Source organism: Caretta caretta, chromosome 7 (assembly GCF_965140235.1).
Source record: "Caretta caretta isolate rCarCar2 chromosome 7, rCarCar1.hap1, whole genome shotgun sequence".
In the NCBI taxonomy this organism is placed as follows: domain Eukaryota; kingdom Metazoa; phylum Chordata; order Testudines; family Cheloniidae; genus Caretta; species Caretta caretta.
The window spans coordinates 107109921-107228139 of NC_134212.1; the positions used below are offsets into that span (position 1 = coordinate 107109921).

The window sequence follows — 118219 nt, forward strand, 5'->3', positions numbered from 1 at the left end:
AAGGGAGGAGGGGAGGGTGGTTAGCTTACAGGGAAGTAGAGTGAACCAAGGGGCGGGGGGTTTCATCAAGGAGAAACAAACAGAACTTTCACACCGTAGCCTGGCCAGTCATGAAACTGGTTTTCAAAGCTTCTCTGATGCGTACCGCGCCCTCCTGTGCTCTTCTAACCGCCCTGGTGTCTGGCTGCGCGTAACCAGCAGCTAGGCGATTTGCCTCAACCTCCCACCGCGCCATAAACGTCTCCCCCTTACTCTCACAGATATTGTGGAGCACACAGCAAGCAGTAATAACAGTGGGAATATTGGTTTCGCTGAGGTCTAAGCGAGTCAGTAAACTGCGCCAGCGCGCCTTTAAACGTCCAAATGCACATTCTACCACCATTCTGCACTTGCTCAGCCTGTAGTTGAACAGCTCCTGACTACTGTCCAGGCTGCCTGTGTACGGCTTCATGAGCCATGGCATTAAGGGGTAGGCTGTGTCCCCAAGGATACATATAGGCATTTCAACATCCCCAACAGTTATTTTCTGGTCTGGGAATAAAGTCCCTTCCTGCAGCTTTTGAAACAGACCAGAGTTCCTGAAGATGCGAGCATCATGCACCTTTCCCGGCCATCCCACGGTGATGTTGGTGAAACGTCACTTGTGATCCACCAGAGCTTGCAGCACTATCGAAAAGTACCCCTTGCGGTTTATGTACTCGGCGGCTTGGTGCTCCGGTGCCAAGATAGGGATATGGGTTCCGTCTATAGCCCCACCACAGTTAGGGAATCCCATTGCAGCAAAGCCATCCACTATGACCTGCACATTTCCCAGGGTCACTACCCTTGATATCAGCAGATCTTTGATTGCGTGGGCTACTTGCATCACAGCAGCCCCCACAGTAGATTTGCCCACTCCAAATTGATTCCCAACTGACCGGTAGCTGTCTGGCGTTGCAAGCTTCCACCGGGCTATCGCCACTCACTTCTCAACTGTGAGGGCTGCTCTCATCTTGGTATTCATGCGCTTCAGGGCAGGGGAAAGCAAGTCACAAAGTTCCATGAAAGTGCCCTTACGCATGCGAAAGTTTCGTAGCCACTGGGAATCGTCCCAGACCTGCAACACTATGCGGTCCCACCAGTCTGTGCTTGTTTCCCGAGCCCAGAATCGGCGTTCCACAGCATGAACCTGCCCCATTAGCACCATGATGCATGCATTGTCAGGGCCCATGCTTTCAGAGAAATCTGTGTCCATGTCCTGATCACTCACGGGACCGCGCTGACGTCGCCTCCTCGCCCGGTATCGCATTGCCATGTTCTGGTGCTGCATATACTGCTGGATAATGCGTGTGATGGTTAATGTGCTCCTAATTGCCAAAGTGAGCTGAGCGGCCTCCAGGCTTGCCTTGGTATGGCGTCCGCACAGAAAAAAGGCGCGGAACGATTGTCTGCCGTTGCTCTGACGGAGGGAGGGGCGACTGACGACACGGCTTACAGGGTTGGCTTCAGGGAGCTAAGATCAACAAAGGGTGTGCCTGTACATCAAGGAGTATTTCAGGCAGGACTGCACGGAGGGTTCCAATAAGAAATGGTGCACCTAAGTTATCGTTGTTATTGGAACAAGGAGGTTAGCCTGGCCTCTGATTGATACATGGCTAGATTTACCTCGCTGCACCTTCTCTGTGAGTGACTGCAGTGTGATCTAGAAGAATGAGTCCCCTAGACAGGGGAGGGGGGGAAGCAAATGAGTACAAAACAAATCTGGTCTATTTCTTGTTTTGATCCACTCCATCTATCTTTTACATCTTTGGCTGGCAGCAGACGGTGCAGAAGGACTGCATGCCATCCACATCTCATGGCTGCTCGGCAGAAGATGGTACAGTACGACTGCTAGCAGTCCGTATCGCCTGCCCGCTCACCATAAGACGGTTCAATAGGACTGACTGCAGGACTAAAGAGAATGACCTGCTCAAGTCACTCCAAATTTAATCCCTGTGCCCATGTCTGCCCAGGCGCTCCTGATCGACCTCACAGAGGCGACCAGGAGCACCTCAGACATGACGATGACGGCTACCAGTCGTACTGTACCATCTGCTGCCACAAGGCAAGGGGTTGCTGCTACTGTGTAGCAATGCCGTACAGCGTCTGCCAGCACCCAGGAGACATAGGGTGACGGTTACCTGAGCGGGCTCCATGCTTGCCGTGGTATGGCGTCTGCACAGGTAACTCAGGAAAAAAGGCACGAAATGATTGTCTGCCCTTGCTTTCACGGGGGGAGGGAGGGAACGGGGGGCTGATGATATGTACCCAGAACCACCCGCGACAATGTTTTAGCCCCATCAGGCATTGGGATCTCAACCCAGAATTCCAATGGGCAGCGGAGACTGTGGGAACTGTGGGATAGCTACCCACAGTGCAACGCTCCGGAAGTCGACGCTTGCCTCGGTACTGTGGAAGCGCTCCGCCGAGTTAATGCACTTAATGCACTTAGAGCATTTTCTGTGGGGACACACACACTCGAATATATAAAACCGATTTCTAAAAAACCGACTTCTATAAATTCGACCTAATTTCGTAGTGTAGACATACCCTAAGTCTCTAAAAAGGCTCAAGCCAACTTCAAACAGGAGTTGGATCAGGCCCACAGCTGACTAAATGGTTGGTTAGCAGAAGACAAAAATCTACATAGAATTAATTCTTCCAGATATAAACCCAGGATAACAAAGACAATCCCTTAAAGTTGCTGTTTCCAAAATAATTTGATTTCAGGATTTGAAACACCAGAAAATATTCACATGTACTTAAGTAGTAATTGTCAAGATATAAATTAAACACAAATTATCTTAACATTTTGTCTTAGAGCATTAAATATGTTGTTTTAAAAGTGATGGGGAATAATGCATTTTGGTAGGCTATTACTATGATAAAATGCTTCCCAATCATGCTTTAGACATCTGTTTTAAATGGTTATACAGTGCCCCGGCTCCTCTGTCAGCTGGGAGCCATAGGGAACCCCCACCACCTGCACCTCCGGGGACTCATGGTGGCTGGGAGCTCAGGGGAGCTTGGGAGTCCCCCCCCCACGAGCTCAGGGGTTCTCCAGCCACTGCTGCCGCCACCCAGAAGTTCCCCTGCCATCCCCAGGTGCCACCCACGAGCTCCAGGGTTCCCCTGCTGCCTAGGAGCTCTGTGGTTCCCGCACCACCGGGGACCTCGGGGGTTCCCTTGTAGCCAGCTGAGAGCTTGGGGTTTCCCCACGACCCACAGCAGCTGGGAGCAGTGGGGTACGCCACTGGTGGTGACTGGGAGCTGTAGGGTACCCAACCGCTTAAGAGGTTGCCGGAAGTCACCGATTCTGTGACTTGCACGATCTCAGTGACTAACCATCACAAATCTCACCACCTTCCGCTCCAAGGGCAAAGGACTGGCTTCTTTGACCTTGCCTTCCCTAATATAAACACACAGCAAAATATGCAACAAAAGACTGCACACACACACAGAGTCCAAACTCATCTGAAACAAAACACTCCACTCTATATGTAATTCTCCCTCTGGGGACAGGATGAGAAAGAACAAACCATAAGTGACAGATGTTAGTTATGTCAGTGCAATATTGAAAGGTGCTCAGCTACCACCCCAATCACCATAGTATCAGGAATGGAATAGAAAAGACAAGGTGCTAAATTTTGTAAAAGATCGATTTAAAATTAATTTTAACTCATGCTAATTAATGGATTTCCTTACAAATTCTTAAAAAATTCATTCTGTATTCAAGGTGTTGTAATTTTGGGGAAAGGTATGCTGTATTTTTCATACTTAAAGATATTTTAAGTGCAAAACTAGTGCAATTGTAACTATAGAGTCATGACTGGTACCGTCATAATAAAGGATACATTATGCAATTGCCATACCATTACATGATACCTTCACCCATCAATACCAGACAGTTTCGGTCTCCAGATTCAGAAGAGATTGCTTAACATGTCTAAAGTAAGAAATTGAGCCAAACATTTAGGCCTCAATCCAGCAAAACAGTGGAGCTTGTGCTTAACTTTTAAGTATGAGAGTAGTCTCATTGACTTCAAATAGGATTACTCATACAACAAAACTAACACATGCTCCAGTGTTTTGCTAGATGGGAGCCTTAGATAGTTGTAAATAGATAGTGTTATAATACATATGAGTATTAAGGTATTAAATGTAGCTGCAAAGAGTCAAGGCACAAACAAAAGACTGCAATCCATAGCATCCTGTCTGGCAAGAACTCATTTATCAATAGCTGGGATGTGAAATCCTCATTTCTGTGTTGTTCTATCACTGTAGTCCCCATTTCCCTATTGTTTGTCTGTGTAATCTCTGTCTGGTTTTGTGATTGTTTCTGTCTGCTGTATAAGTTTGCTGGGTATAAACTAATTAAGGTGGTGGGATATAATTGGTTAAATAAGCATGTTACAATATGTTAGGATTGGTTAGTTAAATATCAGGAAAATGATTGGTTAAGGTATAGTTAAGCAGAACTCAAGTTTTACTATCACAGGTTTCAGAGTAACAGCCGTGTTAGTCTGTATTCGCAAAAAGAAAAGGAGTACTTGTGGCACCTTAGCGACTAACCAATTTATTTGAGCGAAAGCTCATGCTCAAATAAATTGGTTAGTCTCTAAGGTGCCACAAGTACTCCTTTTCTTTTTGCAAGTTTTACTATATAGTCTGCAGTCAATCAGGAAGTAAGGGAGGAATGGGAACAGGGAATGGGGGTGGGGAAATTGGAATAATGTTTTGCTAAGGGGGGGTGGAAATGGGAACTGGGACACAGTTAAGGCTCTGTGGTCTCAGAGCTGGGAAGGGGGGACACTAAAGAAGGAAACTGGAATCATGCTTGCTGGAAGTTCACCCCAATAAACATCAAATTGTTTGCACCTTTGGACTTCGGGTATTGTTGCTCTCTGTTCATGCAAGAAGGACCAGGGAAGTAGATGGGTGAAGGAATAAGCCCCCTAACACCAAGGAAGACAGGAATTTATTTATTTATTAAATCTCATTTTCAGTTTTAGAAATACGACACAAAAATTTATGAATTTTTCTAGGGAATGGGATTTGCCAAAAATTACAATATAGAGAACTATTTAGCTAAGTATCACCAGAATTCCATTCCTCTCCCGCTCCCCCCACGCATACGCACACACACAAAGTAGTCCATAGGAGTAACTCTCTCTCTACCGCCCCCTAAAAGTCAGTCTCTTTAAAAAGATCTACCTTTCCATTGGAAAGTGAATATTTCCAGGTTGAATTCTGCTCAGGTATTTGCAGTGTTTTGGTCTTGACCTGATTTAGAAACAAAGAATAGCCAGTTAGTTGAAGCAGTGTTTTTTTGTTTTTTGAAAGAGGTATTTATTATCTCTTGGGAGGTGAAAGAAGGTAGTAGTGGTTGTATTTTAAACAAAACTCTGTTCTGGCTGCTGCTTTTTTGTAACTGCCTTCCAGAGTCTGCATTAGCTTCCTTTTCTGATACCCTTTCAGGCCATGTATATTCTAGCAAAATTAATACCCATATTTACAGTAACTGCATAGTGTCACTAGTGGTGTAAACCCACTGCTATAATCATAGCTTGGGCATTTTTACCATCTTGGGATAATTATATATTTTAGATTGTATAGAAAGTTGACAGCTAACTTTCAAATGCCAGTGGCAGATTAGCCACTGGGCCCATGGGGCCTTGGCCCAGGGGCCACAGCTTCTGCTGCCTGGTGGGGGAAGCCCCTGAGCCCCCTGACCCCATCAGAAGCCATGGGACAGGGGAAGCCCATGTGGACCCCTGCCCCATCCCCATCAGAAGCCCTTGTGGCCCACCCAATCCCATCCCTGGCAGAAGCCGCAGAACAGGAGAAGCCCCCTCAGCAACACTCCCATCCCCGTCTCAAGCCGCGCGATGAGGGAAGCCCCCTCAGCAACCTCCTGATTCCATCCTGGCAGAAGCCACAGGGACAGGGGAAGCACCCCCAGCAACCCATCAACCCCAACAAAAGCCGCGGGATGGGGGAAAGCCCCCACAGCAGTAGCCCCCGACCCCATCCCTGGCAGAAGCCGCAGGGCAACAGGGAAAGCCCCCATGCCTGACCCCGCTCTCCAGCAGAAGCACTGGGTGGGAGAAACCCCGGCACCCCAACCCTGGTCCCCCACATAAGCGCGGGGGGTGGCAGGGGAAGCCCAAGCACCTAGACCCCTACTACAGCCCTGGGACTGCGCTATGCTGGGACAGAGCTTCTCCAGTCTGGGGGCTGCTGGAGTGGGGAGGGGTAGAAAGGAACAAATGGATTGTGGGGTGGGCGGAATGGGGGGAGCGACCCTGGATAGAACAGGGGTGGGTCACAGGGAAGGGGCAGAAAGGGATGGGGCTGTGGGCGGAGCCACAGGCAGAAGGGGTGGAACTGCAGGTGGAAGGGGTGGGAAGGCCCCCTGCTCCCCCCCCACACACACACACGCTGTGGCCCCGGGAAACCTTAATCTGCCTCTGTCAAACTTATCTTGAGTTGCTCAGTGATTTCACATGAAAGCATGGTGCTGTGAAGGATATTTGTTGCAGGATTGCAGTTTAACTAGTTGAGATGAGAGTAAATGTTTTAATTTTGCATATTTTTTAAACAGTTACTGTGTGAAATCAGGGTAGTGCGAAGATCTGGGTGTTCCACACAGTCAATACTAAGGGTTCTTTAGAGAACCCTCTACCCAACAGTGTATTAGAAAAAAGATATATCCCAGTAGGTTATACTTCCCACTACCTAGGGATCACTGCATTTGCCAGTTATCTGAGTATTTGGGTTTAGTGTTTGACAGCTGAACTTAAAACCACAGCAATTGCAATTATCAAGATACGGCTAATTTGCACCAATGTAATCAAGAGCATATTTTGGTCCTTAGTTTGGAAAAGGTGTATCACCAAATATTCACTAAATGAAAATGAATAAATCCACAGACATTTGTAAAGGAGCTAAGACAAAGTATCTGAATCATGGAATGACAACAGATGTGACCTCAGAGGTCTGGAAGAGGTCAAGATTATTTTTAAGAAAAGCATAAGAAGGATAAAATAAGGGTGTTACCATACATACTGTAAGGAGAGTGATCACTTTAAGCAAGCTGAACTGATAGTACCTTTGGAATTTCTTAAATGTGCAGCAAGTTTATTCTGTCAAATGGCTAACAAAGCAATTACTGAACATCTATTGAGCTAGAAAAGCTGGATGAAGGGGAAGATTTTTGTGGTTTCCGTGCGGAACGCATTCATAGGTTCCATAAGACAAATTTGGTAATGAAGAATCAAACCGGTAAAAAAAATTTCATTCTGTTCAGTTTGTTATGCAGAAGGGCATAACATTGGCCCTTAAAGAGTAGAGGGGGGAGTCTCAGTTTAATTTTCTGTTTTTTTCTGGCCTTAGATTTAAGTGCTAAGAAGAAGTTGCACTTTTGAAGGATGTGTATTTCCCTAAGGCAATAGACATACTGGGACAGCCTCCCAGCATGTGAGGCAGGATTTGAGCCCCACTGAACTAGGCATACCCTCCCAGTGAGGAAAACCTCCCTGGAGAGAGAATAAAATAAAGGGGACAAAAACAGCCCTCAGATAAACCAGCTACTAGCAAACACTAACTAAACTAAGAACTAGGATAAGAAACATCAAAGAGGCAAGCTCAAAGCAGACATTACTGAAGCTCCATCTCAGACAGGTAAGGAGGATCTCGGGGCAATTCACCTGCACAGCCCTCTATAACCTCAGTGCAGGGCACAAGGTTATGTAGAGCGCATGCGCAGGCTGAATGGGCACTGCTACTGAAAACCTCATTTCCTGGACCATTTAGAGGAATAAGAAGGTTAGTTTTCTCCTCTAAAAAGAGACAAAATGCACAGTCTATAACTTTAACTGGAGTTAACTACTTCAAGTCAAACAACTGTGGTTTGGTTTAGATTAAAACAAGCTTATTAACAAATGGAGATAGTATTTTAAGTGAGTTAAAGTATAAAAGAATAGAGTTATAAGCAAATAAAAGTGAAAAACACTTTCTATAATCTAAGACTTAACAAAACTACAATCTTGGGTCTATGTAAGATTCTTGCCATACTACCTTCCAACAAGATGGCGGACTATCCCCTGGGTCAGAATTTCCCACAAAGTCCTAAATGCTTGGTTTCTTTGTCTTCTTAGGTGAAAAATAACTTGGTTCTTTACCTCTCTCTTTTATAGTCCAGTGAACCTTTGAAATCAATTCTTCTGAAAGCTATTCCTCAAAATAAATTTCATTCCACTGTGAGGAAGGAGGTGGAGTCTAGTGATGAAAGAAGTTCCATGCTTGGTTTCTTCCTGTGCTGGTGTTTGCTAAAATGCAAAATTTTATCTGTTCCTGCAATCTCCTCCCTTGTTAGCATGATGGTTTTGTTTACCTTTTATGTAAATGCATTCCTTTTGTCTCTTAATTTACCTTGGAACCTTCCAGGTGGCAAAGCCACATTCCTTTTTGAGGATAAGGTAACTTCAGCCCTGCCTGGCAGACACACTTTAAGAACATAATTTCTGATATGTTTGTCATTTTGCATTTGTCCTCCATCCATCCACCATACAGTAATATCAATGATCAGTATGTTATTAGCTTTCTGTTTTCATCCTGCATGACACCCTTTAGAGCAGGGATCGGCAGCCTTTCAGAAGTGGTGTGCTGAGTCTTCATTTATTCACTCTAATTTAAGGTTTCGCATGCCAGTAATACATTTTAACAAGGTCTCTTTCTATAAGTCCATTATATATAACTAAACTATTGTTGTATGTAAAGTTAATAAGGTTTTTAAAATGTTTAAGAAGCTTCATTTAAAATTCAATTAAAATGCAGAGGCCCCCGGACCGGTGGCCAGGACCCGGGCAATGTGAGTGCCACTGAAAATCAGCTCACGTGTCGCCTATGACATTTTTGACATTAGTGAGGTGGAGTACACAGAACTGGCTTTTTTTTTTTTTTTTTTTTTTTAACAAAAGGACCTTGTTTACCAAGTTGCCCAGGATGCAAAAATAAAGGATGTAAGACACCATTTGCTGATACCCCAGCCAGTCGCGAGAGAGCTCCTGCAGCTGGCCTGCACACTCCACGTGCAGGGTGCCTTGGACAGGAAGAAAGCCTGGAACACCTGTTGTGGTATGGTTCTTTTGGCCAAGCATTTAGAAAGAGAGATGGCTACCTTCTGCAGGTCTTGTCCAGAGTGCAAACAAGTAGCATCTAAAGAGAATGATAGGGGTCCTTTAGTGATACCTATTTGAAAAAGAGTAGACAGGGACATTGTGAGGCCACTGGAAAAGACTGCTAGGGGCCAAAAGTGTATCCTGGTCTTTGACTATGCAACGCGGTAGCCACAGACCATTCCCCTCCACTCCATAACTGCCCCGTGGTTGCTAGGGAATAAGTACAGTTGTCATCTTGGGTAGGTGTGACCAGGGTCCTAGTGGGGGCTAACTGTGGTCACTCAATTAGGGTGAACTGCAAAGAATGGGGCAGCCAAACCCCCAACAGCTAGTGGATATTCCAATACTTAGATTCACCAAGCCAGCATAAAACAGCTTTTTTGTTACATTACTGGTTACTCAGAAGTCCAGACAACACAGTTCCCTTAAAGTGATCCAGCCTCAGGCCTCCATCCAGGTACCCACGTCAAATATGATGAAATTTTTTGTAAATCTTATTTCATCATATAAAAGAAAAGGTTCTACCAATCCCAAAGGATTGGACACATTACCTCCCAGGTTAACGAATGTTTCAGATCTTGCAGCCAATTCTTATTAACTAAACTAAAATATATTAAAAACCAAGAGTATGGTTGAAAGATCAGTATACATACAGACATGAGTTCAGTCCACTGAGGTTCAGATTCACAGCAGAGATGGTGAGCTTTGTAGTTGCAAAGAGTTCCTTTAGAATTCAGTTCATAGGTGATAGTTCAATGTCCAAATCTCATATTCAGGGCATACCAGCATAACTGGGACCTCAGTCTTGCAACTCAAACTTCCTCTGATGAAGTCTAAGCAGATCTGAGATAACAGAATCAGGACCCAAGGATCTTTTATACAATTTCATGTCCTCTTTGACAAGTTGACATTTCCTCAGGGAACAAAAGGTAATCAGGATGGCTTTGAAGGAGGTCCATCATTGGTACTTAACTATACGAATTAACATAAGGCCATTTGCTTGTTCCTCCACCATTCATAGTACATTTCAAAGAGAGATAAATACTAAATACAGCATAGACAGGGACTGTTGGTTAGACTGTCCACCCTACTCATGCATATGTAAACAAAAAACACAAACATTATCTCCCTACATGTCTTCTGTGGGCTATTTATTTTGCAGGAGGTTTAACCCCTTATAGCCATGCGTCACAGTAGGCTTTCCTACCAAGAGTCTAACGGACCATGGAACTAATGTTATGTCCGTCCTCCTAAAAGAAGTTTGGCAGTTTTTGAAACTGGTTTGTTCTTCTGGCCACATCTACATTCCAAACTTTAGTCAATGCGAGTTACGTTTGCATAAAGTTACCATTAGTATATTGCTCGTTGTCAAGACTGATTCCCCACTCTGGGGCTTCGAGTGCAGAACGTGGGGGCTCGCAAGGATTCTAAAAATTAATACTGGCTACTATAGGCTGGTATTAAACTCCCAGGGTCACAGCTTCTCTCTGACCTTGGATGGGTAGATGCTGCCACCACCCAAATGCAAAGCCCCTTGGAATCCAAGAAGGTGCACTTGGGAATTCCTTTCTGTGGGGTATCCTCAAGCCCTTTCACACACACCCCTCCGGGGAAGAGCTGAGAAAGGAAAACAAATTAGCTGTTGCCACCAGTTAACTAAAAAAACATGTGCACAAACCTCTTAAGAATCTTATCTACTTACATATCTGAGTTTCCAAATAAGCAATTCTAGGTATGATTCTGATGATTTTCATACCTGGCCTTCAGCTTCTCACAGCATAACTGCTGCCTTGTTCCCCTCTTCTCCGGAGAACCACAACACATAGACAATGGGAGTCTTTTTTTCAATTTTAAAAAGTTCTAGCCCTCCCATTGGCTCTTTTGGTTAGGTGCCCACTCACTTCCTTTTACCTGTGGACTTGTTAACTCCTTACAGGTACAGGTAAAGCAAGTAGAGAACAGCTACTAGCAGGGATTTGTAGCTAACTGGCTGGCTGGCTGTCCATAAAAGGGAACTACCCCCCTCATTTATCACACTTTTATACGTGCATATTGACTCTCTGCCTTGGATCTGCATGTACTCACCAGGAGTGCTTGTATTGATGCACAGTGCAGGGCACCACAGATAAGTATTCAGCATGCAAGCTGCCACCATCCAATGCACGTCTTTTTGGAAGTTTTGCAATGCATGGTGCAGTGGAAACTAGTTGCAGAGGGGTGACTGGGAGCAAGGGGTCAATTTCCAAGCATTCAACTGTCTCTGCCCCATAATGCCATCTGTATCCCATAATTTTCATGCCTTATTTAAAAACCCCATTAAGCTGTGCGGTCCCACTTGCTGACTTCCATCTCTGACAGAAACACAGAGCCTGTACAGCTCCGCACTATTGTCATAAGCGTTGCAAACACAGGATGCACAGATTGCTGTGGGACATAGCAAGAACCAATTCAAGGTTGGTGGTGGTGGTGTTCAGGGAGCAGCTGCAAATGGTGGAGTACCACTTTTAGGCCCAAGAAACAAACAGGTTGTAATGAATGCTTGGGATGATGAGCAGTGGCTGCAGAACTTTTGGATGCACAAGAACACATTCCTGGATCTGTGTTAAGGTTGCCAACTCTGACTGAAGCTTATTCCGGGAGACTCTCCCCCCACCCCGGCCGGAAGTAATTTCATTTTCTTAAAATATCTATTAACATCTCCCAGATTGCTTTCAATAGTCACCGGGCGATGGCTGCCAATTCCGGGAGACTCAAGGCCAATCCTGGAGGGTTGGCAACCCTAATCTGTGTGCTGAGCGCATCCTAATTCTCCAGTGCAGGTACAAGAGAATGAGAGCTGCACTGACAGTGGAGAAGCAAGAGGTGCCTGCACTGTGGAAACCTGCAATGCCAGATTGCTACCAGGCAGTGGGAAATTGTTTTGGAGTTGGAAAGTCTACCGTGGGAGCCATTGTCATGCAAGTGTGCAGGGCCATTAATTGCCTCCTGCTACAAAGGACCACAGCCCTTGGCAATGTGCAGGACACAGTGGGTGGATTTGCAGCAATGGGCAAGGGACCGCAGCCCTTGGCAATGTGCAGGACACAGTGGGTGGATTTGCAGCAATGAGGTTTCAAACTGCAGTGGAGCAACCAACAGCACACGTATCCCTATTTTGGTACCAGACCACTCTGACACAGAGTACATCAACAGAAAAGGCTACTTTCCTACATTTATGGAAGCACTGGTGGATTACCAGGGACGTGCCACCAACATCAACGTGGGCTGGTCAGGGAAAGTCGTATCTTTAAGAATGAGGGACTGTTCACAAAGCTACAGGCAGGGACTTTCTTTCTCATCCAGCAGATTACCATTAGCTTTGTTGAAATGCCAATAGTGATCTTGGGGGACCCAGCCTATCCTTTGCTCCCCTGGCTCATGAAGCCATACACTGGCCAACTCAACAGCACCAAGGAAAGATTCAACTACCAGCCCAGCAGGTGCAGACAGATAGTTGAATGCACTTTTGGTAGAATGAAGGGACACTTGTGATTTTTTTATTCACAAGATTGGATCTCAGTGGCAAAAAATCCCAATGTTTATAGCTGCCTGCTTCATCTGGCATATCATCTGTGAAGCAAAAGGGGAAAAGTTGCCACCAGGATGGAGGTGGAGCAGCTCTCTGCTGAGTTTGAACAGCTGGACACAAGGGCTATTAGACAGTCTCAATTGGAGTAATACGTTTCAGGGAGGCTTTGGAAGAGCACTTTAACAGTGAACCACAGTAATATCTATCAGCCCCAGCTAATTTGGGGCCTGTTAGGAATTGTGTAGTGATTGGTGTACATCTATGAATAAAAGTCAATGTACCTATTAATTTTACAGTGCTTGCTATACATTATTACAGTTTGTCACTGACCCTATACATTGTATCACACTGTACAGTAACAAGTAGGTGGTTGCTTTCAGAACTGTCAAAAATATTTTCCAAATAATTTTATTCAGTAACAAAACCAGTGCAAGAAAAATTGTGCAATTTAAAAGCAAATACATGAAAAACTTAAGTTAATAGAACAGAACTCAAAGAGAAAGGACATTCATATCAATTTTACCTTCAAATACAGCAACTGTGGCTTTCAGAGGTCAGCGTATATAAAGCTGGGGTTATCCTTAATGTACCCTGGACTGGCATGGCAGAGGTAGGATGTGACCCCTGATGCCACATGAAATGTTGAGGAGGAGGTGTGACAGAGTTTTCTATGGACTGCAAAGGGAGGCAAGCCAGTGATTGTTAAACCTGGAGTTCCACAAGAGTCTGCAGCAACTGTCTGCGCTGCCAGAGAAGCCCATTATGTCCTGCTGCATCCATCTCTCCTTTTCCTGCTGGGATTTTATCCTGTCCGCTCTTTCCTTCTCCAGTCTGTTCGCAATGTTCACCTTCCAGGTTCTTTGCTCTCGGTCTGATGCAGCACTGGCTTGCAGGATCCCATTGAACATGTCATTGAGTCCTCTTCTTTCTCCTCCTTATATGGCTCACATGGTCCACGGCTGTGGAGGGGGAACTCCTCAAGGCTGCAACAGCAGCAGATGAAACACACAAAGGTGCCATTGTCAATATAGTCACAATGGAAAGCAAAAGTTAAGATCAGAACTCCCTTCCCTTGCTTCACTGAAATTTTAACCAAGACATGCTTATTGACACTTCTGCTTATGAACAGTGCCACTCTCAGCACCAGCCATGGTGAGTATGGACTGCCAAAGGTGAGGGAAACAAGGAGGGAATTGCTCAGTTGGACCAAACTTGAGTATCAGACAACAGCACTGAATACTGGCCCCATTTTTCACAGGTGGTTATTTTAGTGGATCTCATTCCAGAGGGTAACAAAGGGGGAGAGCACAGCTGTTGCTGGTGCACCGAAGCCTGTGTAATGCAGTGGTGCCAGCCAAAGTTATCACCAACTGGCATAGGAAAGCATCCTACATGGAGAAGGAAACAGCTCACATCCCTAGAAACCTTTGGGAGAGGATTTCAGAGTACCTCCATGGAAGTTTCCTTGAAATCTCGCAGGAGGGAAGAGACATACTTGTGTTCATACAATGCTCCACATGGCCCCCTTGCCTAACTCTGCCGGGGATTATAAAGCCAATAACACTGCATCTTTGTTGTACTGTTACCTCTTCTAATAAGAATAAATTAATGAAAAAAAGGCAATGGCTGTGTCCTGCTAAATTGGAGGCATCATTACTGTAATGGGAAATAAATGTGCACACTAACCCAAGGATCCTTTCCCTCCATCAAGCTTGCCCATGCTCAGTGGCTGGGACTGACTGGACTGAGGTGGAATTTCAAAACAGTCCTGGGTCATGGCATCACTAACCCCCCTGGTCACATGTCCCCCCATCCTCTTCCTCATCTTCCTTGCTGTTCAAGCCAGGGGCCTGTGACCCAGACTCCTTTATGTATCCACAGTGGTCCGCAGGGTGATGGTAGAATCCCCAACAAGTCTGACATGCAGCTTTTTGTAAAAGTGGCAGGTCTGCGGCTCAGCACAGGATTGCTATTGGTCTCTCTAGTCTTCTGGTACACCTGATGTGGTTCCGTCACGTTCACATGGCGCTATTGCTTGTCCCCGTCCTTCCCCTTCTCCTGCATCCCCCGTGCACATACATGTCCACATTTCTACAGTTGGTCTGCAGCTGTGCTTGCAAACCGCCTCTTCCCACAAGCCCAGGAGATCCAATATTCTGTCCATTCCAAACTAGAGCATGTCTGGAGTGTGCAGTTGCACACAATGGAGAGCTGCTAGTTTGCTCACCAAACTGGACAATCAGGAAAAGTCATTTCAAAACTTTGTGAGGCTTTAAAGGGGTGTGCAGCCTTCCAGTCTCTGACCCCTGGGCAGTGGAGTTCACAGTTGCGACCAGAGTGTCGGTCATTGTAGGACAGCTGCTGGAGGATTGTTCGGGTTGACGTAAGTAACAGTGTCTACCCAGGCGTTGTATCAACCCGAGTACACTGACTGTGGCTCAACGCCACTCAGGGAGGTGGTGTTACTGTATTGCAGTAACGGAGCATTTACATCAGTAGGAAACAAATTTAAGCACAGAAACATGCACAACTATGTCAACGCAATGTGGCTTATGTCGACCTAACTTTATAGTGTAGACAAGGCCTCAGTCTACCACCTACAAATTGATGGGTTAATAGACTGATTTAACTGTACCTTGAAGTCAGTGCTCCAGCAATTCGTTAAGACAGGTGCTAAAGATTTGGGGCCAGTATACCCTATTACGTGAAGCCATTAGAGTGCTCAATCAATTAAACGTGGAAGAATGAAACAGAAGATGCAATGTACCAAAGGACAAGAAATCACTTTACTCGTATGCTAAGATGTATCCTTTTCTGGTAAATGGTCCAATAAAAAATGTCAACAGTTCTTTTAAGTTATCCAAACTCATTTATTGACAATTTAAATGTGACATATATACAGGAAATAGCACTGGTTCTAAAATAATTTAACAATTTTTATAGATTTATAAAAGTACTGATAAATAGGAGACCCTGACAATTACCAACCACAAATATATTTTCCTATGCTACTGAACCACAAGAGTAGTTCTAATTTTAATAAGTCCCATAATGGAGCTGCTTTACCTCCACCTAATACATAAAACTGCCAATACCAAAATATAGTAAAATGAACATGCAGTGCCAAAGCTGTACCAGAGCAAGTGATTTTAAATGTGAGAACGATAGTAAAAATATTTCAATTCAAAGTGTCTCCCACACAGTGCGTACTTGTGAAAAATAAGCTTTCAAAGTACTGTTGTCTTATTTTGGTACAAGTTAAAAACTACACTACTTGTTTAGACTGCCACAATAATTTCAACCCTGCACTAGCTTTCACGTGATGTTGAAGAGTAAAATGAAAAAGTGTAATTTCCAAATACTATTGCCTAAAAACAGTGGTTAGTTTATGGATTAACAAGTTGAAGATGCTGACGTAATGGTTTTGAAACTAGATAATATTTAATTCTCACATTACACCAATTACTCTATCCTCGGATCAACAAGTTACTGTGGAAAAACCCTCTCTCTCTCAGGTCAGAAGTCAGTTTGGAAGCTGGAGCAAAGATGGACTTTTCTGATATGTACTTGTTAAGTTCCAGAAGACTAACAGTATTGCAACAGTGGGAGATGTGAATCACAATAAGCAGCAGCATATGGAATTTGTGGGGTTGGTTGGTTTTTTTTTTTTTGGTTACAGCAAACATTTTTAAAACCTAACAATGAAACCAGTACGTGCTCAAGCTAATCAAATATTTGAAATGTAAAAGTTCTTATATCTTTTGTTTGCATCACTGAACCCATAACAATGCACACATGTAACAAATATTCAGTTTTATAAAAATCACATATTGCACAGCTAGTAGATGCAATACCAGCATGCTGGTATCCCTAGCATAAGATTTTCTATTTTAAATAATTGTTTTGAACTACGTTACTCAAAATAATTTCACCCCAAGGTTCAAAACCATGTAAATAAGGTCCGTGTACACATAGAGTCTCAAAATGTTTAACAAGATGAGAAAAAACACAGGCACTTTAATAGATTATTAGTGCACCAAAATTACAGGCCACAATTGCATGACTATAAACAGTTCAGTACCAGTTTTGACATCAAACTAAATAAATGAGGTCTTTCACTGATCCAAATATAGAAACAAGAACTGTTCACAAAGTACTGATAAGAAAAAAATCTCTCAAAAAAGTAATCCTAAACAGTATATGTTTAGACACTTAATACAAAGTAATTGCAGCAAAGCTTAATGTAATGCAATATAAAACTGGTTTACTTCAAAGGCGTAAGATGTAGTAGTCTGATTTCCCACCCCCCATCCAAAACACCATTGTAGGTGGTCCATTAAAATCAAATGTGCAAAAAAATTACAATTCATCTTTAGGAGAGCATCAAAAATAGGCTTAATGTTCAAAATAGCATTATTATTCTAATGTGAATTTTACAGCACCATATACTTAGAATTCTAAGAGCTTAGAATTCTTAGTCTGGTAATATTTCAGTTAACAATATTGATCTGATAGGAACACAAGAGACTTTTTGTGCATATCCCAGTATCTGAAAAAGTCATAACATTTTCAAAAGAGGAGAGAAATAATTCTCACATATGCATAAAGTCTTAATCTGGTTTATAATGAAATTAAATAATCACATTTGTAGGCATTACATTTTCTATAGTATAGCATTAAAATATTGAATGTAATTTTAGGTTTGCCAAATTGAGGATAAAGAGTTGCTGGTACCTTATTTACTGACAGCAGTACATATCTTAACCATGTAGTTTGGCCCCTTCCTATTAGAAAGTGATTTATTATCAGGCTGTGAGAAAAAAGCAGAAGGTCCATTTCTGACCCTAATTTGAAGGCAGTATATAATTATTTAATATATATAATTATATATGCATGTACCTGTGTATACACATACCTATGTTTATACACACATACATAAAATCAGTGTTCCATTCTCTTTGTTCTTTCTTCCTAAAATCTTCTTTGGCTACAAGTCTGACCAAGGAAATCAGAGGACCAAACAGATGGATCATTCTCCAAACACTTCCATTATTACACGTCACTGACTGGAAGGCTTGCATCATCCAGATCCACTGGGCCAGGATCCTGTTCCTGAGTGCCATTTTTACTTTGAGGTTCCAATAGGCTCTGTACAGTCACTTTGGAAGCTGGTTCTCTTGGAGGGACAGCCTGGACCTTGAAGTTCCCTGGCTTGGCCTTGGTAAAAGATTCGTGAAATCCTCGCTTCTCCAAGGCAAGGCGTTTGGCGTTAAGGTTTGAGACCAGAGCGTTGTTGTGAGAGGCTGTGGAATGTGAGGTGGCTGCGGTGTTGGCAAAACAGAAAGCATAGCTGGATTCTGAAGAAAAGCTGGAATGCTCCTGTAAAAGGATAAGTGTTTGTCAGATGGAGTCAGTTATTAATGCCATGTTAGTAACTCAGTTCCAGACTTTACTCTGTAAACTAAGAGAACAGAAAAACAAAGCAAAGCATCAGCCATGGCAGCAGGAAGTGGGTGCCTTCCCAAGGCAATGCATTTTTAAATGTGAGCTTACTGCTGTATGTGATAGCAAACATCCACTGCAGTGGAAGAAACTAAGTTAGGTTCCTGAAGTCAAGCTTGGCAGCTCTTTACATTTTGATACAAGAGATTAGCAAGCCCAAACTGATTTTTTACTAATATGTTTAATGGCAATTAAATTGTGTTCGTTTTCAATACATGTTAAAGCTCACATCTTCAATGTCATAGATGGAAAAACTAATTGCAAGAGAAAAGTGTTTTCAAATGATATTTGGTATACAAATACATATATTATATATATTCACATTCCAAAATCTGAAGCACTGTGGAACTCTCACTGCTCCCTCCCCTTAGAATACTCTGCTGAATCAAGTTAAAGCACGTTACGCTTTTGTTCACTGACAACTGTTGATCTATTTCCTATTTTTGTTCCATTTTATTCTACTAAGCCACAGAGCAAAATATGATGAATTAACTACTGTAAGAAGTTAAAGAATCCCTTTCTGGAATCCTAATTGTTGAAATCTTAGAAAATATACTTAAAATAATGTTTTTGAATCTAGATAAACAGTCTTTTTTTAAACTGCAAGAGCAATACTGAAATATTTTTTTTTTCAGAACAACTCAAGCTACAAATTGTACAGAAGTCATTTTCAAGTGCTTATTATGGATACTTGCCATTCCGTTGAATGAGAATTTTGGAAGAGTCAAATTCAGGCAATAAATCTACCACTATTTAAATACCTTCTTGTCAGAAAGGGGGCAATCAAACTATCCTTATCTATTACATTATGATTCAGGTAGGCTAGCGCATACTTATGCCATTTTTGACTTTAATATAATTACTTTGATAAATCACCATAATAGGTCTGTCAAAGAGAGAGAGATCCTCTATGTCAACGATCTGAAAACATTTTCATATCAATTGTCAGTTTAATTTAGCATGGTATTGGATAGATTTATAGATATAATTAAGTTTGCAGTGTTGATTTGGCCAAATCAACAATATTATCCATATATTAAATAGGTAATATTTATATTTTCAGAGCTATTATGCATTTGTACATGCATCATAATAGGATATGTGTTAAGAATTTAATTTGTTGACCTTTCACATTGTTTTTAGGAGCAATTCCAGGGAAAGTATTTTACATTATTTTGTCATGTTTTTATGGTCAATAGCCCACTTGCCACACCACTTATTTCTAATAGCAAACAATGTTTATAAAAAAGCAATTGTGCTATATGGTTCAGTGATATATCTGGCATTCCAATCTATTTTCATCGGTAACTTCAGTTACACAAGTGGGAAAGCTGAATCATTATGCCAAGTTTTCTAATAAACTACTTTTGTTCAGATTTTGCTACCTCCTCTGATAAATTCCTAGTTTAAGACATTAAGCTGCTTTACTTTTTAAAATATTTTTTAACATAATGTACAAGTTACAAGTAACAACCCCTTCTATATTCTGGCTAATAATTTCATGCATATGAGTTTTAAAAGCCATGCAAATCAGGCTGCAATATTATCCTTCCAATTATTGCAGTTATAAGATGCTTGTGTATGTGCACACATCTGTATTAGTTGGGGATAGCTTTTATTTGTATTTTTGCTGTTACAAGGTGTCAAAGTTGTAAGGTAAAAAACGGAAATATGAACTCTCATGCAAATTAATCAAAGTTTTAATACTTTGCTCTTTAAATTGCATTTTATGTATTTTAAGGTAGTACATTTGTACTTTGAATGTGAAAAATGACTTAGCATCATTGTTTTTGCCATTACTAATTTAAAAAATCAAATTTATTTTAGAAATCAATAGGTAATACTTAACTGCAAATCTAATGAGTGGTGTGAAGTAGTTTATAAATTAGTTTTCAATAATGGGAACTGAAAAAAGCAGTGGGATTAAGAGTTAATTTTACATAGTGTATATTAGCGTTTTAAATCCTAGCCCTCTGTTAAGAAGGCAAGTTTACATGAGAGCCCACATACGTGCTGCATTCACCAGTTCTTGATGTATACCTCTGTATACAAGGATTCGACAGCCTTCTGGCCTGCCGCATCTGGAACACAGTGCAAAGCTAAGATTAGAGTAACCCATACTTCAAGAAGGGAATAGAGGGAGGAAAAAGAGAGGAAGTGTTGCCAATAGTTATAGCTAGGTTGCTTAGTCAGCCCCACCACAAAGCATACACACACTAAGAAAATACCCATCTCCCTCTTTTCCTCTACCCCAGAAAACTTTTAAACTGAGTCTATTTTGTGATAGCAACTTTTACTTAAAACATGAAGCAGCTATAAAATTACTAGCTGCAAATACTAGTCTTTAGATCAATTGATAGCAATCACACTAGCACACCATCTACGTGACTGCTGCACATTTAATAGCCAGATTTCAAAATGTAGATTTCCAATGTATTATGGGGGTAGATATACTCAGTTTATTACAAAATATCACATAGCAAAAAAGTGAAAACCATACCTTGCAGCATCTGAACTGTGAAGTATTCCATGATAATTTTGGACATACTTGATGACACGGACACTATTACAATCTTTAGCATGAAATACAATAATCTGTAAAAAAAACCTGAGCATTTCTAATGTAGGTCCTAATGGAAAAATATATATGAATGCTGCCATCCACATGCTTAACAACTTATGATTTAGGTCACAGTTGTACACACACAGTTCAGTAATGCTAGATGGTGTTCACACTGGGTCTCCAACAGCAAAACTTCTAATTCATACGAGGTATTTGCAATCCCCTTCTGGCCCAAAATGCATTCAGTTTGGAACCACAGCTACTAACGTGACATATGGCCAATAGTTAATCCCGAGGATGTGCAAATTGAGGACCCAAGATAATTTTTAATCAATCTTTTATATAATTTGATTGCAAAATTTGTAATTAGCAAAAAATCTCGCCAGAATTAGCGAAGTTTCACTGTAGTTCTTCAACTAGTAAAAGCTTAGTAGTAAGAGCTCATACTGAACTCAAAAATCTTCACACTCAGCACTTGCATTGTCTTTACGTTTAAGACAATGCAATGCGTACAAAGCTCCATACAGATAACTCTAAATGAGCACTCAATTAGAAATGCAAAATATTTTATGCAAATTTAATATGCATGAAAGTTCATGCAAAGGAGATATGTTACTACAGGACTGGGAGAAAGGGAGATGAAAGAGGAACAAAATAGAATTTCTTGTACTAGATTGACACCTCTTAGAGGCCATATATTATCTACATATCAAACACATACAGAAGCTGCTGATCTTCCCGGTCCCCGTTGTGCCACTATGGCCCCAGAGATCGCTTTTATCCAGCTGTGCATGTCCTCCGGGCTGTCTGCCTAAATCAAAATAAAAATTTTAAATTAACATTAGATGGCTATTTAAGCTGGGTGAAGATGCTGTTTGTTTATATGGGTAGTCTGGGAATACAATGACCAGCCTAGCTTTCTTTCCCATTGGCAAGCAGGGGTAGGATTTTTCTAACTACCTATGACGTTGGAGCACAAGTGTCCATGGTTTTCAGTGGAATTTATACTCCTAAATCACTCAGACACTTGTGAAAATCATCCAAGATTATTACATCATATTTGTAATATTCCTCCAGGTCAATACTCTGATAACACTTCCATCAGAATTGGATTTACATGTTGGTTTATTTTTTAAAGGTGATCATTGTAATTCTCACAGGATTTTCAGTGATGTATATAAAGGGGACTTGTCCAATACCACACCCTCATATTTCTTCTTCACTATTGCTGTTTCCTATGAAACAGAAACTAACGTGGTCGGGTGAGGGATCTGGTGAAATACTGCACAAAGTAACCGATATGATTTATTGCTGGTGACATGCTATACACACACACACACACACACACACACACAGAGTGAGTGAAAAGGTCTGGTGTTTAAGTTAGGGATCAGCCAAATTTGCAGATAATGAAAATTGTTCATCTACATTCTCAAAACACTACATAGAACACATGCCAACACACTGTACAAAAAAGTCTGTATTACACACACTTCAGATGATACAGAAAATAAATTGTGTTCTTACTTTGATTAAATTAACATACTATTTAGAAGAATCAATCCCTTAACTCCTTACAACCACCTTATTGGTGCACGCACACAGCAACCAATTGATTGTTATCTCAATCCATACATTATAGGATAGGAAACAACTGGAATAATTAAAACAAGTACTATATTTTCCAGTTAACCACACTGGGACAAATCATTGCTTCTCAAACTCCACTGTCTCTTCTTATTGAAAAGGTGTGTGTGAGAGTGAGTGAGTGAGTGAGTGAGAGAGAGAGAGAATTTGTAATTTTTTCTTTGCTTTTGTTGTCTGTCACTTGTTTTTAGTCATCAGTGAACCAGTATGGATTGATGAAGTTGTCAATTTCTGTTTTGCTCAGGGCACGTATTAATAGGTTAAAATTAAGGACTTTGTGGGGGAGGGTAACTCAAACTACCCATTTCCATACTTTCACATGTATGGGGTTCTTTTAAATATAACTTTTAACTCTTAATTTCTTGGGTCTTAGCAGTTGAAATTTTTTAAAAAATTCTTGACAATATTTTAATTCTCATCACTAATTCCATCTTAAAGCTGTGTGTCTGGGATATAAACACAAGATCCCCATTCATCAATTTGCTTTCATAGGAATATTTCAAAATATATCTGAAATTGCAGAGTTTGGTACACTTTCTTTGCACATATGCTGACTACATTAGACTGAAATGCTATACAAATAGCTGCTGTAGCCTAAAAACAAATCTAAATTCAGTGTTCAATGATTCAACAAGGAGTCAAAATATGGCAGTAGTAGTGACTGAAGTAATATTACTGAAACAAGCACTGCACTAATCGCATTTTTGAGGTATCTGGTCTAGGGCTTTCACTATTACCAGGAATGTGAAATATGTATTTCAATTAGGATACTTAATTCATAGCAGCCCAATATTCACTGAACCATTTTAAAATGTGATGCAAGAATAAATATTCAGCAATAAACAAAAGAAAACCTTGCTAAAGCATACAGTGGGTTGACAAGAACATATTAAAACCTTCTAACCAAATCAGTCATAAAATAGTGTCTGGGAACTTGCACATTGCAGCGAGACAAGATACCAAGTTAGGAGTTGTTCTTAGAGCTACACTAATTCATTAAAAGAAAAAGAGTACTTGTGGCACCTTAGATACTAACAAATTTGAGTATAAGCTTTCGTGAGCTACAGCTCACTTGGTATATGCTCAAATAAATTTGTTAGTCTCTAAGGTGCCACAAGTACTCCTTTTCTTTTTGCAGATACAGACTAACAGGGCTGCTACTCTGAAACTAATTCATTAGTATCTCTTGACAGCTGAAAGCCCAGATTCTATCTGGGTAAAATTAAATGAAGCTGGTATATGGTAAATATGTTCTCCACTACATTTAGCATGTCTTCACTAAAGAATTCTAAAAAGGTCTATGGTCTGCAGAACTCACAGTAAGCAGAAAAATGGTAAAAAGAAACAACTGCTCCATTATGTTCATTATCCTATTAAATAATTATTTAACCCTGAACTAAAAAGGACAGATGTACACAATGTGCCAAACAACTTTTTCTTGTTTAGAAATTCATTAATGTGATAAGACATCCAACTTCTGCATTAGCAAATCGACCAAGTTATTATAAAACAGCAGTTGACAATACCTCATATAAGAACAACAGTATCTTGCATAAAGGGAACAAATAGTCATCATAATACCTTACTCTGGAGATTTTTATGTCAAGAACTTGCAAGGAAGAACCCCAATAGTGACAAGTTCCTACCAATGGTTTCACAAACAAATGATCTGGGGACAAATTTTTGCTAACTCTTTGGTTTCACCTCTATTTCCGAAATGTAACTTCCTCATTCGGGCATATGGGAAGAATGTTCTAACATATCATCATTAAAGCTACCTTGCTAAAGTCTACTTTCACACATCTGGAGAGAGATTGTCAATTTGGTGGGTTTTGTTTGATTTTTAAAACAAGTAAAGTATGTATAGTTCTTAAAATCAGCCTGGTAAGGATATGTGAGCAGATTGTTTTGTGCATGTACTGTTAAGTGTTCAGTAAGATATGGCAAGAATCACTGAAGTATTTTCTGGTTGTGAAAGCACCACATACAGCCAACAAATCAAAGAACATTCAAAGTGAAAGTTCATTTTTTAGACAGAGATATTACAAACAAAGGCTATTGGAGCTACACTGCAGTAGTTCACATTCATCAGTTAAGGTTACTAGTTTGAATCTTTGACCATTAATCTCCTAGATCTCTGTAGTTTAAATCCACAGTGAGTTGAAAAACTAATTTTCTATAAATAAAAATGTAATAATTTAATTAAAAATACAAATTTTGTAAGTGTATTGACCTCACACTACAGAATTTAAATAACTTCATGCCAAATGTCAACTCAAAAAAGTATTTTAGTTAATAAATGACAGGCTGTTTAGGACTTTCATAAACTTCAATAGTAATTCATTCTTGCTTGCAAATCTGACATTTCTCATATGGATTTCAGAACAAAATTGCAAAGAAGAAAACCTACACTAACATGAAAAGACAGTTGGAGAAAGGTCTATACTATACTATAGTATTTCACAACCAATGTATGTGCAACTGAGAGGAAGACTGAAGACTACTTTCTCAAGAAACAATTTTAACAGTAAAGTATTTATGCTTAATTTTCTTGCAGAATGATCTAGTTTTACCCAGAGTGAAAGATTACCTGTACATAAAAGGTTCGAGAAGTTGTTACAATTTCAAAGAGATTGTCTCTCATCATTATATCACTGCAAAGACAAAACAAAACAAATACTTAATAGGAATTTAGATTTTTAAACTGCTCTACTTAAAAACAATGTTATAACTAGAAAATCAGAGTATGCAGAACTCTGTATCCATCACCCTTCAAATTAAACTTTCATCTTTCCTGATGAGTTGGTAGTCACTATCAATGTAATCAAAGTAACTGAAATCAAGCAGTTATTAGAGGAAAAGTTATATGACTGATTGTGATGGGATGTATCAACCCTGCACTAGCCCAGCAAGGGTTAATCACTCACTGCAGGCTCAGGAGGCCTCACCCCTTCGCCCTTGCTGGGCATGCTCCAGCTGGGTATAAAAGAAAGCAATTTAGCTCAATCTGGGCTGATTGAGAAGGAGAGCAGACACATGGTACAGGTTCCTGCCAGGAAGCCACTTGAGCCCCAGACAGCGGAGGCCAAACACTCCGAGTCCACTGAGGACCCCCAGTCAACCGCAGAGATAGAGGGAGACAGACAGCAGCTGCTGCCCTGGAGGAACTGCCAGAGCTGGAATCACAGGTAGAAAGCAGCTCAGGGAATGTGTTTGTGGAGGCTGGAACCTGAAACCAGGACTACTGATTTCACAGGGCACTGGGTTAGGACCTGGTGAAGTAGGGTGGGACCAGGTCCACCTACCCAGCCTACTGCTGGGTGCAGCAACTGCCCAAGGTATTAAGCACCACAGCCCAGAACTGTGAAAGTTAAGTATGACTGCCTGGAGATCAAGGACTTAGCCGCTAGGCCTCACTGACCTGAGGAAAAGGGAGGCCTCAGACTCTGGCTGCTAGGCCTCGTTCCCCTGAATGCGAGGGGTCACAGTCACCAAAGGTGGTAAGTTCTCTCTCCTCCACCCCCTTTTTCACCTCAACTCACATCCCGCAACAGGGTACATTACCCCCACGACATTGATGGAATGCATTTTACTTTTATTGGCAAATTCTTAACTTTGAATTTAATCTCAAATACAAAGAATAGTTACTTACCCTGTAGTAAATGTGGTTCCTCAAGATGTTGCAGTCAGTGTGTATCTGACATGAGATCAGTTTTCTGAATAGCCATGTCCATCAGGGCTGTGCATGAACACTGTGCCTCTTAACAGCATAAGGGAGGAGTGGCCAGAACCCTCCCTCAGAATTCAAATCCTACTTTTTCTGAGGACTCCAAAAAGTGGGGATGGAAGGTGAGTCACAGGATCCACACTGACTACAACATCTTAAGGGAAGGTAACTTTTTTCTTCAACTGTTTTTCAAGATGTGATGCAGACATATATTCTACTTACATGTGTGCCCAGCTCACTGGAACCGAAGAAATTTGCTGAGCAGTACCTCTCGGGGTGACAGTCACCCTGCAGCCCTACCCCAACCCCAGCCAGATACGGGCTGCACTGCCCTGACCCCCACAGTTCCTTTGCACTGAATGTCAGATGTACAGACTCCTAAAGAGGATGGATGATGGGTCATGGAATACACATCTGCATCACATCTCGAACAACAGATACAGGTAGGTAACCATTTTTCTTTTGAGTGGATGCAGCCATGTATTCTACTACAGTGATTCACAAGTGATACTCATAGGAAGTGGGGCAGGAAGTCTATTTAAAGAAGGACTGCAGGATTGCCTTCCCAAAGTTTGCATGCGATCTGGATGCAGCAGTAATTACATGGTGTTTTATAAAAGTAAGCACAGAGGATCAAGTGGCAGCCCTGAAAATATCCAATACTAGAATGTCACTTAGAAATGCGGTCAATGTTTCCAGTGCTCTTGTGGAATAGCACAATATAGTGCTCCCTTTGAGAAGGTATAGCCTGAGCTACTTCATACACTGTTATGATACAGGAAGTTCTCCACCTGAAGATGGTCTAAGAGACTGCTTGACCCTTCATTTGGTCTGCATATGAAACAAACAAACAAAAACAAGATGAGGAGCTGAAAGCTTTGGTGCTATCTAGATAAAAAGCCTAAAATCCAATGTAAAAAGACACTGTTCCTATGGGAATGAATGTAGCTTAGGGAAGAACACTGGTAACTATATAGCTTGGTTCAAATGAAAAGAAGGAAAACCACTTTGGATAAAGACTTTGGGTGTTGCTACAGGGCTACTTTGTCTTTAGAAAAGTCTGTAAGGGGGCATTGCCAATTAAAGCCTACAGCTCACCCACCCTCCTGGCAAATGTTATTGCCACAAGAAAGGCAGTTTTCTGACACAGAAAGGAGAAAGAGGCTGGAATGGAAGCCCCACAAGAGCTACTAAGACAGTGTTAAGATCCCACAAAGGAATTGGTTCTTTAACCAGGAAATGGAGATGAGCAACTCCTTTCAAGAACCTCATTGTCAGAGTTTGAAAACACCCACGTCCCATGTATGGACTGGTGAAAAGCCGAAATCGCCTCCAGAGGAATTCACAATGAACTAAGTGCAAGACCAGAAGACTGAAGGTATAACAAGTACTCAGGGATATCCTGGATACAAGCCAGCTTCAGATGAACTCCCCAGGCTAGCTCCTGTATTGAAAAATATTCCCACTTTACCAAATGAGCTTGGCACGGTCCAAATTCAGCTTGGGAATGACTTGTGGGATGATCAGAATTGGAAGAAAAAAGAATTGCTGATTCCCAGTGTAGGTGAAAAGCATTGGTGAAGAAGCCACAACTGAGACCCCCTAAGCAGCAGAACAGCTGCCATTTCTTGTTGTCCCTTGTGGTGAGCAGATCAATTGTCAAGATGCCTCAAACTACAAAATTGGACCACAAGAGGCTGGTCTTCAGGGACCATTTATGATTCTGGGAGAAATTTCTGCTGAGGTGATCCATTACATGATTCTGGATCCCAGGCAAGTGATTGGCCACGAGGGTAATGTTTTTCCTGATGCAAAACTGCCAGAGCCTGATCATCTCTTGACACAGCATGCTTGGAGTGTGTGCTTCCCCTCTCCCACCACATCTATTCACAGATTGCATTGAGGTGGTATTGTTGGTAAGGAAGTGCACTGAAACAATCTTGAAGGGCTGGACAGCCATGATGCACAAAACTCCTGGACAGAGATATGCAGAGAAACTTCTTGTTCTGACCACAGGCCTTGAACTTTCACAACTCCAGATGCACTCTGCAAACTTTTAAGGAATCATCAGTGACAACAGTCCTGGCCAGTGGGAAGCGAGCAAAGCGAACACCTGGCACACATTGCCCTGAACCGTTTACCACCGTAAGGAGTTCAGGATCAGCAGAGGAAGTCTGAACCATCTGTCCAAGGAATGACTATTTGTATGACAGGCCAACTTCAGACACATCTGAAGAGGACATAGGCGCAGTCTCGCATACTGGATTACCTGTGTGCACGCAGCCATATGGCATAGCAATCTCAGGCATACATGGGCCAGGCCTAAGACTCCACCTCCAGACATAGGTGGTGAATTTCCTGGAGACAATCAGTTGGCAGAAACTCTCTCAAACTCAGTCTATCAGGGCCTGAGTGAACTCAATTCTTTGAGGTGGAACCATTGTTGACTTCCCGCTGTTTAGGATGAGATCTCGACAACTGAGTAGGTGCAGTATGAAGTGCACATGACTGAGGACTTCCGCTCTGGACCTGCCCCTCAGTAACCAATCATCCAGATACAAGACAGGAACTCCTCTCTTCTTGAGGTATGCTGTTACTACTACCAGACACTTGTATTCAGAAAAAACCCAGCGTGCTGAAGATAGGCTGAAAGGCAGCATGGTGTATTGGTGGTGCCGGACAGTCACAACAAACCTAAGGAACCTCCTGTGACTCAGAAGGATTGTTACATGGAAATAAGCACCCTGAAGGTCCAGGGTAGCAAACCAGTCATTATGATTTAAGGTGGAGAGGACAGTTTCTAGTGTGACCATACGGAATCTCATATACATGATGTATTTGTTAAGATTGCAAAGGTCAAGTATAGGTTTCATTCCTCCCTTGGACTTGAGAACCAGAGATACGAGGAGCAGAAACCTTGCCCCTAATGATGCAGGCAGACCTTCTCTACAGCCCCCAGATGCAGTGTCTCTTCAGGGACCCCTCTCAAAAGAGATAGGGTGGGGAGGCGGTATGGAAAGTAACTGTATGGAATAACCTGATCTGACAGTGATTAGGCCTAGTTGTCCAAGGTAATCAAATCCCAAACACTGTAAAAACCAAGGCCAATGGGGGTGAGGAGCCAGCTGGTTAAACCCAGAACTGGCAAGCCCCTGACCTGTCCCCTGATTTTTACTAAAATACCCTGGGGCTGGGGGACTAAGTCAGGCTGACCGCCACTCCTCCAGCCCCAGGGGGGGCCGGCCCACTGCTCCGGCGTCCCTGGGACTCACTGCCAGCCCGCTGCTCCATCACCGCCGCTGCTCCTGCATCAGGGGTGGAATACCATTGCTCCAGCCCCACTGCTGTTCCTGTGACAGTGGCTGACTGCCACTACTCTTCAACCCCCGGGGGGCTGACCCAATCCCAGCTGCTGTTTCAGCCCTGGGGCCACTGCTCTGGCGGCCCCAGGGCTGATAGCTTCTCCAGCCCTGCTGCTGTGGAAGAAGTCACGGAGGTCCCAGAAAGTTACGCAAGCTATGACCTCAGTGACAGAATCCTCTAATTAAAAAGCCTGACCTTTCAAACACAGCTATGTCTACAAATAACCAGAGAGTCTGAATAGTTTGGTTCTGTCAAGTAATAAAATAAGGATCTGGAGACATCCAGAGTCTGAAGCTTCTTCTACTCTCAGCACTACCTGTTCCTTGTGAAACAATGTAGGGTGGCTCAGCCATGAGTGCTTGAAGCTCTCTAATCCTTCTAGTTGAGGTGACCGCAACCAGAAAGGGTGAGGGTAATCTGGTGCAAAGAGCATACTGAAAGAGGTTCAAAGATGGGCTCCCTAAGATTCAGGATGACAATATCAAGATCCCATGCCAGAATAGGGTCCCTAATGTCGCTGAGGACTGGTCTGACAGGAGCAATTAACTTCTGGAGTGAGGCGTCATTTCTTGTAGGATAGAATTAGGGAGGTAAACACATCATGAGGCTGAAAACAGAACATTTGTGCTAAGTAAGTTAACAGGTCAGTAATCTGAAAGACAGAATGTCTGAGCCTGCTAAGATAAGAGGGAGAACACTCAGGAAACCATTTACCAACAATTGGCAAGAGGAGTCAGGAATGTAGAGATGATGTAAAGATCAGATTCTACGTGAACAGAACGGGATGTACATGGATTAGTTTCTGACAAGTAACCAAGCCAATCATGAGGCACATAATTCAATAATGTGTAAATGTATGTAAAGGAAGAGGTTTTCTATGTAACTTTGGATGTATGGTAGGCCCTATACCCAAGCCCTATGTTTGAGTCCGATCCACTCAAGTGTAGCTTTGCTGTGTGCCAAACAAAATAACCTGAGTGACGAAATCTGGAGTCGAACCGAGCATTCTGGACCCAGAGAATTGGATGAAGTCTTCTCCCAGAACTGGGCAAGGTGTTCTGGATAAACAGAGTTGGAACAGCCTTGGAGGGAATCCTAGTGCATGCCTGGCAGTAAGCATGCAACGGGCTCGTGAGGAACCTGGGCACAGATGAATCAGAGAAGATAAAGCACGACTGCACTAGAGGGTAACAAGTCGAGACTGTCGTAAGGTGGACACTGACAGAGCTGAACAAGAGGCTATTTTTAAATGCAGCAAGTAGTAAAGGATCTTTGGCAACAGACACTGCAACGGGTCTAGACTGTGTTGGGAAGCTCCGCCGTTTTGAGGCGCAAATCTTTCAGATGTTTTCCGTTCTGTAGAAGAAAATCTCCTGAATCTGCAAGGAGCAGTCTCTTTCAGTGAAAAGAAAAGGAGTACTTGTAGCACCTTAGAGACTAACCAATTTATTTGAGCATGAGCTTTCGTGAGCTACAGCTCACTTCATCAGAAGTGATCATCATACCTCTTTCAGTGGTACTCTGCTTGCCAGCATCCATGCAATCAGGAACAGAGACTCTGCAGTCTGCCACGAGTGGTAAGAAGGAACTGAGGCAGGGTCACATTATTGCTATCACAAGGAGGCACAGGGCACACGCATGACCCTGACACATGCTGCTATTCAGAAAGACTCCAATCTCATGTATGTGAGGTGCAAGCACACCTACAGCAGAATCTTCACCAACACATACCCGAAGTAGACATTTCGGTTCCAGCCTCACTTCAAAATATACTGATATTAGTGGTTTAATTGTTTCCTTGATTTTGTCGTTTATGGTTCATTCTGACCTTAACTCACTGCTAGGGATCACGCAGTGCAAGCCTCAATATCGAGATCTCATATTATACATCATACATTGCACTGTTTAGATACAACAGGGTACTTAAACACAAAGCTATCTTTTGTCCCTAAATACACCAACTATCACACACGTATCTAAATTAACTAATTGGAATTAAGCTACACATCTTTTGGCTGATCCTACATTCTAGCCCCAACAACACTGTTTACTGTGATACTTCAGAATTTTGCATCAATGGTTAATTCTTCTCACCTTTGTTTACATTCCTGAACTTTATGGACCTCTTTAAGAGGTATGATCCGGAGAGGTTCCTTTTCCTGCAAAAAAGGAAAAAAGGTTTCAGTGGACTAATTTCTTTCAAGATTCAAAAACCAGGATTTTGTTACTCAGGACTGATTTGCAATAACAGAGAGATCTACAGGGAGACTTCCAAGGCAGCGATTCATTATGACTTTCTCCAGCTAAGACTTTGTTCACTCTCACAAGCATTGAACTCCTCCGCATATTCTAAAGCATGAAAGCATTATGAACTATTTTTTAAATTATTATTTGGAACTTTGTGTAGCTACCCATTATACTCAACTGGATAAAGTCCAAGAGGATCTCCATGACTTAAGCCACCTCTTTCTTTCCAAAGCATGGCGCAGTAATCAGAGAATCAGAATTGTAGGACTTGAAGGGACCTCGAGAGATCTAGTCCAGTCCCCTGCCCTCATGGCAGGACTAAATACAATCTAGACCATCCCTGACAGGTGTTTGTCTAACCTGCTCTTAAAAAAATCTCCAGTGATGGAGATTCCACAACCTCCCCAGGCAATTTATTCAAGTGTTTAACTACCCTGACAGTGAGGAAGTTTCTTCTAATGTCCAACCTAACCCACCCTTGCTGCAATTTAAGCCCATTGCTTCTTGTCCTATCCTCAGAGGTTAAAGAGAACAATTTTTCTCTCTCCTTATTATAACATTTTATGTACCTGAAAACTATTATGTCCCCCCTCAGTCTTCTCTTCTCCAGACTAAACAAACCCAATCTTCCCTCAGAGGTCATGTTTTCTAGACCTCTTTCCTAGACCTTTTTTTGCTGCTCTTCTCTGGACTCTCCCCAATTTGTCCACATCTTTCTGGAAATGTGGCAGCCAGAACTGGACAATACACTCCAGTTGAGGCCTAATCAGCGTGGAGTAGAACGGAAAAGAATTACTTCTCATGTCTTGCTTACAACATTCCTGCGAATAAATCCCAGATTGATGTTCATGTTTTTTGAAACAGTATTACACAATTGATTCATACTTAGGTTGTGATCCACTATGACCTCCACATCCTTTTCTGCAGTACTCCTTCCTAGGCAGTCATTTCTCATTTTGTATGCGTGCAACTGGTTGTTCCTTCCTAAGTGCAGTACTTTGCATTTGTCCTTATTGAATTTCATCCTATTCACTTCAGGCCATTTCTCCGTTATACATAGGTCTATTTCCTGAACATTTAAATAAACCTCAGCACTGGCCTTTCAACTTCCAGTTTCATGTGCCACCATGTGGCTGTTGGAGGGAATAGGAAAGTTTCTCTCTCCTTACCTGAAATTTTATTTTTAATACTAAGGTTACTTATAGGTATTTCTGACAACTTGCAGCTTCAAGGAAGAACAAGACCTGTCTCTCATTGGCAGCAGGGGAATGCCCTACCTCCTGAAGTTACCTTCAGTGAGAAATTGCACAGCCAGGATGATTCAAATCTACTTTCCCTAAACTATAGATTGTTAACTATACTTTGCAGAAAAGCACAATGATTTCTCTTACAGAGCATACTAAATTCCATTTAATAACAAAAACACCCAAATCCTGGGATGCTAATTTCCATTCCTTATCTGTTCAGGATAATCCATTTGTCCACACGGAGGGCCGGATCTGTTAACCTTATTACTCAAAGAAAGGAAATTTTCAGGTAGCACAGACAAGTTCTCTTATTCTTTCTGCTAAGGCCCACAGATCCGTTACAATGGAAATTTCATAGAAATGTGCCTCCACAGTGCCTGGGAAGCAAGATCTTCCATTAAATATTGGCATCTGAAACAGATAAAATATCTCCTCTATCTTCCCCTGGGCACTAAGGCATGGAGAAGATTTCTGCCTTTTCACAATCAACCTGTGGAACTTGTTGCCAGAGGATGTTGTTAAGGCCAAGAGAACAACAGAGTTCAAAAAAGAACTAGGTAAGTTCACAGAGGATAGGTCCATCAATGGCTATTAGCCAGGACAGGCAGGGATGATGTCCCTAGCCTCTCTTTTCCAGAAGCTGGGAATGAGCAACAGAGAATGATCACTTGATGATTACCTGTTCCATTCATTCCCTCTGGGGCACCTAGCACTGGCCACTATCGGAAGACAGGATACTGGGCAAGATGGACCTTTGGTCTGACCCAGTATGGCCGTTCTTATATTCTTACCAAAATAAAGAAAATGGCATTGGCTATGACTGGATGACCAAACAGCAAACAGCTGATCGGTAGCAGGGAGTGGGGGAAGGGGGGGAACTTGCACCCTCAGGGAAGAGGTGGGGGAGGCACTTGGCTGGCAGCAGAGCCTGCCCTGCTGCAGCAGGAGCCGGCAGCATCAAGCTTCTGCCCTCACAGGAGAAAGCGGAGGGGCGAAAAGCAGGCCGGGCCGGGGCCCCTTTGGATTGTGGGCCCAGTGCCATGGCAAATCTAGTACTGACCAGAACCCTATTGAGCGAGGCATAATACAAACAGAAGAAAAAGACAGTCCCTGCCCCAATGAGCTTATGCTTCTTCCAAGTGTTTATTTCAAACATCTTTGGTCCTGGATGGAGGACTGATTTTGCAACAGCAGATCTCTATGAGAGCTGAAGATGCCACTTGTTTTCCTTTATGGAAATCATAATCCGTTAACCTTCTGAGGTGAAACCTAGCACTTGATCGTATTCAATGTCAGCCCAGGCCTATGACTGACTTTTCTGGCACCATGCATCTGTCCTGAATCCAAGATACTTCAGGAACCGTTTCAATGTGTTTACTTCAGCTTTCTCTGTGTACTTAATCCTTCTCTCTTCCCAGATAATTTTTCTGGTAAGTGAATTTCCTTCTTCCCTAATGCCAATATTATTGCTGCCATGATCCTGGAGAAAGACCCTGGCAGCACATGTAATTTCAAAAGATAATGACTGACTATGGGAAGAGAGCTGCCAGACAGCTGCAAAACATAAGAGTTGTCTTGAGGATGGTAAAATGGAAATTCTTTGAAGACAAGCCTCCTATAGAAACTTACTTAGATATTTCATGCAGGGCCCTGTTCTGTTTGTCCCCAAACCTCTAAGGCTAGAAATAGAAATGAGGAGCAGAGGTTGTAACGTGCCGATCTGAAGTAGATGAATAATTTAATTCATGTCATGGCTTTTTCATGGGTTACTCAGACTGGGAATAAGACAAAGATATTCCTGCAATTCTTGTATAACTACATGAGTACCTCCTTTGGGCATAGGGCAGTACTTACCTTATTGTGGAATTCTTTGAGATGCGTGGTCCATATCCGTATTCCACTGTGAAGTACAAGTGTATGCCATGCACCTGAGACCGGAGAAATCTTGCAAGCAGTCTCCAGTGTTCCACCTGTGCCCCTGCACCAAAGATATAAGGACTCGGGCAGATCGACTACCTCTCCAGTTCCGTCTCTACCATGAATCTTGTCATATTCCAAAGCAGAGGGAAAGGAATAGGAATAGTGGAATACAGATAGGGACCTCACATCTCAAAGAACTCCAGTTAAAACTAGACACTTCCCTTTCTTCTTCGAGTGCTGGTCCCTATGTTTTATTTCACCACAGGTGACTGACAAGCAATACCAAGAGAGGAGGAGGATGCAAAGCTCCATGTTGTACAACTGCTTGTAGAACCACTGTCCTGAAGGATGAGTCAGCAGAGGAGCCTTGAACCAAGGCATAATGTCTCATGAATGTACGGATGGAACTCCATGTAGCTGCCCTGCAAATATCAAGCGGAGGCACTTCCTGAAGTGATACTATTGAGGCTCCCTATGTACAGTGAGCCCTTACCCCATGTGGAGGAGGAAGCTGTGCCAACTGACAGTAGATCCACTTAGACTCTCTGAGAGAACATAGTTTATCCATGTACTCGTTCTATGGCAATAACAACGAAAAGTCTGGGTGAGTCTCTGATCTGTTTCATTCTCCGCAGGTAAAATGCCAATGCTCATCTCATGCAGAGGGAATGAAGTTGCCTCTTCTCAAGAGACACGGGGCCATCCACGTTAGCATTGTTTGTGAAAGCATGTGGGGGCCCTTAGAGTGTTATAACAGTTCACCGTTTGTTTTTGATTAATCTGATGCAACCTGAGAGTTTTCATGCCAAAAAGAAAAGGGGCTTAGGTACTCGCCTGAACTTGGCTGCCTGTGAAGGGTGGAGTGTGAACTTGGCTGCCTGTGAAGGGTGGAGCAGGAGAGTGAGTTTGTGTATTTGGGGGGGGTGAGGGGGGAAACCTGGATTTGTGCTGGAAATGGCCCACCTTGATTTTCATACACATTGTAAGGAGAGTGGTCACTTTGGATAAGCTATTACCAGCAGGAGAGTGAGTTTGTGTGTGTGGTTTTTGGAAAAAAAAAAAGGTGGGGGGGGTGTGGTGAGAAACTGGATTTGTGCTGGAAATGGCCCACCTTGATTATCATACACATTGTAAAGAGAGTGGTCACTTTGGATGGGCTATTACCAGCAGGAGAGTGAGTTTCTGTGTGGGGGGGCGGAGGGTGAGAGAACCTGGATTTGTGCTGGAAATGGCCCAACTTGATTATCATACACATTGTAAGGAGAGTGATCACTTTAGATAAGCTATTACCAGCAGGAGAGTGGGGTGGGAGGAGGTATTGTTTCATGGTCTCTGTGTATATAATGTCTTCTGCAGTTTCCACAGTATGCATCCGATGAAGTGAGCTGTAGCTCACGAAAGCTTATGCTCAAATAAATTGGTTAGTCTCTAAGGTGCCACAAGTACTCCTTTTCTTTTTGTGAAGGGTCTGTAGAGTGACAAGACCACTCTTACAGGTAAATATCTCCCCCAGTTAGAAATGCTAAGTTCCTGATCACCAGGGAAAATACCCACATTTATGTCTGGTAGGGATCCCAGTCTGATGATGGGAATGACAGTCTGATACCGTCCTAGACTTTTAGGTGTGACAGGAAGACCCAAACCCCCTTCATTATACCTTCCCAGGGTGAAGGAAGGATATATTACCATAAGTTTGTCAGAGGCAGCTGCAGACCTCCTCAGCATAGTTTCACAATATTCTGTACATCTCTGCCTGAAAGAGTCTATACTTCTAACCTAAGTTCCCTCTAAGCTGCATGCCTGCCAGAGGAGAGGCACCCCTCCCTACCAGCCCCAGCATGGGCCTTGCCCGCGACCAGGGGAGAAGCGCCCCTTCCCCGACTCACCAGAGTAGTTGGGTGAGAGACACCCCTCCCCACTGGCCCCAGCACAGACCTACCACAGCCGGGAGAGGCGCCCCGCCCAAAGCCCATCGGAGCTGCTGTCTAGTGGAGCCCCTCCCTTGGCCCAGCCCAGCCGGAGCTGCCACGGTTGGGGAGAGACACCTCTCCTCTGGCCCCGAGCTGCTGCAGCGAGAGAGGGCTGCGGGGAGTCCTCTCACTCACTGTAGCCCCAGGGCAGCCTGAACCCCAAACACCTCATCACCTCCATATTGGTGCACATAAAATTCATTCTGCACATGGACGTAAAAAATTAAAGGGAACACAGCTTCTGATCTGGACTGCTGGGCTTTGTGGGTATGTGCGCATGCATGCCTAGAGGAACAAGCATGTCTATGATGTGGTCTTTTCAGAATTGACCTGTCCTGCTGAACTCCATGAAGGTGAGCAAGAGAACTCGACACTGAGGATTATCCACACTGCTGCACTCTATGAAGGTGAGCAGGGGAAAATGCAATGGTTTTTCCCCCCTTCAGGAGTTTGTCCCAGTAATCATGCTTCAGAAGTAGGAGCAAAACTGGGCTCAGAGATTGCTAGCTATTGGAAACATTTGTGGAGCAATCAACCCATCCTCAGAGAGGCTGGGCTTATTTGTCTCCCCTTCCCCAACATAGGCCCCTTGACAATCTCTCATGGAAAATACTGACCAGATGCTCAAGAATGGGGCTCCCTAGCAGCTCTACCCCACTGTTGCATGCGGGATCCATATGGGCCAGATAGATCTGTTTCCCCTGAATGTCACAGCATAGGACATGAGTAGGTTTCTTTGGAGCAGGGTTATAGAGATGACAGGGGGTGAGAGCCGAAGCCAAATGCCCCGTATCACACACTGGTGTTGGCAGCATCCATGTGGTCTCTGGTGCCTTCCACCCAGGATCACTGGTGAAGAGGACTGGGAAGAAGAGAAAGCAGCTAAGCTGATGATCTGAGGTGTGGCTGCTGGTACCTATAGGGATTCTGGTACAGTCTTTCATCTGACATGCAGCCCTTCTAGCTTCACTCCCTCCTGATGGAGATTGACAAGAAGCCCTTCCTTCCCTGTCAGTTCTTTTCCAATCCTGCCTGCTTCCTTTCTTACCAGGGGGTGAGGAGCTGAGGCAGTCCCATTCAGACTGAACCAAAAAAGGCAGAAAGTCCACTCTGCTGCGAAAGCCAGCTGACCTTCCCAGTGAGAGAGGATGTTTGTTTCTTAGCTGCATACCTCTGAATTTGCTTTTGACAAAGGCCATGTCAAGGCAGGAGAGGAAGCCAGGAGGAACTGTGCAGCTATGCAGGGAAGCTTAAATACAGCATTGTGCTTCTTTTAACATTTGCTTGGACTCTATTTCACAATCAGCATTTCTTAAGACAATCATTTATAATGCAGTGAACATCCACCAAGCATGAGAGGAACAAAATACTGATGCAAAATGAGTGACGCCTGTTGTGCATATTTAGAAATTCATTCTATTCACTATTACTCCTTACTGGAGATCAATCCTCCACAATACCATATCAGCCCCAAAAGCAGCAGATTGCGAGGTCAGAGAATTAAACTTCCAAAGAAAGAGATGACCCATTTTCATTAAAAAAAAATACTGAAAACATAGAACAGAATTACAGAAAGTTACAAAAGCAGCACTGAACTTTTTCAGACACCAAGTAGATCATTAAGAAACCTTCAGTGTGTATTTTTGAAATTTACTTCCAGACATCTTTTGAAAGCTACATATAACATTTGGGAACATACCTGTTCAGATTTGAAATAGCCGATTGTGTTTTCATCTAACTGAAAGTATCTTCTCTTCCAGTTCTTCATCTATTAAAGGAAAAAAAAGAAAATATTGTAATCCAAGCAATACATGATTCCCTTTAATTTACACTCAGTCTAGCTAGGTTTTTTGAAAAATACATCAGTGAACCATTAGCAGTTATACGGAAGCTGCATTTTCCAATTTTTATTTTTGAAATTACTTTTAGCAATTCCTACTAAAAAGCTATTGGATATTTCTTGAACTGCCACACTTTTATTTCCAATTATTCCTATTCATAGGAATAATGTTTCCTACATTCATTACTCTAGATTATTTTAAAGCCACATATCCTGTTCTCTAAAGTCTAAGATTTAATTTCACAAGAAGTACACTTGGAAAGGTTTTCTTAAGGATCACAATGCCGCTAAGTCTGTGAAATCAGCAGTATGGTAATTCAATTACTCATCATTCTGTAGAAAGTGGCAAAAAATGTTTAGATGCTCCTTTGGAAAAAGAGTGAGAACAGAAAAAAGGTATCTGGGGAAAATTTAGGGAACTACAATCCTATACAGGACAAATTACCACTGATGAAGTGAGGTCCAAATTCCTTGATTTAGGGAATCTGTTCCAAAAGTGCTGTGGACAAATCTGAAATATGCACTTTCTATCTGACATTCTACATACAGGTAGAATGAAACAAACGTGTACTTTATTCACTTCATACACATCAAATGACCTGGAATAACAAATGGGATTAAAGTGATACGATTACTTGAATGGAAAACTGGGATAAGGGTAAACCGAGAGGGACAAAAAATAGAAAGACATGAAGACCTCTGTGTAAGATTGAAAGCTCCTCTTGGTGAAAGGGACAAGTTGGTCCATTACAAGGTACTACTTCACCCACCTTGTCTCTAATATCCTGGGACCAATACGGCTACAACAACACTGCAAATATGAATAAGCCAGAAATATACCTTATTCTGTTCAGAGAAATATAAAGAAAACTAGGGAATATGCCGCCAGCCAACCATGAAGACAGTAAGCAGGAAAGTACATTGAATAGTGGTGGTGAAGAAAGTATGTACTTCTATTACTTAGCGCTTAAACTATGAGTAAAAAAAGAACGAATATGTTTGCATATAAATTGGTATATCAAAAAGTAAAATGTTTAATATAACATAGGGGTTTATATTTACACCCTTCCCACTAATAATGTGATAATGGCTTAATAGATTTTTTTACTTAAACCGCTTAAACAGTATCGCCTCATATATTTGAATAATTTGGCCAGTACTCATATACTACAAAGGCAATTTGGCTATGAATTTATGCAGCCTATAAATGAACAAATTTTCACTGTTATTGTAAGTTGCACACCTAATATGGACTGTATTATACATATAGTTCACGTAATACTTTTCATATTACTTCAGTCTAACGAACACAGTATTTCTGCGTACACATCTCAGATTAGAAAATGAGTTTTCTACATGGTGTTTGAGAAACAAGATAATGTAAATACTAACATAATGCACACGCACAAGAGCAGACAAAGTTTTCACGCAATTGTAACGGACATTCTGATTTGAGTCTAACCATGCAACCTAAGCATCATTTTAAACTTATTTGTGTGTGGCATTTCTTTGGTGTCCTTCTAAAATAAAAAGGAAGAACAAGTTCATAAGAACAGCTGTACTGGGTGGTCCAATCTAGTTCACTATCCTATCTCCTAGAGTGGCAAATAACAAAGTTTCAGAGGGAGTGTACAGAACAGGGTAGTTGGAGTAATTCAGCCTTGTCTTTTCTTCCCAGCTTCTAGCAGTCAGAGGTTTAGGGTTGCCCTGAGCATGGAGTTACATCTATAACCATCTTGTGTAATAGGCACTGATAGCCCTATCCTCCATGAATTTATCTAATTCCTTTTTGAACCAAATTATACTTCTGGACAGAATACCCTCCCATGGCAATGAGTTCCACAGGTTCCTCTTGTTTATATTAGATCTGTTGCCCATTCTTTTCATTGGGTGACCCTTAGTTTTTGTACCGTGGGAAAATAACACTTCTCTATTCACTTTTTCCACACCATTCATGTTTTTATAGACCTCTATCATATCCCTCACCCCTTAGACATCTCTTTTCTAAGTGGAACAGCCCTAATCTTTTCAGTGTCTCTTCTCTGAACCTTATTCAAGGTATGATACTTTGTCTTATTTTTTATCCCTTTCCTCATAGTCCCCAACATGGTTAGCTTTTTTAAGCATTGCTGCATACTGAGCTGAAGTTTTCTGAGAACTACCCATGGTAACTCCAAGATCCCTTTCTTGAGTGGTAACCGCTAATTTAGAACCCATCATTATATACATATAGCGGGGATTATTTTTCGCAACATGCATTACTTTGCACTTAAACACAGAATTTCATCTGCCATTTTGTTGCCCAATCACCCAGTCTTGTGAGATCCCTTTGTAACCCTATGCAATCAACTTTGGACTTAACTATATTGAATAATGTTGTATCACATGCAAACTGTGCCACTTCACTGTTCACTCCCTTTTCCGATCATGAATATGTTGAACAGTACAGGTCCCAATACAGATCTTTGGAGGATCCTGCTGTTCACCTCTCTCCATTGTGAAAACTGCCCATTTATTCCTACCCTTCGTTTCCTATCTTTTAACCAGTTACTGATCCATGAGAGACCTTTCCCTCTTATCCCATGACTACTTAGTGTCTGTAAGCGTCTTTGGTGAGGGACCTTGTCCAAGACTTTCTGAAAATCCAAGTATACTACATCAGCTGGGTCATCCTTGTCTACGCATCTGTTCATACTCTCAAAGAATTCTAATAGGTTAGTGAGGCACGGCTTCCCTTTACAAAAGCTGTGTTAAACACAATTTGTTAGGGAAGAGTTATCTATGTCTCTGATCATTTTGTTCTTTGCTATAATTTCTACCAATATGCCTGGTACTCAAGTTAGACTCACCAGCCTATAATCATTAGAACTGCATCTAGAATCCTTTTTAAAAATCAGCATTAGCTACTTTCCAGTCATCTGGTACAGACTTGTTTATGAAATGGGTTATATACTACAGTTGTTAGAGCGGAAATTCCATATTTGAGTTCCATCACAACTCTTGGGTGAATACCATCTGCTCCTGGTAATTTAGTGTTTAATTTATCAAATTGGTTCTGAAACATCTTCTATTGACACATCAATGTGGGACAGTACTTCAGATCTGTCAACCAAAAAGGATAGCTCCGATATGGGTATTTCCCCCACATCCTCTGCAGTTAAGATTGACAGAAAGAATCCATTTACTTCTTCCACAATGCCCGTGTCTTCCTTGAGTGTTCTTTAACAGCTTGGCCATCTAGTGGCCCCGCTGCCACTTTGGCAGACTTTCTGCTTCTGATGATAAAAAAAAGTTTCATGCTCCCAGACTTCAATGTTGCAAGTTTGCAGAGCTTTGAATATAGCATGTGCTAAATCCCTTAATCTTGAACTGTTTGGCTACATACCAATCTCCTTCACACCTTTGGAATTGCACAATTGCTCCTCCAAACCACATAGAACACCTAAAATCTTTCCCTAACCACTTCACACTTCATAAATCCTGCATGCAGTAAACTCTTGCTTCAGTCCAAATATCTTCTATACACTTTTCATTACAAAAAATAGCTGCATGTTCTCATGCCAAAGAGCATCCCTTAATTACACACTTAGCCTAAAACCCATGTGCAGCAATGTTTTCCTCTCCAAAACGTCTTAAATTTTAAACTAATACAAAAACAAGTGGAAGCACCAAAAAATCCCCACAAAAGCTGAAATACCACCAATACAGAGATAAAACACATACTACTACTACTGAATCACCACCCATTTGATAAAATTCTAATTCTAACTACCCTCAATATTTTAACAACATTAGTGTTATTTGGTAAAACCAAAGATCAGTATCAATTGATCTCAGTATAATATGCAAAGTAACCGTAATAACTTTGGGGCCTCTGTTCTTCACAAGAGGAATGCATTATTCTCCAAATCACTTACCACAGCGCCTTGTTTAACACAATAGCCAGCTTTGATAACAGCATTGTCTGGGGGAGGTTTAGCAGTAAAGTAAGGAAGGTGGCTTTGTGACCGTTTCAAGTAATTTCTGTCATCTTCTTCCCCACATTCATTTAATTCTTCTTTCTAGAATGAATCAGAGAAAGGTTCAGGATGTTCAGCGTTTGCTCCAAAGCCCAGTGATATAAGAACAGAAAATGAAAGTGTATTTGGTTCCCTAAACTTGGTATTTGGTCCACCCTGTACCCACAAACCCCATCTCTGATTTGTTTAGAAGCAGCAAATACTTGACACTGCAGTACAGCAGTAATATCAATGTGACAATTATCTACATAAGGCCTACTGGAGTACTCCAGGTACTGCTCAAAACTACACAGTTTGAAAACAGATTATGAACACATTAAAACAGATAAAGCAATTAAAAATAGTATGTTGAAGACCTAAGAAACAAAATCTTTACTCCTTTTAAAAAAAATTAATCCATGGAATGACTTTGTTTAGGAGTACAACAGTCTAGATAATTCCAAAACTATGATTTGGGCCAGTCATGCAAGTCTTCAGAACAACCAATCCCCCAACGTGACCTAAAAGCATAAGATAGTACACAGAGTGTCAAGCTCAGTAGAATGACAGTGCATCTACTTTTAGATCTAACCATTACTAACTTTTTATTTTCAATCAGGTTTCTAGCACACCGTTTATAAAAATCTTGGCTTTCTGAGCCAATCAGTATCTTTCCTTTCTCCACTGCAAAACGCAAAAACAAATATATCAGTTAACTTCAGTAATCGACTAACTTGAACAACTTTGACATTGCTCATGTCAGAAACTCATTTCATGCCAAGAAATTCAAACTCATATAGGGGGTCTAATTCTTGGAAGTAAAAAAGTCAACACTTAAAAGTGTAATCTTTCATACAGTCACAGAAAAGTAAAATAGTTGAAGAGACACCTAGATACCATATCAGGTAAACAATTTAAAAAGCAAGCTTATGAGAGTATGAGTCTTCTGGATGAGGATGGATGGGTTGACAAATTTATTATTGATAAAATAATGTATCTCAGAGTATCCTGACAAGACAGACACATAGCACAACTCTTCCACTAATAACATTTCCTTACTTGGTATGAAGCTATTACCTGAGTAGGTGTAATGATGGGAACACCACCAACAATTTCTGTTCTGTAAGACACTTGTTTCTTTCCACCCGGATTTTCAACTTGGCGATTTGAGCTATCAGGTTGACATAGCAGATCAGACTGCTTTGGTACCTGAAAAGTTAGACATGATGAATAATTTGATGTTTTCCCCTGTTTTAAGACTAAAAATAAAGCTAGTAATCCCCATGCTTAGGTACCTAAAAAGCCTCAGTTATTATTCAAGCACTCACATTCAGTCTCCAGAAGGATTTCTACAACTAGTTTTTAATTCTAAAGAAATATCTCAATAGGTAACTGTTTGCAACAGATTTGTGTTCGATATCAGAAAAAAAAAAACTGATCTGTGGTTAAGACACTTGACTGACTCAGGAAATCAGGGTTCACTTTCCAGCTCTGCCACAAACTCCCTACCTAATCTTCAGCAAGTCAGTTTCTCTGTGCCACAATTTCTCATCTGTAAAGTAGAAATAGTTTCTCCCACCTTGTCATTAAGCTCTTTAGGGCTAGGATTCTTACTACATGTCTAAACTTTGCTTAGTACAATGGGATCACAAACCTTGGTGTCTAGATACTACTGTAATGCAAAGAGTTACTATTCATACAAAGCTATCGTGTCGATGTTTGACAAGTGTCTTTGCTGCTTGATGCAGCATTTTCACCCACAATTTAATGCTTAGCATGAAGGTATTTAAATTACTATGAAACAATATGAACTAAACTGAAACTTTGCTTTAATTGTAATATCTGGAGCAAGGTGAAAAAAGTTATCCATACTGTTCAAGCGGCTTTATAGAATGACAAGATACAGGTTTGTACTTCAATGCAAAATCTTCAGGGCTAAAGAATGCAATGGTTAATCATCATCAACATGTTTCAGAGTAGCAGCCGTGTTAGTCTGTATTCGTAAAAAGAAAAGGAGGACTTGTGGCACCTTAGAGACGAACCAATTTATTTGAGCATAAGCTTTCGTGAGCTACAGCTCACTTCATCGGATGCATTCAGTGGAAAATACAGTGGGGAGATTTATATACATAGAGAAAGTGAAACAATGGGTGTTACCATACACACTGTAACGAGAGTGATCACTTAAGGTAAGCTATTACCAGCAGGAGAGCGGTGGGGAAAAAACCTTTTGTAATGATAATCAAGGTGGGCCATTTCCAGCAGTTGACAAGAACGTCTGAGGAACAGTATGTGTGTGTCCATTTATTCTTTTATGTAGAGACTGTCCAGTTTGGCCAATGTACATAGAGGGGCATTGCTGGCACATATCACATTGGTAGATGTGCAGGTGAACGAGCCTCTGATAGTGTGGCTGATGTGATTAGGCCCTATGATGGTGTCCCTGAATAGATATGTGGACACACAGTTGGCAACGGGCTTTGTTGCAAGGATAGGTTCCTGGGTTGTTGTGTGGTTGCTGGTGAGTATTTGCTTCAGATTGGGGGGCTGTCTGTAAGCAATGATTGGCCTGTCTCCCAAGATCTGTGAGAGTGATGGGTCATCCTTCAGGATAGGTTGTAGATCCTTGATGATGCGTTCGAGAGGTTTTAGTTGGGGGCTGAAGGTGATGGCTAGTGGTGTTTTGTTATTTGCTTTGTTGGGCCTGTCCTGTAGCAGGTGACTTCTGGGTACTCTTCTGGCTCTGTCAATCTATTTCTTCACTTCAGCAGGTGGGTACTGTAGTTGTAAGAATGCTTGAGAGAGATCTTGTAGGTGTTTGTCTGAGGGGTTGGAGCAAATGCGATTGTATCGTAGAGCTTGGCTGTAGACAATGGATCGTGTGGTGTGGTCTGGATGAAAGCTAGAGGCATGTAGGTAGGCATAGCGGTCAGTAGGTTTCCGGTATAGGGTGGTGTTTATGTGACCATCGCGTCCAGGAAGTGGATCTCGTGTGTGGACTGGTTCAGGCTGAGGTTGATGGTGGGATGGAAATTGTTGAAATCATGGTGGAATTCCTCAAGGGCTTCTTTTCCATGGGTCCAGATGATGATGATGTCATCAATGTAGCGCAAGTAGAGTAGAGGCATTAGGGGACGAGAGCTGAGGAAGCGTTGTTCTAAGTCAGCCATAAAAACATTGGCATTCTGTGGGGCCATGCAGGTACCCATAGCAGTGCCGCTGATTTGAAGGTATACCTTGAATAGAGACTGGGAGTGGATGGATCATTACACAAAGTAAAACTATTTCCCCATGTTTATTCCCTCCCTCTCCCCCACCGTTCCTCAGACGTTCTTGTCAACTGCTGGAAATGGCCCACCTTGATTATCACTACAAAAGGTTTTTCCCCCCTGCTCTCCTGCTAGTAATAGCTCACCCTACGTGATCACTCTCGTTACACTGTGTATGGTAACGCCCATTGTTTCATGTTCTCTATGTATATAAATCTCCCCACTGTATTTTCCACTGAATGCATCTGATGAAGTGAGCTGTAGCTCACGAAAGCTTATGCTCAAATAAATTTGTTAGTCTCCAAGGTGCCACAAGTCCTCCTTTTCTTTTTGAGAATCATTAACATGGAATTTTGGGGAGAGGAGTGTGCAAATTGTAAGATGAGTTTAACAATAGGATCCAAAGATTAGTGTTCCACAGCAATTTAAGACAGACACATTAAGAACTGTATGCAGATTATGCAAGTTACTCAACTTGATACACTACTATAAGAAATCTCTGGACATTAGCTTACCTTCAAGCAAAAATTGGCACTATTTCATCAAGAGAGGGGGATAAAAGGTGAGGTGTGTTATACGAGCTACACAAAAGGCAAATGGGACTATGCTGAGTAATACCACTTACCTCTTCATACTGAGTACTGATGAAGTAGATCACTGTATCACAGGAGCACCAAAGAAAGGAAATAGGAGATCTAGTACTTTCCAAAACAAACAGGAAGTGCTGAGGGAACTAACTTTTAGGAACTCTCTCTGAAAGTGTCTAAAACTGACACCCAACCTTTGTAAATAGGATTACCTGGTGAAACAACATGTTCAGGTAGTTTGAGAAATACCTTTGAGAAATACCGGAAGCAAAAGCAGTTCATGTTCCGCCTTAGCTATTTTCGAAAATGGCTATGTTTATCCAAGTTTGTCGGAATCAAATAGTTCTAAACCATCTGCCCCAGCCTCCACATCTGAAAAACCTTTACAAAGGTTTGTTACTTCACACAAAATCAAGTCATCGATGGTTGCAAAATAAGCATCCATCTATTAGATAATCAGGAGAAGCAGCTACTCCTTTTCTTCTTCACCTTGTTTGACTGTGCTCCTTGCGGCTCAGTAGGAGCTGCAGTCACAATGGTGCCTCTGCCACTGAATGGTCTCCCACAGCATCTGACAATAAGCCCTCTTGCAAAGTCTCACATCAAGACACAGTATTTCCAAAATATTTTTAAATATTTGAATGCTTTTGAATACGTCAGTCTGCTAAAGCTGAGCTAAAAGGTGCCGGCTCTTCAGGAGCTTGATTCTGCCTGTTCTTGAGTTTGTGCCAAATCTGAAAACTGCATAGTTTTCTATCCTTGGAAGCAATACAAAGGCATTCTATTCCAAAAGGTAACATCTTTATGACTTGGATTAGCCTGCTTTCAAACAAATCAGAACCCCAGAACAAGGGTCAAGAACGTCCAATTTAGGAAAGGCAGAGCAATTCAAAAATATCAGATGTATGGCTGATCTAATAGTTTCAGTATTGTATATCTTGGTCTGGAATATAAATGAGGAAGCAACTTCTTTCTTGTTCTTCAAAAGAGAAAGTATTTTGCTTTATGAGCTTTACAATTCTTAAATCTAGTCTAATCAAAGTCTCAGTTATAATAGTTTTTACTTATAAACACAAATGCAATGGGAAAAGACAGCTACTACTTCTGAGTGGCTTTGATGTTTGGGTACTGGAAATAATCTACTGAAAAGTGGATGTTAAAGTTTCCAAGAGCCGTGACAGAAAACTATTACCTAGGGCAGTTTGCTTGCAGAAAGTACAGCTGAATTATTCACTGGATAAACAGCACTAATTAGGAATATGCTTAATTTTTTTTGATAGCTGTGCTCCTAAAGCACAGTAAGATACACACAAAAGAAGAAAGGCGATGCAGCTTGTGTCATTTTCGATTGAAGTTTGTTAGCATAACCCAAGGCACATTAAAGTTCAATAATCTGAGGATTAAGTGTGAAGTCTGAAGGATTTATTAACTGACTATGCTATAGACAGAGGTTAAAGTATAACCTTTGTATCAATCTAATTGCTAAAAATCAGTCAAGCCTTCTACAAATCTTGATTAATTGGATTCCATTCCATTAAATCATATATGAACTTAATTCAGTGAAGGTTCATATTTTCAAGATTTTAACAGATTTTAAATAATTTCATGATGTTCTCAATGTAATTTACAAGAATAATAATAAAGGTGAAGTTAATTTTAACTTTGTTCAAGTAATTGGGGGGCTCAACGTCTGAACAACAAGAATGTACACTTCTTCAATCCTGTATCCGGCCTGTGTCATCTTACCTCTCCTATGAGGAACAAAATTCCTTTTGACTCCTCTTTGGTACTAGTTCTAAATTTTGTAGTTGGCAATTTTAGGATGACATGGCAATGTGTGGTTCATTTAGAGTTGCCATAGAGAAGATAGAAATATTTTTCATAGAAGAAAAATATTTCTATGGAAATATCTTTAAATATATGGTGGGAAATTGTGGGCTGGATTTGTTGGTCAGATCCAGTTCCTTTGTTCCACTCTGGAGGTGCATGGGTCTGTAATGCCTATGGATCTTTTTGCTGGGAATACTCAGAGTAGCCTATACCACCAACTCCTGCAGCTCCCAACAAAGTGGACATATGTCAAGAATAAGGGCCCCAAAGTTACTGCAGTTTAGGTTTCATGACTGGCATAACAGCCCTCCAGAGCTACTATATCTGGCCAGAGTAGTTTACAGCAGTCCTGGAATTGGCCTCACAATCAAGAAGTTGCAACCAGTTCCTCTATAGCACCCCACCACACACTGCACCCAGTCAAATCTGGATACTAGAAAAACTTGTCCCCATATATTAGACTCCTTTATTGCTCATAAATAGGGCCCTACCAAATTCACCATGCATTTTGGTCAATTTCACAGTCATAGGATTTTAAAAATAGTAAATTTCATTATTTCAGCTATTTAAATCTGAAATTTCATGGTGTTGTAATGGTAGGGGTCCCGACGCAAAAAGGGGGCTGTCACAAGGTTATCGTAGGGGGTATTGTGGTATTGCTACCCTTACTTCTGCGCTGCTGCAGGTGGCAGCGCTGCCTTCAGAGCTGGGTGGCCAGAGAGCAGCTACTTCTGGCCAGGAGCCCTACTCTGAAGGCAGTCCGCTGCCAGCGGCAGCACAGAAGTAAGGATCGCATGGTATGGTATTTCCACCCTTACTTCTGTGCTGCTGCCTGCAGGGCTGGGCCCACACTCTCCAGCCACCCAGCTCTGAAGGCAGCAGTGCAGAAGTAAGGGTGGCAATACCACAATCCCCTGTAAAATAATCTCGTGACTCCCCCCAACTCCCTTTTGGGTCAGGAGCCCCAATTTGAGAAACTCTGGTCTCCCCCAGGAAATTGGTATAATACAGGGTAAAAGTACACAAGACCAGATTTCTCTATGATGCGTTTTTTGTGGCTGTGAATTTAGTAGGGCACTACTCAAACCGTATGAGCAGAACTCAAGAGTGGAGGAAAGAGAGTCAAAGTGTGTACAAGCACTGTGTTTTTATGTGCTGTAGTCACATGGTCTTCCTGTAAAATGCTATGTCCACTCCCCTCTCTCTCTTGTACACACTTTCACTGGTCAGGATGCATTCTGTGAATGTGCAGTCGAAGAATTTTCCACAGAATCCTTTGCCACTGAACAATGCTCCAAAACCTAAACTTTCATTTTCGAAAATGTGTCATCTACTAATGCTTGTGAAGAAAAAGCTTTTCAAAACATGAAGTAAAAGAATGTTGCCTTCCCTGATCTTTCACATAACCTTAAACAGCTCAGAGAGAGAGATGGCCTGTCTTCTTTATCCCAATTCCTCCAACACTTCTTCAGATATTAAGAGCTCCATTTGTTCCCATTCCACTGCCAAAATTCCCCATCTCTTCTCCCACTGTCAGGGCTTCTATAATGCAGTTATCTATTAGGATTAACATAGCTCTGTGGCATGTTAGAATCAGAAATGAAAATAGAGACAGCATAAACATTTAAATAAAAACAGGGTTACTGTATAGATTGTATTCATTTTGTCTGAAGTTATTAAAAATCTATTTTTTAAAAAACTGAAAAGCTGTTGCAGAATTACCAGTATGTCACATTAGAACATTGTAGAATCCAAGTATGTTGTGACAAGTTGGACCTAAATTCTGCAGCAAAAACATGAGGGGCCTTGACTACAGTCCATGCTTTAATCCAGGGTTTCTCAAACTTTATTGCACCACAACCCCTTTCTGACAACAAAAATTACTACATGACCCCAGGAAGGGGCACTGAAGCCCAAGCCCCTCCACCCTGGGCAGCGGGGCCAAAGCTCGAGCCCCACCCCCCTGGGGGAGGGGGGGTGAAGCCAAAGCTTGAGAGCTTCAGCCCTGGGCGGGTAGGGGCTGTAACCTGAGCCCTGCCACCCAGGGCAGAAGCTCTCAGGGTTTGGCTGCAGCCTTGGGTGGTGGGGCTCAGATTTTTGGCTTCAGCCGAGGCCCCAGCAAGTCGAATGCCAGCCATGGCGACCCCATTAAAACAGGGTGGTGACCCACAGTTTGAGAACCGCTGCTTTAATCTAACAGAAAAAAAAATCGATTCTGCAACCCAGCTTCTCCCACAATTCTGGATGTCTGGGCTGTTCCCCTCCATTTTGCAGCTCACAGAGGCAGATCAGTGTTTTGGCACCATGTGTTCTGACCTCTGTTCCCATTTGTCAACAGATTTTCTGCCTCTGCAGCAGCAGGCTGTTCAATTGCGCCCACCCTTATTCATTATCTAATTTTTTTTTTTCTCAGCTTGGGCAGTAGTGAGCAGTTTCATCTTTTCAGCTTACTGATCCTCCCTGGGTCAGTTAACAGTTTGGTGGTTTAACCCAGCCTGACCCTCTGCTGCAGCATCTCCCTGTCTGCCATACCTGAATAGGGGCAGAGGAGCAGAGAAGTCAAGAAAGCACCATGTGAAAGCCAAGTGATGCTCTATTTGCAGAGCAGGGAGAGGGTCGAAAAACAAGAACCACCCCAGGCAGTCAATTCAGGGGTAAGTCTCAGGTGACTCCTGAAGAACAAAGAGGAAAGTTTGTAGGGTCACAAGTCTGTTCACCCTACTCCTCACCACAAGTCTTAAAGAACTGGGCTTCTACCCTTCCCTCCCAATTTACCCCAGGGGGCTCTGGTGAGTCCCCTCCACCCTCTTGGGAGGGAATGGCTCCCAGAGAGGGAGTATTCAGACACAGATCTTGAGGGCTTCAGACCCTAAGGAAGGCAAGCAATGCCTTTAAAATGCCTCAAAAGCAAAAGCAGAACTTCTACCCAACACATCCAAAAACAGCTTAAAAAAAAAACTAAAGTAAAAAAAGGGAGGGGGGGGGAGAGAAGAACCACAGAAAATCCAGGAGGTACAAGTTCTGACTTCTTCCTCTTCTTCTCCCTCCCACTGAGGAAGGCAAGCAATTGAGTTCAAAGAATATATCAGATGTCTTCCCTTCATGAGCAATTCCAGACTATGTGCAGTAAGGTTGTCTTCACAATTCAAATTCAACCTGAACAGGATCCCAAGAGAAAGCCTCAGAGTAAATTCTTCCCTTAAAATCCTCTCAAAACTGCAATACCCTTTCATCCCTCCTTTGAGGAAGTGATTGAGGATTAAAGGAATAAGCCTGAAAAGGGCAAGCACACTAACAAGAGCAACCCTCAGGCTCTACATCAATCAAAATTGAAGGACACTATTGCTGAAATGCCGCAGGTTGAAGCTGCTGTAGCATCTCTTGCAAGGGATATGGTAATTCCCTCAAAAGGCATGTTCTACCCCAAGGACTTCATAGATAGAAAGAGGGAGGCCACTCTCAAAAAGGAACTTTGAGGCCTCCTCTGCCACCCTCAAAGCATCCCAGGTAGCTATCTTCTTTGCAATAGCATCTCTCTCCTGGCTACATCTCAGAGTCCTCAAGGACAGAGATCACCTTAACCTTGGTTCAATTTTAAAGAAAGTCTCCCTAGCACAGGATTTGTAGTTGACACCTCAAAGGATGCAATGAAGTTCTCAGCTTAAGCCAAGGATTCCAGCCCAACAGCCAAGCACCACCTACGGTTCCAATCCTGGAAGGTGGATATCCACTCCAAGCAGGTCCTATGCTTGGCCAACTTTAATTGCTCCCTCCTTTTCGGAGAAGAGCTGGAAAGGTGGTGGCTGACAACGTTGCAAAACCCATGCACTAGAGACGACAAGCCCTCAAGACAGAAATGCTCCTCCTGGCTATGTATTCACAGAGGTATCAGAGAAGGAACAGACTCTCCAAAGGAAAACAGGGGAATTGAGGTCAGGAGGTGGGGGGGAAGGGGGAAGGAGGGTAAAGAGCAGAAGTCCACAGGGACTTCAGCCCTTCCCCTCAATCCACTCCTGTGACAGACTGCATAGCTTCAGTCCTGGGTGAGAACGAAGGAGCAGAATTTCCCATTTTCTAGAAGAATTGTTCACACTGACTATAGACAAGTAGATCTGGGAGACAGCAAGCCAGGGATACTCCCTCAGGCTCCAGTCCCTCCCTCACCTCATCCAGTCTTCATCCTGTCACCCATTTCTAAAGACCCTATCAAGGTTCCTTCCCCAGTCTGAACTCTAGGGTACAGATGTGGGGATCTGCATGAAAGACCCCCTAAGCTTATTCTTACCAGCTTAGGTTAAAAACTTCCCCAAGGTACAAACTTTGTTTAACATGCTTGGTGGTGGCAGCATACGGTTCAAGGACAAGACAAAGAACAGGGAAAGAGCCCACTTGGAGACACCTTCCCCCAAAATATCACCCCAAGCCCTACACCCCCTTTCCTGGGGGAAGGCTTGATAATAATCCTCACCAATTTGCACAGGTGAACACAGACCCAAACCCTTGGATCTTAAGAACAATCAGGTTCTTAAAAGAAGAATTTTAATTGAAGTAAAAGAATCACCTCTGTAAAATCAGGATGGTAAATACCTTACAGGGTAATGAGATTCAAAACATAGAGAATCCCTCTAGGCAAAACCTTAAGTTACAGAGAGACACAAAAACAGGAATATACATTCCATCCAGCACCACTTATTTTACCAGCCATTAAACAAAAGGAAATTAACACATTTCTAGCTAGATTACTTACTAATCTAACAGGAGTTGTAAGGCTGCATTCCTGATCCCTTCCCAGCAAAAGCATCACACACACAGACAAACCCTTTGTTCCCCCCCCCCCCCCAGCTTTGAAAGTATCTTGTTGCCTCACTGGTCATTTTGAGTCAGGTGCCAGCGAAGTTATCTTGGCTTCTTAACCCTTTACAGGTGAAAGGGTTTTGCCTCCGGCCAGGAAGGATTTTATAGCACTGTATACAGAAAGGTGGTTACCCTTCCCTTTATATTTATGACAGACCCCATAAAATGAAATTTGATCCAGAACAAAATCTCATACTCTGGATATGGGAGTGATAAAAATAATTCCCTCAGAAGAAAAAAAGGCTCTGTGGGTTCTACTCCATCTTCTTCACTGTTCAGATGTGCACTGGGGAGGGGCTGGTATCAGAGCCATGCTTGACCTCAGAAGGCTCAACAAGTGGAAGAGGGAAAAGTTTCAGATGAAGACTCTGGCCTCTATAGTGTTCTCTCTGTCCAAGGGTGGATTGGACGAAGCATTTCCTAACTTCAGTGGATCTAGCAGATGCATACCCACACACCCTATCAGGCCATGTCACTGCAAACTTCTGAACTTTGTCTATGGCCAGAAACATCAGTACCAAACACTCCTGTCCTCAACCCCCAGGGTTTTTACAAAGATGCTGGTAGTGATTATAGCCAGACTGAGATCACAGGGAACCCACCTGTACCCCTTCCTGTACGAAATGCTGATCAGCACTCCATCACCGTCATCAGCACATAGAGCTACGTCTCGGACACTGAATCTCTTAGAGGTGTGTGGCTTCATCAATGTCAAGGAAAGTTCCTTGATTCAGTCGACCAGAAAAAACCACTCACCAAGGGGTAGAAATAGACACCTTGGTAGCAAAAAAGTCTATTCATTAGAAACATTCATGAAAATTCAGGATTTTATCATCTTGCTCTGGAGCACCTCCCATAGCACAGAAGGCCTCCCATAGCACTGTGTCTTCAACTGCTGGGCCTCCTGGTGTCGTATGACTACCCATGAGGTGATCCCTATACACATCAGCCACCTTTCAAGCCTTCACCCAAAAAGCGTAAGACCACTCCCCGAAACACATGAAAGATCAAGCATAGGTTCTGACACAAATGATCAACTCCCTACACTGGTGGTCAGCCTACAACAGTGTTCACAAAAGCATGCCACCTGTCTTCCAGATCCTCAAGTTCCACAATTAATGCCAGCCTGCATTGCTGGGGAACACACTTAGAGACCCAAACAGCTCAAGACTCCTAGAAGCTGGAGAAAAGAGCTCACAGCATAAGTACCTTAGAGATGAGTGGTCAAGCTGGCTCTGCAATGGTTCCAGTCTGCCCTAAAAGGGAATCATGTTCTGGTTCAGTCAGACAATACAACTACAGCTACATATTTAAATAACCAATGGAAAACAAGGAGCTCGGCACTACACGTGGAAGAAAATAAGGTGGGTGGATCAGATTCTCCTTTCCTTCACAGTTATCCACATAAAAGGGAATCTCAACTGAAAGGTAGACAGGCTCAGCAGGTGCAGGATCAACAACTCTAAGTGGTGCCTGAATCAGAAGGTTTTCAATCTCATCTTTCAGACATTCAGCCTCCCTTCAACCAACCTGTCAGTGAATCATATGGACACAGAGAAGCTGAAATACTTCACCAGGGAGACCATCCCAGATTCATGGGGACAGATGCCTTATCACACAGCTGGACACAGGACCTACACATTGCCACCCTTTCCACTACTGTTGAAGGCGGTCCAGAAAACACAAGTATTGGTTTTCAGACCATATAGACCTGAAATTGGAGCCTCTACTCAAGCCTCTGTGGAAACCGGACAGTTTCTCAGAAGGTCGTCTTCTTCATCCAGACCCGGAACAGCCTGGCTATTGAAAGCGAAGTGCTAGAAGATCTGGGTCTGTCCTCCAGAGTCATTAAGACATTGCTTTTCTCTAGTACACCTCTAGGACAGTATCAATACTGAAAGCGTACTTCTCTATCAGATCCAAAGTCAATATCTGCCAAGAGCACAATGCAAATCCCAGAAATACAGGAAGCACAGACATTTTGGATTTTCTCCAAGAAGGTGGCATAGACAGAGGGCACTCCAGTACCATTGCATGTCAGGTATCTGCTCTTAGTAGCACACTCTTTCGCAGGATCCTTGGGCTCCCTGGAAGACAACCCTCATGTACTCAGATTCCGCTGAGCAATCGGGTTAGCCAGACCAGGGGCCAGGTCACTTTTTCCAAAATGGGGCCTACAGCAAGCTTTGGGGGCCTCAACAACCATCCCTTTGAGCCTTTGACTTCCATGTTGGCATTTTACTCATTAAGACTTGTTTCTTAAAAGCTGTCACGTCCACCAGACAAGTGTCAGAGCTGGCAGCCTTATCTATACAGGAGCCTTATTGCGCATTCCACAAGGACAAGGTAGTGCTCAGGATGACAGAATCCTTTATCCCTAAAGTTAATTTCTCCTTCCATGCTTTCAAAAAGGTTCTTCCTTTGTTCTATCCAAAACCACTACATCCAACTGAAAAGACATGGCACACCTTAGATATCAGAAGAGTGTTGACAGTCTCTCAAGTGTACAGAGTCCATGAGATCATGCTCTGTGTCCTTCCACCAAAAACGCCAGGGACACAACCTCCAAGCCCTCCACTGAAGTGGATTAGACTGTGCACTGAGGAATTTTACAAAGCATCAGAGGCTCCTGTTTCAAGGTGCACTCGAGAAGATCCCTAGCAATCACAAGGGCTGAATAAGCAAGTATGCCCTCGTAGGAAGTTTGCCAAGTGGCAACTTGGTCTATAGCTAGCACCTTCATTAAGCAGTTTAAGGGGACTTGTCGGCTTTCTGCAGAGACAAACCTCCTGCAGGCAGTAACCCAGAAATAATGCAGACTTTTGAGCGAGCTTATGAAAAGGAGGTGGTACTTTCTTTCCTACCAAAAACTTTTTTCTTAATCCTCCCTACATCCATTCACTGCTCACTACTTCCCAAACATCCCAGAATTGTGAGAGACCTTAATAATTTCCTTTCTACTAGCAGCTCCCACACTTCTACCCAACCTCAGTGGCTCGTGAGCCAAAAGCCAGATATTAAATGAAATCATTACCATGACAGTCTTTCTTGGTCTAACATACAGAGTTATTTCATTACATTCAGAGTATTCGTTAATAATGTGATGTACATTTATAGATTTAGCATAACTCATCTGGTGGCAAGTGGGGAAAAAAGAGAAGGCATGGCCATAAGCACGCAGTGCCAAAATGCTGATCCACCTCCATGAGCCCAAACGTTCAGAATTGTGGTAGCCACTGCTAGCAGACAGGAAATTATTGGTAAGAAGTCTTCCAATCATACCAACTTGATCAATAAGAAAAAGTTGCCATGCCCTCTCAGCTGCCTCTGAAATCTATTTTCAATGAAAGTGACCCTCTGGAACTAAACCATGAGATCCTAGGTATCAGGGGTTTTCTCAAATTCAAGGTATTTTTGTGAATTCAGAAAGGTCTGCCATTAGCTAAACATGTAGAGAAGTTTGATCCAGCAGGACTTATCTCAATCAAGTCTTTCTTCCCACATTCTCCAAGTATTATTGCAGCACTTAGGAACCTAGTCATGGATTAGGACTTCATTGTGCTTCATGGAGCTGTACAAACACAAAACAAAAATATGATCCCTGCCCCAAAGAGCTTACAGTTTAAGTATAGAGACAACAGATGGATTCAGACTGACCAACAGAGGAGTACAAGGAAACCATGAGACAGTATTGGTCAGCATGACCGTTCTCTCAGCAAACTAGCCGTCTAACCACTGCCAAGATTTTAGTAGGCACCATGACAAAGGACAGTTTTAAAGGAGGGAACTGAACGAGAACAATTAAATGGCTTTGAGGAGGTTTACAGGGAGCTCTTCCCAACCATGAGATGTAACATGGGACAAGACACGAAAGCGCTTGTTTGAAAATTTAACTGGTGGGTGAAAGAGGCTGGCAGTGAGAGTCAATCAGAGGTGGGAGTCAATCTCACAATAGTGAATCAAAAAATAGGTAGCATGGGGATTAGCCGTAAAGGGCCTTGAAGTAGACTAATACCAGGAGCACAAAAACAGAGCCAATTACCTGGACAGATGGGAAACAGACAGACATTCTGCCTTTATTTCTTTTACACTCTTACTATATGCAACATATTACCCAGGTGGGCCATCCTGAACCATGTAGCAAAATGATTTTTACAGATGCAGTACCCCTGATCACTGGGTGCCCAAGGTTGCGAAGGCATGTGGAGGTGTATTTTCTGAGCAGGCTTGCTCTTCGATCCTCAAAATATCTTGTAAAAGTGACTTAAACTTCTGCCATGCCCTGTGGTTCTGAAGCTTGACTTCCCCTAGACTCCCCTAGGGAGTCTTTCAAAGAAGAGTATTTTTAAAGGAAATATCTAGTTTTAAACACTAACCAATCCAGAAGTGAGTGAGTGATAACATGGTTTACCAATCTGGTAAACATTCTACTCATTTGCAGACTAACAAAAGTAGAGGAATTATACATTTGGAAAAAAAAAAAAGATATTTTCTCAATTTTCAAAATCAGCTTATCTACAGTATACACAAGAAAATTAGACCTAATAGCAATTATACAAATCATACACACAATGTAACTAATAAAGCTAGCAGATATCAGCACTACAAGACTTGGATCACTTACAATTATTGAAATTTGGGCTTTTAAAAATGTATATTTTTTTGTATGAAGAATGCCATCCCCAGAATATTTTTATTGAGTACATACACTGGAAAAAAATCAAATATTTGCAAAGTAATTTTTAAAGTGCCACAATGAAGTGTCATACTAGTCTTTTCCACAGTACATTTACACACAAATATACCAGCCATAAACCAATATACTTATCTGATAAAACCAGTACGTGGTGTGCACATATACATTCCTCTTTTGATGCCTGGCCAGCAAAGCACTTGAGTCAGATTTTTGCCAGAAGTACCACTAGGGGGCACACACATCCCTGCTCTCCTCATGCCCAGCCAAGAGTATAAAAGGGGCTTATCTACTGCCTCCCTCTCCATTCCTTCTCACAGCTTATGCCAGTATTAACCAAAGTAGCAAGGAGGGTCTTGGAATGCATACGTGCACAACACATCTCAAAGAACAGTTACTGTAGGTAACTAACCATTTTTTTCTTCAAGTGATAGTGCACATATACATTCCACCTTAGGTGACTGTTGCACTTCTCTTACAGGTGGTGGGACTTCAGATAATCTGAACAGCAACTGCAACATGGACTTGCCGCAGCTTGCATCACCACCAGAGGCTTAAGTAAAGGCATAATGTCAGGAAAAGGAATGTACAGCCAACCATGTCACCACTACACCTATGTACATTATGGGAACGTTAGTCAGAAAGGCGGATGAAGTGGAGTTGGCCATGGTGGAATCAGCTGTTACTCTAGTGCAGAAGATCACAGCAAAGCTTGAGACAGTCAGAGATCCAGGGTGATATATACTGTTGTTAACACTGGCTGACCTTTGACCCTCTTGGCATAGGCTACATAAGGCTTACTAGAGAGGTTCTGAACACCTTAATGGTGTTGAGGTAGAATGGTAAATATTTAAAGTATAAAGTGTTTCCTCTACTTTGAAAGAATGAAGTGTGATCGGAGCGAAGTGTCGCTGGAGGGGCTACATTGAGAATGCTCAATCAGGGAAAACCGCAAATAATAGGGCAGACAATTCCCAAAACTGGTGATCTATTATTCTAATTAGATTCACCAAGCCAGTAACAAAACAGTTTCTGTACTATCTTACTGGTTACTCAGAAGCTAAAATACATTTCCCTTTAAGCAATCCAGTCTTTGGCTCCCATCCAGACAGTCAAGTCCATAAACTGAGGGTTACTTAAAACCTTATATAAAGTTCTACCAATCCCAAGAGAGAGGACGCCACACTACCCACCAGGTCAATAAATATTTCAGATCTAACTCAAATACACAGCTATAGCCAATTCTTATTAACTAACCTAAGATTTTTTTAAAAAATTAAGAAAGTTACTAAATTTAAAAGATTATACATACAGATACGAATAAAATTCTTAGGTCAGTTTCATAGCAGAGATGGTGAGGCTGCTGGTTTGTATTAGTCCTTCCAGAAACAGTTCAATAGATTATATATGGGCAGTCCATGTGTAGAGTTTGTTCAGATTCTTCCATGAGAATTTGCAGGGATAACAACAGAACAGACCTGGAGACCTCAGTCCTGTGACTTGAACTTCCCCTGACAAAATGTAAGCAGATCTGAGATAGTAAGGATCAGGTCCCAAAGTTTTTATAGCTGAAGCTCAGCTCATAAACCTTTTGGCAGCCAGTGATCACAGCAGGCATTTCTTGGATGAAGAATAGGTAATATACATTGTTGCTTTGAAGTAAAACAACTTCTTAGGCACACACTGGTAACTAGTTGCCTTCATTAGCATAAGGCAACTAACTATTCAAAAGGTAACCGTTCATAGGTAGTTTACTACAAACTTCAAAGAGAAATAAAGAATATTACACCACAAGTTTCATCTAAATGTGAATATTCCTTTAACTCTGAATATGATATAGTAATGAAACATTAAAGGCAGGAACCAAAGTTAAGCTTCTACTAATTAATTAGATCACACTGTTAAGCTTCTAACAAGATATAGGTAAACAGACAAATACAATTAGTATTTACTTCTGATTCTCTGACAATACAGTCTTACATTTAAAGAATGCTACTCTTTTAGCATGGCTTTGCTAACTATCTACAAGAAATGGCCTTGTTTACCATTTCAGTACTTTTCTAGTATGTCCTTAAAGGTTGATTTTGGGTCATTTAGCCTGCTGGCTGCTTAACCCTCACTGGCTCAATGTCACCTGAGGTTGAGGAAAAAAAATACTAGAAACAGAACAGATTGATTCAATTCAGGTAAAGATCTTTGGCATGAACTTTGGATGCGGTCCGAGAGGCACGTTATCCTTAGGGTAGCCATTAATTGGACCTTTCAAAAATCTGGAAGCCAGAGGGGGAGAGAACTCCGAGAACACCTTTATTGGCATGTAAGCTGCAGAAATGCAAGCCAGGTGAACCCTCATTGAACTGACTGAAAGGCCTGACTACTTCAGTTGTATCAAGTAATCCAGTGGAGGTGTAATGTCCATGCAATGTGGTGACAGAAAATCTCTTCTACTTTGCTACACAGGTAGTTCTAGAATCCTGTTCTGATAAAGAGCAGAAAGCTTGGACGTCTTTGGACACAGTTTTCCCACGAGCATTTAGCCAGAGATAATCCATGCAATGAGGTGGAGAGATTGAAGGTTGGGGGGCAGAGACTGATCTTGATTCTCAGACAGAAAGCCCTTTAGCAGAAGAAATTCATAGGTAGCCTGACAGAAAGTTAATACAGGTCTGTGAACCAGCACTGTCTCAGCCAAGCCAGTGCTACTAGGATCAACATTGCCTTCTCTCTCCAGTTTTCTGACTGCCCTAGGGATTAGAGGATCTGAATAGAATACATATTAGCAGCTGACCAGACACAGCAAAAGAAAAGCATCTGTCATGGAACCAGGAGCAAGGCCAGCCCTGAAGCAAAACCTGCACTTGTTGTTCAGGTTGGTGGTGAATCAATCTATTATCAGATATTCCCCACTGCTGGATGATCTGGAGAAGGATGTCCCCTCTGACAGACCACTCATGATGGTCAACAAAAATCCTGTGTTTTTCACTTCACAATGGCGTTTTTCACTTCCAGAATATAGAAAGCTTTCAGTGTCACTCCATTTCTGATGCACAAGTTCCATAAACAGATTGCCTCCTGACACAACTGAGCTGATCTAGCACCTCGGGTCTGTTGAGAGGACACATGGCACTGGAGTTATGTATAACCACTTGCGCTACCCAATTCTTGATGATGGGCATAAAGGTCTTGAACACTGGCTCATAGTACCAGCACATTTATGAGGAGAGAGACTTCTTGAGATGACCACAGGCTTGTGCACTCAGCATGTCAAGATGAGTGCCCTAACCACTCACTGAAGTCATGGCTGGCTCAAAGGGTAGAAAGGAATACCCTTGCAAATGTTTTATGGTCTCAACAACCACTCCAGGGACTGAAGCACTTGTGGGGTACGTAAATCTGCATGATGATGAGGTGAAGTCTGCATGCAGTCACTTAAGTTCACGATGCCATATGCTGAAAAAACTATAGGCAGGAATGTTCTGATGTGAGTGGGTTGGACTTGAGGGTTTCAACCAGAGACAGAGCAGGTTGAAAACTGGTTATCACAGTTGTAGCATCAAGCTCTGCCCCAATGAATGGAGTATGCTGTGTCATCGGCAACTTTGATTTGCCCAAATTCAGTTTCAGGCCAAGATGATTGAACAGCTGTCTCAATGAGAAGGTTGTACTGCACATGGACTCTTGAGGCTCCGCATACTTGCCAATCATCCAGGTAAGGGAAAATTCAGACCCCAAAGGGGTGCAGGTAGGCCACTACTACTACCACCATACATTTTGTGAAGATCCTTGGGCAGCTTATTTGGTATTCAGGAGGCCTGGTGCAGAGAGAAACATCTCACGGCAATGGAGGTGGACATGGACCGAGAAACCGTCTGCTGCCTTGAGTGAAGTTCTTTCCATAAGATGACCTTCAGAAACTTGAGCCATAAACTGCTCCCTATACCCCTCTAGCAATTTTTCCGCAAACTCCATGATTGCAGAAAAATAAATGAAGTTATAATTCTCCAACAGAGCCTGATAATTGGGAATCCTTATTTGGAGCACTTCTGTGGAGTAAGCCTCTCAACATCTTTAGGAGTGGCTTTAGTATGTGACTGGTGGGAGCACACTCATGAGCTGCCATATCCACCAGAGCCAGTACTGGTTTTAATTTAAAAATAATCGGTGTCCTTCTGGGGGACTTGATATCATCTGTCCATTCTTTTGGCACTTGGTAGTATTGAAGTCAGGGTCTGCTAGTGGGTTTTTGTGGGCTCCAGCAAGGACTTGTTCATTGGAAGGGCAACTCTTCCCAGAGCTGGGGGGTCTGTAAAACATCAAGGAGGGTATGTAGATGCTCTTGAAAGACTTCCATCGGCACTCACAGCAAAGTGGCTGTGACATATTGACATGAACTGTAATCGTATAGATCACTGTTGCAACCAAGGTCCTATAGTTGCACCAAATCTTGTACAAATGAGGTCAAGTGAGGTGTCTATGAAAAGGCTGGTTATGATTATGCTGTCTGTATGTGTCTATTATTTTTGTATTTGAAGTTATGAATATTGGCTATGTACTGGTATCTCAATGTGTTTGATTCTAAGTAGCATCAGTGAAGCATTTGGTCAGCTTTTGGAGAATGGGCACTTACTCAGAATAGTCCTATCAAGAAACACTTAAGTGACAACGGACTTTCGGAGACTCCAATCCACATCTGAGGAGCCTTCCTGGGAACGTTCAAGGTAACATGTGAGCAATGGCTGCTCTACCTGCAAACTGAGTCAGGCATGGACATGTGATTTGCCCATGTGACTCCAAACCCCATCTTGCTGCTGTGATTTTCCACAGTAAGAACAAAGGGGTCCTTCCACATGGCAAAGGATATAAAGGGCCCTGGAAACCCCTCCATTTTGTCTTCAATCCTGCTTCTGACCACTGGAGGAAATGTGCTTGAAACTGAAGCTCTGAACAAAAGGACTGAATGACCCATGCATTCTGGGATGTTTGTAGTCCAAAGACTTGATTGGTTTAAATCAGCAGTAATCCTATCAAGCCTGAAACAAGCCTGAACTAAGAACTTTGCAACTGTTGTATGTATTTGATTCCATTTAACCAATTTTAACTCTCATCTATATTTCTTTCTTTTTATGAATAAACCTTTAGATTTTAGATTCTAAAGGATTGGCAACAGCGTGATTTGTGGGCAAAATCTGATTTTTATATTGACCTGGGTCTGGGGCTTGGTCCTTTGGGATCGGGAGAATTTTTTCTCTTTTACTGGGGTATTGGTTTTCATAACCATTCATCCCCAGAAGGAGTGGTGCCTGTGTGATTCTGGGAAACTGAAGCGTCTGAGGGAATTGCTTGTATGACTTCTGGTTAGCCAGTGGGGTAAGACTTAAGTCCTCTCTGTTTAGCTGGTTTGGTGTGCCTTAGTAGTGAAGGACCCCCAGCCTTGGGCTGTGACTGCCCTGCTCTAAGCAGTTTGTCCTGAACTGATATTCTCAGTAGTGTCCCGCCAAAGGCTGCTTTGTTATAATGGCCAACTTCTCTTTTCAGGTACTGAAAGACCTTGAATTCCTCTGGTGGCGAAGAAGTGGACTCAAGTATAAGAGTGTCCTCCAGAGAGGAGGAAATACGTGGAAGTATTTAGGGGTTTAGGGGTTCCTCCATGATTCCTTCTTCCTTAATAGGGTCCAACCCTATGGTGAGGTGTACAAGCTGATAAGCCTACTCAATAAGTTCTTGTACAAGAGGATGAGAGAGACTGATGGGGCCCTAAGTTCCCTTGGGACAGGCCACAACCAGCAAGGCCATGGAAGGTATTTTGCATCTGGGTTGTTCAAACAGGAGGACATCATATGAGGGCTTAGAACCTGAGTCCATGCTCTGTGGCCAGTTCAGTGATCTAAAGAGTGTGAAGGCAATATCTGTCCCTCAGGCTCTGAGCCCAATGAGGAGATGTAGGACTCTTGTCAATAATGGAGACACTCCATAAATTATGACAATAAGATCCTTATGTTACAGAGTATTTCAAACTCAATGAAGTCTACCTAGTTGGCAAAGTTTAACCCCAAATTTGGGAAGTGGTACTGGTACTTGATACCTAGAACTAAAACAGTCTAAACCCAATAAAATTTAATTTCAGGAATCCTGACTCCCTGTGCCAAAAGAATATTCTAATCTGTAATAGTAACTACAGAATACACTGAACTACCAGATATATGTTCACAGGTTACATTTTGAAAAAATTAGTAAATAAAATGCAGTAAAATTCAACACTGCCTAGAATGTTAGCAGTTCCAATAAGTAATGCCACTACCTACATACTTATGAAAAACTAGTCAACTGTTATGACTCCATATTATACTTGGGATCTTCTCCTTAAGTTAGGTAGAATTCTCAGATAACTCTTATCAAATAACTTTAAAACAAACTAGCACAAAACAATTGGCCAGTATTTAAACAATCGGACTTGTTTTAGGCAAATGAAGCCTACTCATATATTCAGCCCTTTTGAGATGCAAATTTGACACGTTATAATCGCCTCTGACAAACTAAATTCCTTGATTTTGAACTGCAATAAAGTACTCAACAATTAGTGAAAGCTATGCAGCTTTTAACATAAAAAATCCTACTAAGTTTTAAGTGAACATATTTTACTCCATTTTTAAAATGCTAACACTGTAGAGTACTTCTGTGTGTGATATCCTCAAAGAGTTTCTATTTAGGTATTTTTTAAAAATAAGGATCAAATACTATCTAATACATTGCTTTGATACAGTTTATTTTCTAACTGGAAAGCAACAGTAACAAACCTAAAGTAGAAACAAAATATTTTTACAAATATATTTGTAATTCCACCAAAAAAATGAGCTAAATCAAATAGCAACCATGTCAACAATTAGAAATGCCACTTCCCTAGGCACCCTAAAGAGGAGCAGGTTACTGAAAACTGGGAGCTGGAGTACAAATACATGTACTGTGCTCAGTCTGAGTCCTTGTGTGTTTATTTGGAAGCACACTTATGAAGTTTTCTCTCTGAAACAGCACGAAGGAAAATAGGCTAAAGTAACTTCTGCTTCATGAAGAGATCAGACGTAACCTGTGGGCATTTTTGGTCATGTGGTAACAAGCTGGTCTGGTGCAAAACAAAAACCTCTATAAGAACAACTTATTTGTTAAATTAACCCTTCACTGTCAGGATCTGTGGAATGCCATGACATACAAGCAGTTTGCATTAGATGCAACTGAATATCAAAGCCCCCGATAACAAACTTTATTCTCTTCAAATATTGCTAAATTAAACTCAGAAGGGACCAGAAAACAACTGCACTGGTTAAACTACAATATGGTCGTATCAACCTCTTCCACAAAAGGAGAAAAAAAGAAAGACCAAATACTTTAAAAACACATTAACTAAAAAGTACACTTCAGTAATTTTGTAAACTATTGTTACTATTGAAAAAATAGATAAAATCTATTTTTGTCAAATTTTCTAAGTAAAAATAAAATATTCTTCAGTCTGTTTCCCTCTTTCCCTTGTAGAGTCAGTTTCTTCCTTTTGTATGGGGCTTAGCAATAGGGGAAGAGAACAATTTTTAAAAGACAAAAAAAATCTACAAAAATCAGCAATGATCCTTGAGGGCGATGTAAAATTTGAGATTGACTAGATTTCTATTTGACAATGTCTCTTTACAGATGATTAATGCTCTCAATTGTGGAAAAATTAATAGAACTACTTACTGTGATTTTGATAGCTTTGTTCAGAACATTTACCCATTCTACTAGGTCTTGCTGATCATTGGCTTGTAGAAAATACTTTCTCATCCCCGCATTCATAACTGTTAAGATATTAGAAAGTAATTAAATTGCACTGAAAAAATAATTGAAATCAGACAGTTTAAATACTCAACTTGGATTATTCCATCTTCCTCTTTTATGCAATACTGTCACAGAAATCTCATGAAACTTACAGCTACTTTAAGTTTATCTTGTTTTACACATAGCTAAATAATTTCAGATATGAATTGTGTTTTTCAAAAACTTTCCAGTTAATACTTTACTACCCAACATAGGAATTGCTGTAAGAAAACAGCCATGAAAAAAACCTTGTTGTAATAAGAGGTCGCCATCTTATGCAGTCCCTCCTTGACTCAGTTTAGTCTAAATTTCACACTACATCCAGCTTTCATGCTTGTTAGAGTCTGGGTATTTCCCTTTCCAGTCTGACCAATTCTCATCTTTGGCAACAAGTTCTCCTCCCCCAACTATTCTTTTGTGTTAAACACGCTATCCACCTGGACTAACCTGTTTGGGGTTGGGATAAGCTCAAACCTACTAAGTGCAATCAAGACTATCAATTATTACTCCCTAGCTATCGGTTTTTAATGACTTCTAATCACTCTTTTGGATTTGTCTATTGTACTATTGGAGAACTGATGCACAATTTGAATTGTTAATCTGTCTAGGCATGTTAGTGCCACACTTCAACATTACTGCTCCCCAGAAAATGGCTTATTTCTCTATCAAGTAGGATTTTCCTCTGGATGTTTTCCAATCCATTACACAGAGTACTGGGTTCTTTTCTAGCTTGCACATAAAAGATTACTGTTTATTTCTATCATCAGAGTACCTAGGACCACTCAGTCATGGATCAGAATCCTATTGTGCTAGGTGCTGTACAAATATGGGAAAAAAGACATTATAATCTAAGTGTAAGGAAAGAGACAACAGATGGGTACAGACCAACCAACAGCGGAGAACAAGGAAACAATGAGACAATATTGGTCACCATGGCAAGCTGTGGTCTCATCATAACAGCAGCCTAACCATTGTCAAGTTTTTTTGTAGGCTTATTGTGAAAGGAAAGTTTTAAGGCAAGGGTGGGCAAACTTTTTGGCCTGAGGGCCGCATCAGGTTTCTGAAATTGTAAGGGGAGGCTGTGCCCTCCAAACAGCCAGGCACGGCCCAGCCCCCGCCCCCATCCAACCCCCCCCACTTCCCGTCCCCTGACGGCCCCCCTCCAAGCCTCCCTGTTCCCTGACAGCCCCTGCCCCACCCTCCCACCCCTGATCTCTGTCCCCTGACCGCCCACCCCAACTGCCCCCCCGCCGCCCCATCCAACCCCCCCTCCTTCCTGACTGACCCCCCGGAACCCCTGCCCCATCCAACCACCCCCTTCTCCCTGACCACTCCTGGACCCCTCGCCTCTAGCCCCCCCCCCTTCCTGACTGCCCCCAGGGACGACTGCCCCCATTCAACCCAGTTCCCTGCCCTCTGACCACCCCGACCCCTTATCCACACCCCTGACCACCCCCTGAACTCCCCTGCCCTCTATCCAAACCCCTGCCTTTACTCCCTGCCCCCTTACCATGCTGCCTGGAGCGCCCATGGCTGGCAGCGTGGCTGTACCAGGACAGGCAGCCACAGAGCACAGAGCACTGGTTCAGGCTGGGCTCTGCAGCCCTGCCACCCAGAGCATTGTGCCACGTGGCGGCAGGGGAGGGAACAGCCTCCCGGGCCAGGAGCTCAGGGGCCGGGCAGGATGGTCCCACGGGCCATAGTTTGCCCACCTCTGTTTTAAGGCAATATTAGAAGAATGAGTTAGTTTTGCAGATATTTACAGGAAGTTTCTCCCAAGCGTTAGGGGCAGCATTGGAAGAAGCACAATAGTGCTTCTTTGAAAATTTTACAAGTGGGCAATAGAAGCTGGCACCATAGGCCAATCAGAGGTGGGAGTCAACCTTTCCAATATTAAATGAGAGATAAGTCATGAAAAGCACTGAAAATGAAAGCCAGTGGAGCATGCAGAATGGGGTGACATGGTTAAAGCAACAGGCTAGAAAAAAAGGAGCTTTGCAGCAGCATTCTGAATGGATATGAATGGGGCAAGATTACCATTGCTGAAGCCAGAGGAAAAAATGCTATGGTAATCAAGATATGAGGTAATAACTGAATGAGAGTTTTAGCTATGAGGATCAATCAGAAAGGCTGTATCTTAGTGAAGTTATGCAGAAAGAATCTGGAAGATTTAGACATAGCCTAGATGTGAAAACCTAGAGAAAGGTCTAACAAGCATGAAAGCTTAGACTCGGGTCTAAGATGATATTCAGGTTATGGGCTGAGTGACGTGCAGGATGGTGATGTTGCCCACAGTGATTGAGAAAGGAAGTAGCGGAGAGGGCTTGGGAGAGCTTGGTTGCAGTCATGTTGAGCTTGAGCTGACTGCTAGACATCCATGGGAAGATGATGCGAGACAGGCTCAGAGTTTAATTTCAACAAGAGACATGTATCTGAACTGTTAAATTGAATGCGTGTGTGTGAGAGAGATTTCCCAGAGATAAGGTGCAGAAGGAAAGAGAACGAAACCAAGGAATCCCTACCTTAAGTTGGAGGAGGATTCTCTGAAGGATATGCTCAAGGAGCAGTTAGAAAAGTAGAAGAACCGGGGAGGACAGAATTACAGAAGCCAAGGAAGGATAAGATTTCAAGAACAGCATAGTCAACTGTGTCGGAGGTGGCCGACAGCTAAAAGAGGACAAGGATGGAGTGCTGTTTCTGAGTTTTGGCTACAGAGAGATCACTAGACACTTTGGTAATTGTGTTTTCAGTTGAGCAGAAAGGGTGAAAGATTGAAGAGGGTCTAGGAATTCTAGACAGCGATCGTAAACACCATGTGCAATTATCTTAAAGATGGAAAAGGAGAAGAAGATGGGGAAGTAGACAGAGAGGCAAGTGGGGTCGTGAATGGGTATTTTTAAGATGGGAGAAACTAAAATATAATTGTATTTTCAGGGGAAAAGAACCAGAGGAAAGTGAAAGATTAAGGAAAATAATAAAAGTTGCACAATTTACATTTAAGTTATAAAATAGACATTCAGAGTACTCCTATTAAATGTAGACAGACTAATATAGGTAAGTCTGGTCTAATTTGAAAACGTAGCATTTAAGGGACAACTTAACTTAAGATCAGACTAATATTTCTACTTTTTGTCCTGGGTAGAAGCATGATCATGAATTGCATGAACTTTGGGGCTCTATTTAATAACTGGTTTTATTTAAACTAAAATTTGTTTTAAAGAAAATATTCAAAATGTATACAAAGATTCTTATTTTACTATCAGAATTTAGCAGTCTATTGACTCAAGCCAATTCTTATTTTACTTGGCAGTACCAACACTACCCAAGACTAATTACACCAAAGGAGAATAAATTACACCTATCTTTTCAACAGATGCTGTGTCTAGGCTGCACCACAGCACAGACTATGGAGATGTGAATTGCAGCACGCATTAAACTGCTATGCTAAATTTGTTCTGTGTGAATGCTGCTAGCGCAAACCCAAAGATACCCAGCTCTTGTTAATGTATCCCTCTTCAAACAGGACTACGTAAAAGCAAAACTAGGTAACTTTTAGTTCACACCAGCAGCATCTACACAAGGTAGTTACAATTCAGCACTTCAGCATGTGTGCTGCAATACACATGTCAATAGTCCAAACTACAGGGCTCCCAGAGTAAAGGTCAAGGCCAATACATTAACATAAGCTAATAATCAGTAGAAAAGTATTTATCCTGAAGTAGGAACAGATCTCGTTTACATTAAACATTAGTCACGTTAAATCTTCACTCAAGATTGAAAACTTAGGCCGAATAGCAAAATCAACGTATTCTGTCATAACGCTCTAGTCCATTGCTGCCCACGTTGTTCAGTCAGTTTGTTAGTCTAAGGTGCCACAAGTACTCCTTTTCTTTTTGTTCAGTCAGTGACATTCTTAATGATCCATTACATTTTCACAAGTTGGGCTAAAACTGACGACAGTAGTGTCAACTATCAATCCACAACATCCAAGACTGTGGAATGAGATTGTTAAAAATTTGATACAGTATGTAACACTTGCAGAAAAAAAAAGTCCAAATTCTTATTTAAAATATAATTCTCAAAATATTTTGATAATTTAACAGAGCAGATGTGCATAAGCAAAATGTGCATAAGCTTCCCCCACTCCCTTTCTTTCCTATTTTACCTGGCAGGACCAACAATACTGCCAAAGACCAATTACACCAAAGGAGGACAAATTACACCTATCTTTTCAACTGAGGCTGTGTCTAGGCTGCACCACAGTACAGACAATGGAGATGTGAATTGCAGCATCTATAAGGGACTGCTTTGAGCTGACCGGGTAACACAAACCCACCGTAGAACTGGGCTACTTGGTCAGCTGGAGATACCCACGGTGCTGGGAAATCCCCAGGTGGCCCCATAACCTTCAGACTGCAGTGTGAAGTACGCAGTCATAACACTGCTATGTTCTGGAAGTCTCCAGCCATCTCTTGGGGCTATTGTAGGCAGGTATTAATTGTACAGCAGCCCTGAAGCTTCTCTAACTTACAGAGCCCTCAGCAGCCTCAAGAATTGGGGGAGCCACCTCGCTGCTGTCCATCCCTTCAGTTTCTGTACTGAACATGGGTAACTCAGATGTGAGGATCGAGACCAAAGTGCGTAACACGCTCTTCAGAAAACAAATGCACAAATTGTACAAGTCTATTTTCATATTATGTTGTTCTTGTTACATAATTGTATGGGATCTACAGTCAAGTCTTGACACATTAAACACATCAAAAATACCAGCTTTTAGCTTCAAAGAACTAGTGAGAAAAAAATGCATACAGGTGTTTCCAGTGACAGGCCCCAAGATCAACAGGAGTCGTGCCTATGTATGGTAATAGGAACTGTCTAAGCATCTGGCCATGCAATCTGCATTTTACAACTGCACACAGTAGGCTACATATTGAGAGGAAGCAGCATAGAGGACTACTAGTTTGCCTTTTGGATCTATAGCTGTGCTCCCATAAAACAAGGAATAGTTAACAGAAAGGAGAAACAAGCTTAACATATACTTTTACCTAGTGTGTTCGAGAAAGTATAATCTAGATATATCTCCAGCAACATTTATTGAACAGCTGTGTCAAAATATTTCTTTGAATGTAGATATAAGGCTAGATTTTCAGATTGGGATGAATAACTGCTCTGTTTTTGCAGAGAACTTTCAAGATCCAAATTGCTTCTGTCACAGGATTCTAGATTATGAAAAATCCTGGACAAATGCCATTTCATACATTAAACAGTGGAAGAAAAGGAGAATAAATGTGTGCTTTTAGAAAAAGAATCAGAGCTATAAATTCACTTTATGCTAAAGGATTAAACTGCCAGTAAACAGAGTAAACAAAACGTTTTTCTTAAGCATAACATTAACCATTAGACCAAAGTTTAACACAACAAACAATTTGGCAGGCATCATTAATATTGGTGTATCTACAATATCAACATAACTTTTCCCTCTATAATACAGATTAAAATAGTTCACTTACTTGCCTTCAGAGCTGAATTATCTGTGTCAGATACCCTGAGAACAACCCATCTTCTTTATTTAAATTAATTAGTTTACCTACTGATTCAAAAAAGCCCCAAAACATCCCAGCAACAGCTGCCAGCTAGTCACTTGTAGCTCAGTAAGTTGCAGTTTTTAAAAAGCCATTAAAAACTCATAAAAGAAACCAACGTTCTCCCTTTATATTAGGAAGGAAATCAGGAATATAAATAAATTTAGAACAAACAAGCACTACCGGTAGTACCTAATATTAGAACTGCAGAACATACCCTGGTTTCAATTTTTTATTTTTTTTTTATTTTTTATTTTAAAAAGAGCAATTTGACAGATGTCGAATACACTAGAACTTACCAAAACAGAATTCTGCCTTTGGCCTTAGCTTAGTTGCATCGCTAACCTAATAAGAAAATTAACATGTATAATAAATACTGTAAGTGACATTACATGTACAATATCTAGTGTGTACATTATATAACAACATACACATTCAGTTTAAGATTAACAGTTCAACATTACATGGAAACATAAAATATATGTTTCTATTCCTTACATTTAGGGACCCATCTCATTCCTGGAAAGTGAAAGCCATTCCTTAACACTTGTTAAATTCTGCCAAGCATCTAAAGCACAACAAGTGAAGGAAGCTAGTCTCATCTTTATTTTAGGATTTTAAATTGCTACCCATTAGTAGTATTTCAGCACAACGAATGTGAAATCAATAGCAACAGCAAAGTCCCTACTGGACTTCATGAACTCCAAAAAGTTTTTTGGGATAAATAAAAGTCTGGAATAAGGATTTTGTTTTTGAGTTTTGATTTTATTAACCCTCTTCCTCCGCTAATGCATTTCTAGTGTCTCATCACCGTAACATTCCTTCAACCCAAACCTGATTTGTGCACCTTTTCAGATTTAGGACTTGAAATTTCAAGAAGAGCTGTGTAATTTAGGGCAAATTAAGCAAATACGAGATGAATGATGATAGTTGTAAGCACATCGGTGGTAGCGTCCCTGGACATCTACCTACCCTTATGACCCAATGTCACCCAAAGTTAACCAGAAGACAAGAAGATTGCAGAATGGATCGTAGAAGATAGTAAAAAAGGAAAGTAAAGGTATCAAAATAATTGGAGAAAGGAAGAACAGGAATGAGATGTATGGACAAGAGAAGGCAATTTCATTTTCCCATTCTTTATTTCTTACAGGACATTGTAATATTTTCTATCAACCTAACCTCAAAATTTGCTTCCTTCTGCTCCATTTTCTATGAATTTTTGCACCCCTACAAGTATTTAGTTTCTGATTAAATTGTTTCTAGAAGTTTCCTGCGTTGCTCTTTAAGAGATTATACGATCTGCAAACTATCATATTAAATGAGTATTCTTTCCTTTGTAAATGGCTTCAGTTTCTCAGAGGCAAATTGGAACACAGATTAATAGGTTCAAATTAGAGTTCAACCTGAATCCACAGTTTAGAACGCTAATTCTATTACATACAAGGACGAATAGCTGGAATTTAATTTTTTGGAAGCAAATCTAGACAAGTATCACCAAGAAGCCGGTTAAAAAGAACACCTAGACGGGTTTCTGCATTCCCTACTGCTTTGACTAGCTCTAGTGCTTTTAATGTTTCTTGAAACTTCAGGAGCAGTAACCACATTAATTCCCCCCCCTAGTATATCATCAGATATACCCCACAAATCTACTACCTGTAATTTCACAGGTAAGGCCAGATGAGACCACTGTGACCATCTAGTCTGACCTTCTGAACAACACAGGGCACAGGATGTCCCTGAATAAATTCCTGCTTGAACTAGAGCATAACTTTCAGAAAAAATCCAATCTTGATTTAAAAGTTGCCTGTGACACAGAATCAACCACAATTCTTGATAAATTGTTCCAGTGGTTAATTACCCCCATTAAAAATTCATGCCTTATTTCCAGTCTGAATTTGTCTTGCTTCAATGTCCAGACACTGGTTCTGGTTATACCTTTATCTGCTATACTGAAGAGCCCATCAAATATTTGTTCTCCATGTACATACTTACAGACTAATCGAGTCACCCCTCCCCCACATAACCTTCTCCTTGTTAATCTAAATTGTTTGAGTTCCTTGAGTCTATAAGATATGTTTTCTAATCTTTTCATCCTTCTTCCAGCTTGTGTCTTAACTCTCGTCAATTAAAATTATTCAGTAAGGAGTTCTGGCAATTTCATAAAATCATAGCTGCTAGTATCACCAAAATCTACTGATAGAATTACAATCTTACACATAGACAAGAAGTATATCACTTATAGGTCAACTGACATACCTTTGAAATGTAGGTAAGTTTAATAGCTCCAACAGGTGGAGAGCCAGAGGGAAGGTTCTATTAAAAAAAAAAAGCAAAATAATATGGCATGAAACTAAATTATCCTCCTACCACATAACACGTTCTATATATACATGCATCATGAATCTAATCTAAGCTTCATGAACAAAAAAAATTCTATACACTTGCATTCACAATACAACATCCAACACAATGTATGCTTTAACAGGATTTAAACTATTTGGTTTCATTTATTAAACAAACATCTGGTAATCAACTAAAACTGAATGGTTGTTGGAAATAATGCTGGTGTTAATTGTTTCAGAGATTTATGCATTTTACTATAAGAAAAAGAATTCTTGCAGATTTGTAACCAGGAAATGCTCCTAAAAGCACACTTGTTCCTTAACAGATGTTGAGTCAAGATGATGGCATCTTACATATTTTGATAGAAAAGGGACATTCAGCTACCTCCAAGAATGCTTTCCTTATGTAACAGTACTTTCTAAAATACATTAGTATTGTTGCAAGAGACTCGGATATTAAGTCAACTGGAGGAAAATGGAAGGTGTACAAGTTCCTTACCAGCAATGTTAAGTCTACAAGCCTGATTGCAGTTTGGATTGTGACAGTCTCTTGATACTAGAAACAGCAACAAGTACCACGCACTGGCCTATTAGCATATTAACACGTATTTGTGTTATTTTTCATAGCAAGTCTATAGTTGGGAATTGCAATTTAAAGGAGCAAAACAATTATGTACGTTTTACTGCATTCAGTGGTAAAATATGGTCAACTTTCTATTTAATTTGTTTCCAGTGAAACTTGCTGTGCATCTCTTTATTTTATCATTCCTTCTTATCTTCAGTTTCACTTCACTTCTGTTCCATAATAGGACAGTTTATGTTAAAAATACATAGGTACGGACAAAAAGAAAGTAACTAACAAGAAAAGCTACGTCATGACCTATTTTGGGAAAAAAGAGGGAATGAAGCCATGTTTGTCATGTACACATTTCCCTATATTTATTCTCCTCCCACCACAAATTCTCACTCAAGATAGTCTTTTCTAATTTATGCTGTCACTCACTCTCTTACCCTTGCACATCCACACTGGTTATTTTAATAGAATAGACTAAGTTTTGCAATTAACATCCACAAGTAATAACTAAAACTAAAGAGAATTAAATCAGCTGGAATTTAAGTTGAGCTCCCAGACTTAATCCCAGATGCTCATGTATGCAAGTAGTTCCAGTGACTTCAATGAAGTTTTTTGTGAGTGTTAAGCAGAAGTAAAAATTTCATTTTAAAACATGCCTAAAAATCTTGCTTCTGTATTAATCTTCTAAAGGCCAAGTTTAAGATCTCATGCTTCTCAATGAGACTTAACACAACTGTCACCAAAACATTTCACACAACATTTTAACATATGATGCAATTATTTCCTACCAAGTATCACAAATCCCAGGATTATTGGTCTTGGGACAAAAATGAAGCAAAATTTAAAGTATGTATTCGTCTTTTTTTTTAACGTACAGAAATCCCATTATTGATTTAGATTTTTTTTAAAGAGACAAATGAAAACTTTTTTTGGAGGTGGGCATGAGCGAAGGTTAAACTACAATGTTTGTAACTAATCTTCTACAGATGAGGTTGGTAAAAACATTTGGTACTAAGACTGCTGAAAATTTCAACATATTCCCGCAGCAGGTGAGTACAGGGGGCATCCTTTCCCCACCCTCACTTTCGGCGGGAAGCGGAGCGCCGCATCTGGGAAGTGGCACAGGCTGGGGCCGCATTGCTCCACTTCCCGCTGCTGCCAGTGACTGCCTGTCAGGTGGTGGGGGATGTGGATAGGGGTCGGAACAGTCAGGGGACAGGGAGGTTGGGTAGGAGGTGGGGTGGTCAGGAAACAAGGAACGGGGAGGCAAAGCAAGTTCTCTAGAACATGGTCTCACCTATAACACGGCAAGATTTTTTTGTCTCCTGAGGACCGTGTTTTATCGGGGTAGAGGTGTATATGGATACACAATGCATCAAGATGTGTGCATCTTGAAAATATGGAAGCAGAGTTAAGAATTTAGTATTTTGCACTTACGTAACACCTTTCATCTAAGGATTGCAAGTAGTTTCCAAATAAACATCAACACCTCATTAAGAAAGGCAAGTATTAAAATTGAAAAATGCAATAGCCTAAAGACGCAGTACTTCAATTATAAGAAGTCCTAAACCTGCGCCAACGCTACTTTAAGGGACCAACAGTTTTAAGGTCCAGGGACAACTCCAGTGGCATTAGCTCAGCATCATCCATTGCCAGAAGAAGGATTTGATAGCAGCCTTCAACTACCTGAAGGGGGGTTCCAAAGAGGATAGAGGTAGGCTGTTCTCAGTGGTGGCAGATGACAGAACAAGGAGCAGTGGGGGAGGTCTAGGTTGGATATTAGGAAAACTATTTCACTAGGGGGGTGGTGAAGCACTAGAATGGGTTACCTAGGGAGGTGGTGGAATCTCCATCCTTAGAGATTTTTAAGGCCAGGCTTGACAAAGCCCTGGCTGGGATGATTTAGTTGGGACTGGTCCCGCTTTGAGCAGGGGGTTGGACTAGATGACCTCCTGAGGTCTCTTCCAACCCTAGTCTTCTATGATTTTATGTATTGGGTTTGCAATCTGGGGATCTGGTTAAAAACTTCAAACAATTAGAAAAGTAAGAAGCCAGGGGAAGATCAGCTTCTCTCATCCTCATTTATTTCAGATGCTCCTCTTGCAACTCTAATCCATGTCTTTGTCAGTCTGATATCAGACAACTGCAATATACTCTCCATGGGAACACATCTTGGATCGATCCAGAAAATGTAGCTGATGCAGAATCTGGTAGACTGCTTGTGAAACAGTGAGTCATTTAGTGAGCAAATAGAATATATCTCATCTGTAGTAGCTGCCTACTGTTTCCTGGATTGATTCTGAGGTATTGGTTTTGACCAATGAAGATATAAATGGTTTTGGAACCTACCTATTTAAAGAGACTACCTTTTTCTTCAGGAGACACTGCCACAGTTGCAGTCAGCAGAAGTACATGAGTTAGAATTTCACTGGTATAACGGAAGGGGTCACTGGTAGGACATTTCACTGTTTTTTGGCTATACTCACATTATTCCCAGGGTAGCACACACACTGAGTTTTGGAAAGAGTGTTACGTACTAATTGTATTTCTAATAGTTTGCCAAGCATGCCCAGAGTTTGGAATGGTTGCTCTTACGCAATAATTCAGATCTCAAATAAAATATTTTTAACTATGAGGACTAGTTCTGAAAGTTACATCCTATTTCCTTATTTTTGTGGTTGTATGTCATTTATTTCTAGCCCTATTAATTTGCAAAACAAGCCTTAAAAATGTAATCTAATTAGTTCTTGTTAACAACTTGCCCTTCCTCTCTCACACCACTTATAACTTGATTTTAGGGGCTGTGGTTTCAGACCATTAGAGATAGGAAGCAGAAAACTGGTGTAACTGCATAAAGCACTAACCTATAATTCTAACATGAGATATTTTATTTTAAAATATAGTAGAATTTCAGTTGAGAAAAGCAAGAGGGTAATCAAGAGTGTAATTTAAAAAGCAATGGTATAGTTAAAAATACTGAAAAGTATTTTAGTTAGTGGATGTTAGTTCTGTAAAAACTGAGAAGTGCTGTGAAACTGAAGTTTTAACAGTTTTTATATCTGAGCTTTAAAGTTTCCCCAAGCCTTGGTCCTGGTTCACAGACCAAAAAAAGAAAACAAAAATAAGAAAACCAAACTTGTTCAACATAGAGAAAAGGCACCATGCTTAAGTACTTACTGATAATGATAGATGTGCATGCTGTATACTGTATTATCCAATACAAGTTGGATTTGATTTCAGGAGTTTTCTGAACTTATACCTGTATTTCAAATCCCTTATCTATGCCACTACAATGCATGTTATACTGAATTCAAGATCTGCTTGAATTTTCCAGGTGTGACTGTGAACTCCAAATGCTAACAAAATTATTTAAACTGTGAAACATTAATTACAGTTTTCCCCCTACAAATAAAGAGTTTCACAGAGTAGTCTAATCGAGGAAGTGGGACACAAATGCTTTAGCTACATAATATTTTATGACAGGTTTCAGAGGAACAGCCGTGTTAGTCTGTATTCGCAAAAAGAAAAGGAGTACTTGTGGCACCTTAGAGGCTAACCAATTTATTTGAGCATGAGCTTTCGTGAGCTACAGCTCACTTCATCAGATGTTTACCGTGGAAACTGCATTCAGGTCTGCTGCAGTTTCCACGGTAAACATCTGATGAAGTGAGCTGTAGCTCACGAAAGCTCATGCTCAAATAAATTGGTCAGTCTCTAAGGTGCCACAAGTACTCCTTTTCTTTTTGATAATATTTTATGTAAAAGCTTTTATTTAGAGCTGCAAATTTGATGAAATTCATTCTGAAACCCTCTTTCATGTATACAATAGATTTGCTTTAGGTCAAAAAAATATTTGACTTCTGGTAACTTCCACAATTTTATTCCAGATGTTGTCATACCTGTGGATTATCCATGTACCATACCAAATTGTCTTCCCTAGTGTCCAGGATAAAGTACCTCCGCAGAAACTTCCCACTGTTCTCATTTTCTTCAATGTCTAGGAAACCACAAATGCGATTCTGACGATCCACATAAGGCATTTCTGAGCCTGAACATTACACTGCAAAACAAAAACAATGACTAAAACAAAAAGTTTACTTTCACTGGTTATAAAACTGCTCTGTACATTTTGAGCACAGCTTCAACTACTAGAAGAATTTTCAGGAAAGGAGGTTCCACATAGGAACAAGTCAAATTAAGATCAAGTGTTTTTTCCCCACCACAGGAGTAACTTTTATACATTTCTTTGAAATACAACTATTAAGTACTTAAGTTTTTATATACCCTGAGTTGAGAACCTTGGTATGTGTGTGTTAAATACTGGTAGAACAGCATGCCTATTAGTTTACACAAGATCAGCATAGGATAATCAAAGATTCTTTCAGTAATTTGCACAAAGGGTTAGATAACAGATTTACATTTCTTCTCACTTTTAACAAATAGGTCTTTTGCAGTTAAAAAAGGTTATTTGTCAGCAGCCCGACTGTCTGAGATAGCTTATCATACTCTGTTTAGGGAAAACAACGTAGGTTATAGCCCACAAAAGCTTATGCCCAAATAAATTTGTTAGGTGCCACAAGGATGCCACATTGCTTTTACTTATACAGACTAACAAATACCCCTCTGAAACATGTTTAGGGAAAGGAAATGCAGATGAGGGGCTTCTGGGCAGCCATCTTTATATGTGAAAATCTTGTACAAAGCACACCAATTTCAGCCAAAAATCAGAAATCTTTCACTCTTGATTACTATTAAACGGTGAGGAAGATTAAGTATTCATGTACAGCTATAAGTAGTTATGCACACACTATATAAACTCAAAACTAAAATCTTTGGCATTGATTTGTGATACCATCATGTGTTTTTTTGGAAAATCAGCTCTGAGTCTTTATTTATACTGCTGACCACTGTTCCCATTTTGTCTGCTTCATCTTTTGCTGTTCCATCTCACTTACAGACCATTCCATCATCCTCTTCTGCTTTTATGCTCAGGAGCCAGGAAAGTCACTGGCTCTTAAATATGACACTGTAAGCAAGCAAGTTTCCATCCTTTTGGAATAGTGGTCTAAAAATCCAAGTAAAACCAACATTAAAAATTCACATACGAAAGCTTGCCTGATGTAAATACATTTTAAAGCAGGATGGGAAGCATTTATAGTCTTGCATTATGCTTCTATACTTTGTCAGGGACAGTACAGATTAAAAATACCAATTTTAATTAGCATCTCAACTCTGTACAATTAAGTTTAGGTATATAAATTTTTTCACCAATGGGAGCTTTCAGACTACTCTACTGAGCAACATGGTGAAGTTTACTTTAAAAGTTTATTAGAATGTTGTCATCCATTTTTTTCCACTGTTTATATCCTTGTCTAAAAGTCATCAGGTAGTCTCTCTCCCCCTAGTTATACTGGGGTGGGGGGAAAGGGAGGAGAGATCTACTGACATCATCTATATCTACACACACACGCATCATGGCAAGATGTGAGGTACTTGTAGTCACATTTTTAATTACATATTTATATTTGGGATCACCTGCTTGGGTGTGATTATCTACAGCTTCCAATTTCTGTATGCCACTAAACCCTTGTCACCATGTACACTAGTCCACAGTTTTATTCACTTTAAGTCAGAGAAAAATAAATCTAATTTTTATCACTGCCAGCCCACCATTAAAAAAGTGAACGTACTAGGAATACTTAAGAACTGAGAAATATGGCAATGAATTTAAAGATGGCGAATGAAACTTAAGCTTTTAGCAAGCAGAAACTTGGAAGGAAATGAAATACCATGGTGATGGGTCACCTTATTAAAAAAAAAAAAACAGATAAAAGACTTTACTGTGAAACTAGTATTTGCTCAAGCAGTGTACAATTTACAGGTCAACATCTCAGGTCAGAGACATGGTATATGCTGCTGCTGTGACTAACCGTGGAAACGGGTGTATGGTAGTCCTTAAGACAGCCTCATCTAGTCTCCATACTATTAAAGAGTTCACACACAAGTTCCCGGGATCATTTCAGAGGGGGGAGATTTTTCCCTTCTGCAAAGATAACTAAATAATGGCAAGATCAAGAATGGCTGTTACATAAATTGTGTCCATAATTTGGCCACACTTAGCACCAGGTATATTTTCATTTAAATAAAGCAGCAGCTTTAGGATATAGGGGTATCCTATCTCCTAAATTTCACCTTTTATACCCCCTAGAAAACTGTGTCACACTATGGGCACAATTACAACTTAACTGTTTGCTAAAAAGTATAGGCAGACCAGAAAAATGGGAGGTCTATAAAAAGCAAACATTGGTAGCGGATTTCCTGTCAAAACAGGTTGAAACTCTATTCTCTGCAGAGACTCCACAGAAACTGAAACAAGAAAAATTATACCCATTTTTTCCAACAAGGTAGAGAATGAAGTTTCAAAAGCCCATATTTGAGATCTGCTAAATAAAACTATTAGAGAGTCTTCACAGAAAATTGTTTCCTATTACATTTTTAAGAGAATACAGAAGAACAGCAGATGAATGGTTGATGAGATGATCCAGAATCTAGAACTGACTTTATAATACCCACAGCTGAAGAAAGGTTAAGGTTTTAAACAGTAATGGGATTTTAAAACAAATATTTCTGAAACTGCACATAAGTCTGAACAGTTCAAGGACCCCAATCATGCTAAGATTTATTCACATACTGAACTTGAAGTATGTGATTAGTTCCACTGAAGACAGTGCGACTAAGCCTAGGCCTTAAGGCTTGGCAGAACTGGGGCCAAAGTGCAGAGGGGTTGTTGTACTTGTCAGTATACTGGATTTAACAAGAGAAAAACGTGTGCTTCAAAACTTCATCCTCTAATTTTTGGCTTACAAAACTATTCCACTTCTGATTCCTGTATATCCTTTGTTGAAAATCCAACATAAACTACAGGATGGTTTACAATATTGAGTTTCATAATATATTTTTTCTGCAGAACACTAGTTCAAAATTAGTAATTGTATTAATAAGACGCTCTATTGTTTTCTTAAAAAAAAACCCAGAATATGAACATGTAGCAGATATAAGTTTGACTTGAATCCAGGCTAAAAATCACAGTAGAACACTTTCAATTGTAAAAAAATCACCACCATTATATTATGCTATAGAAACATTCCACTTAAATAAATTAATATTAGTTCTAATCCAATTCAGGTTGGTAGTAGGCAAAAGTGGTTACCATCAGATGGCAGTTTGGTGGACTATGTGACATGATTTAGCAGCTGTGTTTCCACTGCTCAGGGGCAACTAACTCACAATGCCATTATTACTACTGGCATTCTTAGAGAGACAATGAACTACCATACTACATCTAAAGAGATCCTTCAAGAGTGGCATGACAGTTGTCCAAGTCCTATACTATTCCTCTTCTTTGGAAAAGGAGTTTGGTTCCAAGGCCACCAATCTAACATTTCACCAGCACTTAAGCTAAAAAAAAAAGTTATAATTCAAATATAATTTCATGAATATTCAGTAGATGTATTCAAGTTGTACCCATCAATATTACAGGGAGTTATGGAATACAAGTCCCATTGAAAGTCTGAGATTTTTACTCCTAAATCACCTAGGTGCTTTTTAAAACCCTATATGACTAAGGTCCTAATCCAGCAGAACATTAAGCATATGCTTAAGTAATGCACTCACATGCCTAAATGTTTTGCTATAAATTTATAAAGCAGCATATGAACTCCTTTGCCTTCCTTCTAAAATCCAAAACTAGTTTTCTAGGATGTAAAAAGTATTCCTGATTTTCCCCATACCTTCAAATAGCTTGTATTAAGTCTAGCATTACTAACCCTAATCCAGTGAAAAACTAGGAAACGAAGCTTTTCTTAAGCCATGTAACTGAGACTGGTCAGTTAACGTTCTTCATATTTGTTTACATAAGTCCTAAGTAAAATTAGCTCCTGCTCTCTTGGTTTCTTGTTTAGAGTTAGGCTGGCTTCTTCTGGGTGTACTCTTGCACACATTCCAGTAAAAGTGTCCTATAAAATGTAAGGAAGTACCAGGTGTTTCTAACAATTTCCCAGTCTGATATCTCATTTGCCAGTTAAAGCACCAGTCCTGCACTGAGAACAATGGAAGCAATGATGATGGAACCCACATGGAGCACCCCGGAAGTCAACCGAACTCCACATGATCAGAGCCTAAATTATTAACTCTGTTAGCATTAGTACTGTTATCTTTTGCTAATAGTACTAATGCTAACAAAAAGAGATTGGAGTAACAACCCAGTACAGTATGTAAGGTTACCTTTCCCCACCTCCATGCCTTGCAAGTTCTCAATTTTCTTCAAATCTTTGTATTCTCATGTGTAATATTAATATACAATTTTCCATTCTTGTGATTTTTGTGTTAGCATAATCATCACCTCCGCTTCCTGCCATGTTTGAGTATGCCAGAGTGTTTGAACTTTGTGTTTAACCTTTAACTCTCTCAAAAGCCTTTTCCTGAGAAGTAGCTGATAAGAGTACCGGAAGGTACATTGCTACCAGAAGTCTTTTCTATAAAATGTTGCACTGGCATTTGAAAGGGATTTTAAAACATTAACATGATGTAAATCAGGAGTCTCAAACTCCTGGTTCGCGGGCCATCTGCGGCCCGAAAACCTTCCCAATGTGGCCTGTAGGGCTCCAGCAATTTTGGGACCGGGTCTTTCCCTTGGCCCTGCCTGCCGCCCCCGGGCACTCCCCCCGCCCCCCCTCCCCCCCGCGCCCTCCAGGAGATTTACAATCGCCAGGGGCTCCACACATCACTGGCAGCGCAGTGGAGCTGAGTGGCTTCTGCCTGCTCGCTCCACATGTGTGCCGGCCCCAGGGCGGGGCTGTGTCTCCACATGCTGCCCCCACCCCAAGCGGCCCTGTAGCCAATGGGAAGCTGCAAAGATGGTATCTGGGGGCAGCAGCACGTGGAGGCCCCCTGGCCCACACCACCTTGGAGTCCCAGGTGGGTGCCACGCCCTCCAACCCCCTCCCAGAGCCTGCACCCCCACCCCACACACCCCCTCCCGCTCCCAAACTCCCTCCCAGAGCTTGCTGCCTCCCCTTTCCCACATACCCCCTCCCACCCACAAATTCCCTCCCAGAGCCTGCAACCCCACCTCCTCCTCCTGCTCCCCTGCCCCAGCCCAGAGCCTGCACCCAGCACCCAAACTTCACCCCAGACCTCCTTCCCCACCCAAACTCCCTCCCAGAGCCCAACCTCTCACCCTTTCTGCACCCAAACTCCCTCCCAGAGCCTGCACCCCAATCCCATACCCCAGATCTCCTCCCCCACCAAAACTCGCTCCCAGAGCCTTACGCAGGTGGGGACGGGGCTGGTTCTGGGCAGCATGAGTGACATTATTGGCCTGCTGAGAGGATTTGAGGACTGACACTGGCCCTAAGGTAAACTGAGTTTGAGACCCCTGATGTACATTAAAAGTACTAAATACTCTCAAGTTTCAGAGTAGCAGCCGTGTTAGTCTGTATCCGCAAAAAGAAAAGGAGGACTCGTGGCACCTTAGAGACTAAAATTTATTTGAGCATAAGCTTTCGTGAGCTACAGAGCTGTAGCTCACGAAAGCTTATGCTCAAATAAATTTGTTAGTCTCTAAGGTGCCACGAGTCCTCCTTTTCTTTTTGTGAATAGTCTCAGAAATTTTCATGTACATACTTCACTTCAAGGACTAAGATGTTTTTACTATAAAAGATGTTTGCAGACATTAAAATCATAATCCGAAAGTGCCCTATCTTTAAAGCTATTACATGCACAACAATTTAACACAGAGAAAGCATAAGTTAAAAGGAAAACTTCACAATAGAAAAGGCTAGAAGCAGAGTTTACAATTTGTGAATTAATCATTCATCATCATCAGTGATATCCAATCTGTGGTCTTCAAAGCTCTTAATTATGGCCCTGGGGAACTACAGTACTATGTTCAAAATAACTGTACTGCATTATAAACTCAAAGCATTTTACTTAACCTGCTCTGTGATTTTTAAACTCAGTTGTTTGAACCAGCTTCATCACTGCTGGCAGGAGCTAGGCAGTGCCATCTCCCAAGCTGCCTCACACCATTTCCCTGGCAGCCCCAGGAGCAGCTCTAGTTTGAAAGCCAAGAGTGCTCAGAGCAGCTGTTGTCCCTTACTTGCTGCAGCTGCTCAGCAGCTCCCCTGTTGGTCACCTGTTCCATTGCAGGGAAGGGGGAAAGTTTCTGGCTACTATATTGACGGATTACCTGCCAGCCTCTGGGAGGAGCTCAACTGGCGCTTCATGAGCCATGGGGAGTGTCTAACAAAGGACAGATAGCTCCCCTTCTCCCACTTTACTACCTGTGGCAACCCCTATTTTGCTGATGGTCAAGCAAATCAGACAGGACCTCTTCAGCCTGGAGTTAAACATCCTTGAGATGGAAAGAAACTTGGAGAACACACACTGTTAAAATTCAGCCCATTTTGACAAATGAGGGAACTAGTAACATTAAAGAAATTTGTTCTACCGCCACCCCCCATTTCCTGAGTCTATGTCCCCTGAACGGTGAGTGAAAAGAGAATCTTTGCCCAATGCGAACAAAAACAGACAATGACTTTCTGAGAGAGGAATTTTATGAACACCTTGAAATACATGAGAAATCCAAGCTCAAAAACCCACAGCTGACCTCACTCACTAGCATCCCATCCCAATCCTTTTGTTTTTCTGCAAGATTATTGAAAAGGTGGCAGTGGGTTTACCAATACCAAGCAATACCAAGCATCCACTCTAGTTTGAAGCCAGGTCATAACCCAGAAATGGCACTAAGTGACCTTCTTGTGGGGTAAAGCCTATGCTGAAATTCTTAACTCTCCCCCCACTCCCTCCCATATACTGCTGACTTATATGTATGTCCTGGCAGAAGCTATCAGAACAAAGTTAAACTAAATATTCTCTTGCCTTTTCAATATGCTCTATAAAGTCATAAATAGCTGTTACTCTTCACCTGCATCATTGATTTTTTCAAATCCCATAGAACTCACTCTTGTGTTGCAACAACTACAGTTTCTTGCAAGATGAGACATGTTATAATACCAACACTACAGCAACCATACATTGTTTTACATATTTTCATTCAGTACAGATAGCACAGTCTCCTAGATCCCAGGGAATACCTGAAATTGAAGAACAGATAAACAGTTGGCTCAAACTGAAGCTAGGCGAGATGCAAGTGATATTAGCTGGTTAAAGGATGCATGCACTACAAAGAACTAGGAAGCACCACCATTGCACACTCAACTGAAGTCATCTGCCCTAATAATTAAGACTCTGCACAACCTTGAAACCACTCTGGACTCGTTACTGATTCTGGATACACTCTACTAGGAAGAAAATGCCATTCACTCTGCCTGGATGGCTGGACTACTCATCTTAGAAAAGAGACGAGTAAGGAGGATATGACAGATCTATAAAATCATGAATTGTGTGGAGAAAGTGAATAGGGAAATGTTATTTACCCCATCACATAACACAAGAATCAGGAGACACCCAAGGAAGTTAACAGACAGCAGGTTTAAAACTAACACTAGGAAGTACTTCTTCACCCAACACTAAGTCAACCTGTGGAACTCCTTGCCAGGGGATGTTGTGAAGGCCAAAAGTATAATTCAAAAAATTATATAAGTTTGTGGAGGATAGGTCCATCAATGTCTATTAGCCAAGATGGTCAGAAACATAACCCCTTCCTTCAGTTATCCCCAAACCTCTGACTGCCAGAAGCAACAAGGGATGGATCTCTCAATAATTGCCCTGTTCTACTCATTCTTGCTAAAGCAACTGGCACTGGCCACCATCGCAAGACAGGATACTGGGCTAGATGGACCATTGGTCTGACCTAGTATGGCCATTCTTATGACCTGGCCCTTGTATATCCATTCGTTACCTTCAGCTGGACTATGGTAATTCTATCCAGGCCTAAATAAGAACTTCTGGAAGAGGCTACAGTTGATATATGGATTAGTGGCCTCTCTCATAAGTGGGATGCTTCATGACCTAATTTGGCTCCTCCTCTACACTCAATCCATTTCAAGTTTCTAGAGCTCATCTACAAGTGGGGAAGGCTGAGGTTAGCTCAATAGCCTCTTGTTCTGGAGCCAGCCACAGCAGTTATGAATATCTGGTTCACTTATGCTAATTTAGCCCTGGTACGTACAAACAAAAGAAATGTCCAAGGCTTTGGAACACCCTTCCACATTAAATCAGAAAAAGCCCTCCCATGATGTAAAACTTTTCACTGTCATAACATTCTTCAAACAGCTAAAACAAAAGACAACGTCTATTAAGACAAAAGCCAATAATTAAAACAAAGATAAAGACTTGATTGTGCCCCAGTACATAAACCCAAGTGCATGTTACAACCAATGCCCTACTGCTACAATAAGACACACTCTAGAAATGTTTGTCAGTAGATACTTATGGATGCAGCACTCTCTATAGGAAACAAGTGGCAAACAGATACCACTCTCACCCATAAAAGGCTTAAAGTCTAACAGCACAAGTGAAACTAGGTACTACACATACAGACTAGAGTGTGACTTCAGTTCAAATGCTTCACAATAAGGAGGGTTTGGAAGTTTTATGGAGGAGAGGCAAGAAGCTTTAAATATAATAGCAAAGAGGCTATTCTAGGCTTAAGAAGAGACCTGAGTCAACAGCAAGTGAAAAATAAGCAGGGCACAAAGGGGGACACTTTGGTGGAGCATAAGAAAGGGTGGAAAAGAAGGTGAAGATGTGAAATTATGGGAGCTTTCAAAGTAGAGAAAGCATTGGTTAGAGCAGAGAGCTTAGCAGCTGCATTATCAATCCATCTTGGCTGCAAAGATCATGTAAGTACAGACTAATGTCCTGGAAATCACTGTGCAGAAGAAGGAATGAAGTACTCTGAAGATATCTTGGAGCCCTGTAGTGGTTAAAGAAAGAGGAATGAGTTAGACTGGAAGACAAAATGTTGTAATATTGGCAGTGACAGAAAAGGTGGATGGAAGAGCACAGAGTTTTACGAGGAAAGATCAGGAGTTTACTTTTCATCATGTGAAGTTACTATATTTGGTTTAGTGATGTCATTCAAGATGAACTAGAGCAAGTGGAGAACTGGAGTTGGATAGATAAATATGAGAATCAATGAAAAGGTCATAAAAATCAGTGGCAGGGAATGAATGAGATCATTCTGGGAAGTACAAAAGAAGAAAGAGGAAAAGAATGGAGGGGGACAAGGAAAAGAAACAAAGCACAATTGAGAGATTTAAACCATGACTGAAATACCTTGATTAAAAAAAGCCTTCATTGATTTAAATCCAGTCAAGGCTTTGTAAAACTAATCTGAAAACTGGTGATATTGCAATTTTCAATTAAAATTCATAGTATATTAAAACATGAAAGCTTTTTTTCATAATACTATCGGTAGATCATCATAATTTTGTAAAACTGCTGTATGCAAAAATCAAAATATTGAAAATTAAGGCCCTGATCCTGCAAACACTTAAACAGATACATAACTTTCCTCACAGAAATAGTCCATTGTATAAAGTTAAATAAGTGTTTGCAGCATCAGGGACTCAGTATATTTTTATTAAGAACCTGTCACGTAACGGCATAAAATCTGTGTCACTTCAAACAGTGAAACAATTTTGTTTTAACAATAAAAAGTTATTTAAACTTCCGGTAATTTACAACAACAATTTTTTAATACAGGCCAAAGTTTTCAAAAATTGGAGCCTGTAATTAGGCTCTTCAGCCTGCTTTTAGCATCTAAGGGTGGGATTTTTAAAGAGTGCTTAGAGCGTAAGTCCCATTGACTTCAAACTGCAAAACCTGATGGTTGAAGCATTTCAGCTTTTGACCTGTGGAAGTACAGTAGAGTGGATGGTGATATTGGCCACAAATAATAATATAATCTAGCTTTTAGACATCGCTTTTCACTAGTAGATCTCAAAGCTCTTTACAAAGGAGGCACAGAGCATAGGCTACTTGCTTTTCAATTTTGTGTTTGCATAGTCTCATAATAGGGGATATTAATGAGGCCTTTGGGCTTGTCTTTTCCAGCACAGATGAGCATTTTAAGTGTGAAGTTTCTTAGTAAAAACAAAACAAAAAAAAGACAAACAAAAAAAACACTACATAAAATCAGAAATTTTATTAACAATTAGGAAACTTTAAAACTTTGAAAATTTAAGACCATAAAATGGAAGTGAAGAACTAACAATATGTAAATAAGAAATTTGATTTAAATTTTTTTAAAAAAAATTAAGTGATAATAAAAATGTTAGTCATGATTTTTATCCACTCTAGAAAGTGGAGCTCCAAAAGGGTGCTGATGAAAATGTGGGCAGATAGGAGAACCATCAAAACAAAACCAAGAACTGTTGCTTGAAAACACAAGGAAAAGGAGAAAGTGACAACACTCAAGACAACTGAATTGCAGGAGAGAATTACTCTTGCCTTTTGTCCAAAGCAACCTGAGCAGAAAGAGGAGGGTGAAAAACAGACTGCAAGGTACTGAGAAGAGTTGGGAAAGTGAAAAATAAAGGCCTACTGGTCCGATACAACAGTACCTTTGATCCTATATAAAATATATATATTTTCAATTCATATACATTTGAGCTTTAATGCAATTTCTATATAGATAGGGTCTGAAAGCAAAACAATTTAACACATTCTAAAACTGGAGCTGAACAGTTTATAGTTTCTGGTAAATCTCATCTATCTAGTGAATTTATATATTTTTGTTATCAATAGAGCACCTTATGCTATTACAAGATACTTGAATACAGGAGCTTGGCACTGACAATATAGCAATCTAAAACTCCTGTCTATACTGATCTTAGAATAGGTGTTTGATAAATTTATATACAGAGTCCTGTATATTTTACAAATGTGAAACAAAAAATAATGAAACAGAATAAAAAATAAGAAACAAAAAACTCAACCTGCAGTGGCAGTTCCTATCCCATGGGGCTGGGCCAAGCTACACACTCCAGGCTTTGCAACCTGGCACATGGGGTCGCAGCACAACTGACTAATTTGGCCTGGCCAACCTGCTGTCATCAACACTGAGGAATGGCTGGGTCAGATCTGAGTGGTGCTAGAACCCTGTGCACAAGATTGCAAAACTGGAAGTGGGGAGCCTGGCCCAGCCCTGGGGGGACAGAAGCAGCCACTGTGGGGGAAGTGAAGGGCAGGCTCTCTCTTAATCCCCCCTCCCCGCCCAGGGTCTCCCAAACCCAGGACGAGGACCAGACATCCCAACCCTCAGGCCTCTCACCTCTCTGGGGGAAGAGGGTTAGTGGGGGAAGCTAGGGTTCCTGGGACTACTAGGGGCCTGGAGCTTGATGGAGAATATTTAAGGGGGTATGAGAGAGGTTTCTGGGGTTAACATGAGTTTATGGGAGCTGAGGCTCAAAAGGAAAGGGGGGGGGAATACATAAGGGAGGATAGAGGTGCCTAGAGTGGGGTCCCTAGAAACACAGAGAGGGGGGACTGGAGAAGAAAGCAGCAGGGGTTGGGAAGATCCATGGTGCCCCATAGGATTTATCTCACTAAGTGGGGACAAAGAAGTGGGGATTATCTGGGAGCAGCAGTACTAGATAAATTTCAAGGGGGAAACTGATCTGTCCACAGCGTCCAGGGTATTTTGGGATAGATGACTGTGGTAGGGGTTGGTGAGTGTCTCAAGACATGGAATGCTTAACGCATAATTCTAAAGAAAAAAATAATACGGTATTGATAAACTGGAATTTATTCCGTTTTTATTTGTATACAGACTGAGGTATTTTATTTATGTAAATAATAATGGATAAAACAAAAGAAATACTCAAAAACAAAATTATTTAAAAAAAATAAAGAATTTAAGAAGGCCCTACTTATATATACTTGTAACCAAAGGGGAGTTCTAATACAGTGGGCTTCCTAGCATTAGAGCATGAACCAGAACCTCCATCTATTCCAACAGATTATAGGTCTCATCCTAGCTCTGACTAGCTTTTGAAGTCATGCTACTATCACCTCAGGTACTATAGTGATAAAGTTCATAGAAGTAATAATCAGGCCTGGCCTACCTCATGCTATTTGGATCACTCCATAGTTACATTGGCTCATACCAATCCATTTTTTGGCACATGCTGGAGATGAGGAATCCAAGCTCCCTTCAACCACGACCAAATTTTCATACCATTACTTCACTCCTGTTCTTTCACCTCCCTTAAATTCACAAGTCAGTTTCCTTCTCTGAGCCACCCATAATAAGAGAAACATTTGACATATAGTGGAAAACAGAAAAATCCCCAAAAAATAATTAACGCCTATAGTCCGAAAGCATTGACATAAGTACAGAGTTCGTTACACAGTATGAAAATAATATTGACTGCATAACTGACTTAACTGTGTATAAGCTGAATTAGCTTGAAAAGTCTTAAAGAGCAGTTAAGGTAACTTTTTTTAGACCCTGCCAAAATGAGAATTCACGTACCAAGAAATGAGAGCACTGCTGAAGCAATAGTTCAAACATCCATGAAACAGTTCTTTTGAAATTCTTGATGCTAGTACATAAAGCAGTGCACAAAGGAATACGGCTGACTTATGCTGGGTAAGAAAAACAGTCTGCCAAATCAACTGTTGTAATAAAGTTCAGTTTATTATATATCCTCCTACAAGAATTAAATATACTTGACAGTATTCTTTAAAGTGTAATATTTTAAGACTGCTCATTTTTTAAAACAGACTTGATGACTAGTAACTGTGTTAGTACAAAAAGAAAAGGAGTACTAGTGGCATCTTAGAGACTAACCAATTTATTTGAGCACAAGCTTTTGTGAGCTATAGCTCACTTCATCGGATTCATTCAGTGGAAAATACAGTGAGGAGATTTATATACACACAGAGATGAAAAAATGGGTGTTGTTATACACACTAAAGCTTATGCTCAAATAAATTGGTTAGTCTCTAAAGTGCCACAAGTACTCCTTTTCTTTTTGCGAATACAGACTAACAGGGCTGCTACTCTGAAACCTGTAAGGAGAGTGATCACTTAAGATGAGCTATTACCAGCGCATGCGGGGGGGGGGGGGGGGGGGACGACCTTTTGTAGTGATAATCAAGGTGGGCCATTTCCAGCAGTTAACAGGAATGTCTGAGGAACAGTGGGGGGGGGGGGGGGGAATAAACATGGGGAAATTGTTTTACTTTGTGTAATGACCCATCCACTCCCAGTCTCTATTCAAGCCTAAGCCCTGGTCTACACTAGGACTTTAGATCGAATTTAGCAGCGTTAAATCGATTTAAACCTGCACCCGTCCACACAATGAAGCCCTTTATTTCGACTTAAAGGGCTCTTAAAATCGATTTCCTTACTCCACCCCTGACAAGTGGATTAGCGCTTAAATCGACCTTGCCGGCTCGAATTTGGGGTACTGTGGACACAATTCGATGGTATTGGCCTCCGGGAGCTATCCCAGAGTGCTCCATTCTGACCGCTCTGGACAGCGCTCTCAACTCAGATGCACTGGCCAGGTAGACAGGAAAAGAACCGCGAACTTTTGAATCTCATTTCCTGTTTGGCCAGCGTGGCAAGCTGCAGGTGACCATGCAGAGCTCATCAGCAGAGGTGACCATGATGGAGTCCCAGAATCGCAAAAGAGCTCCAGCATGGACTGAACGGGAGGTACGGGATCTGATCGCTGTTTGGGGAGAGGAATCCGTGCTATCAGAACTCCGTTCCAGTTTTCGAAATGCCAAAACCTTTCTGAAAATCTCCCAGGGCATGAAGGACAGAGGCCATAACAGGGACCCGAAGCAGTGCCGCGTGAAACTGAAGGAGCTGAGGCAAGCCTACCAGAAAACCAGAGAGGCGAACGGCCGCTCTGGGTCAGAGCCCCAAACATGCCGCTTCTATGATGAGCTGCATGCCATTTTAGGGGGTTCAGCCACCACTACCCCAGCCGTGTTGTTTGACTCCTTCAATGGAGATGGAGGCAATACAGAAGTAGGTTTTGGGGACGAAGAAGATGATGAGGAGGAGGTTGTAGATAGCTCACAGCAAGCAAGCGGAGAAACCGGTTTTCCCGACAGCCAGGAACTGTTTCTCACCCTAGACCTGGAGCCAGTACCCCCCGAACCCACCCAAGGCTGCCTCCTGGACTCAGCAGGCGGAGAAGGGACCTCTGGTGAGTGTACCTTTTAAAATGCTATACATGGTTTAAAAGCAAGCATGTGAAAGGATTACTTTGCCCTGGCATTTGCGGTTCTGCCTTTGCAAAAGGTTTCTGGGGAGGGCAGCCTTATTTCGTCCTTCATGGTAGGACACTTTACCACTCCAGGCCAGCAACACGTACTGGGGAATCACTGTAGAACAAAGCATTGCAGTGTATGTTTGCTGGCATTCAACCAAAATCCGTTCACGCGGTGGGAGGAGGCAAAATGCGACCTTGTAACGAAAGCACATGTGCTATGTATGTAATGTTAACTTTCAAGGTTTACCCTGAAAGAGTGTAGCCACTGTTTTATAAAATGTGTCTTTTTAAATACCGCTGTCCCTTTTTTTTTCTCCACCAGCTGCATGTGTTTCAATGATCACAGGATCTTCTCCTTCCCAGAGGCTAGTGAAGCTTAGAAAGAAAAAAAAACGCACTCGCGATGAAATGTTCTCCGAGCTCATGCTGTCCTCCCACACTGACAGAGCACAGACGAATGCGTGGAGGCAAATAATGTCAGAGTGCAGGAAAGCACAAAATGACCGGGAGGAGAGGTGGAGGGCTGAAGAGAGTAAGTGGCGGGCTGAAGAGAGTAAGTGGCGGGCTGAAGAGAGTAAGTGGCGGGCTGAAGACAGGGCTGAAGCTCAAAGGTGGCGGCAGCGTGATGAGAGGAGGCAGGATTCAATGCTGAGGCTGCTGCAGGACCAAACCAGTATGCTCCAGTGTATGGTTGAGCTGCAGCAAAGGCAGCTGGAGCACAGACTGCCACTGCAGCCCCTCTGTAACCAACCGCCCTCCTCCCCAAGTTCCATAGCCTCCACACCCAGACGCCCAAGAACACGGTGGGGAGGCCTCCGGCCAACCAGCCACTCCCCCACAGAGGATTGCCCAAAAAAAAGAAGGCTGTCATTCAATAAATTTTAAAGTTGTAAACTTTTAAAGTGCTGTGCTTAAAGTGCTGTGTGGCATTTTCCTTCCCTCCTCCACCACCCCTCCTGGGATACCTTGGTAGTCATCCCCCTGTTTGTGTGATGAATGAATAACGAATGCATGACTGTGAAGCAGCAATGACTTTATTGGCTCTGCAAGCAATGATTAAAGGGAGGAGGGGAGGGTGGTTAGCTTACAGGGAAGTAGAGTGAACCAAGGGGCGGGGGGGTTCATCAAGGAGAAACAAACAGAACTTTTACACCGTAGCCTGGCCAGTCATGAAACTGTTTTTCAAAGCTTCTCTGATGCGTACCGCGCCCTCCTGTGCTCTTCTAACCGCCCTGGTGTCTGGCTGCGCGTAACCAGCAGCCAGGCGATTTGCCTCAACCTCCCACCCCGCCATAAACGTCTCCCCCTTACTCTCACAGATATTGTGGAGCACACAGCAAGCAGTAATAACAGTGGGAATATTGGTTTCGCTGAGGTCTAAGCGAGTCAATAAACTGCGCCAGCGCGCCTTTAAACGTCCAAATGCACATTCTACCACCATTCTGCACTTGCTCAGCCTGTAGTTGAACAGCTCCTGACCACTGTCCAGGCTGCCTGTGTACGGCTTCATGAGCCATGGCATTAAGGGGTAGGCTGGGTCCCCAAGGATACATATAGGCATTTCAACATCCCCAACAGTTATTTTCTGGTCTGGGAATAAAGTCCCTTCCTGCAGCTTTTGAAACAGACCAGAGTTCCTGAAGATGCGAGCATCATGCACCTTTCCCGGCCATCCCACGTTGATGTTGGTGAAACGTCCCTTGTGATCCACCAGAGCTTGCAGCACTATTGAAAAGTACCCCTTGCGGTTTATGTACTCGGCGGCTTGGTGCTCCGGTGCCAAGATAGGGATATGGGTTCCATCTATAGCCCCACCACAGTTAGGGAATCCCATTGCAGCAAAGCCATCCACTATGACCTGCACATTTCCCAGGGTCACTACCCTTGATATCAGCAGATCTTTGATTGCGTGGGCTACTTGCATCACAGCAGCCCCCACAGTAGATTTGCCCACTCCAAATTGATTCCCAACTGACCGGTAGCTGTCTGGCGTTGCAAGCTTCCACAGGGCTATCGCCACTCGCTTCTCAACTGTGAGGGCTGCTCTCATCTTGGTATTCATGCGCTTCAGGACAGGGGAAAGCAAGTCACAAAGTTCCATGAAAGTGCCCTTACGCATGCGAAAGTTTCGTAGCCACTGGGAATCGTCCCAGACCTGCAACACTATGCGGTCCCACCAGTCTGTGCTTGTTTCCCGAGCCCAGAATCGGCGTTCCACAGCATGAACCTGCCCCATTAGCACCATGATGCATGCATTGGCAGGGCCCATGCTTTCAGAGAAATCTGTGTCCATGTCCTGATCACTCACGGGACCGCGCTGACGTCGCCTCCTCGCCCGGTATCGCGTTGCCAGGTTCTGGTGCTGCATATACTGCTGAATAATGCGTGTGGTGGTTAATGTGCTCCTAATTGCCAAAGTGAGCTGAGCGGGCTCCATGCTTGCCGTGGTATGGCGTCCGCACAGAAAAAAGGCGCGGAACGATTGTCTGCCGTTGCTCTGACGGAGGGAGGGGCGACTGACGACACGGCTTACAGGGTTGGCTTCAGGGAGCTAAAATCAACAAAGGGGGTGCCTGTACATCAAGGAGTATTTCAGGCAGGACTGCACGGAGGGTTCCAATAAGAAATGGTGCACCTAAGTTATCGTTGTTATTGGAACAAGGAGGTTAGCCTGGCCTCTGATTGATACATGGCTAGATTTACCTCGCTGCACCTTCTCTGTGAGTGACTGCAGTGTGACCTAGAGGAATGAGTCCCCTAGACAGGGGAGGAGGCAAATGAGTACAAAACAAATCTGGTCTATTTCTTGTTTTGACCCACTCCATCTATCTTTTACATCTTTGGCTGGCAGCAGACGGTGCAGAAGGACTGCATGCCATCCACATCTCATGGCTGCTTGGCAGAAGATGGTACAGTACGCCTGCTAGCCATCCCCATCTCTTGCCTGCCTGGCAGAAGATGGTGCAATACGACTGCTAGCAATCCTCATCTCTTGCCTGCCTGGCAGAAGATGGTACAGTACGACTGCTAGCAGTCCGTATCGCCTGCCTGCTCACCATAAGATGGTTCAATAGGACTGACTGCAGGACTAAAGAGAATGACCTGGTCAAGTCACTCCAAATTTAGTCCCTGCGCCCATGTCTGCCCAGGCGCTCCCAGCCGACGCGGCCAGGAGCACCTCGGACACGATGAGGACGACTACCAGTCGTATTGCACCGTCTGCTGCCAGAAGGCAAGGGGTTGCTGCTACTGTGCAGCAAAGCCGTACCGCGTCTGCCAGCACCCAGGAGACATAGGGTGACGGTTACCTGAGCGGGCTCCATGCTTGCTGTGGTATGGCGTCTGCACAGGTAACTCAGGAAAAAAGGCGCGAAATGATTGTCTGCCCTTGCTTTCACGGAGGGAGGGAGGGAACGGGGGCCTGACGACACGTACCCAGAACCACCCGCGACAATGTTTTAGCCCCATCAGAGCGCTCCATTGTGACTGCTCTGGACAGCACTCTCAGATGCCCGATTGTTTGCCATTGCTCTGACGCTGGGAGGGGCGCTTACAGGGTTGGCTTCAGGGAGCTAAAATCAACAAAGGGGGTGGCTTTACATCAAGGAGTATTTCAGGCAGGACTTCACAGAGGGTTCCAATAAGAAATGGTGCACCTAAGTTATTGTCCTTATTGGAGCAAGAAGGTTAGCCTGGCCTCTGATTGATACATGGCTAGATTTACCTCGCTGCACCTTGACTGCAGTGTGATCTAGAAGAATGAGTCCCCTAGACAGGGGAGGGGGGGGAAGCAAATGAGTACAAAACAAATCTGGTCTATTTCTTGTTTTGACCCACTCCATCTATCTTTTACATCTTTGGCTGGCAGCAGACGGACTGCATGCCATCCACATCTCATGACTGCTCGGCAGAAGATGGTACAGCACGACTGCTAGCAGTCCGTATCGCCTGCCCGCTCACCATAAGACGGTTCAATAGGACTGACTGCAGGACTAAAGAGAATGACCTGGTCAAGTCACTCCAAATTTAGTCCCTGTGCCCATGTCTGCCCAGGCGCTCCTGATCGACCTCACAGAGGCGACCAGGAGCACCTCAGACATGACGATGACGGCTACCAGTCGTACTGTACCGTCTGCTGCCACAAGGCAAGGGGTTGCTGCTACTGTGTAGCAATGCCGTACCGCGTCTGCCAGCACCCAGGAGACATAGGGTGACGGTTACCTGAGCGGGCTCCATGCTTGCCATGGTATGGCGTCTGCACAGGTAACTCAGGAAAAAAGGCGCGAAATGATTGTCTGCCCTTGCTTTCACGGGGGGAGGGAGGGAACGGGAGGCTGACGATATGTACCCAGAACCACCCGCGACAATGTTTTAGCCCCATCAGGCATTGGGATCTCAACCCAGAATTCCAATGGGCAGCGGAGACTGCGGGAACTGTGGGATAGCTACCCACAGTGCAACGCTCCGGAAGTCGACGCTTGCCTCGGTACTGTGGAAGCGCTCCGCCGAGTTAATGCACTTAATGCACTTAGAGCATTTACTGTGGGGACACACACACTCGAATTTATAAAACCGATTTCTAAAAAACCGACTTCTATAAATTCGACCTTATTCCGTAGTGTAGACATACCCTAGGTTAATTGTATCCAGTTTGCAAATTAATTCCAATTCAGCAGTCTCTCGTTGGAGTCTGTTTTTGAAGTCTTTTTGATGTAATATTGCGACCTTTAGGTCTGTAATCGAGTGACCAGAGAGACTGAAGTGTTCTCCGACTGGTTTTTGAATGTTATCATTCCTGGCATCTGATTTGTGTCCATTTATTCTTTTACGTAGAGACTGTCCAGTTTGACCAATGTACATGGCAGAGGGGCATTGCTGGCACATGATGGCATATACCACATTGGTAGATGTGCAGGTGAACGAGCCTCTGATAGTGTGGCTGAGGTGATTAGGCCTATGATGGTGTCCCCTGAATAGATATATGGACACACAGTTGGCAACGGGCTTTGTTGCAAGGATAAGTTCCTGGGTTAGTGGTTCCGTTGTGTTACTTGTCTGAGACAGTTAACGTATTTTACTATCATGTTTTCTTGGAGATAGAAATTTAGACTGCATTGGTCCGAAACACCACACCAGAAAAAGCATGTGCTTCAAAATAACCACATTTAACATGTGAATGTATAGCATATTTCAGCTCAGTCAAGAGTTTACACCTGAGGCAGAGTCTTAACAATTGAAGCTCATGTTTGTAAAGTTTGATAACTCTATTCTCTGCAAGCGTATACTATACACATTTAGTTTATAGTATTAGTAATATTATCTTACATTTATATAGCTCACTTCATCCAGAAAGATCCCAAAGTACTTTATGTACTGTATAGAATTATTTCACCCACCTCTAAAACACACTGGCCTTTACATGTATTTTTGTCTTGGGGGAGAACACTGATTCCCTTCCTACAGTCTTTCAAATACAGGGGATTCAACAGATCACATTTCATTTCAAAGTTTTTTGGCTATCAATCCAACAGAGCTAGTAAAAAGGTTGCTAGCTAAAATCTGAGCTTTAATACCCTAAATGTAAAGTGCAGCCCAAATGCAAAAAAGGATACATTTATCATCACCACCACCTTACTCAGACTGCTGCTTATGTATTGAGATCTGAATGTTAGTAATGACAGTTTTTAGTGTTTTCCTCTTTTTTGAAAAGGCCTATAAAACTGCAGAGCAAACAGAGAGAGAGCTACAGTCTATTCCTTCTATGCATCAGATTTGTTTACTAAGCTCTAATCACTTGCACTTGTGCAACCCCATTAAGGTCACTCAGGGTTGCACAGGTGTCAACTCAAGGCACAATTCAAAGAAAATGAATGTGCATAGCACCACTGAGGTCAAAATTCAAGATACAAAAACTAGGCAACCACAAGACCAAGTCTTCAGGACTGAACAGAAGTAAAAATTATGCTTTTCTAATGAACTGAGCATATTTGATAGTACAAATACACACAACGGAACTGCACATCATTTTTTTAAAAATAGAATTGCTGTTCTACCCAGCAAAATATTTTAAACAAGTTTGCCTTTATTTTCTTCCCTCCTACTGTAGATTTTCAGTCCATGCCCCCTTGTTTGCCCTTTCCCACTTTGCTGTCCTATCAGCCTTAGTGGTACCATTTCCCTAGCATGGTGTGTCCCCAAAGCCCCAGTTTTTGTGACCTCATGGATTCCTCCGGCCCCTGCCCTCTTCCTCTGCTTCTTGCAATCTAAGGTACTTATCTGATCTTATAATCTTTAATGTATTTATCCTCAACACCCCTTTGAGGTACTACTATCCCCCTTTTACAGATGGGGAACTGAGGCACAGAGACTAAGTATCTTGCCCAAAGTCACACAGGAAGTCTGCAGCAGAGCATGGAACTGAGGCAGTCTCCGAAGTCCAAGGCTTACTCCGAAACCACTGAACCAACCTGCTTCATGTAATACCTAAAACTATTCAGATGTTTTCTAGGCAAAGACAGGCTTAGGTTCCAACCTGGAAACTGTTTAAATTGTTGAAGGCCATAAATGTGCACAAGGCCTACACCTCCCTATCCAGACAACTTCAGGTCAAAGCTAAATGGCTCATGTAATTCTTTCAGTCATAAAACTTAATGCAATTCCTCCAACATTAGAGAAACACCTACACATTCTAGATGCTTCTGCAAGTCCTTTGAAGGGAAAAGTACTCTTCAGTGTTAAGATAATGAACCAAGTTTCCTTCCCTCATAGTAACAAAATCCTGGTGCTCTACCTAGCACTAACAGGAAAGTCTTTTTGGCAAAATAGAATATCAATTCATACGTAAACGTTTACACAAATAATTCGGTTTCATTATACATCAAGAGTTCCTTAAACCTATATGCAAGTTATTTTAAATAGTTCTTCAAAGCCATAATTTCAGAGATCCCCTAAAGAGTATGAAAATTTATTAGAAATAGAGCCTTGCTCATACCTCTTGTATGTATTCATTTCAATGTCTGTACACAAATCCGATTTTCACTTGAAAAACTGAATTTGAATAGCAAAGTTCTGACCTCTCCAGTTTACATATGAAATAAAATGAAAACACATTAAAGCAAAGCAAAAATTAAGATTAAAAATTAACTGTAATATGAGTATTTTAAAACCCTGCTTGTCTGACTATAGACGCTAGGATTCTGATACTTAATTGTTATAGGTCTAATCTAAGCTCATTCACTTTTGAAAAAGATCGCTACCCATCCGTTTCCAGAGCTGTTTAATTATACTTCAGTTATAAAAAAAACTCAAAGCATGAATTATTTTCAGACTGCCAGCATAATTTGGACCTTAGTGACGATATTTTAACTATTTGCTTCATTTTGCACAATAGTAGTTATATTCTAGTCAGCAAATATCTGAGCTACCATATTTTTTGGCATTAAGGATCGTGAATTAATTATACTGTGTGTTCTCATAGACCTATAAGACAAATGAGAACAAGGATTTGTAGGGCTCCAAACTGCACTGTAAAGGTATTTTTATATTATGCTAATTATTCAAACAGTTTTACAGAAAAGACACTGTCTTTTATCACAAGCTACTGTTAAAGTCAAACGCTGACAAACTATTATTTTGACAGATTGTTGGAATCAAAGAAAGTGCACACTTCCCCAGGCTGAAAAGTTTCCTTGCTGTAAGATTTATTGACTTTCCTTCCACAAAGCTCCTGGCTTGCTGAAGAAACTGTTTGCTGTTATGTGCACCATCAGTTCTGCAAAACTGGGCCCCAAAAATATGAAGTAACAATTTAGAGACAGTCATGGAGTTTTCAGAAACACACTACATTTTGAATGTTTGACGTGCTTGGCACTACTATAACCAGCATTTTATTCTCTATTAAAAGCAGAGACTTTTTATGCATATAGGCAGTGCCCTAAACTTTTCCTATACGACCAGAAATCTACAAAAATTGTTCTGTTGGCTTATTATATATTTATCCTGTGGTATAGTCACCCTTTGTTTATTATTCTGGAGATTAAACCTCCTTTCCTTTTGTAATCCAGTCAGAGCTACTAAGAAAAGTCACAGAATGCACTTGAATATCCTCTCCTGCCCCACCCCCGCTTTTCCCTTTTACAATTAATAATTAAGCCAGGGAATAAAAAGACAGCCCTTTTTTCATACGTGTGGCTCAATTTTCCCCATGGCCTAATGAGGACATCAGTAGTTTATTTTTACTACAAAATTAATAGAACACCACCTACAATTTCGCAATTAGCCTTTACTATTGGAAGTAGCAGTTTTTCACCATCTCAAACATTTAATCCTATGCAGTATCACCATATATATTGTAATCAACTGCTACATACCTGCATGCCACTAAGTCTTTCATTTACATATCACTGTCTATTCTAAAATATCCCAAGATTCTTCACAAATTTAGACTGATAAAAGATTTCCTTGGAGATACCTAGAGGTGGATGAAGTTAGCAACCAAACTGTAATAGCACAGAGGAACATACCAGCTTAAACAAATAATACATTTTTCTAGTAAAACTACCAGAGCGACTTTAGGTAAGTAGAGGTATTACCTTGGGTAAAAATTCTACACTTGCACAATAATGTTAAATGATCTTTAAAGCCCTTCATTTCTGGTTTAATTCTGGAAGTTTATCAGCTTTTATTCAAAAAAATTAAAAACAGTAGAAAATTGGTAAAAACAGAAAAAGGACAGCAGATGCGAGGAGGTACTCATTATGAGACAGCTGAGGAAGCCTTCTGCTCCCTGCAGCAGTCAGGCCACCTCAGCTGCCAAGACCCAGCTCCCTGCCCATCTTGCTCCCACTGTACCAGGGAAGCGAATGGGACTGCGCTGAAGGGCCAAAGTCAGGTACGGAGCAGAAGACTGCACCTTTTGAGTACTGGCCATTTTGCAGGACAGTGCCTCCTCCTTACTCCGCCAGCCCTTCAGCCCTGTCCGCTTTCCCTGTGGAAAATTTCTGGGTCCCAAAAAAGTCAAAATTCACGTTTAAAAAACAAAACAAAAAATAGAAAAACCCAAAGACTGGCTTTTTCAAAAATCTGGGAAATTTTCATTTAAAAAAAAATAAAAAAGGTAAAAACTAATAATGAAGGGTCTTAGAGATCATTAACAGCAGCAAAAGCAACACAAGGACCATAAACTGTTAAGTTTTAGCCCAAGCAGCCTCCAACAATATAGTTCCCCCCAACACCATGCTGAGGAATTAGTTCAGTACTGATTCAAAGGGAATAGCAACAACTATTGAATCATTTTCTGCAGCATATAAGTGTTTCTGAGGCTACATCTACACTACAGCCAAGATCGACACTCTGAGATCGAGTCACCGGCGGTCGATTTAGCAGGTCTATTGAAGACCCCCCCAAATCAACAGCACATCGCTCTCGAGTCAACCCCTGTACTCTACCCCCAATGAGAAGAGTAAGGTAAGTCGACAGGAGAAACTCTCCCGTCGACCCCCCCATGGTGTAGACCCCACAGTAACTCGACCTAAGGTACGTTGACTCCAGCTACGTTATTCATGTAGCTGGAATTGCGTAGCGTAGATCGACTTACCACAGTAGCCTGAGAGATCTCCCATCCAATTATTGACACAGCTAGTTGCTGCTAACACAAACACTATCAAGTTTTTTAAAACCACACCTGTCCAACCTTTATTTATCCTACTATTGTTATATTGAAGATAAATTTTTCTTAGTCTTTTCCAATTCAATATAGTTTTTCTTTTCTGCTTGTTTACTTAGTGTAAATGACAGTATATAAGGTACTGCCAGTTATGCCTCTGTGTGAATCTCTCTCTCTCTCATCAATAAGAAAAAGATAAACATTTCAAAAATGGGATTTTGGTTTCAAAGCCATAACAGTTGGCAGGGACTAACAGGGACAGGTGAAGTACCTGCCACTACTTTTAACTCACTTTTTGGAAGTTAATGACAGGCTCAAAACACACAGCATAACTGAAAGGAAGAATCCTAATCTAACTCTTAACAACAGGTTTCAGAGTAGCAGCTGTGTTAGTCTGTATCCGTAAAAAGAAAAGAAGTACTTGTGAGCTCTAGCTCACGAAAGCTTATGCTCGAATAAATTTGTTAGTCTCTAAGGTGCCACAAGTCCTCCTTTTCTTTTTGCCTCTTAATACTATCTCTGCAGACTGTTGAATATAGTTTCTAATTAACTGAAAGCCCATTGGTTGGGGCGACGGTGGGGGGGAAGAGGAGAGGCAGGGGGAGAAATCAACTGATGGACAAAATAGGTATAGACATGGGTCCTACCTTAATTAAAATGAAAATTAGCTTTCAAATCTCAGACATTGCAGACAAGCTCACAGTTAAGTGTGTTATAATAATTTAGTTTTTATGACAATCAGTAAAATAAACTAAGACCAGTTTTACCTTTAATCGTACAACAACTGGAAGTTACAGAGCAAAACTTCATCTCAGTTAGACAGTTTTGTGCTGCACTGTGGTAAAGTGTAGCTTAAGTCTATAAAAAGAAAGTAGACAAATCCAACAGATTCACACTGTGACTTAATTGTCCAAAGCTATTGCTTTCACTTGTGTTGTCAAAACTGTTCAAATATAGCGCTGTCTTCCAGCATAAAATACATATTTAGCAGTGCGTAGAACAAGGGAAAGAATAGAAACTTATCTCTTCATTAAAAAGGACTACAAAGTTCATATAATGAACTCAATAATCCAATGACAAAACAGATATGGTGCAGTTGACTTCAATACAAGTATAATGGCTTACTAATATCTTTGGAAGTGACTATGCTCTTGAGATAAAGTTACTCGTGGACAAAATCTAAATGAAGGGAAGTTGCCAAAATTAGTGCTTTTACCTTAACTTTACTTTTGAATAAGCAACTGAACCGTCTTCACAATACCGTTATCAAATTCGAATAAATACAATAACTACTAAAACCTCATCCACACTTGGAACTGAACAGCATTTGTTTAAATGGCTTACACTAAAATGGTGTGTCTGGACAATGAAGATGAAGCACAATGTTTTTAAAACAGTTTGACTTTCATGGTTTAGTTCTCTTGTAGATGGAGCCTTGAAAGAAAAAAAAAAGCAGTTTGAATAGGACAGCATTTTCTTTCCAGAAATGTCAACAGGTACTACATGCCCTTTAGGAAAGTTTTGTACTATGTTTATTTAGGCTACCATATATGCTTTCTTATTCCGACTACTTAACTATATTGTAAAATTCCAACAAAATTGAAATCTATATGCTTGTTAACTTAAATTGTAAATAAAATTAAATTAGATTAGTTATAGTCTTACAGCCAGATGTAAATTTACCTACAGTCAAACAGGCAGGTAAATGCATCATCCATTCAAAGATATTTTGCTTAGCTAAATAATCAGCCCAGATTCCAATCAAGTTACAAAATCATATCTACAATCCTGTCATGACCACAGGATTCTCTTGCCAGTCTACCAGATACATACTAAAGAAAAGTTTTTTTCCTAATGCAAGACAGGTCCATGTGAAAGCCAACCCCTTCAAAGCTACACCAATCTGGAAATTCAATGAGTCAATCACAATTTTCATCTTATCTTTAAACTGCAGTTTGAGATTTCAATGTCAATGTAATACATATATGCAAATTTTTGAAAAGCTACATGAGTTGATCCCAGCATGCATACCTCTCTCTCACACACAGACCAGCCAACATGTGCTTCAAAGCAGATAACATCAGAGTGTGTGTCACACTCAGAAGACAGAAGTTGCAAAGAAAAATGAGATCAGCCTCTTACCTCTGGGGGTGTTACAGAGTCTCAAATGCTTACCAGGTTAATTATACCATAAATGCATAAGTTTTCCCCAGGATAAAGTCACTTTGAAAACCCTCACCAAGGCAGTGATTGTTAAGAGTGAACCTGAAATATGTCTCATACCATAAAGCTACTAAAAAACAAAGCCTTTCTTCAAAAGACTTAATAGTAAAATAAGGTATTTTTGCCCAGCAGTGAAAATAAACTCCCTCCAGACACACACAGGTGTGCCATACCCTGGATGTCTCCACACCACCCACACTCTGCTCCTCTTTCAACCCCCTTCTCACCACACTCAGAAATACCCCTCTGCCCCTCATATCATACCCTCAAATACCCCCCCCACACCTCATCCCCAAATGCTCCCACCCAGACACTACATCCCAACCGTCAGCCCCATCCATGCACCATACCCAGAAATACCTTTCACCCGCTGCCTCCACACCTCACCCCCAAATGCCCCCACCCATTCACTAATCCCAAAATGCCCCCGCCCCACCCCCATACTCTGCTCCTCTTTCAACCCCTCCTTACCGTGCTTAGAAATACCCCTCTGCCCCCCATACCATATCCTCAAATACTCCCTATACTTCATCCCCACCCAGACACTACAAGCCCAGACCGCTCTGCCCATCCACGCACCATACCCAGAAATACCTTTCACCCCCTGCTCCCGCACCACACCGCCAAATACCACTCTGCCCCCCGCACCTCACCCCCAAATGCCCCCACCCATCCACTACACCCCGAAATGCTCCATGCCCCCCCAAATACCCCTCAGCTTCCCACCCCGGCACCAGCCCCTCAAAGACACCTCACCCCTCTGCCCCGCGCCCCCCCAACCCCAAACCCGCAAAGGCCCCCGCAAATAACCCTCATCTCCCACTGCCTCCTGCCCGCCCCACCGCCGGGCCCTACCCCCACCCCGGACACGGGGGCCCCACACCCCTTCCCGCGCTCGGGGAGCGTCTGCTGGGGAAGCCCGGCCCCTCCCGGGCGGCTGCTACTCACTGGAGTCCAGGGCAGGTCCGGAGGCAGCCCCAGTGAGGAGAGGGAAGGGGGGAACAGCACACAGCGCGGCTCCCCTCTGAGAGGAGCCGCCGCCGCCTCGCCCACTCCGCGCACAGCGCAGCGGCCCAAGGCAGCGCAGCGTCGCCGACTGACTTTTCTTTTTTTTTTTCTTCTTCTTCTTCAAATGAAGAAACTTTATCCGTTTCCCGCACAAACAACAGCAACGGGAAAGCAACTGGACCTCAACCACTGCGCATGCGCCGATGCCCCTCCACCTCCAATCGGGCCGCCTAGAAGCACAGGGGCGTGCAATTTTCCTAAAGGTATTGGTCAATGCAGGGCGGGAGGGGACAGGCCATTGGCCGCAAAGCATCGTGGGACGTGTAGTCTCTAGAAGGGCAATCCGGCTGAGCTCTCGCCACTGAGAGGAAAGGGGAGCACTGCATTCTGGGACTTGTAGTCTCAGAGCGTCGAACCACAGCGCTAAGGCGGCTGCGTGGTGGTAATACCGCGGCGTGTTTGCCGAGGGCGGGCAATGCCTAGTGTCCAAAAATCACGAGGCAAGTCTCCTGAATAATGCACTGGCCGCAAAACCCTGAGATTGTAAAAACAGTAAATTCTGGGCTGTTTTTTATTTGCCTGGAGGTTTTCGAGTTGATTAAGGGTCCCATTTCCAAGCTTTTCTTTACAGGCACGCGGGCAGGGCATCGATTATGTTAAATGAAAGTTGACATTCTCACATACGCAAAATCATGACAGTTGGCAACAGTCTGGACCTACTTGCTGGGCAGGGCCACATTTCTGTATTGGATGAGGGCAACGCTTTGCCTGTTTTGAGGCCCACGGTCTTCACAGGGCTTCACCTCTCTACTGGAACTGGAAGGAGTTCTGCATGAGAACAAGTGACACACTCCTTTTTAATGGATGTGTAGATGTTTAGAGAAAAAAGCTGCACAGGGCCTTACCTTGAGGATGCATGAGGTAAGGGCTTTGCATGCTGGGAAGCAAATTCTTTGTAAAGCCATAGCTCAGATTTGGATGCTACACAGCCTAATGAGGCCTGCTATCTCTGACTGGCCACTGCTGTCAGTTGCATCATGAATCACAGCATACTACAGCCCCTCCTAGGGTAATCATATGTCCCGGTTTTATAGGGACAGTCCCAATATTCGGGGCTTTGTCTTATATAGGTGCCTATTACCCCCCTCCCTTTGTCCTGATTTTTCACAGTTGCTATCTGGTCTCCCTAGCCCCTCATCTCTGTGGGGTCACACTGTTGTGTTATATTACAAATCAGAAAACGCTTTCAAATGGTAAAGTATTGTATAACAGATATTAATGCACAATAATTTGATAGTTGATGTTTTCTGTCATTTAGAGGCTATTGAGGGGTCAACAAGCATGTGGACAAGGGGGAGCCAGTGGATATAGTGTATTTAGATTTTCAGAAAGCCTTTGACAAGGTCCCTCACCAAAGGCTCTTATGCAAAGTAAGCTGCCACGGGATAAGGGGGAAGGTGCTCTCAAGGATTGGTACCTGGTTAAAAGATAGGAAACAAAGGGTAGGTATAAATGATCAGTTTTCAGAATGGAGAGAGGTAAATAGTGGTGTCCCTCAGGGGTCTGTTCTGGGACCAGTCCTGTTCAACATATTCATAAATAATCTGGAAAAAAGGGTAAACAGTGAGGTGGCAAAATTTGCAGATGATACAAAATTACTAAAGATAGTTAAGACCCAGACAGACTGCAAAGAGCTATAAAAGGAACTCTCAAAACTGGGTGACTGGGCAGCAAAATGGCAGATGAAATGTAATGTTGATAAATTTAAAGTAATGCACACTGGAAAGCATTATCCCAACTATACATATAAAATGATTGGGTCTAAATTAGCTACTACAACTCAAGAAAGAGATCTTGGAGTCATTGTGGATAGTTCTCTGAAAACATCCACTCAATGTGCAGCTGCAGTCAAAAAAGGCGAACAGAATGCTGGGAATAATTAAGAAAGGAATAGATAATAGGACAGAAAATATGTTGCCTCTATATAAATCCATGGTACGCCCACATCTTGAATACTGTGTGCAGATGTGGTCGCCCCATCTCAAAAAAGATATATTGAAATTGGAAAAGGTTCAGAAAAGGGCAACAACAATGATTAGGGGTATGGAATGGCTTCTGTATGAGGATAGATTAATAACACTGGGACTTTTCAGCTTGGAAAAGAGACAGCTAAGGGGAGATATGATTGAGGTCTATAAGATCATGACTGGTGTAGAGAAAGTAGATAAGGAAGTGTTGTTTACTACTTCTCATAACACAAGAACTAGGGGTCACCAAATGAAATTAATAGGCAGCAGGTTTAAAACAAATAAAAGGAAGTATTTCTTCACACAACGCACAGTCAACCTGTGGAACTCCTTGCCAGAGGATAGTTGTGAAGGCCAAGACCATAACAGGGTTCAAAAAAGAACTAGATAAATTCATGGAGGATAGGTCCATCAATAGCTATTGGCCAGGATGGGCAGGAATGGTGTCCCAAGCCTCTGTTTGCCAGAAGCTGGGAGTGAGCAGCAGGGGATGGATCACTTGATGATTCCCTGTTCTGTTCATTCCCTCTGGGGCACTTGGCATTGACCACTGTCGGAAGACAGGATACTGGGCTTAATGGACCTTTGGTCTGACCCAGTAGGCCATTCTTATGTTCTTATTTATCTAGTACCTACAAAGGAAAACTTATTTTTACCATTAACAGTAAAACTCCCAAATGAAAGACTATAACTGGGTATTTCTACAAAGTGCAACATCTTAAGTGGTCAAATGGTGGTTCATTACCCTAACCCCTTGACAGTCCCATAGATCCATGATGGGCTGCTCTGAGAAAAATTGTAAATTTCCTCTAGTCATTTTTCCTATGAACAGCTATAGTATAAATAGTCACTGCATACATAATACAGTGAGAATCCCGGGGACAGACTTCTTTTCATTAATAAAATCTCCACTTGTCTCCTGCTGCAGCACACACACACACACACACACACACAAGTCCCTGGATACTAACACTGGAATCATGATGACCATTCATGTGAAGACACATCAGCCATATTACTAGTACTGGCTGATGGTATCACAATGCTCAGGTGGTCAGTTTTACCAACCTTAGGAGTTCAAAAATCATGTCGTATCCCAAAATCATCAGATTGGCTTAAAATCATGAGCTTTTACAGATATTTAAGGTTCTTTTTATTTGTCTTCTGGTTTATGGGCTTTGGTAACTTTTTTGGTTTCTCTGCAACCATGATAACTATAAACTTTCCTTCTTTAAAATAAAACCTGAGATGGTCATATAATTACCTGATTTCAGGAGCCAGGGCTTTAAGAAAAACATATACTATCACAAGACTCATGATAAAATCATGAGAGTTGGCATCACTCAATATTATAATTAACATTTATGTTGCCAGATCACTTAAAGGCCTCAACAAGGTTGAGGCTCCATTATGATGACACTGTTCAAATATATAGTAAATGACAATGCTCAGTACAAAAGTTTTACAATCTAAAAAACTGAAAAAGTGCTAGTTTCCTGGGGATCTCCCTGCCTCACCATATTAATTCATATGGAGGGAGAGATTTAGGAAATAAGTACATGGTTTGAGATGCTACCACAGGTTCTTTCACAGTGTATTTGACAGAAAATTCCAATTGTAATACTTAGCATTAATATAACACTTTTTATCTTTAAAGCATTGCATGATATAAACATCCATTCATCCTCAAGACAACCAGGTGAAGCATCTATGTGCAGTAATGGTGTGACACATGTGTGGTGGTAAAAATATGCTTCTTATTTCCAGGCCACACACACATGATAAAGTCACCAATGGTTACAGTTACAGTAAATATTATTAACCTCATTTTCTAGATGGGGAACTGAGTCAGAGAATTTTCAGGAGCCAGGGTGAGAGACAAGATCACAGAGTCAATTCATGTCTGATCCAAAGCCCACTGCAGTCAATGGAAAGACTCCCATTGACTTCAATGAGCTTTGAGTCAGACCTTATGAGAGTCACTGTTAGAATGCAGGAGCTCTTGGCTCTCAGGACTATGCTCAGACCACCATACGTCTTTCCCCATTTTTGGCAGCCCTGTGATTTGTCCCATTTTCATCCTGGACTGACATAGTCAAAATCAAGTTATTTTGACTTCATAGTCCAGTAATATTTAATAATCCCATTTTACAAAGTAATTTACCATTTACTGTAAAATTACTCTCCCCTAGTACTAAAAAATCTATTGCAGTCAATTGCAGGATGGGTGCCCATATTATGAGCTTTTGTGAAATCTACTCTAATTTTATATCATATTAATATACTGGCTACACACTATACACACTTTAAAACATCAGATAGTACAGGAATCCAAACGAATACATCTAGTTTCAATAGTCTCTCTGCTATTGTTTTCATTAACAATAAAATTGATTTTTTCCCATGTCAATGACCGAAGAGCTCTTATTTTTTAGGAATATAATAGGAGGAGCCAGTAATTAAGTAACAAACACTCTGATCACATGCAAGTGTCTCTCTCTAATACAGAAGGCTTATAAGTTCAGACATTACAGCCAAGCTTTTGGAAGCCTCCAGACACCAGTGACCAATAACAATTTCCAATAATGATGTTTAATTAGTTTTAATGATAATCTGCTTCCACTCTAAACACAATCATTTCTACTGAAATATTGAATGTGGTCCAAAGTAGTAATAAAGAAAAGCTTTTCCTAGCTTAGAGCAGTGACATCTCTAAAAATAGAATACATTTGAACTCAGTCCTTGCATGTAAATACATCTTTGTTCCAGACTGGCATTTAATAACTGTACTTTACAGTGAAACAAAAGCTATAATCAGAGTACAACAATGAAAGCTGAAGTCAGCTCTCTGAACAATGCGTTACAATTCCCATGGCAACTTTTTCCTATCAAATCCTTGATAGGTCACACAATTTGCAGCTGTGTGAGCCAGAAGCCTTTCAAAATGAACTCCATTCACAATTATTCATACATTTTTAAATGATTTTTAGTTACCAGTATTTTACTGAAGTTAATATAAGGCAATCAACAGTACAGTAGCGGGGAGGGGAGGAAACAGACCCCCAATTCAGCATTACTTGTGCACACAAAATTGCCTGGGGAATATTGGTCATGCAAAGAGTACGGGATGTGGCACACAGTTGTACTGTGTGCAGAATGAGACAGGGGTCCTGTGGAAAAAACAGTTTGTGACCACATAACAAAAAATTGTTTAATTATGCTTATACACAAAGAGACAGAATTAAAATTGCACAAACAATCTAAATTCTGGCATTTTTTAACTTTCAGCTGCTTGACCCTGCAGTCTAAACAACTTTCTTTTAACATAGCTCTTTTGTATATAAGTTTTTTTTTTTAAAGGAAAAGGGTAAAAACAAATTCTAATATGTGAAACTTTAACAATCGCCACCTTATGAATCACCAGTAGAGTCTGAACCTGAGCTTTCAGCACTACAGCAACTGGAGCTACAGGATTCACATTAGCTGGCAGCAGGAGAAGTCTGTTAACCCCTTGGATGGGGACAGAGGGAGAAGGGCGAATGGATTATTAGGGCTATAGGCTGCGTCTGTGGGCAGCCTAGACCATCTCTTTCTCCACCCTCCCCAGGAGGTGGCAAGATCTCCTTCCATAAGTGATGCCCTCAGAAGAGGAGACAGGCCACTGTGGCCATGTGCTGAGTCCAGGGCTAGTTAGTGGGGGAACCAGGCCCTGCTCTCCCTTCCTTCCTCATATTAGCTCTGATCTCCTGGGGTTCCCAATATAATGTGGGCTATATCATTTTTTCTTTTTCTTTCTTTTCCTCTTTGAAGTCATTTTGTATTGTAATAATACTTTATTTAAATTTTTCAAACCTTTCTTCAGATAAATCCTGGAGTATTTCTAAATTTGCTGTAATCCTCTCCATATCTCTTAGCCCTTTTACATTTAGGAAACACATAGGGGTTAGCTAGACTATTGAAATGCATTAATTGGCAGCTGTGTCTACAATGTCTGGATATATACTAATCTCAAGTTGGGCAAATAAAAATAGTGGCCTTTTTTGAAAATGTGGGCCTGAGTGAAACCCATGGAAGTAGAATCCCTACAGGATTGGATCAGAAATGTTATAGCTAATTACTCTGGTTTGAAATTTGACTCATTCGGTGCAGAAAAATGAAGTATTCACACAACACCTGATCCTTTGAGCTTCAGAAAACTCACAGATTTTAAAAGGAGTTGTGAGGTATTGAGCCCAGGCTCGTAGTATTTAATAAGTCCTTTTAACTTCGCTCTCTTTTTTTCCCTAATGGTTGTGACGGATAAGAAGAGACCAAGAGGAACAAAGGCAAGATTTTCTTCCCCCACAAATTACACAGAGTGCAGGTGGGCACAACAGGGTCTCTGCACACTGAACCATTAAAGTATCAATCTTTGCTCTCAAAGACCACCCTCTGTGTATAGAAACTTAAATATAGTCATCTCTAACCCTCTATTTAATGCAAGTGTTCCTTTCAGTAACAGACTGTTGATTGTTCCAGTTTTCCAGTATTTTACTGTAGGCTACTGGTTCACAGATTATTAAAGTTTCAGCTGAACTCACTGAAATATTTGGTTTAGATTAGAGGCCAGTATTTTCATCATTCTTTCCTATGAAGTGTAGAAATTAGCAAGCCTAAATATATATTGGTGTGAAGGCAAAGATGTAGGATCTTCTTTTTTTATACTGAAAGTGTATCTCACACGTGGATGCTTGCCCATCCTTCTGCTTCACCAAGTATATATGCCAAGAAAGACTCCTTATTTAGGAAGGATGGAAACTTTTTTTCTGCTAAGTATCTATCATTTTCCCACTCTCTACCTCCCAGAACTTTTCTGGGCCAAATTCTGCACTGGCTTAAGACATTGACTTCAGTACAGAATGTGGCTCAGGTCCCTGTGTTCTCCAGTGGAATTATAAGACAGGCCCTTATTTTTCTCTACAGATGTTACTATTTATAGCTTTCAAAAGCCGATAGGTATTCCCAGAGTAGTTCTTGAGGTCATGGTAAAATGCTAGCAGACCTCTTTTGTAGTCATCCTTTATGCAGAAATTGTTGATGAATCCTGTCATTGTGATGGGAAAGGGAGTCTTTACACATAATCTTAGCAAGGTTCCTATTACTAAAAATAAAATCTGTACTTATTAATAATGCTTGCAATAATAGTGACCGTCAAGCCAATACACATCTGCAGATCACAGCAAATTGCATGACTGAAATATAGGTGAATGTGGTTGAAGCATGAACATTATAACAACCCTTCTTGCATGTTTCTCTCTTATTTAGGTTTTTTAAGTTCATGTTTCTGACTTCTTTTGAGTTGTTTTTTCCACCCTTTTATAGTCTTTCACTGCTACTTTCTTATTGTTCGGGATCTTCTGTTAGTCTTTAAAGTGCCATAATGATGGATGCATAGCAGTTCAATACCCATGTATAACTATGGTCAGCATAGCAAAGTTGTTTGTTTGACTTGGGTGGAGGTTTGCCCTGTAATAGCAGGTTTGCCCATTCTATTTTTTTAAACAATTACGTATCCTTGAGTTATTTCATCATATTTATGTCAGTGCATTTGTGCTTACAGGCATTCATTCTACACAGAAAGATTCCTTGTAGAGAAGGAATGTTGTCTCTGTAGTCCCAGCCCTGTTAACAAGGGAGGGCAAAGTGCCTTAAAGGACCATATTCTGGCTGTTAGTAGTTAGGTTAAAGTACTAGACTTGGGAGAGGAACTGCTGTTCAAGTCCAGGCATGTGTCATTTTCTTGGTATTTTAAATAGGAAGGTCTGCTTAACTCTTACCTTTGTGCTTTCTACCATTTCACGAGGACATTGTTAATGAGAGAGGAAAAATGGTAGATTTTAAGAACATTTTGTTTAAGGGGCTGATTTTGATCTCATATCTGTTTTACACCTGTGTAATTCCATTTACTTCAACGGAGTGAAATTATTGCTGATTTACAAGTGAGATCAGAATCATATCCTATGGGTAAGATTCTGACCTCTGCTCCAACCACTTTACACTGTATAAAAGGGCTAAAATGTGGTAAAAGGGCTCCAAAAACCCTGAATCCTCCTGAGAGAATTCTCCTGACACAGGAGCTGCAAAAGACAGTCATAAGAGTCTCTTCCAGGGACACTCTTGCAAGACCTCACATGGCGGGCGGGGATGACAATCAGGGCCCAGACACCGCAAAGGGAGAACAGGGAGCTTGAACCCCAAAGAATAGGCAATTGAATCAACTGATTGTATACTGTGTTATTGAGTAAGGCCTTTATGAAAGCTTGTAATGTTTTAGACTAAATAATCACATATATATATGCAATCGTTATGAATTTATGTATTTGTGTATATAGAGAACTGTGCTCAAAACTTTGACTCCACCTCATAGCAGGGCAGTGAATGATCAGACAGGGGGAGACAATCTCCAAGCCAGATGTTACACAAAACCAAACTCAGGTAATGATTCATTGTACAACACAGGAAAAGACAATGATGGGCCATTAAAGTTAATGGAAAGACACTGAGAGAATTGGGGATTTCCCCACTTTGAGTATCTTTAGTGACTGTAGGGGAAAAAAAACCCTAGAAACATTTTTAAAATGGAAGGGATTTGAAGTGAAAGGCATCCAGAAACATAGGTGTCGACTTCTTCTGGTGCCGGTGGGTGCTCAACTCCCCTCTGCCCCCAGCCCCGCCCCGACTCCACCCCTGCCCTGCCCCCATTTCAAACCTTCCCTAAATTCCCTGTCCCAACTCTGCCCCCTCCCGCCCACATTCCAACCCCTTCCCCAAAGTCCCCACCCCAATTCCGCCCCCTCCCTGCCCCTATTCGACTCCCTCCCCAAATCCCCACCCCGGCTCTGCCTCTTCCCCCCTCCCCTCCTGAGCATGCCACGTTCCTGCTCCTCCCCCTTCCTTCCTAGAGCTTGCTACAGCTGTTTGGTGTGGCAAGCGCTGGGAGCGAGGGAGGAGCCGAGACGCAGCACGCTCGGAGGAGGCAGAGACGGGGGTAGGGGCGTGAGACAGGGAACTTGGCTGCCGGTGCGTGAAGAGCACCCACTAATTTTTCCCTGTAGGTGCTCCAGCCCCAGAGCACCCACGGAGTCGGTGCCTATGTCCAGAAACTGAGGGACAGCCTCTAGAGGCGGGAAGCTGTCTGCAAAATTCTGGATCCCTCTGGGAAACTGTGCAAAGGCAATAGGTAACTTGTATTAGAAAAGGGTGTAAAGCCTGAGTTTGCATCTTTATGCTTATTTTCTGTGTAACTTGTACACGTTTGCTCTCCCTTACTATTTCATCTTTGATTCTGTGGGATTTTTTTGTAAATAAACCTCTTGTTTACCCAAAGCAGGTCTCTATTGTGCCAACTGTGTGGAGGCCAAAGTAAGCTGGTATCTGGGGGGCTGGTTTCACACCTTTGAGGGTGATGAACCAGAGGGAAAAAGTCTGAGTGTCCGGTAGTTAAGAACTCAGAAGGGACGGATTTAGGGAGACATGGGACTGGAAGGTCTGTTGGCGTCACCCTGCAAGTGGTAACTCGGCATGGTGGAAGCCAGGGTGAGGCCTTGAGCTCGTGGGCAGACTCCTGGTATAACGGACTTGAGCCATAGCAACACAGCATCATGGCGCTCCCAGGTTACAAGGCAGGCAGTGAGATAACCCCTTACTGGTCTGGGCGATCTCCAAAATGTCAGAGGGTGGGTGTCACCGTGGGAAGGGAGTAGGAGGGACAAGGTTCCTGCACGCAGTGCCCTCAAGCAGCACTACCACAAATAGGGCGGCCTGAGGAGGTTGTAGTAACTTAGGGTATGTCTACACATAGGGCATGTCTACACTTAAAACGCTGCGGTGCTGCAGCTGCACCAGCGTGGTTGTGCCACGACAGTGCTTCAGTGAAGACACGACCTACGCTGGCAGGAGGGCTTCGCCCATTGGCATAGATACTCCATCTCTGAGAGAGGCGGTAGCTATGTCGACAGCGGAAGCCCTCCTGTCAACACAGCACCGTTTACAATGCGGGTTAGGTCAGTCTAACTGCGTCACTCAGGGGTGTGGATTTTTACACCCCTGAGCTACATAGTCATATCAACTAATTTGCTGCTTCCGCCATATGTTTCACTGTAATACAATTTGCTCTAAATTAAGTTTAAAACTGATATTGTAAAAGTTATGAAAAATCTCCTATAGACAAAGAGATCCAACATTAACATCACTGGGAAACTCCTTCTCAAGTACACTTTAATGCACCTCCAGTATCTGGGGAATGAAGTAGAAATGTAGAAACTAATCCCCAAATACCTTTCTAACACCATGTTCATGATTGGATAGGTAACTTTATCCCATAGCGGAAGCTGAACAACTTTGCATATACATAGAAATAAAGAACTATGACCAAAAATCCCTTCACTGATATTAAGAAATTATTTTGCAGCAGACAAAACATTATTGTTAAAACTAGCCATTATATTACAGTGGAAAACAGGGAAGGAGTCAGGGCAATGAATTACTAAGTGTACAACAGAGTGCATTCAGTGAAATCCTTTGATTCTGGGTCCAATCCTGCAAAGCCTTTGGCCCTATTCAACAAAGAATTTAAATATGTGCATTACTTTAAGCACAAGAATTTTCCACTGAAGTCAATGGGACTACCTAAGTGCTTAAATTATATACTGTGCTAAATCAAAGCCTCTATGCCCAGAAAGCCTTCAATGCATGCAGTCAGCTTGTGGAATCAGGATCAGGCCAAGTATGAACTTCTCCTAGATTGTTTTGCTTACTGTTACAATTTTTCGGAACTGTTTTCACAAACAAAAGCTTGTTTGCCTTAAAAATCCCCCATCGATTTCCAACAATTTGTTGAAAACTTCAATTCAGATATATTGAAACCTACCTCAAAAATGGCTTGTTATGACCCCTTCACACTTTCCATATAATTATGTCTCCTTGCAAATGCATCCGGCAGCAGTATTTATAGAAAAGAAATTGTTACCGAGTTACTAATTGTTTTTATTGTGTTTAGTTTTGTATTCAGTCCTGTTCCCATTGATTCCAGTAGAAATTTTTGGTCATTGATTTCAAATGGGAGTAGGTAGGAGTCCGAGCTATAATAAGTGTATATTTGCTTTTGCTTATGCTCTTACAAAAAGCATAAGGGTCATTCTAAAACTGATAGTTTACAGCACTCTTCCGTAGGCTCAAAAGAAGGGGTGTGTTTTTTAAGTAATAGGACCAGTGTTCTAGTCTGTGCGCTGCAGATGTATGTGGTTTGAGAGGAGGTGCTCAACATTTGCAACTAAGGTTACATTATGAAGCTAATTTTGATCCCCTTTGTAACACTCAGAAAAAAAATCCTCATGCATTCACATTTTTAGACACTGTCAGTACAATGTTATGGCAAAGTATTTTTAATGTCTGTTTCTTGTGACTAATGCTGTATTCTTAGTTTAATAGGAAAAGTGAATAACGGTAGCAATTTCTAGTAAAATTGTGTATGCATGTAAGCTTGCATTTGAGACCAACCAGTATGTAGTCATTTTCTCACTAGATGATACCTTCAGTCAAGGCTCCTTTCCTTTCCTCTTTCCTACTTACAATCTTTTCCCTAGAGGCCATTTGAGTGTCTAGTCTTATTTGAATCTTTTCTTTTGCTTATAGTCAAAAAGAGCCCTTTACATGCTTTATTTTTCCTCATAAATATTTCTCTGAAAGATATTTTCCTCATTCCTATGTGCACACAATTTAAACTGAAAAATATCTGAGTCCTTCTCCAGTAACTACCAGACTACATTCCTAGCTTTCTTCCTGTGGTTTGCTTGATACAGTATTTATTCTTTTAAAAGAACAAACAAGCTACCCTCTTTTCTGTTCTAGCCAAGAGTCATCCTGGCTAACAGGTGGGAAAATTCTCTTTAACGACTATTTTTGATACAAAGTTTGAAAATCTTTTCTTGGTCAAGGGTTACTGCCTTCTACTTCCAACATTTGAAAGATGAAGGTTTAGTCTCTGCTTGAATGAGGGGCGTATTTTCTGTTCTGAAATACGTGCAAGTTGCCCAGGTAGTTTTCTTATCATTGTTGCAGCCACTTAGTGCTCAACTTACAGTGTTGTTTTATCTTTTATTGTTATTACATTCAGCAGTAAAATGCCTAAGTGAAAGTCAACACTTAATGCTTGAATAGTCTTATTGCTAAGATTCAGTCCGGACATGTGGATTAAATTCCTGGCTCTGCCACAGACACCTCGTGTGGCCTTGGGCAGGCCACATCACCTATCTGTGCCTCACTTTCACCAGCTATAAAATGGATTAACGATACCTACCTACCTTTGTGAACGGCGTTGAGATTTACAGATGAAAAAGTGCTATACTATTGCAAAGAACAATTAATAGTGACTACTACAGAATGGAGATTTTCTACTAGAAAAATAATGTTTATTATCATGAAATATACAGTATCTGATATATACTGCAATGAAACTGACTCTGAGACTTGGAGTTGTTCTGATGTGTTTTTTCACCAGGGAGCCAGGGGGGAGATCATGATTGAGCAAGACAACTTAAAATCCTGGGGTGAGATTCCATGTGGCACCTCTAAGAGGCACAATACAGAACTCAGAGCCCAGAAGGAGGACAGGTAAGGCAGCTTTTAGCCACGT

The 118219-nt window shown here is 41.7% G+C and overlaps 1 protein-coding gene across 5 annotated transcripts; it reads right to left on the reverse strand.

Annotated features, from left to right (window-relative positions):
* Positions 1 to 15614: 15614 nt before the first annotated feature.
* Positions 15615 to 105725, reverse strand: PLEKHA1 (pleckstrin homology domain containing A1). 5 transcript variants are annotated; one of them, XM_048858951.2, is made up of 13 exons: positions 105461 to 105725; positions 78262 to 78422; positions 73703 to 73759; positions 71746 to 71791; positions 65748 to 65845; positions 43870 to 44001; positions 42712 to 42855; positions 38654 to 38722; positions 31665 to 31729; positions 25071 to 25134; positions 21555 to 21644; positions 20311 to 20351; positions 15615 to 18147 (listed from the first exon to the last, which is right to left on the reverse strand). In XM_048858951.2, exons 2-13 carry the CDS (start codon positions 78400 to 78402, stop codon positions 17925 to 17927), a joined length of 1170 nt encoding a protein of 389 aa, XP_048714908.1. In that variant the 5' UTR covers positions 78403 to 78422; positions 105461 to 105725; the 3' UTR covers positions 15615 to 17924. The 5 variants fall into 5 exon arrangements, with proteins under 5 accessions (XP_048714908.1, XP_048714907.1, XP_048714905.1 ...); XM_048858950.2 differs by having other exon boundaries at positions 20281 to 20351; XM_048858948.2 differs by lacking the exon at positions 20311 to 20351 and adding an exon at positions 103634 to 103723.
* Positions 105726 to 118219: the final 12494 nt, after the last annotated feature.

Coding starts and splice junctions, on each gene's coding strand:
- PLEKHA1 (XM_048858946.2), bottom strand. CDS start 78,402: ATGCCTTATGTGGATCGTCAGAATCGCATTTGTGGTTTCCTAGACATT. Junction 73,760..78,261: donor GGTACATGGATAATCCACAG/GTATGACAACAT, acceptor TTTTTTTAATAG/AACCTTCCCTCTGGCTCTCC. Junction 38,723..42,711: donor GTGTTAAACAAGGCGCTGTG/GTAAGTGATTTG, acceptor TTCCTTTAATAG/ATGAAGAACTGGAAGAGAAG.